Source organism: Struthio camelus, chromosome 4 (assembly GCF_040807025.1).
Source record: "Struthio camelus isolate bStrCam1 chromosome 4, bStrCam1.hap1, whole genome shotgun sequence".
Taxonomy (NCBI): domain Eukaryota; kingdom Metazoa; phylum Chordata; class Aves; order Struthioniformes; family Struthionidae; genus Struthio; species Struthio camelus.
In genome coordinates this window covers 34,085,510-34,229,688 of record NC_090945.1, presented here as the reverse complement: position 1 = coordinate 34,229,688, position 144,179 = coordinate 34,085,510, and the positions used below count along the sequence as shown (strand labels likewise).

Genomic DNA, 144,179 nt, shown 5'->3' with positions numbered 1-144,179 from the left:
GCTGGAAACGGAAAGACTGGGAACAACTGCCGATGCCAGCAGGGGGTTGAGGAGAAGCCAATCTGAGAAACAATTCCATCAGAATTTATTTACTCAAAGATCAGATGAAATGCAAAACAAACCAGGGGAATCAGCAGAGTGGTGTGCACCAACACTGGAGGGATTTGCACCACTTAAGGTAGAAAAGGAGGATGTTTGGGAACATGGCTACGTCACAACTGGTGGGTAAATGACAACTATAAATACCAGCATGGCAAAGCAGTTGTTTTGTAATGCTGGCAAACAATTTGGACCATTCATTTCATTTCAAGGCAACTGAAGATGAAAACATAGCCTGACTACAATGTGTTTTTCATCTTCTTCTCTAGGGTATATTGTGGCACAGAATTATAGTACTCTTTCCTCCTCCCCACCCTCCTGTCTCGGGATGAATTCTCAGCTAAATACATGCAAGTCAAACCTGTATTTCTTATTCCTTCTAGACCAGCAAAGCATTTTCATATTACTTATCTTTTTTCCAACATATGCACTGCAACTGGTATTCTTAGGAATACCAGTATCAGCTGAATTTTTAGCAAGCTCCAATGGAATTTTATACTGGACTTAGTATACCATGACTTGTATTTACACCACACTACTCTTGGTGCTAACCTTTTTCCTTCACGCTACTGTTTCGTTGAATAGTTCTCTGAAAAGTGCCTTAACTTGGGAAAACATGTGCTACCCTAAATAAAGAGAACACTAGAGCCTGTCCTGTGGAACGTGGGCATGTAACAAAGTGTTTACACAAAAGTGTGATAAATTGTTCACACAAAAACTGCAAAAAGCAGTCCCTAAAACTGACAGTTTTAACCAGCTCTTTTTCCATAGTCTTTGAGGTACTGGTTCGTGCACAGAGCTGTATTTTAGACAAACTAATTGTCTAAATAATTACTAAGTAATTACTCTCTACACCACTTTCTGCAACAGAAATACAGCAGCCTTGCAGACAGGCACATGGGGGATCTTAAATGATGACCAATCCCAAATGCATGGAAACTTTCTTTCAATTACTGGCAGCAAAACTAACTTGGGATCCCTTTCTATTCCTTACTTAGGCAAACTTCTGTAATTGTTCAATATGTTAAGATAAAGTATAGAGAATATGTGGCTAAACTAACCTTTCTGGAACTTGTTCATTGGGGGTACTTGAGCATAGTAACCTGGTGTTGCATTGATACTATTTTTTTCATGCAGTTTAAGACTGACAATCAGTAGTACATTCTACATGAATAGTAATGAAAAGATAATTCAATAATAAAGCAAGTGTGCTTAAGGTGTCTACAGCTTACAGTCAAGCTGGACTTAACAGCTGTTATCCCTTAGCTGCCTTAAATCCATCTAAAATTAGGCTTTAAGTAGCATTGCTAGTGGGTGTGATAGGTGATAGATAATGTCAGATCAACTTGCCTTTCTTACGTGAATGACCTGACTAAGTTTTTGGTGGTGTGTGGTTTTTTTTTTTTTTTTTTTGCTATGTACTATGGTAATACCTTCTTCAAAACTGTGATAAATAACTTCAAACTTCAAAATTTAACAGGAAAAGTGACTGTATCAGTATTCAGGAAATCAAAATAGATACTCTTCTGCCCTCCCCAAATATGTTCCATGTTATAGCACACAATATTTGACTCTCTTTTTATTTTGAGAGAGTCTTTTTATTTTGAGAGAGTCGTCTTGTGATGAATACCTGAAAATCAGTGTCATCTCCATCTCTTCAGTTTCAGATTGTTTCATTTCCTAGTTTTTATAAGAAAATCTGCTGCAGGGAAGAGGTGACAAAGTTACAAATTCTGGGCACTGAGATGTTCTATTTTAAGCAGATGTAACCAAGAAGAGGTGCTTTACCCCGTTTACATTTCTTGTGTAGGGAGAAGTTAATTCTCTCTTTTTGTGTACATAGACACTACCAAAAAGAATCACAACTAATTCTAATTGAGATTGAGAAGTTCTTTGTGTATATATCAAATGTATTGACTCTAAGATGAATCACGTATTTAGAGATCAATAGCACCCAATGCTTTGAGACTGGGGTGGTGGGGAGGTTAGTGATCTGAAAGAGTTTTATTCTTATTTGTAGTCTGTGGGCTATCAACATCTGCTGGGATGGTAGTAATACAAAGTTTTGATTCTGTTTACCATATTTGGAAGAACTGCTAAGATCTTTGCAAAATCTCTGTCTATTCAAAATGATCTAAAAATGTTTTTATTTACCCTTTTAGGATAATGACATTTACTTGGTTTTCTGTGTGGTGGTCCACAGCCTGACAGCACAGGGATGCTGGTGTGATAGGACCGTTTAACGGTAGAGGGTAAGATGGTCACTTACGGGCTCATTGTTGCGACCTTCTGATTTCAGCAGAGCTGCTTCCTTAGTTTGACACTTTCTGTGTGTATTTTGTGTGATTGTGTTAGATTATGGTTTGAGTGCTTGATATATGGAAGTATCAAGACCCTCAGAGGAAATATATATGATTACATTTACAGAGAGCTAATCCACACTATTACACATCATCTCTGAACCTGATCCACTGGGTCTGTAGAATCTGTAAAAAGAATACTAAACAAGATATAAAGCAAATATAAGTGACAAAAACAATATTTCTGTATTTACGTATTTTTATTTTTGTGCAGCCCTTCGTAGAAAGAAGGGGAGTAACAGTTAATTTAAAAAATGGATTTTAAAACTATTTTCTTAAAATAAAAAAAAAAATTAAGAATCTTTGGAGTCATGATCGTAACCAACACTGAAAAAGGAAGCTGTTGTAGAATGAATTTGAAACAACTCACACTGGGGGGCAGTGTTGACTTCTATACTTGCAGTCAATTCTTGTTAGTGGTGAAGAATCCCCACAAATGGGGTTTTGGAAAGGCTAGGTGTGACATTAGTGTTGTTTGTTTTGGGAAACTAAAAAACCAAACATATGCCTTCCATGTTCAGGCCTCATATATAGGAAATAACTGGGATTTCTTTCCCTTCAGGAAGAACTTATTTGTAGTGTGAACGTTGTCTTTGCTCGTGAGAGTATCCAAAAGATTTTTGTGAAATGTACCATATCCCATTTATCATCTCATAGTTATTCTCATCTGGTTCAATATATTTTAAAATAAAGCTCACATATGCTGTGAGTAGCATCCTTCCATTTGCCGATTATTTGGAGGAGCATTCCCCCCACATATGAGGAACTAAAAGGATTACAGTAATAATACAGATGCTGAGTAAAAAGGAAAAGCTATTATTCCTTCTACCCAAAATATGTTGCTTTGATAAACATCGGATGTCTGAGAAACAGTTGAAAGAAAAAGCATCTATGATAAAGACTAATGATAAAAGGAAACATTATCTACTGTTCCCTATTTTCCTCAGTTTCTTCCAAAACCAAACTGTAACGTGTATCATGATCATGTTTGAGTGTCTTGATCTCTTGCTGTGTCACCGTATTCCCAAAAAAGGTGACTTTCAGTTTAGTTTCAAAGTTTTAGAAATCCTAGTCTTATATGTAAGCTAGAAGGGTACAAAACAAGACTCTTTCTTGATATGTAAGCTCATGCTTAAGTGGGAATGTGAGTGTTTAGAAGAGGAGATGAAAATTCAGGAAAATACAGTTTTCAGTAATGGAAAGGTATTTAAAGCTAAGCAGCATGATTTTTTGTCTAGCAAATCTTTTTTTTTGTTACAAAAGCAATTACCCTCATACTACAAGAATAAACCACAAACCAAATCAAAACAAAACAAGGATTGAACACCTTGTTCTGTAGCTTTAACAACTGATGACAAGTGATTGACATACTCCTCCTCAGACATACCACATACAATTTATATTACTCTTCTGTGTTGTTAAGCCTTCAAATTAGGGACAAGGGAAAGTCTGAGCTGAACATGCTGTATTTAAAGCTTACTTGCATTTCTCTACAAACAAAGAGAAAACTATTTTCAGCTGATAAAAATCCAGTATAGCTTTTGCAGGGTCAAAATATGTACCCAGAGGTGCAAAAATGGAAGCACCCAATGATAAATAATGAAGAATTGGATAGTTCTCTTCTATAGGCCACAGTCAGAGAACAGAAAGTAGAAAAAAAACCCATAAAATGCAGGCAAAAGATTGTCACTATATGTTCATGACTGAACTTATTTTAGACATCCTGTTGTCTTGCAAATCTTTCAGTGTTTTGTGATTGGGAGATGTGATCTGGTTTCTTGCAAATAGATTTCAGTGACTGGGGGTGGATTTCTGTATTATAACAAGCCCTACAACATAGGAGGAATTAGTTATAGACAGAATCTTACAAGATTTTAGTAACCACTTAAAAATGATCAGAAAACAAAGAAACAACTTCACCTTTGTGCTGACTACTGCAGGGCTAAGCACTTTCTCCATCTCCCCCTTTATAGTCTTACTAAATAATAAGCCCAAGCCAGCAAGTAGATGGAAAACCTTTTTCTACTGTGCTTGTCCTTTAAGCATACCGAAGTAGTTGCAGACCAATACCCGTGTAAACTGTGAAATCCATAATCTTCTTACACCTTTAAGCACCTTTAAAAGCAGAACATTTCCTTTTAATAAGAGATTCAAGTGTTACTATCTGTTGCTTTCTTCGGGTTTTAAAGTATCTTGCATTTAACACACACAACCCTAATAATTAGCTGGAAGAAATAGATGCAAAAACAAGAGATTTTTATTATTTATGTAACAAGATTGAGAAGAATGTTCTTAGTAGAAATATTAACTCTTCCTACAAACATTTCGTACTGCTACGAGTAGCTGTGATATAATAATTTGAACAACTACATATAAACTTAGCAGCCAGTACAACATATTCTCACAGCTGTGATGTTGATGGCTCGTTTCCACCTTTGGTGGCATTATGTTGACATGTCAGCGCCAAGATCAGTTTCTCCCAGCAGCAGGGTTCTCTGTAAACAGAATTAAACTGAATCTGTCATAAAGCAAGCCTTTTTTTAGAAAGCATCTGTCTGATCGTGGTTTTTCTTCCCTTTGCCAAGTCAGAATATTCTGAGAGCTATCAAGTGGGCAATGAAAATATGATGAAGATTTTCTAGGTAGCACTTTACATACCATTAATGTATAGGATTTTTCTTAGTAATTATTACCGTAAGAGGCAGAGGACTATTCCTTTTTTATAGTTGGGTAACTGAGATGCACAGAGGAGCAGCTCATTTTTCAGGTTTCTGGTCTCCTATTGTTTTCAGCTGGCGTGGTGATATAAGACTTTAAAGATCTGTATCCATCAAGAGTGTGATACCATGCACCACTATGGCAAACTAGTCTTTGCCGGGTTTGCATGGCACTGCACACCACCGAAGTAACTGGGGCCCTGCTCTATCCTGAAGTTACAGTGGGGCTCCTATGCTGTATATAGGGTGTCTTTATGGCATTGCAGTGCACCAACTTGTCTAACGCAGATATTTTTGTGTGACGTAAGGCTGCGCTGTGCAAACATACTCTAAATGGTTTGCTTGCAGTCGCAAAAAGAGTTTGCATTAGATCTAGGTTTGACTTCAGATCACTTAAAGTCTAGCATCACTTTAGTTAACATAGCCAGAATCCACTACTGTTCTCTAAGGCTGTTGTGCTGTAGAAGTTTCATATTCAGGCTATGCAGGCTGGTTTATTTTTAAGAGCTAGATAAAGCCTCATGCAGTCACCTTGATACCTAGGTATGTTGTTTGTTCATGTAATCTAAATGGACATCTACAATGTACCTCAGAGAATGTATTCTCAAGCAGAACTTTCCTGTTATTTTGGACCTAAAATACCAATCCCCTGGGGATGGCAGAGGACAAATTGGACCATACAGTGTTGATAGCTCAGAAGGGAAATAGGTAGCAACACTGTAATTGGTAGAGTTGTAAATTTAACAAGGATATCCAGGGTTAACACACAAATTTTGAAGAAAAAAAAAAAAACCTGTCAGATCTTATATTATTGCCACCTAGGACTAATGTTTTATAGATCCCTATCCATTCCAGTCTGCTGGATATACTTAGAGCATGTGCAACACATTCAGGTAGAACCAGGTCTCCACAGAACAGACGCATGGAGACCTCCTTTTAAAGCAAAGGTGAAAATAACAGTATTGATGTCGACCTTTATCCTTTTATAGCTGTTTAAGTGCTTTTCTGGACCATGGGAGGTGTAGGTGCAAAGCCTAGGTGAAATACATAGGTCAGTTCCAACAGAGCAGAGTGCACTAAGTCGTTTGCGGTTCTGGCTGGAGGTGCTCTCTTTCACTAAATAAAAAGAACAAACTGCAGTTCAGACTCTGTCACATATACTCCTTTGGAAACCCTTTCTATTCTCTTCATACAGACCCTGGTCCTAGTTCCAGGCTGGATCTCTGACTTCTGTCTTCATGATTGTGTAAATCCAAAGCTTTTGTCATTGGAGAGCCTACTTTTCAGTCATGATTCGAACAGATCACCTTCGAAGCAAAGATGAATTCCTTTACCAAAAGGAAAACATATTAACGACAGGATCCCACCATGCCAAGTTTACCCTTAGCTTAGCACAAGTTCTCTTCCCTCCTTTGGGTCAGGAGGGACAGGTTCCCTTGCCTTGGTGTGATCCTAGGCCTGCTGACAATCTGTTTAGGCCGTTGACTTTCAGGAATAACACCTCCCCAATCTAGGGTCTGATCAGCTGCCTTCAGTTAAATGAGGCCCAAAATAAGTCTGAATTTCTTTGCAGCAGTATGTCTCAGGTGTCTTATCTTTGTCCTTGTTTCAGTCCTGCTTTTAATTCAGCTGCATAAATGTTAATCTATCATAAACTGGACTCATCACGCATCCCTAGTCTGCTGTTGTCTTTTGCTCCTTTGTGTGGGATCCAAATGCACTTCTTCCAACAGTGTATGATATGCTGGGTTTAGCTGCATGTGCATCCTGTTGCTTCTCACTAGAGTTTCTTTGAAAATAAGAAAACATAGTGAGGATTTTTAGATTATTTTGTGAGATTTTCCCCCATTTTTATATACTATATAAATGATATACACTATAGTATATATGATGTACTGTACTTGTTTGACCCTCTAGTAAGAGGTTCAGCTTTAATTCCCATGAAGGTAAATTATTATAGAGAACTGAACTGCAAACTTTTAAAAATCTGTTTTATTCTATATGGTCGTAGTGTTCCACTTTGATAATTAGACATGGCTTCACGGAGGAAAGCAGATGTAGTCATTAACGGCAATATGGATATCTGGTGATTTCCAAATCAAGTGAAAGAGAGCAAGAAGAAACTGAAGGTTTCAGTAAATGGTGTCAGAGGCCTCAGGTTCTAGGTGAATGCAAGCTTTCTGGCTGAAATTACGAGTATTATACAGAAGTTGTTTCCGTAGCTGAAACAGCTGCCTCCTCCCCTCTCCTTGTTGTACAAAATGATCTGTAATCTGCTTTTTCATTACTGTGTATCGTTGCTTCACAAAGATAATACCTTCTTTGTGATGACTAGTTGTGCTGTAAGTCAGAAATAAGCCCTTACTAAGCTGGTCTTGCAAAAATTTTTTTGATCCTTTAGAAGCCTAGCTGTAAGCACTGAAAGGAGCAAATATTCTCAGACTGCAACCAGGACAATGTTTTTTTCCTTCATTATATGAAGACATGGCTTTTTTTGTAGCCAGATAGGCATCAAAGGATCATAAACTTGTAAACTGCAAGTTATACAGGATTATGTAGAAGGATTACAATGAACCAATTTATTATGAAAACCAATATGGTACACCCTTTGGAGTTCCCTGTTCAGTATTTGTTATAGGCAGAAACGCTAGTAAGTGAAATGTTATGGAATTCATTATATTTTATTTTATAGGTTGTAACTAAAACCATTGACACTCAACAGAAAATGTTAATACTGTAGCTTTTATACATGATATTCAATATCATACGTATGTCCAAGATAGTTCAATCATGGATAATGTTTCTGGCAACAATGATTAGGGGCAAAGTAACATTTCTATTACTGTATAGTTTAGCAAATAAGCTCCATAGGGAGACCGAATTCTAATCTAAGAAATATTTCCACATAAGCAAGGAACAATCACGAAGTACTATAGAGCCAGATGACACAGAATGGGCATAGGCCAGAAAACTGACAAACCAAACCCTGCCATGTATATGCTGTATGAACTGCTGGGAGCCTCATGATTCTGGGTGTTCCTGCCTGGTGCCAGAGAATTTTCTTCTTTCACGGTGCTCGGGGGAAGACACATCTTTATAGAGCACTGCCTTGCTGACTTGTTCATCTAAAAGAAAATGTAATTTTTGTCCCTTTAAATAAGCTAGCGAAAGTATATTTAGTTCCCTAAAGTGAGAGGAGGAGGAGGGGGAGGAAAATCAGCATGGGAACAACAAGTATCTTGATTTATATGACTGCCTTCTGAATGAATGGAGCCCCTTAGGCTCAGCTAGGGCCTTGAAGTCATGGTTAATGCAAAGCCACTGGAGCTCAAAGCTAAGAAAAAAATATTTCTTTACAAATTCTTCCAACTTTTGATAGGATTATGACATTTGTAGGAACAGATGAGCTGAAGCGAAAGGAAAAACTCAGTATCTCCACCTTAGAGTTTGCCTCTCAGTGCAATATGGCAACTGGCAAAGGCTTCGTGGCATTCCCAGAGGGTAACATCTTGTTCATCTCTACAGCTTCATGGTACATTCATGAGGGACAGTGCAGACTGAGGAACCCCTGTACCGTAGTTAAAATCAAACATTCAGATTTAATTTCCTCTCTCAGTGAAGCTAAGCAGAATCTAAGCAGAAGGGAGCCTGGCCCTACCACACCCTTTCCTCTTCTGAAATAACTGATGTTGGTGGGAGCTGGCCTAAAATGATTTGCCCACTTAGAGAGTGGACAACTGTTTCCATACTCACTAAGCTATTAAAACAAGTAATGAACACACCGTGAAGGGCTGTGGGAATGTTCAGTCCCACAGGAAAAGCTTTTCACGTGACTTGCTTTTCATACTTCGGCAGCTATGGACTAACAGGCCAGAATGGAGGCACGCGTTACTGGGTCTAACCTGAGACCAAGTGGGATACCGCTTACAGGAGAAAGGTGGGTTTCAAATCCTAACCTAGAATTTCAAGGGTCACTTTGGCATGTGCTTTGAAGAGAGGATTTTTTCAGATGCAGTCTCTAGGAGTAAATAAAAAGGATGTGATGCAACATTATCTTCCCATTCTATAGTTTTCCCCAAGTCACTGCAATTAATCAAGAATCCAAGCTGGTAACATGGGCTCCAAAAGACTGAAATACAAAAGTCTGTCAATCACCACTTATGAGATTACAGCAGTGTTGTCAGACCTTCAGTACAAACAAAGCAAATTTAACCTAGTTTTACTCTGTGGAGCTTGGAGGTCTAAAATGTAGACAGCTACTGAAGCTGGAAGTCCCAGAGGAAGTTACAGAGACTGCTGTGGAAACTACATTCCAGTAAACATAAATGTCATCCTTTACTCAGTACAATGCCCCTTACCTGAGCTGTTTTAGAAAAGTGTGATAATCTAATTTCTGTAAGATCATTTACAGGTTATACTAAATTGTCAGTAGCTTTTTAACAAGCCTCTTAATCTCCAAAGGCTTCTGAGTTACAGTGCCAGTGAACATCCTTAAGGACAAGTGCTATTGAAAATGTTTACTGCACCAGATATTTCACTAGGCAAAACTACTTATGAGCTAGATCACAGATTAAGAAGCTGAGCTTTTGATCCAAGTCTGTTGTTTAGACATGTCCAGGCAGTACTTCTAGCCTGCAGGATATGGAAGGGGATGAAGTAAACACTGTTAAATGCTGATCAGGCAGGCAACTTCAAAATAGCCAGTCCACTGTGCCTAAGCTTAGAAAGCATGACTTTCTAAGAATGGGTAATATTTCTTGCTGTGTAGATTACCTTGTTAATTGCCTTTCATACCAGGTCCCCCAAGGATTTTAATGAAAGAATATTTTCCTCTTTCTCTCTGTACTGCAGAGAGGCTAGAAAATCTTGCAATCCCTTTGCTGTTGGTACCCATGTACCAGTAATGGGACTTAATCCCTCCTTACCCTGCATTTGTCATGGATCTGCCTGGTAGTGCCACAAGGGTGGGGGATTACACAGGCCTCTGCCCTGTGGCTCAAGCATGGTTGGATATTGCTCCACTACATGAGCTGAATTCCCTGGCAATTGTCCAGGGGAAAATGAAGGTGTGGGGTAGGGGCTGAGGGAGAGGAGATGGGACAGGGCAAGCCAAATGCAGTGAATGCAACGCTAGTTAAGCCAGAAAGTAGAGTCTTGAGTTTCATTCAAGTTTTATATTCAAGTGGATAAGGAGGCGAGTATGGTGAAGGAGGGAGGGAGTTTTCTTCCCACCTGTACTTCCATTCTATGAGAATGTAATTTTCAGCTTTGTGATGATGCTAATCATTGAAGGGTGGCAAAGAGTCAGAAGGACTCTCATCTGGAAATGCTCGAAGTTTCTCTGTAATGAGATGGGGAGAGGATGGGAGAGATGGTACAATTGCTGCTTTCACTTTGTGCTTCTTGTCACAGAAATCAGAGTTCTGATTTTCATTTTAAATATATGAGCTGTTTTTTGGGAAAATATTAGCAAGATATTTGCATTTTCAGCTTCTTGTATTAATCAACTGCAAAAAGGAAAGAGCAAGAGCTATTTAGTCAGTAGTAGATTACCAGAAAGTGCTTTGCAGACTGCCTTTGAAGAATAAGCTAAGTAAGTGCTACTGTAACATTTGCTTATTTTCAGATCGGAGAAATGTGTGATGCTAGACACAGTGTTCCCTGACAATCAAAACAGCAGTTAGTACAAAAAGTAACAAGCAAGCAAAATGGAAACAAGAATCCCTTGTTGGAACCATCTCTCCATAGACCACAGCAAGCGCAAGCCTAAGCCTCGCAAAACCAAAGCAGAACACTCCTCCTTTTTGAAGCCCTATGTAAAGTTTCCCAGGGGTTTTAAAAAGCTCTCTAACTATGAATAACTAGAAAAATTCTTAGATTTTTAACACTTTTTTTAGCCTATCAGACACGTACATACAAGTCTATCATCAGATACCATCCCAAATCAGATCATCTGTAACTTGCCCACTGGGTTCTCATTCTGCTGTTGCTTGGAGTTAAGTGTAAGCTATCCATTGCATAGCTACTATTGTATTCCAGGGACTACAGAGATTTAGATTACCAAAACTGCCACTCCGCCAACAAGCAGTATCCAGAGTCTAGTGATGTATAATGGTTTATAAATTTCATTTTCAGCCAGGAAGCCCTGCTGTGGAGTAGCAGTTTTTCTTATTCACATCTATAGATTTGTCCCAGAAAACCCAACAATGTGCATTAGCTTCCGTCAAATGATGTTTCATTCCTGACATGTTTTCTACTAACTTGTGGTAACTGAAGTAAGAGAAGTCTCCTTGTTCTCCTGGTGCTGTTAAACCCGAGAGTGGATTGCCTTTCCCTAAACGAGGAAGCTCTTTAAACATGAAAGCAATATAAGCAGCAGTTAAGCTGGCTAGTCTTACTGTTTGTGAGATACAGAGAATGGAGAAAGGAAGGACATTTGAAGAGCTGTTTTGTTGCTCAGGGTTATGGGGGTTTTGGTTTGAAATGTGTTCCTTTTTAAACTCCTTGTGTTTCAGAGAACGCCATCTCAAACTCCTTGCTGCCAATGGGAACATTTACTACTTTGAATTGTATTTAGGCTATATTCCCCAAGCTTCCTCTGTGGAAGAAATGGAAAACATTTGGTTTTCAGCTGATGCAATCATTCTTTATATGCACCATCCATTATACCAAGGTGTTTCTTAGGCACAGGAGGTAGCAAAGCAAGTTCCCCAAACTAAGAGAGGTAAATACTTGTTAAGACTGAAACATTTGCTAGACTGGATAACCCTTTCCTGCTCAATTATGTAGACATGTTGATGGGAGTTTTCCTTATCAGACATCCTCAGTGACAAGGAGGAACTGAGTCAAAGTGATAGCACCAAAACTATTATGAGATTTCAGGTACCTAAGCCAGGTCCTTTGGGACAGGAGCTTCCTAGTGAAGCATCTGGCTGAACGAATGTGATACATTTCATCCAGCATGAGTTTTTAAGAACTTGACAGTAATGATAGTATGGGAGAGGAAGTGAATTTAGCTAGAGAAGAGATTACAGATATGCCAAAAGAATATGTTTGAAAAAGCACTTCCCTTTCAAGCACTCTCTGCAATCAGTACCTGTCAACATTTGAGGCGTTTGATCTTCCTGATCAGTTATAATACAGTATATTCCATTAAATCTGCTCACAGGCAGCTGGAGCATCTTTCTTCTGAAATGGTATAAAACTTTGAAGCATTTACCATGATTTTAAATTAATCACTTTGCACTGATAAAGGCCTAAATTAGGATAATTTATGGTGAGGTAATATATACCACTGGGACTCAAAGTTGCTATGTAATTATCATATGGGAGGTGTATTTTTTATCTGCCTAGGTGGTTGTTCCTGTGCAGCAATGTTGGATAGTAACCCTTCCTCTTTGCCTTTTACTAATTACTAATGAACTAATGAAATTCACTGCAAGTTCTTTGTAACTCTGAATTAGAGACCAGTGCTCTGTAAAGAAAAAGTGTTGGCAGTGTAGACCCCATTGCCAAAGACGTAAAATATGTATCAAAATTAAATAGTATTTCTCCTCAGCAATCAGTGACATGTTTGAGAACTGAGGCACTCAGTCCGCAGAAATTATTACAAGTTAGGAAAACAAATCCTAATTCCTTTAATGAGCGGGGCTTTTTTAATATGTGATTTTGACTCCTATTTAAATATAGTTCCTATTCTCCGAAATCTACAGGCCCCTTTTGTATCATTTATTTCAGATAATAAGTGTTCTAAGGCTAATTTATGATCTGTGTGCTATCTTAGAGAATAAAGAGGAGCTTGATATTTTTTTTTTAATTTTCTACAGTTAGAAGAAATTTGTGAATGGTATTTCCAGTGTGACTGAAAAAAAGCAGTAAATATATTCAAAGATAAAACAGTCAGTGTTTGTTCAAAATGTTGAATAAGCTTTTTCTTCAATGTTTAGTATGATTCTTTTTAAAAATTAAGTCTATTAACTTTTCCACGTGCAATATGGAACCTTGTCTAGAGAACTGATATTCTGACGATCTGATAGGGTCTGTTATTCCAGTTGTAGTTTTCAGCTCAAAGACCCTTTCTATTTTACTAGTGATAAAAGTGACTGAGCAATTTATATCAAATATTACGTTTGTAATCACAAGCAGACAAAGAAAAGGTTTCCCTTCCTGCAGCTGTTACCTTGTTATCTGTTACCAACCCAAAGAGATCAGCAGACCTTGATTAAAATCCTTGTGGGTCGTCTTGAAGAGGCAGTCTCTTCTATCTCTCTTTCATGGCAATTTTGTACAATTCCTGGCCATGCTAGTTGAAAAACTCGGACTTCTAATGGAGGGAAAGGTCAGCATTTTGATGAGCTTATGTGATATTAGACTAAAAATTTCAGAAGAACTTTAAAGCTATGCAAAGTTATGTACGTACCTAATTGCATTTTTAGCCATCAAAATATTCCTGAAAATCTTGTTCTGAATCATAGTGTTATTTATAGTAAGTTTTATATTTCTTTTCTAATTCTGTAATGGTCTGTTATTGATAAGAAGAAACACACTTGCAGTAAAGCTTTACCTTTTTGGAGACAATTCCTCTTCTTCCTGTCTGTTGCTGAATTGAGCTCAATTCCATAAGTGTCAGCAGCCTTGGGAAGGAAAGAGCAGCAAACGGGGTGGGGGGGGGGGATTTCTGATCGATGAACCATGGAGCAGGTTAGTAGGATTGTGTACTACTAGAAGTAGGGTTTTCTGGTAAATAAGGGTGTGAAGGAATTAGGAATAGTGGAGAAATGGAAGAGAAAAGAAGCAGACTGAAAAAATAACAGAAAGCAACAGAAGAGGAAGAGCATTATGTCGCAGTACTATACTTTTCCTTACAAAGTATCTTCACAAAGAGTAATGTGAACGCGTCCTTTGTTTCTAAACGCCTTTCGCCTCTGATAACATGGACCACGTGACCCCTCCTCCTTCTTTCGTTCAGCTATCTTTAATCACAGCTTCCGTCTAGTTATTTGGAATACTAGTGGCTACTAGAATGCTAGTAGCAATACGTGAACAAGTATTCTTGGTCCTAGGTGTACACTCCGGGTGTAGCTGGCCCTTTCAGTTCCTTTGGCCGTGTAGGGAGGTAGGATGCAAGTTGTTTTAAGCTGCCAAATGCAGCGTTACTGGCCTGATCAACAACCTGATGAAATCTATGGGAATAACTGTATATGCTCTGGATGAAGTCTGAACTCTGACTTTAAAATCCAGAGATATGTTTGTTCCCTCTATGGTAGGCTGCAAAGTAGCACTCAGGAAAGAAAATATGAGGATGTTAGTAGTGAGTCTTCTGCTGCTATTGCCTGAGCCAAACTTTGATACCATGCATGGTACCTTTGCCTCAAGCACGTCTTCCAGAAATTGGTTGATAGTTTCATAAAGCGGATACTTCCCAGTGACCAGAGAACAGAGTGAGGAAGTTCACATGCAACAGCACAGCCTCACTACCTCATGCCCAGGAAGAATACAGCTAGCTCTGCAGGTATTTCGGTACTGCTTATTGGCTCTGCCCAGTATCTTGTGAATGTGGCTGTAGTGCTTCCAGATCTGTGCTCCCTTTTGTTGGCAGGTGGGGTGACCCAGACCACATCTCTGCATACTTATGGTTCTGTGGTTAGTCTGTGTAATGGTAGTTAGCATGTTTCTGCACTTACCATGTACATGGGATCTTTGATTTGTAATCTTGAGTCTGTCACCAGTCCTCAGGCTACTTAGGAGTGAAAGTACTCTTCTAATTTCAAACACTGGTATGTTTATGTCTCCGTTGTGTTTTTGAAGTGTATTGCAAACAAAAACTGCCACAGACATCTTACACATTTTTCTATATCCCCATTTATAGCCTAGCATAAAGTTTGCTTGTAGGGGCACACTGCAGGTAAAAAAGAAAAGCTTAACACCAGTGATTTGAATCCTAGAGGAGCCCTTTGTGAGTAACCATGAATACTACATCCATTAAATGACAACTGCCTCTCACATACCTGCATGAAAGTGACATTAGAGGTTATTTCTGACGGTATTCTGTTTTCTTTATGTTTTTTAAAGCATTTACTGTGTGAGACCGTTGTCCTATGAAAATTTTTGAAGAGGAAGCATACTGGATGGAAGCTCTGGGAAATGTCTGTCATTCCTGAATGATTGCTGGCTCAGGTTTCCATCTTAAGCTTTCATCCATCGCATACTTCAGAGCAATCTGCCCACCTATTCACAGGATACAAAAAGGTAAAAGTATACCGGTAATGACGGCAGGACAATTCCCGAGGCACCACTTTAAAAACAGATGGAAATCTACTACAAAATAAATGTTAGGCCTGCTTATTAACAAGCTATTATCTGCTTTTGAAAACACAGTCTTTTTTTGTTGATTCAGTACTAACCAGATTTTAAATTAGCATTTCAGATCACATTCTAGCCAGGTACACACACACACACACACAGAAGTGTGTAGGTATATATACTGGTGTGTATGTGTATAGAGAGTGTTATCATATATCAATAATGCTCTCTACTTCATTGTTTTTAATCAAGTTATTATAAGTTCTTACATAAGCAAAGTCTAAGCTTCATATGAGGATATGGCATGTTGTTGGTTTAGCTCTTGCTCCTCTAAGCAGATGTTTGCATTTGATTAACACATTTGTGTCAGATAGTATAATTTGCCTATCTTTTAATATGTTTATCTCCCTATATTATTTTCATACATGTTAAAAAGTATTGGAGTGAGTGCTGGCAGCTGTGGAGGTCTGGAGAGAGAGTTACCATTTTTGAAGCACTTTAAAGCAGTGAACTTGATTGTTTTTAACCAATAAAGTAGTTTAAGACAGGCCTAGAGTATCCTTTTAAAGTTAAAACCAACTATTAAACTTTCTACTAGCTTAATGACTGTAGTTAGCTTGAAAGAAATGCTTCATCCTTTTGTACCTGATTGTTTCTTTGCCAAGTTGAATTCTGCTAGGGTAAGAAGGGATTATGTAGTTTTCTGGGTGGGTAACAATGCTACCATACTCAGTTAATGAATGGATTCGGGGGAAAAGCTATGGGAAAAGCAGCCAAAGAAATAAAGGGAATTATAGGAAATACAAAAATAGTACTGGTGAGAACAGTACTAATTTTAATGAGTTCAGCTAATAAATAAATAACCTTATTTTAGAGATTATAGAAGGGCATATAGAGACTCTTCTTCCTTGCAAAAACAAAGAACACAAAAAGCCAAGTGTCTTAGGGCTGCTTAGGCTTCTCAGCCAGGAGATAAGTATTTCCGTGAGTACTGTGCAATGGGCTTGATTTCCAAAAAATGTATGCTTAAGCTTTAGATGTGTTTAAATTGAAAAAAATGCTTTGATAGTTATTTAATCTCCTTTGCCTCACCCTTTTCCTCTTGCCCATGCATACGTACCTATAGCTGAGTATGTGGTGTAACCTTGAAATAGAGCAGGCCTTTGAGATAAGCTGTAGGACTTCATGGTGTTCTACAGCTCAGAATGCAATTACTCAAGCTGTAAATCAGAGAGCTAATAGTAGTAAATACATATTGCCATAGATTTATGCATAATTCTGTGTTTGAACTATATTTGACTATAGATACCGTTTTTTTTATGATTGCCATATCAATCTTTATGCTGTGAGACTAGGGTTAGAGGAAGAAAAGAGCTTTTAAAATAACTGTTCCCATATATATTATTTCCTCCTTAGCTATTTTGGTTGTTTTTGTCTTCTGTTTCAGTTTTACACTTTATCAGCTGTGTTTGATGTGTGGAGAAGCTCTTTAATAGAGTTTTTATTTCTCCCATACTGTGAGCAGATGAAAATTTTGCACACATTGAAAAAGAAACCAGTGAAGGAGGTAACATGTGGCACTCACTTTTCTAATAACCTATCATACAGTAAGGACAGAGCATTTTTTGAACTTTGAAAAGAAAATAATTCTTATAAAGTGCTTTGGAGATGATAGATGGCTTATCTGTAGGGAACCAGCAAGACAGTTCTGAATTGCCACTGATAAGGAGTTGGATGCATAGATGTGAAGGGTGGTGATCAGGTGTTTGCAGGTTTGCAGCTGCTTATTTTGCCAGTTTTTGAAACTTGTGTCTCAAAGTTAGAGAAAAGAATCATAGAAACAACTGGAACGTTATGTTTTTCCATCCCCTTGGGCCATATGTATTTGTAGTTGGAGATCAGAAGACTAGAAATAGATTGTAAATGGTATTGCAGGAACTTGGAACAATTGTAAAAGGTTGTCTATTTTTATAACTGAGAAACTTGAACTTTAAGCTATCGCTTTAACATGCCATGCAAAACTTTTTCTGGGATTAGGTTTATACTTTATACATCCTAACTCTTGAACTTTAAAGATGTCATGTTTAGGACATGGCAAAAGAAAACAAAAGAGTTTCCATGTGCAAACTATAGGTGTTGCTATGTGATAAGCCTGCACAGAAAGTCTAAATAGACCCTAAAAAGAAGGGCCTGTTTAGCACAACACAATCATAAAGCAGATAAGGTGAGTCATTAAGAAAAGCATATTACTTCTGAAGCTCTGAAAGATAAAAATGCTTGGGCCAGCTGCATCTGATTTTAAGCGTTCCTTCACCATGGATGTAAATTTAATACAGAGTGGCTAGCATATTAGACCAAACAAAGTACTCATGAAATTTGCTTGGTAAGCAGTTTCTAAATGTCAGCTCCTTGTGTAACTTGATTAACTTGCACAGACAGAAGTCTGTTGAACTGTGCAGCAATTAAACATGTCACGATAGGCTTGATTCCTGAGTTTTGTGTTTTCCAATTTCCTAACTTAGAGACCCAATGCAGACTGCTGTATTCCTCTTTTCCTTGCTGGGTTCCTCATAGCTCTTGAAGTTTTATTCTGTCATAGGGGAAAAATTTTTGCTAACATTCAAGAACACTTTTCACTTCAAACTGTGTCAGGTGGCTGTAACAACAAATCTGAAATGAGTTCACCTTCTCAATCAGCTAAGCATTTAGTCATGCAGTTTCTGTGAAAGGCATCTTGAGTTACTTGCATCCAGGCTGCATTTACTGAATAATGAACAGCTGTCAAGTCATTGCCAGGCTTGGCAATCTTTAAAGACATATGGCTACATTCTGTGCTTGGATACAATTTTGAAAGGGGTCATATAGACCTGCTTAAGAGGTAGTTTTTTTTTTTTTTATCTCGTTTTTTTTCCCTCTTCTTTTCTCCTTTTCCAAAATTGTCACAAGTGATGGTGGATTGGTAGTAGTAGCATAATCTAAACTACACAAAATAAGTATTTGTAAAGATTCAGCCTTTTTAAAGAGGCTTTCAGAAGCAGGCTACCTATCACCAGAGGAGGTACAAGGTTAAATCACAACACAGTTTACCTGTTGTACAGAAGGAGCATACACTTCCCCAGGCAAAGCTCACAAGGTCACTTCAGCCTCCTGGCATGCCTTCAGGGATTAGCTTTGAATATGCAAATTGATATATTTGCATTTACAAGATTCTCATTTCAAATGCAAACATCCATGAAATAAGTTCTGAAGCCTATATATTATGGCACTGGTAGTAATACTGAAGTGAGTTACTTGCTTGAAGCTAAGTCATCCAATCCTCTGCTCTCTTCATTTGAAGATAAGCTCCTATTGACTTCCAAGGAATTTGTGAGCGATCCTTGATGTGCCCACAATGAGTACAGTGCATCAGCTGGCAAATCTGCACATGCTATCTGGACCTCAGGTCACCATGAGGCAGTCACTAGGCCAGTACATTGTGCTAGCAAGAGGTTTAGTGCAATTTATTCTGGCTCATGAGAAAGGGAAGGCAACAAAGTGGTGACCGAGTCTCAAAGTTCATAATGTTCTGTGAACACAAGGCAGGGCAGTGATGTGGAGTCAGGATGGGGCAAAAAGTAATGGCATTACACAAAGGGCATCAATTTCACTGATGCGGAAGTTGTAAAAACTAATAGTTTGTACATCTTCCTATGCACCACTGCAAGGATCTAGAAAGAAGCATTTGTTTTAAAGACAAGTGACTAGAAAAAGGGTTTATTGGGATTTTGGGTGGTGTTACATATTTGTCACTGCTTTTCCACAGCTGTGTGAGCCAAGATACTATCTTGGTGATTCATGATGTAGCAGATTGCATCAGGTGCTCCTAAAATTAAACGCTCTCCTCTACTCAAACAGCATCAAGTAACCAAAACAAGACAACCTGAAGAATCAGATTATGTTGCTAGTGGCAATGACCTATGAGAAACACATTAACAGTAAGAACCATGCATAGATCAATGCTGAAGGTCCATAGTGAACACTTAAAGAAAGCAGCCAAATTACTAAATGAAAGTAATTCAGGGCACAACCATCACTCAAAAAAACCAGATAAATTTTATTTCCTGTATTTACACCTTTGCAAGCCTTTTCAACAAAAGCTATTTTTAGCCAGGTACCATCTTGCTAGCCTGGTGATGTAACGCTGTTCTCTTGGCCAGAAAATGCAAATAATATTTGGGTACTGCTATTAGCAATTTCCTATGAATGTATCTGTATGACTGCCTGATTGGCTGAAGAAGATTACTGCAATTCTCCTTATGGAATAGTAGAATATGCTGAATACAGAGCTTTATACATCACTCTGGATGCCTCCATTACTGGGCCAAATGATTGGGAAAAGAGAACTGTACAAAAGACAAAATTAAATTATAACGTCAGCTCACTTTCAATCAGGAGACCATGGTGCAAAAGTGTTATCTTCTCCTTAAATTAGAAGAGTTTGGTTTCTGGTCTGAACTCCTTAGAATGGCAATGCAAAGCCTGAAGAGCTTACGTATCTTCTGTGCCATGTACTCTACAGAAGCTTTCTGCATGAGGAAAGTGTGCTAGTATGGGGAGAATAGCGGTGGCTTTAATTGTGAAACTATTGCTCGTAGTAAAGTACATTATCTTAGCTCCCCGTTTACTGGAAGATAGTTATTTCTAGTTCTAGAGAGTCCATGTTTAAAGTGGTCTGGGCTCTCTTTTCTGAAAAAAAAAAAAAAAAATTTATATAAACTACAAAAATGTCATACATAGCCACTCATTTAAAGTAAGCCTATTTCTCTTTCAACGATGTAAGGGAGGGGATATTCAGTTAAGTGTTTTTACTTCACTTGTTCTACTCAGTACACGTTCGTAATCAGCTTACAGACAGTTTAATACAAGTAGCTGAGTATAAAGTGGAAACGGTCCAAGACGCTCTTTCCTTTCGTGATTACTTTAAAATTAATACTGTTAATGAGAATTTCAGATATGCTAGAAAAAATAATGGCTTGATGGCTCCACTAGAAATATTATAGGGGCATTAAAAATGTATATAAATCAGGAGCATTGATTCCTGTGAAAAGAGTAGTGAAATGCAACAGTCTTAATTAGAGACTTAGGTAACTTAGATGACATTCAGATAAAATTTTTCACAAGCTTTCCTGGGTAAAGAACAGGTGTGGCTGTGCTTTACCAAAACTAATAATAATTTCTGAGAATTTGTGATAGTCTTCACCCAGACAGCTCCCCGCCCCGCTATGGTCACATGGAAGGAAAAAATGTCTTTCTACTGTTACTGTGTATTACTCCTATTTACATCTCTATGATGTCCTGGAGTCCTACTCAGGGTCCAGGGTTATTTGCAATATAAACATGAATAAGATTAATTTTTCAGTCTTGCTCATTAAGTTCCATCAAGATGAATTTAAAGCCTAGCAGAGAAATTCAAATGGCTTGACCTTACTATGGCAACCATACATAAAACCAATCAGAATGCAGCTGGAGAGAATGTTACATGACCAGACCTGTCTCATTTGGCTGCAGAAAAAGTAAAGCCGGGAGGAACAAGTTGCATTAATGCTCCGTAAGAACTTCTAAATTGTCCTACATCACTGTTCTGCATTTCAGGAAAATAACGATGTTGTAATTGCACCTTTTCTCTGCTACAGTGAACTGTTACAATTGCATCTTATTGCAGACTGACTGCTAAGAGTGAACTAGAGGATCATTATCCAGTTCAGTTTTTCAGTCGTTAAAGGCAACTTGACCTTGAATCAAGCTGCTATAGAAGAGGTTAGAAATTCAGCTGAGGTACAGGATATAGGTAGATTATATTTCTCTTAAACTAATTAAAGTTTGATATAAACTACACATGGACACTGTTGCTTTTGATCCATATCTGCATTCTCACTTAATATCCAGGGAGTCTGTTTCCAAACTGCCTGTTTTCCAGTGCCATTTCAATAATTATAATTTCTGTGACAAAGAATCCATATTTCCAAATACTGTATAATACCTATGAGACAACTTTGAGATTAAAAATTGAAGAAAAAAACAAAATATGAGGATTTCCTAAACAGTTCTGATAATTTATTTGAGAAACATTTCTTCACCTTAATAGTTTGGAAAATTCCTCAGTTTACCAGTGGAGATCGTCTACACCTTTTCTATGCTTGGGTCAGCCACGTCTCCCACAGATCATAAGGAAGAACAGTTTTTAAGAGGCTGTGGGATGGCAAGATGTTTCTTCAAGTGGTGCAGTAATCTGTAAAGGCATTTAGAAAGGACAGAAAAGTTTCACTCAGTTGGCAAATGTAGAAGATTCTCCAGCTGAAGAATCTGACAGTTGTCAAAGTTGATGGCTGAGAGCTGCTTTTGAACACAGGCGAAGTTCTCCCCCTGGAAATTACTGGAACAATTTCCCTCAGTTCCCATTTATCCTATCAATTGGCTGACAGATATAGATGGAGAAACATCATAACTTGTTGATCCCTTCAACATATGTGTGTATATTTAGCACCTATATAACATAACTAGCTTTTAGCAATTATTAATAGTATTGAACGTTTCTGTTCAACTGTAGGCAGGTGGCAGAATCTGGCCCCAGGAAAGGTATTAATGTCAAACCAAAAGAAGAAATATTTTAATGTTTTAAGCATCACTAAAATAGTCTACGTTTCTTGATGTACAGAAATACACAGTTTGGACAATAAACAACACTTATGCCCTGAAAGTTCTGAGAATCTACTAAAACAATGTACAGCTGTTTACTGAAGCAGAGAGCGCAGCCTAAGGGGGTTTTATAGCTGCTTTTCTGGTAGTTTCAGTAGTTTGACGATAAACAGCAACAACAAACAAATACACTCTCTGCAAGATATACTGTAAATGGTCAAATATGAAGAGAACTAAATCCTTTTTTTATTCCATTATTCCAATAAGAACATGGTTAATTAACTACTTGAAATGTGATCTCTGGGGCTGTTAACCTTCTTTAGAATTCTCTTTGTTTATCCCTCTTTGCTGCTCTTCTGACCTCTCATTGCAAAGGCTGTCACAAGAATTATTCTGAATATTAACCATTATGTGGAGCAAAATGGAAGACAAAGCAAATTACCTTACAAAGCAAACTCGCTTATCAAGGAAATTTCATATCCTCAGTAAAACAGCATGAAATACTTGGATTGAAGGTAATACTTTTTTATATGGATAAAGCTGGCCTGACTCAAATTTGACCAGCATTAGCAAATGAGCCATTGACAGTCCTCTATTTTAATTCACAAGTTTCTCAGGAAGCTTTGAAGAGGTCACCTTTTGCTCTATCTGACTGTCAGTGAAGTATTATCCTGAGAAGATGCGTGTGTTCGGATATATGCAATGGTGTATGCCTAATGGTGTTTATTCTGTGTTCCTAGTTGGCTGAGCATGTCTCACATGGTTAGAGAGGTCAGCTTAGATGAAACCCCATTCTCTCTGTTTTTCAGAGTGAGAAACATCTTGAACCAGTGAATTTGTTTTAAACCATTAGTTCAGTTGTTACCGCCCTACTGGCATTTTGTAGGGCAATAACTGAAGCATAAGAATGCCTCAAGGAAAACATCACTCCAGAATGGGATGCGCCTAGAATTGACATCAGAATAGTGGAATTGCCAAACTGCTAGTGCAAGAAAGTCATTCTTAGACTTGCCATCTTTCCCAAGTATCATTTCCAGAAATTATATATTGTAGCAAATCAGAAGATAAAACCCAAACCCAAATTTGCCATTAGCAACCAATCTGCAGAGCCTGGGAGGAGGTCCTCTTGGTCCTGGGGAACCAAGAGGAAGGATGTGGTCCATGCAGCAGGAGAAGCTAGTCATGGTGCTCTTCTTCAGCCATGCTTGCAGAGTCATGGAGATCTGCCATGTGGCACCAATTCTAATCAAGAAGAAAGTTTGCCCCAGTTTGCCAATTTGAGGAAATACGGTGTGGAGCTAGCCCCAGAGAAAAGGCATGAATAAGACATGACTAAGAGGATGGTCCAGAAGGCAGAATGCCAAAGATACTTATCAGGACAAAGTTCATAGGTAGAGATAACTCCTCCAATTAGGCCAACTGAAATTAAGGAGAATTAGAAAGCTTTGGGCGTGAAAGGAATCACTGAAGAGGTGCCCATATGCCTGGAAAATTACCTGATTTTTCCGGCTATCTAGAAGTTCTGCCAATGTCATTAAACCATCCTGACTAGAGCAAAATACTACTAAAAATATCTTGGACTTGCGCATAAATCTTAACATCTCTCTGGGTAAAAGAGATTTTACACTCCAGAGAATACAGCTTATTTAGTTGTAAACAATTACCTTCCAGACCCCTCAGTTACAAAACACTGTAGATTCAGCCACAGAGAAATGTTAGAGATGCACAAAAAATTTCCTACATTGATGCAATCAATCTTAATCAAAATTATCTGAACGTTCTTTCCGAGTTATATTAAATATCTGGTAGTACTGAAAAGCAGAGGAGTGGCGGTGAATAAATCCTAAGTTTTCTTAAGAATTTGTTTTAGCAAATATACAAGTAATATAGAAGATACTAACTACAATGGAATCTTGGTAGTGATGCGTTGAATGTAGTCAAGGCTTAAAATGAGATTTTTTTCCCCCCCACTCACTAATAAATAACTGCTATGAAAAGCTTGATGAGATATAAATAATTGCATGGAAAGCAGTGCAACTTAACAAGCATTGCTGTTTACACAGGAATACAGACTTTTGGTGAAAGAATTTGCTGGCACTTAGTGCCTGAATGGCTTAAGGGTATTTGGCTTACATACAGATTTTAACCTCATTAGCTCCTGACAGCCAAGAAACTCCTTTTCATATTAATTTACTTGCTCTAAAATATACTAATTTGTGACTTTAACATCAGGGTTGCTTTCCTGAGCAATCTCTCTCTGGCAAAAATAGCTGCTAAGTAAAAGTCCTATCAGGCCCATTTCTATTGTTCAGGTAATGTGGAAGACCAGTAAAAAAAAAAAGCTAAGCAAACCATTAATCATTTCAGTATTAGCTTCCAATCAAACATGAGCCCTGGCTTATCTAAGATTTCAAATAAATTAAAAACCTCTTTATTTAGTTAAAAAAGATGGGCTGCCTCTCACACCAGTCAAGAGTCTACCTAAATATAAAGCAATTTATTCTTCTAGAAAGAAAGCTATTTAAGGCCACCTTAAAAGTTAGTTATTTGCTTTCTTCGAGAGAATTCTTAAGGTCCCTTTTTCTTAAAACTTAACTAGTATAATTTAAAGGGACTGCATAAAAATCTGTATTACACCCAAACAGTTTTTTTGTATTAGGGCTTGTTAGACAATAGGGCAAATAGCAAGATTAGAAAAAGAAGGTTTTGGAGAATGACACTTTCCTGTTCTCTTGCTTTATTTTAAATACTTATGCCTGCTGTTCTCTTTTTCCCCCTGAATTTTCCCCTCCCAAAATCAGTTGTCAGCTTTGAGAAATGAGTGACTGCCTGTTACGCTATGGAATATCAGGAATCGAATGTTGTTACTTCGTTGCTATTATTTTTGTTATATTCTTTATTTTTTGTATTTATAGTGTGTGCTTTCTCATTTGCTCCAGAAGGGTAGCGAAACTGGCTGTAGTTTCATTTTATTTGCAAAAGAGAAAAGATGAGCTGTTGAAAAAAAGTACTAAAATTAACTTCTCTCCCTTTAAAAAGAAAAATGTTGAAAAATCTCCTTAATTGTTGTTTACAGAACTCCCTTCAATGAATACTTCAGTCTTCTTTCACATTTAAGACACCCTGCTGCAGAAGAAAAGTAGCTAAGTACTATTTTTCCATAGGCTTCTTGACCTTTGGACCTAGCATAGTCAAAGGTCGCTAGGTCATGGTGAAAAAGTTAGAAGAAAAGAGTTGGGAGTTTGGACTAGAAGCAATGCTCTTGCTCGGTTAATATGTTTGCCAAGCTATTGCTATCCTCTAAATACCAAGATCTTGTAGGAAAACGTTGTGATAACACTCCTTTTGTGATTATAGGAAGTGAGTGTGTAAATCCTGTGCAACTTGTCTTAGCAAAGCATGGAAAGAATCAGTGTTGTGGCATAAAGAAATGCAAAGTGTATTTGTAACGTGGTTAGAAGGAGTCTAAGGAAGATAAAGAGGAAGAGAGGGAGGAATGATTGTACTCATCTCTCAAACTTGTTAGCCCAGTGGTTGGAGGGCTCATTTGAAATGTGGAAAATAACAAATCCTGCTTCACCATTTTCCCACCTTGCAGGACATCCACCATCCCCAGGAGTCTACTCACAGTTTTCTTAGGAGGGTTGTTCTAATTTGTCAAGTCCATAAGCTTCTTGTCAGAGCAAGAAGGTAACTCTATTGTCTGATGGTTGGAGTGCTTACCAAGGATATGGGGAGACAGAGAAAAGAAGGTAAACCTGAATTGTCTGTGTGAGTACCCCAGTAAAAGTTTTTTTGTTATTATAGAAAGAAGACTATATGTTGAGAAAACTCTGACTAAGATTTTATTGATTCAGATGACTTCAGTAGGATCAAGATCTTGCCTTCTAAATTCACAGATATTTGAGCTATTTCTCTATATTTTGTAATTCAGAATTCTTTTATTTCACTATGAAGAACTTTGTGAAAGTCCAGCGTACTTGAGATTTTGCAGGTAAAATTCAGCAACTCATACCTCCTAGAGCTGTTTGCACTGCTTTTTACTGCTACTGTGACCAGTGAGAAAACTATCCTAGACTGAAATAGAAGCACAGTTAGGTCTGAGAGTTTTATTACTGCCTTCCATAGGAATAGTTAGGCAGCTGATGACTGTATTTGAAAATCTAACTATTTCTTTAAGTCATCTGTAAGACCTGGCCCAGCAGCAGAAGTAGCAACAAGGATAAGTAGATCCCTCTCCCAGTGGTGAGCTAGTAGAAGCCCTCCGATGATCAATGTAACTGCATAGGAAGCAGTGGCTGGCGCTCAGAAAGTATAGAAATGTGTGTGTATTGCACAGGGAAAATGTCAGCTGTGATAGAAGGGAGTATGATTTTTGAATTCCTTGAGGATAAGACAGAATATAAAAGTCAGTATTGGAGAAAGCTTCAAAAAGGAGGCATTTCTTGTTAGTCTTTGAAGTTTGGTGATGGAGATTTGTGTGATTTTTAAATTTTTGTTTCCATTATGATAAAATCCCACTGTCTCCATGCAAGCTGTCAAAAAGAGTCTGTGGGCTAAAAGTTGCTATCCTGGGGTCAGTTACATAAAGCAAGCTAGTGCAGTGGTCATACTTCCATGTGTTACCCTAACTAAATATCTGATGAAACACTTATGCTTCACTTAAAAATATGTGAACTCCAAGGAAGTTTAAGGAATATCCAGAGCTTGCAGAGAGGTCCAGGTGGTTGTGGTGTTGAAACGTACTGTTCTTCTGCAAGCCCAAGCCTGCATCGTTATGCGGCTGGAAGGCAAGCAAAAAGCCCCACAAATTTTGCCTCGGAGGACAGTGACTAACGCAGATCTCATTTACTTCTAATTAACACCAGCATAATTTGGTGAAAGCCAGGAAGGCCATACCATTGCAAATCTTGGACAATATGCTAACACTGAGAAGATCCCTTTCCTATCTAAGGAATATCTTGTCCTACTGCTAAATAAGAGATTTGAACCTCTCTTATGCTAGGCTTAATCGCAGAAAAGTGGGCAAAATTTCCTTAGCCAGATGACTTAGTGGTTCCTGTATACAGAGCCAGCTGAAAAAATGCTTGGACTCTGCAAGACTTTAATTTCTCATTCTTTGTAAAAGTTGAGTGTACTTGAGATTTTGCAGGGGAAATTCAGCAAGATTTTTAAGACAAAGAAAATGCTTTGTATTTTGTTTGTTTATTTGTTTTCACTTGGAAGGAGATGTTTGCTTTTACCTAGAAACATGTTTTTCCATGGACAGATTATTTCATAAATTTCTGTTAACAAATATTTGCATAAAGAAGTACCTGGGATCAGTTACTTCTACAGACAGGTGGTCAGAGTCCCAGTCTATGTCCACGTTGGTCTGTGTAACAAAGCCTCACCAGATGGCTGCTCGACAGTGTTACAGTATTATTTTCAGTTGTTTTAAACCATCTAGTTTTAGATTGCAAAATTTTTCTGCTCTTCTCCTCAATATTTTACAAACACATCAGCCTAAATGGCTTCACTTTATAGTGAAAAACATCTTATTTACACTGATGCATGACCAAAGCAGGTTTTTAAATAGTTTTTTTTTTTTTTTAAGGTAGTGTAAGCCTCGTAAGAGTCCTATCACTCTGACACGGACACATATAGTGTATGATAGTTTCTTGCTCCTTACAGACAAATCTGAAGTAAGCAGTATAACCTGGATATAAGTAAGGGGAACTGTGTGCATGTTTAATGAATTAAATATTGTTCATCACAAAAAATCATGAGAATATCTGCCAGGTCCAGCAGTCTCTAAACTCAAATGGCAAGAGGCTATTCATCTTGTTTTGATGTAGCACTGCAGAACATTGTTGTTCAGACCTCATGCTGTTTTTTTTATCGTGAAAAGTTAGAAGCATTTACTTTCGGGAAAATGTAAATAAAACTGTGAGATTGTTTGTTAATTATATGAGTTTATTCTTGGCATATGAAAAAAAATGAATCTGCCATCTAGTGTCTCAAGATAAAATGAACTAACAAAGAACTAGCACGATCTTTTTAAATAATGACATATTTTGTAATCATAAGGTAAAACATGCTTATGCCAGTGGGTTAACTCCTTGATGCTTACTGGCTTTTATTCAATTATTAGTCAGTTAAAATGCTGAGTATGCTGTAAAGGACATACTTCAGTTTCTGTAGTGTGTGCAGCTTGGATGCTTTCCAGATTAGAAAATTGTCATGTATAGATGATACCCATTAATCACTATTGGTCAGAAGTTCATCCTCTAAAAACTAGCCTTAAAAAAAAGAGCTGTGGAAAGGAAGGCTGTTGGTTTGCTCCCTGAAAGCTACCTGAGACAATATGCTGTGAAGAAAGAGAAAGTTTATCTCCTTGGCCACAGTGATACAGGTGCAAAGTGCTGGAGGAAAGAGAACTGAAGTATCATGGTGATTCTAAGCAGAACTTGAAACAGCTTCAGATGTGAGAAAGGAAAATTAGTCAAACCTACATCATGGGATGGGGGAAGCAGGAATGCGAAAGAAGTAAAATGCTTTAAAGTGAGAAAATAGATGTGAAACATTTTCCCCAAGGCATCAAGGGACCAGGTGCTGTGCCTTGGAACAGCAAGAGACTAAAGGCAGATGGATAACTTCAGATCCCTTGCCACTGTTTTGAAATAGCAGTTCAGGTAAATCTGAATGAGAACCAGATGCCAGACTAATCCCTTGAGATCATGGTCACTAACAGTCACTCACAAGAAGCTGTAAATTTGCTGTTGGGAAATGAGATTTAGGAAAGGTAGTACACTGTCCATGCTTCATGCAAGTGTGTCATCCTTAGTTCAAGACTCCCAAAAGGTGAGGGGGAATAAAGAAAAAAGACATACAGCTTAAAATTCAGAAGTATTTTGAATTGTCTGGTGCAATGGATAAACTGACTCTTTGCAGGGCAGGGGAGTTCTGTCAGTCGGTTGCAGTTCTGGGCCAAGGTGGCCAAGTTTCTGCTCTGCAAAACTTTTTTATTGTTGTTAGTTTCGCAAGAAATAACTGTAAGGGTTTGCATTTAATTTTATCCAGATCATCAAAAATTTTTCTGAATTTGGCTGAGGTGTGCGCACAGAGTAAACATCCTGTTTCCTCTTTAGTTTTCATGTTTGCATTTTTCAAACGCAAGTCTGAAGTAACTGATGTCCTGTAGTTACTCAAGCAGATAGGATATTTAGGGGAAACATTTCATAGTATAAGAGCTACACTGATTTATAACAGTTGAAGAGCTATTCCCCTATTCACAGCTCTACCTACCTATGACGTAAATTACTGCTGTGAGAGGACCACAATTAATTCTGAGGATGGGAAGGTACGTATACAGTAACCTGAGCTAATAAAATTGTAGTATTTTAAAATATAGTTTTCTTCTGTATTTCCAAAACTGTGGCTCATCTTTTCCCCTGTTCTCTATATTTGCACTGTTGAAAAGATTTGCTTGATTGAAAGAAAAAGGGAGGGGCAGGAGAAGAGAAAGTGGTTACAAACAAAATATTAAGAAAAGCTGATATTTTCATTCAAAATGAATGACTAGGAATTTCAGACTTGTGCTGAGTTTTGGCCTTCAAGGGGTAAGTTTCTTCTTCTGGATCCAGATATCCCGCATATTGTGCGTGACAGCCGTTTAATCAGAACATATGGTACAACTATATTTAATCCAAACAGTAAGAGTACCTTCTGAGTGGAACCTAGTTCTGAGGGACTCACAGGGCAGGTTGTAAAACACCATTTGCAAATTGTCCCACAGCCAAATTAGACTTACTTAATTTTAACCTAAAATGGAAATTTGGCAAAGCCATAAACAAATGAAAATGACCTTTCATATAAATATTCTTAAATATGTTTTACTATATTTATTATAGATCAACCTTAATGTGCAGATTTTATGAAAAATCTCAGCAGGGCATAAAATAAGACTCAGATGAGGAAAACTTTTTGTTAACTTGTGTAGTTTTAATTGCAATCTAAAGCTTTTTGAAATATTTTTTGCACTGATATACTGTTCTGGGATTAGGCACTTGCAAAAACTCTTTAGGTTGATTTCATACCTGACTTTGCTCCATGTTGGTAGGCCTGAATTTTATTGCTTGGTTGTAAAAATGTCATCAAAGGTTCTGATTTAAGTGTTCACATTTGTCACTGGATCACATTTCATTCTATGTCTTATTTCTTGGATGGCACGTCAATTGATTGGCATTTTGGATCTTCCCTGATTGGAATACACAGTTTTAAAGTTAGTTTGTTCTCCCTCTCTCTCTCGCGCTAATTTCTAAAATTTTTTGTATACTGAACAAAATTTTTCCTTCATAACACAAGAATGGCTCCAAGAAATTGAATATCTGGTGACCCAATTAATATTCAGGAACAAAAAGAAATGTCGACTGATTGTAGATTATCAGTGCTGCAGTTTTGCTCAGAATGAGTACTAATAGTTACTCATTGCTGTATTCTCTTACTCAGAATATTAAATTGTTGGAAAAATATATTATTCTGTTTCTCCACCCTCCAAAAAAAATTTTTTTAAGTTTGTTTGAATTACTGGACTTGTGTTTTGATCGCAAACATGCCGACCCATGTCTCCCATATATTCTTATTTTGAAAGATTGAAGCTCTTTTTATTAAAGCACCGAAGCTTTAGCTGAAGCGAACATATTCCTTCTAGAAATCCAGGCTTTTGACTGCCAAAACCCAGGAATCTTTTAAAAATAGCGTAGTCAAGAGATATTTATCGCAGCCTGCAGCTGACACTTTACTATGATCTTTGCCAATGTATATCTGTCATTTATTAATCCAGACACTTCCACTCACAGGAGGACATTTGAACATCCCTTATGCTAATCCCAGGGCAAGAGACCTGAAAGTAGGCAGTGAGCTTCAGTTGCACACAGCTTTCTTCTGAACAGCTGTTTTTCTTTCTAGAGCTGAAGTCTATGGAGTTGCAATGCTACATATAAAGCAAAAGGTGTCCCCTGTGCAGCAAAATGTGGTCTTTTGTGTGTTAGTATAAATGTCCTTGCTCACAGGGTTTAAATTTAATCCTCTCTTCCATGTGTTTTCTAGACTGTATCTTTTGCATGTGTTGTTATTTCCTTATTTGGAGCCCCTTTAAGGTGCTGCTGTCATCTGTAAGGTATTAAAACAACCTGCAGCAAATAATCCAACCTCCAGCTGAGGATAATTCTAAATTTCTGTGTTTCTGGAGTTGTCCTGCTGGGAATGTACAGAAAATTCTATTTTATTTGTTTTACCTCTTTTCAGAATTTTATTTTATTAGTCATTGCGAATCATTATGCTGATAAAGCATAGGTGAAAATTCTGTGGGCCAACACTGAAGTGTCAAAGGCCTTCATGACATCTTAGGCTTGTGGGAGAGAGAAACCAGGGTACCTGCAACACATTGATTTCTTTCTCACTCTTTAACAATAAGCAATTCAAGCTAACAAATACTTATAGTGACCCTTGGGTCAGCAGGTTCCATCTCCATCCTAATGCTTAAAGCTCCTGAAACGAAAGGCAGGTTTCCCAGCACACCTTTAGAGGTTTCTCTTTTTGCACGTCACTATAACTGTGGGAGAACATGTGTACGTGAGTTTCTGCCTTTTGAGTACTCTTAGGACTGTACTCGGCTTTGCTGTGCTTTGATAATAAGGCTCCCTGTCAACAGTGTGCTTATTAAATCAGTGTGTGGGTTACTGATTTTCTGCACCAGCACTTCTATTTCCTCACCACAAAAATTGATTCTCTTATCTGTTGGCTGGGCAGACCTTGCAAGCTACTGATGACCCATAACAAAAGAGAAAAATTGTATGTGTGTGTGAATGTGTGTTTGCACTCAGGGAGGAAGTTAGCAGAAAAGGAAGAAGTTTGGCTTATGTTCCTCATCTTGGCAGGAATTTGGACTTAGCAATGAAGCTGTGGACTTATCTTACTATCTTTGTATACTCCTTTTTAGAAACTTGTCTGACTCTGTATATTACAATGACACAGCTTCCCAAAGCAGATAGCTCTGTTTGGGTTGACTAGCAATCAAGGATAGGGAGAGGCCATAAGGAACGCTTTGGCAATAAGAATTCGGGCCTGACTCCTCAGAGGAACTGGATTACATAAGTCCTGCTTTTTCCCTTGCCATAACTAAGATAAAATATATTATAGTTGGGTTTTGGCCTTGTTTGTTTATATTTTCCCCCCTCTTCCTTTAAAGGCCAGAAAAGAAATTACGGGCCTGAATACCTTTGAGGATGTGGAATTCAAGAGCTAAAACGAGTATTTCTACTAATGGTGTAAGTACACAGCGAACAAGAGAACGGTGAGAAAAGCTTTGGTTCTGTTTCCTCCTTCAGTTCCAGCAAAGTGAATGCTTTGAATCCCATGATACATATATAGGGGAAACATAATTTCAGAATTTTCTTAAGAACTGTTTGTTTTTGAATATATCTGCCACTTTTTCGTGCGTACACTGCAGTATGTGGGCACATAATAGATGAAAGACTGCTGAAGGAGCCCTATTTCGTGAAAGAAATTCTTCTGTGAATCTCATTAAAGGAGTTAGCCCTTCATTTAAACAGATGATCAACATGTCACAGAAGTGCTTTCTGACCATCTGGTTGTCTAGTAAATGGGGACATCAATCCCTGGTGATCTCATCTGTGAGTTAGAGTAAAATCTTCCGTCGATTTTTCAGAACAATTTAATTCTTTCCTCTATGTACCATATGTCAATATTATTACCATGAAGGACTACAAAGAAAAGCAGGGTTAGAGGTCTATCTTAAATCGCTAAAAGCCAGCAAATTAGGATTAGGACTGAAAATGCACCCTTAATTTATCTCATTGTGCCTGTATGTTGCAGGTGTATGTCTGCACTTGAGTATGCCATCATGCTTAGGCACAGACAGGAGGAGGAAACGTAGGACTGGTATTTCAGGCTTCACTCTCAATTTCCTGGCTTTTGTGTATTTTGAAAACAGATCTATGAAATTATTTTAAAGATCTGAAGTAGCTTACAACACATTGTTGAATAATGTTATGTGTGGAGTGCTCCAAAGGTTGAAGAGCTATTCTACAAATGAGTTTAAATATAAGGAGGCCACATAGTGATATTGCAAAAATTTGCACAGAGGATGACTTACATTCAGCATCCCGTCTTGATGCTTTTAGTTTTGTAGAAATGGGATTGGCTCACAGAATTCAGGAAAGTGTTTCATTGTGCCATATTCAAGCAAAAAGGATACTGATAACAAAAATTAAAATAACTAAAATGCTAACACTTTCATTTTCCATTTGGAGACGTTTTCGCAAGAAGGGGAGGTTAGAATTTCAAAGGTAGTCTTTGCTACCGACACTAGCCCTTTACTGCACCGTGTTTTGCAGTCAGTAGTAGTAGAACTCTTACCCGTTTGTCTCCTAAATTACTTTTATTTGTCTGAGAAGCAGGGAAAATCTTTCTTCCACAGTTTCCAACAGCAGGCTGCTTTGAGCAGGCTTTGCCAGTTCTATTTTATATGAACAGTTCCTTATGCCATCAGCTTCTCAGAAGGAATTTTTGAGAGTGCAGATAAGCAGAGCTAAATCAGTCGGATAGCGCTGGGAGAAATAAGTCTCACCTGGACAGTGAGACAGTACGACCCACGCAGGTTATAGTACTCCACTGTGGGTGAAATGAGACTGAGAGTTTGTTCTCATGCAGCCAGCACTGCTTCTCTCTGTCTGCCATTTTCAGAGACCATGGGAATAGGCCTGCCCTGGTGTCTCCACCTTATTTGTACCTGCAGAGTAGCTATATCCAACTAATAGGCAGCATGCAGGAAAAGTGAATGTGAGCTGTTCTACTAAAGCTGCAAAGTTTTACTTAAATTGGTGGGCGAATGACCTTTGCTTTACTTACCTCTTTCACTAGCTGTGAAGACAAGTTTTCAAGGCAACCAAATGCCATTATGCTTTATATTGAATTGTTGTTTAAATATGAAGTAACTTGATATTTGTTCCTCTGCTGTAATTAAGCATGGTATATTTTTTTCTGAGTACCATGACTGTAGTTTATAGCCTTGTTTTAAAGCCAGAAGACAGATGAATGGCAGGACTTGAGAAGGGAGAAGAACAGTTTAGGGTTTTTTTTCCCCTCCTCTTTTGCAGAAATTTTCAAGTTGCGTAATTGGACCCATTGGCTATCTGAGAAGTAGAGATTAGACATGAGTGGGATTTGTTGCAACCATGTATTAAGGATATAACAAAGTCAGTCAGCTGTGAAGCTGAAGTAGTCAGACATCCAGGAAGTCTCTGAAAACAGGAGATTATGTATTGCTTCCATAAAGAAAGCCTGTCAAGGACAACAAGATTAATCAAATGCTTTTAAGTGTCATTGCCAATAGGGTATTATAGTTAACTAAGCAATGTTAGTTGAATCTATCTGCTGGTTCTCCCTACATGTGTATATCACCCTGATCCTTCTAAATCAGGTTGATCTAAAGCAAAGCATTGACACTGCCCACATGTAAGAGATCACAGAACAGACTGTGGGATCAGTTACATATCTCAGCTCTTTGAGTGTTTTGTATGAGAAAATAGAAAAGAAGGGGGGGGGTCTGAGTCAAAATAGTTTGCATTGGGACTTATCAAAGTGTGTACTTTTATAAATTAATCTACCTGCTGTGAAGCTCGATACTGTAAATGGAGACTAACCAGTAACTTGCAAATACAGACTATGATGAGGTCTTATACACACACTGCAGCCTGAAGTGAATTGCTTTCCTTGTTCTGAGTTTCAAAACACATAATCAGGGTGAGGAAAGAAGTTGTGCTGACAGAGTTGCTTTAGGATGTTGGGGGCATTGTTTTTTTAAATAGAGGACTTCAGCATTTTTAATAGGAGACTTAGAACAGTCTCTTTGTGATAATAATGAGACTATTCCATTATCTAAAACCTCCCCTTCTGCCTTCAAACAAGCTACAAACTATAGAGGAAGGTTTTGCTGTAAAGCCTCTTCCTCTCAAAAGCTTTTTAAAAACAATGAAATGATATAATTCCAATCGCAAGCTAGTTTCTTCTCCTACTTAGCCAGGGTCTTGCAAACTCGGAGGCAAGGGAGCACCTTCCTGCCTGTGAATGGCGATGTTGTGGCGGGCACCAGGGCGGCAGCCCCTGCCGCAGGTGCGGGGAGGCCTGGTGCCACTCAGGGTGCTCCAGGGAGGAGCAGAGCTTGGAACAGTTTGCAGCGCTCCCTGGTTTAGGAGAGAAAGTTGACTTTAGAGGGCAGAAGTCCTAAAGCAGCACGGGCAACTCTGCGAAAATGAGTGTTTGCTACCAGCAGTAGAGGTAGGCAGCTCTTCTTTCCATAGGCTTGAATGAGTTTGGTAAGTTTTACCTCAGTTTTCTGCATTTATAAGCTTGGGGAGTTTTGTCTTACTAGCGGTCTGATCAAACCATCTCATAAATCGATCTTAAAATCATGTCCCTTGCTTGGCTTACAGATCATGAAAAAATAGGCTTTGTTTGTTTTCTGTTTGTGGAGGTTTGGGGGCTTTTGTTTTTTTACTGCATGACTACCCAAAACTTTTGTTGCTCTGGTGAGAAATACTAGGAGGGACTGATGATGTGACACTGTTATGTTAAGGGAGAAAGTAAAAAAAAAACCAAAACTCTGCCTTAAGGACACTTATTTCTTAGGAGACTCTTTCTCTGGTTAAAAAAAAAAACAAAACCCTATGCTTCTTTTAGGTAGAGTTTCTCCCAAGAGCTGCATCACAGTTACGTTCCGAGTGTTTCTGATCCAGAAAGAGGAAGCACAGCCCATCAGATCTTCTGTTCTCTCTGGACAGCTTTCTAAAAACAGGGACAAGTGAAACCTCCCTGGCTACATGGGCGTTGCACACAATTTCATTTTGGGTCTTGTTTTGTGGCTGTAAGATTGGAGTCACTGTAGAACAAAATAGAGGAAACAGCAAGGTGGCTTTGCTGTTGTGTGCGGCTCCTGTAACTGGAGACTGGCAGGTTGTAATAATGGAGCTGGGCAGCGAGAGGCCTGCTAACTTCATTCTGGTCTGTGAAAGGATTGTTCTTCCTTTAAAAACAAACCCGTGTTGGTTCATTTATCTATGTAATCAATCTTCTAACTGCCCAACTGATTTCCCTCCATTAGGGGAGTAGATGGCCTTTGTAGTAGTATTTGCTCTAGGCTAGTGATGATATAAAGGACCGTGTTCTGAAATATGACATTTTGGTCAATCATTGCAGCACTTTCTAGGCTGGGATGTCCTTAAGAGCCAAAGGAGTATTGTCAAAGGTATATTCTTTTAGATTTGACTCCACCTCACTTCCTCCAAAAGATTCCTTAAAGAACTGGAGAATGGCTTTTTTTTTTCTTCCTATTTTGAGTTTAGTTTTACAAAGCCATGCAGGAACAAACTGCAAAACCGGCAGTCATAATAGCACAGTGTAATATTCTTTTGGCATGGGTTTTGACACTACCTGCTTCCTAAGCACTGCATCCTGCCACGATACTGTGAGAGGTCTGATATCTGACCTCAGAAAAAGCTCACTGTTACCCTAAATTAGTTAGGGCTGTGGGCATTGGAGTGCCCTCAATTATCAAATTGTGCTCAGGGCTGCAAATTGCATTCAGCTACCCAGTTGCCCAGGTAGGTATGATCTAAAGCTGGAAAAAAATGGTTTTGGCATTGTATTTGCTTGGCAGCATTAATTAGCTGCTGTTCCTGAGAGCTCATGCTAATACAGCAGTGCAACTGTAAATATGTGCAGTGTCCTTCTAGGTGTGTCGTGTGCTTTATAATTTATGCTTTTACTTCTAATCAAATGTGTGAACTTAGCTGCAGCATAGCTTTCCTTAGCATTCAAGGAAACAGAGGCTGGTTTCACAGAAATGAAATTGATTTGGATAAAGCAAAATTAGGAATCATGGTATCCCAACTGGCCATGACAATTTTGAAGGCCTAAAAAAAAATTAGCAGTTAATATTTTATAGGTGGAATGTAACTTTCTCCTGTGTTGGTGCCACTAAAATTCCTGACATGAACAACAGGGAAATCTAAAATGCCTTATAAACTGCTTTTAAACTAATGTAGTCATAGTCTAACTTTGCCTATGTCAACAAATAAATTGGCATTGCTGATAGCTCTTATTGATTAAGCTATTGTTAGGGTTAGGGCCGTATTTATATTTTTCAGTCATGTTGAATAAGTGTGAATGTTTTATTTTTTATTAGAACTATCATTATTTGTGAATATAAATACAAGAAAAGTCTGAAAGTGTCAGCCTTCAAAGACTCAAACTGTAAATGAGAAAAGTAACTTTTTATTTTTCCAGACTTTTTTATGGCATGGGTGGGGGATTTGCTTGTTATTAGCCATGGTAACTATGCAATTATACAAATAAATATCAGTTAATTGGGTCTGAGTGCCTGCAAGGGTGTATGGGGTCAACTAAAGGACAGAACCAGTAAGATACTCTTAGCTGGCTGTAGCTTTGTTTACAATTCAAAGCAATGTTGATAGTTTATACCACCTAAGGTTCTCTTACCAGTTTATATTAACCTTGATTATAGAGAGATGCCGTGTGTTTGCTGCTGTACCTGTTTGTACAGCTGATTCTGCTTAAGCCTCTAATTGCTCACACGTGTGCCCAAACTGCCTATATGCTTCTGAAGTGGGTTGTGGACCTTACCAGCTGCTACCAAGTAATGCTCCATAAACTAATTGTCCCTATCTGAAGAAATGGATTTCAAAGATGAGCATGTATTTAAATACAGCATACAATGCTGTATTTAAATAATTTCAGTACTGAGGTGTAGAATCAATAAGTTGAGAAGAGAGGGCAATAAAATAGAAGGAAGTAAAGAACACTTGTAATGTCAATAGCTGAGTCATATTAGGTGCTTATAAAATTGTTATGTTGTTTAACGTTGGTATTTGTCTTTCTCTCTACAGTAGCAATGTGAAGTATTGCATTTAGTGAACATTTTAAATCTTAACCTTGATAGCCCCTGCTTTGCACTATACCAATTAATCTTGAAAATGTATTCCAGCTTTAAAATAAGCCTTCCAGTTAGAACAAAAGTGTGCTTGTTGTTGCCGAAACTCTTATGACCTTCCCAGCTGTTATCTGATTACACCCTATCTGGATCCTTAGCTGCTGCAAAGTGATGTTGATGAGATTTTTTCATATCGGACTAGTAGACTTTCTGATCCTTTAGTAAAGTTCAGAGAGGCACATAGGTCTTAAAGTCTCCTTCGATATTTGAAGCTTTGCTTTTCCTGTTAGTTGCAAATTTTAACATAACATATCTTAATAAAGGAATATGATTATTTAGCAATCTTCCTTTTGAAGACTTTTCTAATATTTTATAGTTTAAGTTGAACAGAGTTACAACCTTATACTCTGTGCTGATAAGAAATACAAAAGTCTAAAGGTAGCCTTCAGTGCCATTTTCCACACATGTATATTCTACATAAAGCACTTTCCTTGGCTTGCCAACCAAAGTACTGTCAAACTTCAAATAACTTCAAATGTAAGATCTTCAAATATTGGGAATAGGGGCAGTTGTGAAGAAGGAACTGATTGCTACCTCCGTACAGTGTCAGACTCTGAACGTTTATATTTTTTTGAAGCTTATCCTAGAGAGACTATGCCAATGTCCATATTGATGACAATATCCATTTTAGAAAATTCAACTGCCAAATGCTAGCTTCAAGGATATTGCTAGAAAATATTGAAAGTCAGTTAATCAGAAGTACTTGGAAAGGCTGTTATTCTTTAACTGTTTTGAGACCCCGACTGGCAAGAAAATTTTATATTTAATATAGTGCTCTGTAGATAAACACATTGTTGAAGGACTACGGGTCGGTATAAACCATACTGCTCCACTGATGTTGCCTATTTCTGGACAGGGAAGGGCAGTATGGGAGGCTCATGCAACACCTGCAGTGTTTGATTCATCTCTCATTTAGCAGCTCTTGCTTTATTACTGACTGAAGCTGTAGCATTATAGTGCCAGAGGGATGGGCTGATAAATCTCCTTCTACCTTAGCTGCTTCTTTTGCATGCGTAGTTGGACATGGTGGGAGTACTCTGGCAGCTAAGGAAAAATATGCTTAGTATACAGTGTGATGACTTGATCAATGAGAGAGTGGTGTCTTCACCTAAGCAAAACAGCTTTTTTGGTTTTTTTAGTACCTCTATTTCTGGCCTTATCTAATCTCACTGTGGGTGTTCCTCCTTTTCACAAAATTGCTTAGCCTTTCTTTGAATTGTGCCCATTCTTTTTAATAGAAGAACGATCGTATAAAATAAATGGAAGAAAGTATTTAACAAGTTGTTAAATTGTTGTTACTTTAACAAGTAACAACAAAGTAACAACAATTGTTGTTACTTTAACAAGTAACAACTTGTTAAAGGCCAAAGATGGCTCTCTCCTTGGGGAGGCAAGAAGAAGAAAACAAACAAAATGAAACAGCATCAGTGGTTTCTTCAGCACATGCTCTCACTCTGAGCAGCGTATTCCTGGTTGCAACGTTCATACTATAGTCCTTTATCCATTTTCATTGTGTCTCAACTCAATCAAGATGATGTGGTGGGTCTTGTATGTGCAGCAACTCATTCGGGTACGTATGGAGGCTGCATGAATGTGCTACTGTGGACGTTCCTGTCAACAAATACAAATGTATATCTTGTATGTTTAGTTTTTGTATCACGTTTTGTAGGAACAGCCTTCTAAAACGCTTTTAAGTCAGCAGCTATTTTCTCAAAATTACCGCGTGGGGCAAGTGAACTTCTCAAGTCTCTTGCTGTTACTCTACAGCAGTGTGGTGAATAGAGTAGGCGGCAAACAAAGTGGAAATGTCAAAAGTGAAAGAAGCCTTTGAAAGATATTTTATCGTGTGATGTTAGGATTAACTTGGGATTCTCCACGGAGGTGGATTCACCTGATCTAGCCTCGCCTAAGGATTAATTTGGGCCATGGGAGAGCCATGTTCAAGTGCCCATTCTGCCGTTTGGCAGAACGTTTGGCAGCCCGTTTGGCTGTTCCTCAAGGTGGGCAACTAAAGTCCCAGGCAGCCTCTCCTGTCGGCGCTGTTCTCCCTTGTGGGCGTGTTCCTTGGGGCCCAGGCATGAACCCAAGTCTCTGGAGTCCTGCCTGGGAGTCAGCTGGTTGCACTGCAGTAAGGAGCGCTCTGCTTCTCTTTTTTGTTGAAGTAGATACTCCTATTAGAAAGCTTTCTTGTCTGTCAATTTAATGTTTTCCTTCAGAAAAGACCATTTCTATCTAAAAAGAAAACAAGTGAACCCTTCAGGAGAACCCTAGCTTAATCCTATTTACTTAGCATATAAACCCTGAAAAGTGGTTTAATTTCATTTTCACCTCCCCCCACCAAGCTTTTCTGAGTAGCTTGGTGTATCAGAAGTGCCAGAATTCCGTCTCTAAATCTTTTGTCCCAGAAAACTGATATCTTTCTCATTTAGCAGTAAGATAGAAACAGTGGGCTAAGAAGGGCCAAAGACTAATTTTAGCCTGTTTTAAAGATTACATATGGCCAGAAGTATTTTGTAGGAGATTATTTTCAGATGGTTAGCATCAACAGCACAGTACTCTTAGCTTCCCCATAAAACCGAAAAATAAATTAGGGGGAACTGTTTGTCACTTAACAGAAAAGGAATTCCAGAAAAGTTCATCTACCGTGGGGGTCCCGCAGTGCACTTCTGCTCTAATTTTTTTCAAAATACAGATGGCTTTGACCTGTTGTAGTCACAATGAAGTCACTGAAAGATACAGATCAAACTCCTGAATACTGGAGAGTGAGAGCATATGAGATGGCTCCCTAAAGCAGAGTGGCATCACTGACTAGGAGCTGATTAAATCCTCCTTATATTTTAACAATAGTACCTGGAGTTTAAACTATATTCTCTAGTATCTATGTCAGAGCAGATGGTGCAGACAGGAAGGGTAGCATTTGGTTTCATAGGTCTTTACCAAGCATATCACTGTAGCACATTGCATGCTAAAAATCTCCAGTATGTTGTTAAAGATAAATCTGTGTGGAAAAACCCTGATACAAATTCAGGACAAGTAGAAATCCATTACAAGTGGAATATTGAAGTGTTGACTTTGGTTTTAATTGGTAAGCTTCTTCCTCTTTGCATTAAAATAGAAAAAGGAACAATTTGAAAAGTTGCTGTGGGGCTTGGGAATCTTCAGGAGCACTTCAAGTCAGCTTCCTAAGTAAGTTTGGGTTCCACTTAGGAAAAGAACGATAGCACTACAACAAAGCGGCGCAGAGAGGGTGAAAGCAGTGGCTCTTACAGAGCAAACAGGCAATGCATTTGATTTCAGTTTTCTGAGACTTCTGACTGATCTAACTATTCTGCTCCTGTAAATTATTATCACTTTTAATCTAAGAGTCATCAAAAAATATAGAAGTCATGTAATTTTCTCCTTTTAAAATACAGAAAAACAGGTAATCCCTGAAGCGGCCTAACTGCTTTCAGGTTTGTAAATACAGGGAGCAAGTCTCCAGACTAGCAGTCTTCTAACAGTTGTGCATGAGCAGAGTTGTCTAATCATATTCTGTGCTAAGGAATGGAGCTAAAGAAAATGTGGTTTTTTTTTTTGTTTGTTTGTCTGTCTATTTTTTCTTTTTTCTGTAGTAAAGCTCCTGGGTTCCAGATTTTATAAAACCAATTGATAAGAGATGTACCCTAAAGCTGTGTAGTTTCTTTTCCAGAGCAATAGCTGGAGGAGCCCAGACGTCTCAGATAAACCCTTAAGTGAATAGTGCCCCTGTTCTATTCCAAATACCCTCCTGTTCTTTTCCATGAACTTTTTGCGTCTCAGCTCTATGCAGAGGTGAATAGGCAGCTCCTTTGTGTGCATGAAAGAGTTAAAGCTTTGTAACAATATCTCCTACAACCACAGTTCAGGTCGACTACAGTGTGCTGCTTACGTGAAAGGCTAGCTAGCAAATCTGAGCAGATCTCTGAAAATAACTATTGATTCTCTAATCCTCTCTGATGTTGGGTAGTGCTCATGTGAACAACCCCACTGACTTCTGATTATTCTACAGAGTACTAAGTGGTGTTAGGAAGTGAAGGACTAGGCTATTCATTTCAAAGAACCTGGTGCACGGTTCAGTATTTACTTATTTAAGAAGGAAGGAAAGAAGATTATAGGCCCCAGAGTATTCAGTCAAAGACTTAATAAATTAGCAACCTGACCTACCTGGGCAATAGTCTGTCCATGTGTGTGGTTTTTTTTTAATTTGGAAATATCTCACAGGGAACACTTGCAGGATGAAGGCCGGAAGGAAACCTGGTGCCATGCTACTTAGCCAAGAGAAGTCAACTATCTCTTTCCCTCAGTTCAGTCTGATAATGACGTGTGTATACAGGTCACTGAAATGTTTTGTTTTTTTTTTAAACCCAAGTGAGCAGATGTATCAAAATAATTTGTTTCTGTCCTTCTTTAAAAGCACACCTAACCATTGGGATTGCATAATATAGGAATATAAACACAATTTTAAAAGATGGACACTACAAGCTTTACAGAATGGAAGTGTCACGTATTTATAAAGAACGCAAATGTACGACATACCAGTGTTCTGTTCAAGTCTTTGGTAATGGTTTTAACTATTTTCTCTCTTGGTTTTTAATTGAGTTGTAATACAGTATCTATCTCGGTGCTCGACTGTCATGTATAGTTAGAACATTTATCCTGGGTTCTATTTTCATGTGTAGTCACTGGCGGCATTCACCTTTTTCCTAACAATTTTAAGTTGATTAGGAAAGGTTTCAAAACATGCCTCTTCCAATATAGCTGTCTAGATATATAATATAGCTATGTCTGTGCTGACAATTTCCAGGCAATTATTGCCTGGAGATGTTAAGTTTCCATGAAGATGAGATGAAGTCCGTGAGATGTTAAGTTTCTTGGAGAGAAAGTAAGAGGTTTGGGGTTTTTTGTTATGATTATTATTATTTGCTTATTGAGCCAGCTTGGGAATGCATTTAAAGGCAAATGCTGCTGCTTCTATTCTTGCAGTTGTCTAAGGTGCTGTACATCGTCAAATTGTGTGTGCAGGAGCATGTGATATTAGCACGCTTCTTTTCCCCTTCCTTCCTCAGAATGTGTCGCTCTGGGAACGAGGCAGAACTGTCCTCTGTGTAAGGGCATATATGGAGCTAGATACAGAAGATCTTTGACCCGTTGTTGTTCTTCCTTCTCCTTATGGTAGAAAAATATTCTGCTTGGGTAGAATGCATTGGACACAATGCTAACACTTAAGATTAAGCAAGTAAAAAGTTGGTCTTCTCAAAGCCTGTAACTATTTGCAAGCCTTCTCCATGTACCCTGGAATGCTACTGCAAATTAGTAAAGGGACAGCAAAGCCATGAGTTTAGGAGTCTTGTGCACAGGGGAGTTTCCTTGATGTTTGTATGTGTCACTGCCCAATTGCTCCACCTTGTCAGTCAAACTCAATGAAGCCGCTGGCTCCATCGTAGGGGAGCGTTATGGTATGAAATGTCTATTGGAGCATTCCACAGGAGCTCCTGACCTGCATTTGTGCTCTGCAGCTGTGAGATGGAGAAGGTCTAAAGAGGTCCTGTGGATGACAGCTGCAGAGCGAGTTTTTTCCCTGTTGCAATGGAACAGACCTTTCTAAAAATTGAATAGTACCCAGTCACTTTTAATAGCAAATTTATCTGTTCTCCAATTGCATCTCACTAAGAACTGACCAGTTTGTAAGGAAAAGAAGTGGGTGTACTACTTAGTGTTCATATTTTCAATGTTGATATATAAAAGGGGCCTATATGTACCTTAAGTTGGTCATACGCTGTTTACTTAGGAAACTTTGTCACAAAGTTTGTGAATTTTTTGTAATAATTAGAAGGATCTTTGTTAGGAATTGCATTTTTACAATAATATGCCAAATTATTTGAGCATCATGAAGCCACCTTATGTACTTGTGCAATGTTGAAAGTTGCTCAATTTTAAGTAAAGATTGACCATTCATAATATTGCATTAATAAACTTCAGAGGAGCTCTCTGGTTCTGTAAATAGATTTAAATACCTTATGGCCTCACAGTAACAATGAGATTTCACTCTAAAATAATTTTACAAGGAAATTTTCTAATTAATGCATTTGCTTCTTCCCGTTTATCATATCTACTCATCCAGATTGCAAAGGGTTCTATGCTGTAACGTGAAGTACGTAAGTCAACATTTCAGCTGACCTGGGGAGGTTGCGTTAATGGCCTCTTCAGATTCCATGACTCCTTCCCTATCCACTCAAAATAAATGGGGAGAAACAGGCCTTCCCGGATGTCCCCATGTCTTGCAAGATCAGCAGCATCAGGTTAAGTAAGAAAGAGTACAGTCTGCAGATTTGGACTCTTTCAGTGTGAATGGCCTCCTTTTTCTCTGAGGATGAATACACCTAAGGATTATTAGCTCAACCCTTATAGTACAGCCGCCTTTGCTTTTGGTGAGGGGGGCGGAGGAGGGAAGCGTTAGTAAGCATGCTGGATCCCAGTATCCCTCAATATGAGGCTGATTTTTGAGCTGAAGATGTTAATCTTACGGTTATTCCTACTGGTAGTTAAATAGCCTCTTGGATACTTTTATATTTAAAGATGAGGAGTCATGACACTGATCCACCAAAGCACTTTCAAGTTGTCTGCTGAATTTACTGCTTGTGGAATGCTTGCTTGCTTGAAGTGAAACATAACAAAGCTAGCCCAGTAGTATACAAACTAACTTTTGTTAGTGTTTTTCAACCTTCTTCCTTTCTCACAAGGGATAGTGTTATTTAGACATGATGTGTTAGAGATGTGTCTGACAGGTTAAGTGGGCTAAAATAGGCACAAAGTGAATAGCTTGGTGTTTATGCTAAAGTTTGCAAGGATACCTGGATATTCCTCTTTACACTGACAAGTCTTCAGTCAGTACAGAAATCGGATGGAAATTTGTTAGTGCTTTTCCCCCACCTCCTTTTGCTCAAAAGGGTCTACAAATGTCTGAAGTACTTGTAGATACTTTTTAAAAGAAAACTTGAAAGTACATATCTTTCATTAGGAAATTGAAGCAGATGTTCTTCTGGCTGCAGTTGTTCATCTTTATAGTTAGAGCAGCCAGACTCTAGGGACTGATTTATCTCAAGGCTTTGCTCTCTGCTGATTGGTTACGTATTCTGAATTTAGGAAAGGACCTTTAGGTGGTACTGACTCTCTTCCCTGCCTTCTGCCTTTTTTTTTTTTTTTTTTTTTTTAAAACTTGAGCATTTCTAAAGGCATTCAGAAGACAATAGAAGAAAAGTGGTCTACAGGTACTTCAGCAGTGCAGTACCCTAGCTTGGAACTGAGGTTTACAATGTGGTTTTAGTTTTTTGAGTTTTCAAGGAATATAGTGTTGCCATCCCAAAAGTCCTGAAGAGCTGCTGAATTTTAGAAATCAAATTTGGAGAAGGAGCGTGTGTGTATACACATAAACACCCCTATCTATCTACAGATGCACAGAGCTGATTATCAGAGCAAACAAGTGTTCCTGGTGTAGAGCACTGCACTTGCATTGCTACTGTTGGAGCATTCCAATGCAGTATTTTACTGGAATTGGTACATATATTTCATGATATGATATTTCGCGGGTCTACTCCATTTTCTAAGGCCCTCAGCTTCCTGGTAAGCTGTGAAGTGCAGCAAGTTTGCTGCCCGCAGGTGTATAACCTGTCAGAGAGAACTTCTGTTCTACATGCTCACTCTCATTCATTCATCCAGTTAGATCCTACGGCATGATACAGTATAGCCTAAGATGTCCTAAAATCTGTAATGCAATATGTTTTTTTTTTCCCCCTTCTTCTGAAAGCAGAAACATGATAGATGATGTAGTTCCAATGCTACTTGATTTTTTCAAACCAAAACCCTAGGTCAAACTCAAAGGTAGCATGTGGACAAGTGCAAATATGTTCCCTTTGGTGAAAAGGACTGTTTCACCTGTAGTGAATTTAGCATTTTAAATCTCTACAACTTTACACTGGTGTCCGAAATATAACAAAGATGTAAATATATTGAATACTATGTAACCCATTTTCTTAAGTCCCTTTATTACAAATTAAAGATTGTTTTCACTATAAAATGGTCTGTTAGAAATGTTAATTCATTAATTGGTTTTCTGTGTGGTAACCAGGTGTGAGCACTTTGAGTGATCCAGTGACAAATTCCTAGCAAGGCAGGCAAAGACTGGTACTTGGAGCACAGGGAGAAATGGCTTCTAGTCCAGTGTCCTATCTTTTGATGCAAGATTCTATCCAAGTCGTTGACCCCTTACTGCTCTAAACCACAGACGGTGATGGCTTTGAGCATGATAACTCAAGATAAAGATTTAAAAAAAAATTTTTTTTCAGGACTCTCCCCTTAAGGAAGCAAGCATTCAGATATGGTACCCAGTTCTCACTTGTATTGAATATGCTAAGACTTGTCTCCTCTTATGAAGTCAGGGTATAAAGATAAAGGCGTGTTAAACTTTGCAGAGTTGAGATCTCGGTGAGTAGTGGCTCTCGCTGCATCAAACACTTGAAATAACTCAAATGAGAATCAACCATAAGTGGAATTACTCCTCTCCCAGATTTGAGATATATAATATGAACGGTCTTAGGAAATGTGTTTTTATAATGTGAGTGTCTCCCACTGCTTCAGATCTGAAACACAAGTGTTAAGATTCTCAAATCTTTTGAGGTCTTAACATATAGCCAGAAGTATTTAAGCGTAAACCCTGTGAGGACTGAATTTTGATTTGCTAACCTGTTACTTGCCTAATGCTTGCTAGCATTGGGATTTTGACCATAGCTGACCAGGGTATCTCATCTGCATAAGGTAGAATTTTTATTTTTAATGGACCCAGATGCACTTTCAGTTATCAAAAGGATGTTAAGTGAAAATAGCAATCATATGCTCAGTCTAGCAAAGCAGTGTTTGACTGACACTCATACCCAGGAATTAAGATCTAATTACTTTGGGGAGGGCAGGGGAGATGGCCAATTTGCTCGTCACTGCATCTCATGCTGCCATTCACAAATGAAACAGGTGCATTAAAAAAGTAGATGTAGTTATGCACTGAGCAAAATAGGTATATTCATGAAGTTAATTTAGAAAATGTTCTAATAACTTATTTTTACGTTTTCATTTTTCAGATTCATTCACGTTTTCTAATTTGAATGCCAGCAAGAGTCGCTTCCCTCCAACTAGTGTATCCAAGCTCAAACCAAGACAGTGCTTCCTCTCGCCTCATTTCAAAAGAGACGCAAGCTACAAAAAGATGGACTGATGCTTGGACCTGCCTATTCTCTCAATTTTGAAAGCTCAAAACCAAGCTAGATGGAAAAGACTGTTCCAGCCCACTGATGAGGGGTTCAGACAGTAAGGTGAGTGGAGACTTCCAACCATTGGTGAAATCAGTGGTATTTTGAACTTGGCAACAAATTTCAAGGTAAGCCAAAAGATGAGTCTATTGTTGTATCTCTGTATATTTCTATACCCAGGTAGACAGACACTTGTCTAAGGCTTTGCTTATAACTGTTAGGTATAAGAAAATAACTGCACCATCAGAAAGAGTTTTCAAAGGATTTATTGTCTGTTTTACAAGGGATCACACATCCACTTATGTAGTAAATAGATATTTATTCTACCATCTTTTGGGGTGCAAGTCTATGCCTGTGTATTTGTGTGACTCTGAAAAAGGATCATTGTGCGACAAAGGGTTATAGCCATACTATAAATCCAGTTCTGTAAAAGATCTGTCTGGTCCTTTGGGCTGCAGGTCATCGTAATCTGCTCTGAAATCTTAATTCCAAACACATCAGCGTTGCCCTAGTGGATTGACAGAGGTTGCCTCTACCTACTCAGCTCCTAAAGGTTAATGTATGTGCATCAGTGCTTGTGCGTTCAAAGCTAAACTTAGCTGTGTGATTTAAAAAAAAAAAATCTTGATTCATATGGGAACACTGGCAAGGAGCTCCTTAACATCACTTTTTCTTTAAATGCAATTTGTCAGAAGAAAGCTTAGAAGAGTGTCTTAGTTTCTTTAATGAAGCAAGTGGAAATGTTCCCCACCCCCCAATTTAATGAACCTTTTAAACAAGTATTGTATTTGTTTTGCATTGTTTAAAAAATGACCCTGACTTAGACGTTTGAGGACCTAGCTATGTATGTTGTGCTGCACCAAGTTTTGAACACATTTTTGATTGCACCACGCTGCTGCAACTCTGGAGTAGCATGGCCATAAATCAAGACCCCTAGAATCTTTCACTGATATCTATCGTTCATGCTGTATACACTATATAACCTCTACTGTTAGTCATAAAACTTTAATATTGGAATACAGTTATTTTTATCTAACATAAGACTGTAGGAAGAAGACTACTCCAGCTTACATTTGTGAGACACAAAGGAGCTGCTTGAGCAAGTGAAACTTCTTGTTTAACAGTTCTTTGAACATGATTCTAAACATCTTGTATAACTAGTGTATTGATACAAAGCTCACCAAGGTCAACTGAAAGGTGATTGTAGAACTTAGAGGGCTTTGAATTGTCCAAAGAGCTGGAAAAACAAACGTTTCTTTCCAGCAGATATGTGTTTTTGAGAGCCTTCCTACTGATTTTAACAAGACTACTGGTATGTAATATGAGGACCTATGTGTAAACGCTTAGGACTGGGACTGGGCTTCAGTGATATAAGGAAGACAAAATAATTGAAAAGCCGGTGAAAAAAGAGGAGAAAACTGTCTTGTGCTGTGAACAAACTTAAGTATGAGCACGGCAATGAGAACCATTCCGTGCCGTTTGAATTTAGTCTTTCAATGCTCTATAATATCACTTTCCATAACTTCATAATATGTAGTCTGCTGTTCCTCTAAATTCATCTAATAGCGTACGTTCACATTTGTGATATATAATACTACTATCTTTTGCAGCTTTTGTGAGGACGTGGGTTGAGCATAAATATATGGGAAAACAAAATTCCTCACTCTTGTCTCACTTAGAAAAAATTGTAACTGAGCAGATTTCTGATTCCGTTTATTTTAATGCAGGAAAAATTATCTTGCCTTCCAAATTACTTAGATGCTGCGCTTTTCCTTAATATCAGTAGAAAACTTAAAGGAAACAGCATGCAATGTGTGGGCTTTACACAGTCATCATATACTGGCACTGTTCCTTATTATGGCACAAGTACCTAGGCTTTGTTCAGTGTGAAAGAAAATGTAGATTTTGTGAACTTTGCGTGTTTTAGTGTGTATATACGTGTACACGCAACTTTCAGTGGACAATGTCTGTTCCCAGTTACAGTTCTACCAAAGAACAGTTTGGTGCAATGTTTTTACCTCTGTCAAGAATAGAAAAATCCTTTCTACCCGTAAATGATTATTCAGCAACATCTTTATTACTGACCAGTGCAGGTATATTTGCAAGAAATATCCTCTTGGCTTGAGAAAATAAGGTGTATGTATTTAGGTCCCTGAAAGGACAATAAAAATTGATTAGTGTCAGCTGCACCAGCGTCTCAGTCCTCACTCCAGAGGAGTGTATAGAGCTGCAGTCTATCTAGGTGCGAGTGAATGTTTCTATAAGATAGAGTCTGCACATTAAAAAAAAAAAAAAGAAAAGAAAAAAAAGAAGTCGTTGATAAAATAATAGATGACTGTATAAACCCTGTGCTAAAACAAAGAAATATATATTCGGTCTCTCTATGCATCCTTTTCATCGTGTAAGGAAACTGGAACACTTCCTTTTAAGTATATGCTGATATTAGTCACAGTACCAGAACAGGAAGGAATTGAGCAAACCACTTGAGAGTGAAGAGTCCAATAGTGTTTCCTTGAAGTTAAGAGTGGGCCAGCACTTGATTTTTACATAGAATGGGACAAAGAGAATTGCTGATATTTTCTCAGTAACTTGAAAAAATTATAAATGGTAACTTGAGCTTAAAGTTGTTGACTCCAAAGTAAAGCACGTGCCAAGGTTGGAGGAAACTTGTGCTGTCCGAATTAAGAGATGAAATTATTTGTAGCTTCTTCAGAGCACGAATGGATGGATCATCGCCGGCTACGAAAGTCTGCGACTTACTCCTCCACGCGCCGCGTGCCCTTCCCCCACGAGGGGAGCAGTGTGTGGGGGGGGTGTTCAGCTGGGTAATTACCGGGGACCTCGTTCCGGCGGAGCCGGGGCGGCGGGGCTCGCTGCGCCCTGCGCGGCCCGGCGGCGGCCGCCTCTCGCCTCTCCCTCCGTCGCCCCCGCCCCTCCTTGCTTCTCCTTACCCAGCCGTTCCCGGCGCAGCGCCTGCTCTGCCTCCCCTTACGCTCACGCTCGGGCTCGCTGCTGCTCCCCGCAGCTCTTGCGTGCTTTTTGGCTGTGGCGCGGCGGCCCCGCGTCCCCCGGGCTGTGGCTGCCCGAGGAGGGGGCCCGGGGGGGGGGGCAGACTTGCTGCTCCCTTGCGCCCCCCCCCCCCGACTGCAGCACGGCCGGCTGCTTGCTCGAGGGGCTCGGGCTTTTAAAAGCTCCCCCTCCCCCTTAGTGCCCTCCCGGACGCGCTAAGTCTACGGGCACCGGCACTAGCCCCCAAAGACCCCCCCCCCGGGGGCGGGGGCGGCTCCGCCGGGGGCGGCTCTCCGGGCCAGCGTGGGCTGTGCCGGGAGCTTCGGGGCGGCGCCCCCCCCTCCCCTCCCCCGGCCTGCCCCTAATAGCGCGGCGGCGCCGGGCCCGGGCCGCGCAGAGTGCGCGGTGCCCGCAGCAGCCAGGCCATGGCCGGGGGGGCCCGGGCGCTGCTGGCCGCCGCGCTGTTGGGCCTCTTGGCTGCGCGGGGGGCGGCGGAGCCCCCGGCCGAGCCCAGCGCCTCCGGCATCCTGGTGGCCAACCGCGGGCTGCGCGTCCCCTTCGGCCGCTCCGTCTGGCTGGACCCGGCGGCGGACCTGGTGCTGCGGGTGCAGCCGGGGGACCGGTGCACGGTGACGGTGCTGGAGAGCGGGCCGGGGCCGCACCGCCCCGGCGCCCTGGCCCCCCCGCGCTTCCCCTGCGCCTTCGCCCGCGGGCAGGTCACCTACACCCACTTCGGCGCCCGCAGTCCCGGCCGGCACCGCCTGCGCCTCCAGCTCCGCTACGACTCGCCCCGCCGGACCCTGGTCGCGCCCTTCACGCTGGAGGTGGAGGTGCTCTTCCAGCAGCTGCGCCTGCTCAGCCGCAACCTGCCCCTGCCCGTGGAGAAGCTGCGGGGGCTCAGCGCCCCCCTGGATGACAAGGTCCTGGGCTTTCCCGAGGGTGAGCCCGGCCAGCGCTGCCGCCTCACCCTGCTGCCCGCCGCGGCCACCGGCGCCGGCCCCCTGCCCGCCTACGGGCGGCTGCTGGACGCCGAGGGGCGGCCAGTGCCCGCCGGCTACAGCGGGGACTGCCTCGCCGTGCTGCAAGCGGGGATCCGCTACCAGCACACGGCGGCCACCGCCTCCCCCAGCCGGGACTGCATCCCTGCGCGGGTGTCCGTGCTGCGTGCTGCCGGCCCCGAGGAGTGGGAGTACTTCCAGGTGCTGGTGCGGATCCGTGAAGGGGCTGACAACACGCCACCCAAGCCCAGCTTCCTGGCACTGCTCATGATGGAAGTGGACCAGTTCACGCTCACTGCCCTCACCCTGGACATGCTGGCTGCTGAGGATCTGGAGACACCTCTGGACCTCCTGCTCTTCAATCTCACCTCGCCCTGGCCCAGGGACCCACGGCAGCGAGGCTACCTGCTCAGCACTGATGACCCTGGCCGGCCCCTTGCTGCCTTCTCACAGAGGGAGGTGAGGGAGCTGAAGATTGCTTACCAGCCCCCTACACTGGACTCGGACTGGGAGCGACTTTTTCAGGTGGAAATGGAGGTGCTGGACTCTGATGGTGCCTCCTCAGAGCCCTTTGCTTTTGTGATCCTGGTGAAGCCCATGAACACACTGGCTCCTGTGGCCATTTTCAGCTATGTGGCTGGCCTTCAGATGATGCTCTTTGAGGGCCAGTCACGGCCCCTGTCTGGCAACCTGGAGATCAGTGATGAGGACAACCTGAAAGAAGTGAAGGTCTGGGTTACACAAGGCCTGCGACACGGTGAGCTCAAGGTACTTGGCGTACCACCGAGCCGCAAGTACTTTACTGCCGCAGAGCTGGAAGCAGGGCAGGTGATTTACCAGCATGATGGCAGCGAGCACAGTTACAGCGACAACATTGTATTCCGCATGGTGGACGGGCAGCACCAGGTTGAATTTCTGTACCCCATCACTATTGCTCCTGATGACGATCAGCCGCCGCTGCTGAATGCAAACACTGGGTTGGTGCTGAGTGAGCACCAGACTGTCCAAATCTCACCTTTTGTCCTCAGTGCCACAGACATTGACTCTGACGATCCTTCAATCCAATTTGTCCTGGTTGGGGACTCAGTAGTGTCCCCGCTACACTCTCACCACTTTGGTGAGCTGCTGCTGCGTCAGGCAGAGCCGCCAGCATCTTACGAGAGCAAAGAAAGCAGAATAGGGCTGGATGGTGAGTCCTCTGCCTTCCCCTGGCACTTTGTGGAGGATGAAGGTATGTATGAGAGGGTGGTGAGTGAGTGGCTGCAGCAAGACATCCTCGATGGGAGGCTGTTCTTCAGGCATACAGGAGCTCACAGCACCAGCCCAGCGATGGGCCGTGTTGTGTTCCGTCTGCAGGACAACAACGACCCCCCTAACCAGTCTGGGGAGCACGTGCTCACTGTCAAAGTGCAACCAGAAGACAATCTGCCACCTGTGCTGTACCCAGGTACTAGCCTGCAGATGACAGTGCAAGAATACCAGCTGACTCCCTTTAAGAAGCGCTATTTACGGTACACTGACTTGGACACTGATGACAGGGATTTGAAGTACACTTTGCTGACCCCCCCAACTGACACAGATGAGAACCACTCTGTGGTCACTGGGAGGATTGTGTTGGCTGAGAGCCCTGAGACATCCATTACATGTTTCACCCAGGCCCAAGTCAACCATCACAAGGTGGCGTATCGACCTCCAGATCAGGAGCTGGGGATCACACCACGAGTGATTCAATTCACATTCCTTGTAGAGGACTCCGCTGGCAATTCTCTACCAGGTACTTTTACCCTGTTCCTGCAGCCAGTGGATAACCAGCCACCTCAGATTACCAATACAGGCTTCACTGTGCTTGAGGGAAACAGTTTCCTTCTCACCAGCAATCAACTGGATGCCACTGATGAGGACACAGATGCAGACCGGATTGTCTTCACTGTAGCTCAACCTCCAGCGCACGGCCATCTGCGTTATCTAGAGGAGGGTCTGATGGTGCAAGGAGAATCTTTCCTGCTAGACGATATCGCTGGCAGGCGCATCTCCTACAAGCACAGTGGCGATGAGTTCACCAGTGATTCTTATCAGCTGGAAGTGAGTGATGGAGTCCATCATGTGCCAATTACAGTCAAGATTGCTGTGCAGCCTGTGGATGATGAAAGCCCTAGCATCACTCTCGCTGGTGGTCATAGGCAGGCAGGAGCATCTCTTGATGTCTTGGAAAATGGTGTTGCTGAGATTACCACATCGCTTATCCAAGGTACAGATGAGGATACAGATGACTTGGTGCTGACCTTCATTGTGCAGGATCCCCCCAAGCTGGGTGACATCCTTGTGGATGGAGTGCAATCAGAGAAGTTTACCCAGCATGACCTCATCAGTGGAGTAGTAGCCTATGCTCACACCAGTGGAGAGATTGGCTTGAAGAAGAGGTATGATTCCTTCAATCTCACCATCTCTGATCTCTCCAGTGAGTGGGTTGTGGGAGGCAGCACAGTACAAGGGGTGCGCGTGGCTGTCACTGTATTGCCTGTGGACAGCATTGCACCTGAAGTGATGGTGGGGGCAGAGCCATTCAGTGTTCTCGAGGGAGGGAAGAGTACTCTAACTCTGGATCAGCTGGATGCAGAGGATGTAGATACTCCCAGAGATGACATCTTGTGCATTATCACTGTTCAGTCCACTTCAGGGTATTTGGAGAACGTCTCTCCAGCCCCAGGGTCCGAGAAGTCTAGAGCTGGTACTGCCATCAGTGCCTTTTCCATCAAAGATGTTCGGCATGGTCACATCAATTACGTGCAGAGCATTCACAAAGGTATGGAGCCTGTGGAGGACAGATTCACTTTCCAGTGCTCTGATGGCATTAACTTCTCCCCTCCTAACTTCTTTCCCATCATCATCATCCCCACCAACGACGAAAAGCCAAAGCTGTTTGTGCGTGAATTCATGGTGCTTGAGGGGATGAGCCTGGTAATTGACACCCTCATCCTCAACGGAGCCGATGCAGACCTTCCTCCGGATGAACTGCACTTTGTTATTGCTGTCCCTCCTAAGCATGGGCAGTTTGTGCAGCAGCTGTCCACAGGCACTCTACCTGTTCACAGCTTCACCCTGGAAGAGATCCAGGAGGCTTCCAGCATTGTGTATGAACACAATGACTCGGAGACAAAAGAAGATAGCTTTCAAATTCAGCTGAGCGATGGACAGCACATGGTGGAGCAGAAAGTATTGATTACGGTGATCCTGGTAGATGATGAGACCCCCCGGTTGGCAATCAACAACGGGCTGGAAGTAGAGATTGGCAAGTCCAAGGTCATCTCTAGCCAGGACCTTAAAGCCACAGACATAGATTCAGAGGACAAGAACCTTGCCTACATCATCCGTTTGGCACCCGGGCAGGGTTTATTACAGCACCTGAACAGACAGGGCCAAGTGCTGTGCAACATTACACAAGGCATGAATTTCACCCAGGATGATTTAGACCAGGGTTTTATCCGTTATATTCACACTGGCCTACATGGAGTCCGTGATCTGATGAAATTTGATGTCACTGATGGTATTAACCCCTTGGTAGACAGATGCTTCTATATTACCATCAGTAGCATTGATAGAGTCTTCCCTGAGGTGATCAACAAGGGGGTAACTCTGAAAGAAGGTGGAAAGGTGACGCTCACAACTGACCTGCTCAGCACAAGTGATGTTAACAGTCCTGATGAGAACTTGCGCTTCAGTGTCACCCGGTCCCCTACCCGGGGCCGTTTAGAGAACTCAGACAGTCCTGGGATACCTGTTGTTTCCTTTACTCAACTCCAACTTGCTGGCAACAAGATTTACTACATTCATACTGCAGAGGATGAGGTGAAGATGGACAGTTTTGAATTTGAAGTGACAGATGGATATAACCCAGTCTTTCGCACCTTCAGAGTCGCCATTACAAATGTGGACAATAAAAAGCCAATTCTTACTATTGGTGACCTTGTAGTTGAGGAAGGGAAGACCAGACTGATCACCCCTTTTGAGCTGACTGTGGAAGATGGGGATACACCTGACTATTTACTCCTTTTCACAGTCACTCAGGTTCCTGTGCACGGCCAGATTTTGTACAACAACAGCTACCCAGTAACCAACTTCACCAAACAAGACTTGAATGAGAATCTTATCAGCTATAGACATGATGGTACGGAAAGCAGCCAGGATAGCTTCTCCTTCTCTGTGACTGATGGGACCCACACAAACTTTTATGTTTTCCCTGACACCGGCATGGAGACCCATCAACCCCAGATACTGAGGATCCAGATCAGTTCACTGGACAATGGGGTGCCACAGTTAGTGGTAAACAAGGGTGCTTCCACTCTGAGAAGGCTTCCAGCTGGGCAGCTGGGCTTCCTCATCACTAGTAAGGCACTAAAGGCGGAAGATCGGGACAGTCCACACAAGCTGTTGAAATACAAAATAACGGATGGGCCAGAGCATGGCTTCATCATTAATACTGGCCTTGGAAATGAGAGCATTAGAACATTCATGCAAGGTTGGTGCTGATGATTGTATTTGCTTATAAGCATTAGGTTCAATGAACTGGTATTTTGCATTATATAATTTGGATCTCTGTTTCAGGAGATTTGGAATGCAGTGTCTTTTAAATTACAAAGTATATGCATGTGGTCAGAATTATAAACATATACATTTCAGAAATGAAGCTTTGTTTTACCTATGAAGACAGAATAGGAAAGTTCTGTGTTTTATGTGCGTGTATTAATGTTTTTCCTAGCGAGTAATAAAAGTATATTTTGCCACGTGCACAGCATGGTACTGTTCATGAGGAGACAGGCTAAAATCTGAAACAGTGATTTACAGATCTGGCCCCAATTTCTTTTCCAAGACTGAAGCTCCTGTTTGCCTTCCTGGAAATTAACCCAGGATCAAAAATCACTGTTGTTTTCTAAGTAAATTGCTTGGAAAGGCGCTTGACATTTCTGTGCTTCACTGGATCTGGCATTAAAAAGGTGAGTGGGGGAAGCTCAGTAGCTTTGGTTCATTATGGGTGATCTCATTCCACGGAGAAAGCTCTGTACCTAGGGAGGCCTTCTTTGGATCTGCTCCACCCAATCTGTGCTGAGAGGAGAGGCTCAAAGGATGGTGGGGTGCAATGACAGCAGTAGGACTCTTCATAAATCATCCTGTGCTCCAGCAGATCTCAGGGAGTTTATTGGGTTCAGGAGTGTCATTCACTGTCCAGAATAGTACGATGAAAGCTTTCTCAAAGAAACTTCCAGTAGGGCCTTTGCCTCCCCAAGTGTGCAAGAAGGACAACATCTACCAAATTTCTCATTAGACACTATAACAGGAATAGAGCTCTCCATTGTTTTTATGTGCTCAGGTATGTTATCTTTCTTTTGCAAGGGAAAACAGTTTAGGAAGAGAGAAAGCCTTTATCTCCATTTTATGAATTTATCTGTAACTTTCAGACAGGTCTATAGGTTTAAGAGTACGATAACACAGATTTGTACTTAAAAGTTTGCAGTTCATCTCCTGCACTCTAGTGTTGTGAAAATCATTTGAAGTTCATTCAAGAAATGTTTCATATATTTTTCAGTTGACAAGAAGTACCCAAATTAGTCATGCAAGAACAAGGGCAATTAGTAACTCCAGGGGAGTAAGTCTGCTAATACATCAATATTAGCTCTAGAAAAGCTTAATGCTGAATAGACTATAAAGGGCATTTAGAGATCTCCAGAACGTGTGTACCAAGTGAAACTGTTGTTTGTGTAACTATAAGTAGAAGCAAAAGCAGAAGACTTCTAGGGCACAGGGGAGGATATCTGCAACTTTAAGGTAAATGGAAATATACTGATGATTTCCTCCTATTCCCTGGGAATTTCAAATCAAAGTTATATTGACTTTTACACTTATTTGCGATTAAGAAGAAAAACTTGCTGTGTTCCCATATTTACACTGATACACCTGCAACATTTTCGTGTGTCATAGCAAAGCTTAAAAAGATTGATTAAAGTTAAACTGATTTTTAAAAGTGGGCAAATATTTATTCCCAGTAGATACAATTTAGCTATAGCAAACTAATTCTTCCTAATGTGCTGAGACAAAAAAAATATGAATTTAATATTTAAAATTAAATATTTAAGGTAAAACTATATCTCACTGTCTTTTTGCCCTGGTTCTTTGAGTTAGTAATTAAATTCATATTGTGTTGCTGAGTACAGACCAACATAAACAGTGCTGCCACAGTACACAAGTTTAGCTGCTGATGCAGTTTTCCAACAAGTTATCCAAGTTATTAGTAAGTAATCAAATACTAAAGTTAGAACGGATTAAGTTCTATATTATGCCGTATAATGCCATGATGATTCATTTTAAATATTCCCTTCTTAGCTGATATTGATGAAATGAGGATCAGCTACATCCTAAAAGAAGGTGATAATGCTACCAGTGACATCTTCTGTTTCTCCATTGAAGACAGTGGTAAGATTAAGATGCTTATGTATACATATTTTAGATTTGCACCATCTGGGAGATTATTCACATTAAATAAACAAGTCATCCGTTATTTCTTTGTAAGTAACATCTAAAACTGCCATGACAGCAGTTCATAGCAAATCAGAATATTTTATTCATGTCAATGTATAATGTCCCAATTAATGAAAGCTGCAATAGCAAACTATGACCACTTACCGGTATGTACTGTTCATCACTGTATTGCTAATTGTAGTCACAGTCCGGGTCACCAATTGCTGAAGTTTGTCACGATACTATGTTTGTTCAGTGGCCTTTGTGGAAGAGTGTTGCCAGTGGTAGTCAATCCCTCAAGGTCAGCTGTGCATGTTAAAAAAACTTCAGCCTTGCAACATGAAGCACTGATGGTTTTGAAATCGAAGCCAATATTCATACTGACCCTGATTAAATAAGGAGAGTTCAGTTTCCCTAGATCATGGCTAAAAGCTTGATGCAGTGGTAAGATAGGCTGGTTAAGTCCACTTTTGCTGAAGCACATCTTTATTTTGCATAGGTTGTCATTGTTCCAGGCTTCAGTGGGCTAGTAACTACTTATGTCAGTGGACAAATGTGGATGCTGCATTGTTTTGCATGTTCACGTTTTCAGTGTTATCACTCTGGCTTTGTTCACTTGATGACTCTTATTTGAAAATCAGTTTGTTCTGTTTGTGTATTGTTTCTCATAGAGGCTGCAATATTTTCCCAATCATCCTCATGAGGAATTCACAGTAAATTTAATGCAAAATTGTACAGAAGTTTCTCTTAATTAAGGAGAGATAGGAAGATATGTAGAATACATTTTCAATTCAGTTGGAACATCTGTAAGAATCTGCCTTCACAATAAGCACTGTCAACTTCCTGACTAGTTTAATGTAATTATTCCAAAGCTCTGAGTGCATGGAAGGTATTAGAATAGCATTTTAACATAGCATTTAGCTAAAAGTTAAATTTGTGCCCTTCGAGTATCTCCTAACAGGCCTCAAAAGCATGTCTAGAACACCATTAAAATACTTTCTTCAAAGCGGGCAGACTCGAAACAAATTCTCATTGGTAGTAGAGGATAGTCACTGAATAAGTACTCGTTTGAGTTCACTAAGGCTTCCTATTCTAACTTGCAAATTGTGTATCTTGGGCTTTTAAAAAGCAGTTACTATATTCCATCTATAATTAGTCTGTCCCTGTTCTCATAGCAATATAAATCATTATAGTTTAGAGAGCTAAACTGCTTTTAACCTACAAGCCCATCGTTTTCTTCCAGAGGTAAGAAAGGCACAGGCAAAACATGCTACCTCCAGACAGCAAGCAGCAATGAGCAGCTAGAAATTTTGGTTTAGGGGTCATAGAAGTGCTGCTTAGTTAGGGGAGGATATGTGCTGCTCTTGGCTCTTCCATATTGTATCGTGGTTCTTTCTTCCATCACTGGCTTTCTTGAATACCTGCATAAGTTTCCTGAGAGAGAGTTGCTTTTGAATACAACAGAGGTACTTCAGTATTCCTAGATTTACTTAGATCCTACAGCTGGAGTTTTTTCATGGCTATCAGAGTAGTGTAACCTGTTTATTATTGTACAGAGAATTTAAACTAACTGTACTCTGTAAAGATGCGTTAAATATATTTGCTATGAACCTATCCAACCACAGGTGAGTATATGCCTGAGAAATGAGCATTCTGTTAGGCATTAATAAGTGTGTAGTGCTCAGATTAGCTGAGATACTCTGATTAGCTGAGAAGATCCCATCTGTTTTATGACTTGGAGATGAATATGTGAGGCTTGGATGTCACTTCTAATACTTTCTTCATCCAATTTCTAGTGCAGCATTTAAAATCTTCAGGCAGCACACTAAGGGTATTTGTTGGAAAAACAATGAAATGCAACTGTTGTTCATTTTCATTTGTTCAGAAATAATTGAACACTTGGAACAGGTCATTTGTTATTGACACTTTGCTCATACATGAAAGATTACATAGCTTAAGGGAAATTAAAAACATTTTCAGCCTCAGCCCTGGTTCATGGGAATCCTGTCAGGGGCAAGTTTCTCATGCTTACAAACAAAGATGGAATAGTAGGCAGCTGGAAATGCACACTATCCATATTTGAAGGAAATTATTTCCTTTCTAGTTAAGATTTGGGTAAGCAAATCATTTTGTTCAGCTATAGTTATACTGGGCTTCAGGAAACTGGAAGATCTCTGTTTCATAGTCAAAGAATGTACCAAGCCATCCCCTCATGGCTGGCACTTTATATCCTTGGCAGCTTTACAGCTGGAAAGATCTTCTCTTTTAGGAGCCAACAGAGTAATTGGGAGACAAAGCTATGACAGACTGCGAATGGCTTTGGTTTGTGGTTCCTCTGGTTATGCTGAAAGGAAAAGGTTGAACATCGGCCAGCTGAGGGGCATCGAAAAAACAAGCTAGATATCACAAGCCAATTATTTTCTAGCTCTTTTTGTGGTGCTGTGCAGTTGATGCAGTTAAAATCAAATAGGGCTATTCATTAGAGAAAGATTGGAGATACGTTCCTTGGCTCTTGTTGCTAACATTTCACTTGACATGCAGCAGAAGGTGCTGTGAACTGCTACCTATGTTTCTTACAGACATCTTATTTTGCTGTCAGTTGATGAATGTACAAGTCTTTGACTGACCATGGCATGACTAAGTGCAGTAACGTAATAGTGATGAGAAACAATGAAAAAAAAAATTGCATGACTAAACAGGTGGTGATTTTTATTCCTTATACACCAAGCAATACAAGGGAGTCAGTTACCAGAAGTTTTCATTAGCAGTGTTTGGGTCTTCGCTAAACAGTATGATTCTTTCAGCTAGATAATCATCTCTCTGCTGCAGATATCACAAAACAGAGTAAGAAAAGCTGTGACAAATGTGTGCAACTGTGTTTATGAATAAAAGTATTTACAGACTGTAGGGATGTTTGTATACTGATATGATTGGCACAACTGCAGGAATACATGGCTATTGTCAATTAGGAAGGTGTTCTAAGTGAGTAACATCTGGAAATTCACTTGAAACTTGTTTGGTGTGAGAAATGAGGTTGAAAAGTCAAAGCTGTCATTCCTATTATAGCCCAGGGAAATGCTTTTAAAAGAAATTTTATCTGGATTAGGCTTTTGATGTTTTTAGTGCTGAGAAGTACATTAAACATATTCTCACAGGGGCATTTACCTTCCAAAGCGGTGCCTAAAAGAAGGCATGACTGTCATAGCCATTGTATGAGGCAGGAAAAAACATCTAAAGGCCCAGCAGGAAGAAAGAACACACACTACTTTAGTGCAGTTTGTAACTGTTTAAGCAGAACTTGAGAAATAGCCTGCTATTTTCTATATTTTTATGTTCTAGCTTTGTGAGGAATCCTCTTAAAGCATTTATTTTTTTCATCCGTACAAAGGAAACTCAGACCAACGGAACCAGTAAGTGTACTGTCATTACTGCAGAAAACACATGTGAGGAGAAAACACATATGTTTTTCTCTATCTTGTTACTTCTTTTGCACAAAGAGTAAAGTTCGTTCAGACAAAAGCGTAATCCTTTAAGGTGACGGTGTACCTGTTGAATAACAGCGTTTTTCCTAGCCCGAGGGTAGGAAAGATTCCCTTAGGTTCTTTATCTGGAAAACTACTTGTTCTACTGTTTAAGAGAATTGTTGGGAAAGCTTTTAACAGTGATGCGTATGAGACAGAATGGCTGACAGTATGTTTTCAGAAAAGTAGATCTGACTTGAGAAAACTGTTCCCACCATTAAACTGAAGGTTTAGGCAGAAACTCTCTGCTCTTAACCAACTAATTATGGTGCCCACTGGCAAATCTGAATTGTGCATGTTCAGTCTTGAGCCTGCAGTTCATTTCACAGAACAAATGCCAGTAAAAATTGACCACAAATAGGTAGTTTCTTAATATTTCCTTCTAGACCTGAGTATAATATGTTAGAGTTGTTTAAAGATGCATAATGGAGCAGAGCTGGTTATTGTTGACTCTACTATGTTGGATTTAGAAAACATTCATTATTCATTTCCTCTGTGCTCTTCATGCAGAGATCAGCACTAACCAATGCCTCTGCACCTTGTTTGATGTTCAGTCATGTTTTGTATGAGTAAAACTCTGTTATTTACCTGGAGAGTTCATCTTTTTTGTTTTGTAGTTTTTAGTACACTTAACCTTTTGACATTCCTGTCATTGCTGCCCTCCAGACCTTTTTTTTCAATTATCGTTGTCAAAAGAGTGATGAGAGTTTGCTGATACTGAAAGCTACAAAAAGTTGCTGATGTGAACTTTCTGAGATGAGTTCAGGCTTCTTTCAAACACTGTGGAATGCCGTTTTCAAACTTAGCATTCCGTTTGGATAAAGGGATCCTCCTGAAATGCACTAAAGATTATTTGCAGACCATAAAATATTAAAGAAATTTCTGTTTAATGTACTTCTAGCTATTCAAAAATAGTTCTACAGCAAGAAAAATTTAGAACGTGTTTTAAAGTATTTATTTATTCTGTGCATTCTGCTCGATGTGGTCCCAGGTCCGTGGGGGGAAATTCTGCCCCTGCTAAAGCTGATGGGAGCTTTGCTGTCAATTTTAATAGGTCTGAAACGTTACTCAGAAGCCATCTCGCATGTGTTTGATTGGTGCTACTGCAAATAAATTGTAGGTGAGGGGAGAGGTGAAAGCACTGAGGAAAACCTTGGAGTATTCTGGACGTATCTGAACTTTCTACATTTTTTCCTAGCTTCTATATTTTTTTCTTAGTTTCTGCCTTTCAAAGACTTAGAATCTTCAGCTGGGAGTTTGAATCAGGGTCTTAGTTTTCTGAAGGTGTGGTGTTGGCCAAAATGGGCTGATTCAAGCTAGGTTGTAAGCTTTTTCTGGACAAAGAGTATGGCTTTGTAATTTTGAATAATCTGTCAGTGTTTTGATTGAAGCTGGTGTCTTAGAAGGTGCAAGTATACAGCAAGTAAGGCTTTACTAATTCTGTGAGTTACAGAGCATGAATTGCTCTTGTGGATTCTAATACAATCTCATAGTTAAGTCATGTGCTCACTATAGCATCTAGAAGGATTAAGACTTATCTTCTATGTGGTTTAAATAGAGTTAAGAATTTGGTCAAGTCACTAAGAATACTTATGCTTGTTAATGCATGATGTGCAAATGAAAAAAATACCTACAGGCAGAGTTACATGGTGTTTTGGTTTTTATTTCTTAATACAAACTGAAATGTGGCAATTCAAGAAGCTTGTTAGCAATCCTTGGTATAAATTTGATCATCTAAACAGGTAGAATGTAGTTGCTGACCAAAGTTAGTATCTGATGAGATTTATTAGTGTTAATGACCATGTTTATCTAACACATCAGTCTCGTTTTACAGTAAGATCTCCAGTTTTACTAATGATTTTACAAAGCAGCTTTGTATTACCATGTGCAAGTCAGTGTACTTCCTCTTGCTAAAAATTGCTCCTTTGTGAGTAGACAGTTTTTGTGCATTTTTCTCCTCTCATCCATATATCTGAAAATAGTTCGCAGGCATGTTGCCAGTATTATTTTACCACTTTCAGCCACAAAGGCTTCTCATGAGATGCACAGAATTTCCAACTCCTGAGCCATCTCCATGTAGCCTTGAATAAACTACATTTCTCCCAAAGCAAGTTAAATAGAATTTTTAAGTGTTTTACAAGTACTTTGGATTTGTAATAAATTTTGAAAATATTAGTCAGCAAAGATGTAAGAATTATTATACAGCAAAGCTTGTCAAATAACTTGCACTTCAGTAATCTTCTAAATTCAGTGGGAAAATGCTTTCTGTTTTTAGTGTGATTTTGGTTTGCTCTAATTTGCTGCTGTGCCTGACAGCACTGAATGATGCATATTACCTGTATGGACCTCAAGAATGAAAAACCATTAGGTGGAGGGGCTTTATTTTGATACTTATGTTTGCGAAGGCATTATGTTTTGGCTGAAAGGAGAGAACCCGAGCAGTTGTGGAATGAAAACACTGAAGTGTTTTTGACATGGCTTTGAATCATCCCTTCATCTAATGGTGTTTCAAGATAGATGCTCTACAGTGTTTTCAATTCCAAAACCAAATTTTTCCAATGATTGAAGTCACCCATCTGAAGATAAGGCTTGATTTATACTTTTTTTTTCCTGAGATATTGGATATTGTTTCTACTGATAGAAGATTTTTATTTTTACTACTGTGTAGCAGAGGACTTTCTAACTTCTACTGCACTTATACAATAAATGTTAAATAGGGAGAAAACATCAGAAAATATTTAGAAAAGTTAGGTGATTTCAAATAAGTTGTTTTTAAATATGTAGAAACAGCTTTTTCAGCACATGCTGGGATAACAAGGTGGTTAGTAACAGATGAGTTTGTCAAAGATTTAACTGGTTTCAAACCTAATATCCTAAAATAAAGTAACAGGCATTGTCTGGAGGGGAGGGAGCTATAAGGTAAGACTATGTCTTGCAGTACAGTTTCAAAACAAGTTTTGGGAAACCTGGTTCAGATTAGTATTACTTAAAGTACCAGCTGCAACTCTCAAAGGCGTCATAGGGATGCTCAAAGAATCATAAAAGGATAGAAGATTCCAGAAGAAAATCTTAATTAAAAGTAATTATGAAAAGGAGAAGAAAAACTGGTGTAGAAGAAGCTCAGTTCCTCAAAAGCAAAGTGAGTGGGTACTATTATCTGCCAGCAGTGATAACAATTCTTTCTTCTGTGATCTTGAAGAGACGGCTGCCAGCTAGTTAAAGAGACTTAGCTGTCTCTTTAAGGAGGAGGAAGGAGTGTAGACTGGGGAATATTGCATGATAAGCAAAAAGCTTACAAGTGGTGTGACAACCACTTGTTCAGATGAACTGGCTGTTAGGTGAGTGCAAAATCTGGTTGGAGGTCTGTACTGGGTTATGATTCTCTGTCACGTCAAAATGGAATATACCAAGCGAGAGCCTGCTGTGGCTGCTTTGGATCCAAGCTAGTTGGTACTTTTAGACAGGATTTTGGTGATGGAAAGAGAATGTGCCTGTTAAAATTAAAGCAAGCTCAGGTCAGGGAGTGCTTCAGCCCCACTGAAGAGCAGAATTAAAGGTTTGGTATTATCTTAATAAAGTAAAGAAGTGATGTTTAAATAAATCAGTAAGACAGGTGTAATGTTATAAACTGATAGTATCGATCATTAGTGCAAAAATTAAGTCATGGGAAACGACTGCCTGGACATAATGTCCTGAAAAAAAGGATCCGAGTGTTTCTCTGGGTCATAAGCACACTGTCACCTGTGTATCACCCTTTAAAAGAAAAAAAAAAAAAAAAAGGACAACCATCATACTACTAAGTGCCAATAAATTCCCTACCAGACTTCTTGGCCAAACTTTGTCTGAATTTAGGTAGATGTAGAAAATGTGGAGAAACTGTCCTGGGGGAATAAACGAGAATAATCAGAGATCTAGAAAACTTGTTCTGTAAGAAAAGGTTACGGGACTTGGAGGTGTTCAGTCTGGAGTAGAAGAGATGGGGAAAGGCTATGATATTTGGTAGTACAGATGAGAGGAGCAGAATGAAGTGTTCTCTGTGAAGTATATCACTGTGGTTAGTGAAGTTTCCTTCTGACAATAATAGACTTTTTTCTAATAGTAACAGAAATTAAACATTAGAACAAACTGTTTAAGAACCTTGTAGAATCTCTGTCTTTGAATATTTTAAAAACAGACACAAGATAAGTCGAGCTTAGCTATAACTGATTTTACCCTAGGTCAGAAAGATGTGTTTTAGCACCTTCTCATAGTCATGTCCAATCCAAGTTTCTGCTCATTTATAAGAAAAGTTTTCTCTCTCTATCTGTCTTTTTTTTTTAAGGAACTTAAATGTTTTTGATAAGGTTGTAATACTTTTATGTCTCATGGGCTGGGGTAGAGGTGATCTGCATAATGTAGGACATGCTCAGGAAGTCTGGAAGAGAATACTTAAATGACAGAGCACAAGAACATCTTAATTCACAAGTTTATCCGTATCCCTCTCCACTATGAATATGAACATTATTGACATCTTGAGGTGCTTTATGGGCCTGACTGAGGGCCAGTAATATGGGCAGGCTTGTATTCTTTCCTGTTTGGATATTTTCCTTTTCATGTTCTTCTCTCTGCCCCAGCAATGCAAGGTCTCATCATTAATCCTTAGCATTTTCCATTTTCACTGCATTCGAGGTTTTATGTCCTTCTCAACATGTGTTTCTTTCAGTCTCCTTTTTTTTCTCAACTTCCTAAAGCTGTTCTAACTGTTCTTTTCTTCCCCTACCACTCCTACTTTGCAGCCTTATCTTAGATCCCCACTTTGATTTTTTTTTCAGACGAAGGTGTCTTGGTGATTCCAAAGTTGAACCAGCTTAGAGAGTTGTTCACTCACCAGCCATGGATCTAAATAAGAAAATTCTATGTTTTGTTTGTTTTTTGATAGCTTTCTCCGCTAAAAGAAAAGTCCTGACTCTCATCTCAGGTTGATATGACTCCATTGCCTGTTTCTTTTTCTGACTACAACAGCATATGAGGCCTAGCATTTAGATTAGGTCTGGCTGTGATTGTACTGTTAAATTCAAAAATTTTTAAAAATTAAAATAGGTGCTAAAAGAGTGATTCTGGAATTTCTGCAGTGTGAATGAGATTAAAATCAGGGCTCTCTAAATCCTGACAATTCACTCACTCAGGACCTATTCAGTATCATCACAATGAGACCTACTTTAGAAGAGATCAACTGGAAGGGTGTTTTGACCAATATTATGTTTCTTTAGAAATTAGTTTTCAGTCTCATAGTGTTGCTAGATTAAAACAGTGATACTGACCTTAAGGAATAAAGTACCTGATTTTTTTCTTCCTGTCAGTCTTTTCTCAGAACTCCTATATGCTTGTTTCTGAGTTGAGATTCATTTTGCTGTGTGATCCTTTGTATCCTCACTAAAAGCTTTCAGCACCTGAATGGTGAAAACTGAACTGTGAAGTATTAGTATTAATGATGTTTATCATGGTTTGGGCAGACTGAAGTAGTTTAAAAGGAGAGAAAGGGATTTGTGCAGTCTAAGTACAAACCTTTTCACAGTATTTTCTTGTCAGAGCCATGACTATTCCAGAACTATTTGCATACTGGCATTCAAATGAAACAAAAATTTCCCCCAGAGAGTTTTCATTGAATGTAGTGAATGGTGTTAAATCTTTAATTTGTTAACTAGCTGGGATCTGCTGCACAACTTTGTTCTCATAGTGCCTGAGATAATTGTTGGGGCAAGCAGGACACCTACGCTTTAACCTTCATTGGACTTCATCTGAGTCCACCCTTTTATTCATGTTCAAAGACACACGCTGAGAACCACTTCTTAACACTATCATTTCATTTGTTGAAAATGTTTTCGTGCCTGCTTAAAGTTAAATATCATATTTAAACATTAGTGCCAGCATGTGCGGCTTGAAATACGCGTGTTAATATGAAAGGAAACTGTAGTCATTTGAGAATGTCTTAAGAGCACAGTATAGAGAAACTAAACAGATACACTGAAAATTGGCAAGGTTTAATACCCATTTCTTTATATATAGAGGATTTTGTGACTGAGTACTTGTTTTCAGTCATGCAAAACGGAGTACAAAGAACTCTGATTTAACTTTTCAAAATCATGTGCATTAAATAATTCCTTGCTATAGTATTTTGTTATTGGACTAAAGCTTGACATAAAATTAATCCTTTAAACAAAAATTTTGCTGTGTTATTTTTTATGTGATAACTCCAGTAGAACCTACTTTTTGCCCTGTCAATGCTACAGTAATGTATCTTGTATTTTCTTTTAGGTAGGCTAAAAAAAAAAAAAAGTCAAGTTTCTTCTCTTTCATTATGAAATACCCTTATCACCTATGGTGGCCCAGCTGCCCTTCCCATCACATATGCATAGATTTAGCTGCTGTCTTTGAAGTGTCTGCATGTCTGCTTTTCATTTTACCTATATTTACCTACAAGATCTCAATGAACTGTATGCACATAGAATTTTTAAAATATACTTTAAAAAAAAAGAGCTAAAGCTATGCTTTCTTGCTACATAATATGACTTATAATTCTGTTTCAGTCCTTCCCTTTTTCACTGTCTGTGTCTTCATGTCCTTTTTCATCTAAGAGTCTGATAAAAAGCTTTTGAAGTCAGTGGAAGTTTTTCAAGAAATCCAAAGGGCTATGATTAGGCCTCATTGACCCTAGCATTTTCTGAACAGAGGCAACAGTACAGGTCCTCAGTAAACGTCATTTATGTGCACAAAGCTCCTGACACAGTGCAAAGCAACTGGAAAATTACTTGGTTGCTGCACCTAAGGAATCATCTACCATGGTGGCACATGCTTGGATGTGCAGTGCAAAAAATAGCACCAAATTGCCTATATTAAGGATGTGATTAAATAGTTGTAGCAGCAAAACACTTTTTATCATTGAGTTCTGTGGTTTAAATTTATTTAAATAGATGACTGAAAGTTCATTTCTGTGGAGGAGTTCTTTAGTGATTCTTGTCACCGTGTTGTAATGATTGTTAATGTTGATGTGAAGTAGCCATGAAACTCAGCCTCCTTTTCAGTGGACTAGTGAATGTTCTTCAGTGTTTTTTCCTCTTTTATTCAATTATTCATGAGAAACCTGAAGAGATTCCTGATGTAATACAGTTTGATATCATGGACTAATTCAGTCTTTTGGGGCACCTTTTTTTTACTACAGCACATGCTAGAGGTAAATTTTTCTTTTCAGAGCAGTATGCAAGCATTTTGTTTGTCTTCATTTTTTCGGTTGTCTAATGGTAGGAGACAAAATATGTACAGATTCCTACTCTCTTGCATCTGGGTAACATTAGGGAAAGCAACTACAAAATACATCACAAGATTTCTCTTACACTTCTGAGAGCGAACTAAATACTTGATTAAGATACTGCTGGTGGTTCTTACCAGCTAACACATTGCTTCCAGCTTATATATCATTATTTTGTCAAGCAAACTGTCAAATCAATTTCTGTATTCTTTGTATAACTACCACAGAGGTTATTAGGGCTTCAGGCTTCATCAATAGATTATTTTCCCGATTGCCACCCAAGAATATAAGAAGGATGTGATTGCACAATACCACTCAAAGTGGTATTTACACTTGTTTAAAGCATGGCTTCAAGAGTGTCAGGGGTTCATGTGCCGTCCGTATGTTTTTTCACCATACCTATATAACTCTAGGAAGTGAGACGGAGGTAATTAATTTTTTCATTTGTTGCACGCTCAGAACCTGCACATGGAGTTACTACCGATCAGTTTTTATGTGTTACTGCCATAACTCGTTCAAGCCTTCCCCCATCACAGTCTCTCAACGGGACTTTATGGTTTTGGTTGTTTCTACAGCAAATTCAAATGCATTGTATTTTGTTGTGGTTGGTTCAGTGCTTGTGGTAGAAGAGTTCACCAAGAACTATAAAAGCCTAGAAGCAAAATCTTCCATTTCTCTAACTTACCAAATCCTGAATACTTTGCCAGCACTGGAACATGATTTTCTTGGTTTTCTTATTGTATTGCAGGGTTTTTTCTCTGTCCCGTTAGCCTTAAGATAAACCTTTGGAGAGGGTGAGAGAGCATGCAATTGAGAGCAAGAGTGAGAAAGAAGGAAAATGATGTGAAAGGAAGAGCCCATGAAGTAGCTATGTTTTGCCATTCCTCTAAGGACGCTGATTAGAACTTCTAATTGTCTCAATCTGTATATATTTACTTTTGACAATGTTAGCCTGAGAGATTTAAAAGATAACGTTCATAGACTCTTAGAGACTTTCAGGAATTACCGTGGAAATTAACCTATTTTTACACAATCGTTTTTTAATTGGATTTATGTGCCTGTTTTCCTTTCCCATTATGGATGAGTTAATGTGTTCCACAGCAGTTTTGTTGTAACTCTAACACGAAATGGTAGAAGCTTTTTCTTATTCATTGTATGCAGATATATATGTATATATACATACATACACATTTCAGTTGTTATTAGATAAATAAAAGAAATCACAAAGATTTTGTAGAAGGGGCTCTGAAATATTTTTCACTGCTTCGAAGGAGTAACAGAAGTTGAATGGAAAGTAAAGAAAAACACAGCTGCTCCAGTCAGCTGATGGTGCACTGTGAAAATGGGGCAGCAGCTAAGTTCTTCCTCACAGCTGTGTTCCTCCTCACTGGGATGTAAGATCTTTCTTATTAGGAAAGCTGATGTAGGTCAACCCCTTGGACAGTTTCTGCTCTTTTTGTCTGCTTAGCAGATATCATTGGCAATATTGGAATTTGGTTCACCCAAAGATACTGAGCAAATGTTTGTGAAGTCTTACACTATTGCTTATGGAGGGTTGTTTTGGTCTATTTTGACCTTGCAGGAAGGGTCAAGTTGTTTGTAATATGTTGCTTTGACAGGTAGCAAGTCTGTTTTTCAGAGTTTTTTTTTTCTCTCTGTTTTTGCTTAACCTTTGTCAGACGGAGTGGGTAAGGGTTTTTTTTGTTTTGTTTTGACTTGTTTTGTTTTATGTTTTAGGTTAAGCTGTTTAAATCTGAACGAAGTAATGTACCTTGAAGAAATACTTAGGAATTCATGCTAGTGGTTCCCTATCACACTCACAATTTATCATGCTGGCAGTCATTACTTGCAGGAGGTTGGGTTTATACCTGTGCTGATGTGCTATGGGTGTTGTTGCTAGCACCTTCATGGGCCTATAATTTGTCTTTCTAATGTCTTGGACGGTATAAGTAGGTAATTTTCTTTAAAGTATTATTAAAATGAAAATATTGCTGTTCCATAAGCTGTGCCAGTGAAGGGAATGTTAAACATGAGGAATAAATGCACGTTTGAATTGGTATGAAATGGCTTCTAGTTTAACCTTTTGTAATTAGAAGGGAAGAGATTCCACTGTAATTCCCTTAACACCTGGTGAATCACCAGAATAAATAGATAGCAATTAGGAACTGAAATATAGGTTCAGAGCAAAATTCGAGTCCAGAGGGTATTTATAAATAGTATAGACCTAATTAACTTTAAAATGTCTGTTTATATGCTTTTCTATTGGGTATCAATCATGCCATTTATGTGTGTGATACATTCAGGAAGGTGTTGTTGTTCCTTTCTCTATTACTATCCAGAAATAGGGGGAAGTAGGGGGAAATAAAGAAGAAATAGGGAAACCATCCAAGGGAAGAAAAAAGGACACAAAGACCTGTTCCATATAATAACCTTGCAGACTCTCACAAACAGAATACAAATTTATTTCTTCTGTTCAACATGCATTTCCTATAGTACCCAAAATGTTTTTAGAATACTACAGAATTTAGTGTCAGATATTTGGAATTTGGACTCAGTTATGCAAAATGAGAACTGAAATAGCGACCAGTTGCAAACTTCTTGTCTGGTTTCACTCAGATTTCCTTGAAGTTCATTGTCAGCATCAGCACAGAACTTCTCAGCATTAGCCTCTTTGATATCAGAGTCTAATATTTTCCATTTGTTTCAGCCTGTTACCTCTTCTTAGAAGTCAGCTATTCTGAAACAGTAGAAAATGCATTACAGTATTGTTATTCATCTGTAAAAAATTAAGTGAACATACTCTAATTGACAGAATGTGTAGACCAGACACTGCTCCAAAGCGATTGCTCCAAAGCAAACTTTAAATGGGTTGTATTCCAAGAGACAAAACTCTGTTCAAGTCTCCAGAAACCTGTATTGGTAGCAATCATCTTGGTATAGGCAGTCCCAGCTTCCCCTGTGTTCAGCTTCATCTCGTTTGTACACAGAAGGAACAGGCCTTGTGCTCATCCTAATGCAGGGCCTGCACTCTTGCCCTGGTTGGCTGGTCAGTACTGGGATGAGGTGGAAAAGGGCAGGATTATCTACTTCCAATGCTAGGACTAGGAAAATACTTTTTAAAGTATTTGACTTTTCACATATCTTTTGAACTTAAATAGCACCAGCAATGAGACTGCACTTTCCAAGGTCAGCCATGTTGCAGTCCATTGCTCCGGCTTGTGTCCTCCTTACCCAATGTGTATTTCACCATGTTATTCAGGAAAGGGATCCTCAGGTCAGCAGCAGTCACGTCAAGCTTGCCCAGGAAAGATATATCTCTGCATTTAGGCAGCTGCCTTTTCTGATGCTGTAAAAGTTTATGAGGTTTCTTTGTGACCGCAGATAATAACTAAGTTAGTTATTCTTATCGTTCCCAAATGGCAAAGTTCTTTCTCACTTCAGAGGTATTGCCAGTTGTTTAGCCTCTAGCATGTCATTTCAAGAAGCATTCCCTAATGATTGGCTGTAGTATCGACTATGTTCCTACCTTTTGACATGATGATGTAATTTAAGGAATTATAAACGCAGTAACTTTCCAAGACAACCATCGTGCTCATGGAACGCTGCAGATTCAAACTATGAATCAGTCGGCAGCCTCCTGCTGGAATACTTTAAAGGTCAAATTATAACAAAAATCTCCTGCACTAACCCTTGATTTAGAACATCTCCAAGGTGTCTCTGTAAAGACTCAACTTCTTCAGGGACCTGAAATGCCAGGCATATTAAAATACATTGCAAAGGAGCATTGACTCAGGGCAGGAACTTAATTTATGACAAAAGCTACCATCTGCGTTACAGATGGTCAGTTTTATCTCAGGCTAGCACTGATGCACTCACCTTTTAGAAAACGTAGAGGTTTTTTGCTTATAATGAAAGCTCAGCCCTTCTAAGTTAACGATTACAGTACAGTAGTTGCATCCTTTGTGCTATGAAGATGCATGTTGATTAGTCATGATGCTATCATTACGTGGAGAGTGATAAACTTGGTAATACACCCTTCCTCTCTACTTAATTTGACTATTAATGAAATTTAATGTATTTTAGCACTGACGATATAACAACCTAACTGAGATTATATTTTGTTCAGTATGGAGTATGCAGGAGTATTGTATATAATGAACATATCCATTGATCTTTCCTCTTGCTTTTTCTTAAAACAGTTGGAGATTCAAAGAATTGTCGTTTTCCAAGGCAGGGACCACATTTGTAACTGTGATGAGTACTGACTGAAGAACACACTTTTTTTTTTTTTTTTTTTTAAGATGGCTGTGATGAATATCCAGTCTGTTGTACTAGTCTGTCTACATCCCTTTGATTGTGTCCCAGCTTGTTAAACCTTAATAATGCTGACATAGTGTAAAATGCTCATCTAAGGTTGTGCATGCTTTATTCCCTTCAAAAACTTCCAACCTTGACTTTGTCAAATAACATTGTTCTTGTTAGGTGTATCTTTCCCGAACCTTGTTCTCACCTTACTTCTGAAATAAGTCAAAGAACTCTTCTGAAAAAACTAGCAATGTGTGAAATCAGAATTATCCCCCATATGTGATATGATACTATATTTGTCATATGATATTGCCATATCATATTGTCGTATGATATTATTAGAAGGAAGCAGCAATTGTGTGCCATGTTTGCATTTTAGAGACTGTAGTGCCTTCCTTACATCCCTGCTCACAACTCTTCATTTTTTCCTCTTTTTATAGTTTGTATTAGTTTCTACACCTTGAGCTTTTATTTAGCCTAGGTTCAAGGCAAAAAATCTATTTTTATCTGTATTTTTTTGTGTATCAAAACTGCAATTTTAGCATTTGTTTAACGGTGAAGTTGTGTGTCGGTCCTGTTCACTTGGAAGATTTGTGGAGTTTTCTTCCAATCCAAGTAGTAAATTTTGGACTTTTATGTTCTATAAGATTATGACATGTAGTCAGTTTCTCATAGTTATCATGACTAGATCACATCACTATATCTTTTATTAAATTTTGGCAGTGTGAGGTACCAGATAACTTTTTCTTTTTGTTGCTGGTATATGCTGACACAGATTTTTGTAGTCATAGGCAGTGAACAAGCCATTGGGAAGGAGACTGCAAGTTCAGCTGACATCCTTCCCTTTAGCCTCTCCCTAACAGATTAAATAGAGATTCCTTTGAGATTCAGTCAATCTTAGCAGGAGGGTGAGGCACTGATTTAAGACCAGATCCAAAGCTTTTCTGTGCTGCGTAATGTAGTTTCTAGGGCTGAAGTTAAAGAGCATTTCTGAAGAACAAATGTGCACCAGCTAATCTGTCTCCAGAGTTATTTAATTAGCGTCCAGATCTCTTCTGCAGATTCAAGGATTAGCATAAAGGAATTACTTGCCAAATCAGTTGGGTTGAAGATATCATTTTCCCCCTTTATGTTGCATATTCTATTACTCAGTCGTCAGTTTTTCTGCACTGGCAATCTATTTACTTTTGAGAATTTGGTGGTTCTTAGGTTTACAGCAGTTATTTCCTACTTTAAACTGTCTGCTCCATATCCAAAAGGCATTGGCACCACTCATTTGTAATGTCACAAAATTGCTACGGAGCTTTCTTCATTGTGATATACAGTGTGTAAGTGATGATGAAGCTCTTTTCCAGGGACAATTTTCTTGTTTCATGAACTCTGTGTATGGAAGTGAGCTAGGTTCCCTTGAAAAGCTTTTATTTCCACTTTGGGTACCTGCTTCACCCTCTCTGTTTTACACGAGCTTGGCTATGGAATGTCCTGGCCAAGTGTGGTAATATGAACACCCTTTGGGGTACTGTGGAGCTTCTCTTTATTGTCTTCAAGATGCACTTATATAAAAAGTGATCATTCTCTTGAAACAGAGCAAGTATCCTCCTTTGGACAACCCAACCAGCATTCCTTTGTGAGAATATCAACAGATAGGGTGTTGTTGTGGGACGAATCCAAGAACATTTAGAAGTTCCAGAGGTACAAAATCAAAAGAAAGGGAGGCAGAGGCTGCTGTCAGTTATTTTAATGCTGATACTTATCAAATTCTGGCTTCTTTAAGGTTCGCAAAGAGGCTCGAGCCTGTTACACTGTTGTGGAACTTCAGCCAACATCAAGCAGCTGGAGGGTTCAAGAAACCTTACTGTTGCTGTCTTTCCCCATGCTCTGCTCTTTCTATGGCTCTATAAGATGGCAGTGTGACAGTGTTGTTTAAGACTGAGTAGGCATTTCACCAGGTATACCAAGGGAAGGGATAAGATTTGGTCTTAAGTTTTGGAAGATTGATTTGCATGGCCTGAAGCATGAAAGAGTTGTGTCTTATATTTCTGTTCTACCTCTTGGCACTTCTCCAGGATTCAGACAAGAATTTGTGGTGTCTGGTGATCAGTCTTTCTATCTTTATATTTAGATTGTTACCTACTATATTCATTTCACTTGTCTGCACTGTAGCAGCATCCACACAGCACATTTATCAGACTACCATTTCAAAAGCTTATAGCAGAGTCTGTGAGGCATTTATGTTCTCCTGATAAAAGGCTCATTGTTAAAAATCATATTCTGTATATCATTCTTGTGATAGTTTAGAGTTTTGGCAAATCATTTGCATAGGTAACCAGAGATGACAGCTTGCGAATGGATTGATGGCTTTTGAAATATTGATACTGTGAGAAAGCATAAATTAAATCTGATGCATTAGGTTGGATTAGGATCAAAGCCCAGATAGACCATGAGTATATGCAAGATGATGACTGGGGAATGAAGAATTTGTTTGTTTGTTTATTTAGAATCTTGCTAAGGAAGAATTTATCGGGTAAGTTTTGCCAGTTTATCTGTGCAAGTAGCTTGCAGAATTATTGAATGTATTTATTATTATTAAGCATTAATAAGAATTCTCTGGTAAAATAGTCTGTCATGTATGGATTGTTCATAAACAGATTTGTCATAAAATAAACTGTTCATAAAACTGCCCAATTTAGACTAATTAAGTGAATTAGTTGGTATTGCTTCTTCTACAAGGACAGATAGTCTATGTAATTCACCTACAGAAGTAAACGTGATTCTTTAAAATATAGTTTTTAATGTAATCAATATAAAAAAAAGAAGGTCGAGGAAGAACAAATTTGCACAGTTCCCATGATTTTTTTCAGGCTAAATACAGTTCAGCAGAGCAGAGATTTTTTTTCTCTCATTAGTTTCATCTGCAGATATTTTCAAGGAACACTTGTCATGTTTTACAGACAGTGTTATCTGCTTAATGATCTTTTGCATAATAAAATCCAAGAATCCTCTGGGCAAATAATTGGCAAGGAAGTTTCTCAGTGTCTTTTTGATAAAGGTTTTTTCTGACACAAAATTGGTTAGCCAAAAATTTAGTGTTTTCTACCTGTTCTAATTAACATAAAAAATTATTAAAGTTCACTTTTCCAGAGATTGTACAAAGTGTTGTTACCAGAAACACTGCAAAATAAAACAAGAGACAGCATCTCTGCTTAAGCTTTCAAGTGTCTTTCTTACCAAGTCTTAAAGTGCTCACTCTCAGCTTTCCTCGGGGGCATGTTCCAGTTTTGGGGTTTTTTTGTTTTCTTTTGTTTTTTAGCTCTCCTGTTCTCATGTTCCTTTACTCTGTCTTTCTTTTTCTCTCCTCTCTCTATTTGTAACTTTGTGTCTTTCCAGACACAGAGACTTTTGTAAAGTAATAGTTAGCAAAGTTCCTACTTCCCATGTGTCTTCTATGTATCTTTGCTGGATCATAAGCCTGATTTGGGGGCAGACTGTTATTGCTTGAGCTGCCTGGTTACAGGGAGAAGCTTAATTTGTTCTTAATGTAAATTAAATGGAGAGTAGGAGTTGGGTCTAACTCATAATAAGCAGGCTGTTAAAAGAATACATATGTGGGTGACCTCTAATAAATTTGGTTTGTATCTCTGTAATGATGTAAAGTTGCTCTAAGGGACAGCTGGAAATTCCTCAAATAGTGGTAAGGAGTGCCTTGGTAGCATGCATCCTTCTGCAGCAGCTCTCTCAGTCCCTGGCCCAGCTCTCCCTTCCTCAGCCTTCAATTTTTAAATGTTTCCATCCCCTTCTGAAAGAGGGAATGTTTCTAAATAGAAGGTGTCATGGCAGTTATCTGTGACTGAGGTCATAGGTGGCATAGAAGGTGCCACCAAAGAAGATGGCAAAAATTAAACAACCTTTAGGAATCACATGATATAAAACTACTTTTCTCCTGATGTTTCTCTCCAGTACACTGTTTAATGCAACTCCATTCTACCAGCAAAAGCAGTTTATTTAGAAATGCAATGATGATGATTTGCTGCAAATATTGAGTTCTCTTTTGCTAGAAAAAAAATTCCTGGGCTTGTTGCGGGCTCCTATAAACCATTTCTAAATTATCTGAATCTCTTCTGAAGTTGTTTCCTGGTTTTTTGTTTTCGTGTAAGTGTCATGAAAAATATTTTTGTCAGAACAAAGTTTCCCTGAGTCTAGTAGTATGCATGCCTGCTCCTTGTCCACGTAGCCTATTAGACCTTATGTGCATGTCAGTGAAGAAGGAAGATTAAACAAGATTAGGGATTCACAGCAGCTGTTTAGCTGGTCTGCTCAGAATGGTCGCTTGTTCCTTCTGAGCAAAAATATTCACTCATTACAAATACAAGCCTGGGAACGTTCACTCGTAATAATGCAGCCTGGCATTCTGTTATACAAAAGTAAAACTCAACCAAGCAATCAAAAAAACCTTCCCCAAACCCTTTCCAACTGCATCTATGTCAATACATGGAAAAGTGAAGTGTTTTGTTTTTAATTTCTTGGGGCATGAGTTATCTGAAAAAATAACTCCTTAAGACAAAAGATTCATTATGTTCCAAACAGAGATAGAAGGACAAACTTCAGATTTCCCAACTGTGTGTTCAATTATTCCTGACCTCCCCCCTGTCCTCTTGTCCAAGAAATCTTGAAGATTTTTAGTAGTGGGGAGATGAGTGCCTATTTATGACTTTACTGCTTCATTTTCTAGCTGAAGTTACACATTAATTTGGATTTTCTCCTCCCTCTCAGCACCTTTTCTAAATCATCCTACTTTTGGAACTGTTTTTCCTTTCATACATATGTATATTTGCTTTCTTTTCTAAGCTGGTGGGTTGTGTTCTTTCTTCCTTTTGTGCTTCTCAAACTTTTCACTCCTCTTATTCCCTTCACTGTTTATTCCCCTGCACATTTTTCCTACGTTCCTAGTCCCTTTCAGTAAGTTTTAGTTGTTGTGCAAATTGAAGTCAACTGCAAATACGCTCATGTCTGCACAGCAGCTATTGTGAAGAAACATTGCTTCACCTGTGGAGCTGAATAGAAACACTGCTAGCTACTCAAGCTAAAACAAAATCTGAAATGGTGGCTGGAAGTACTTTTCATCAGAGCAAAAAGTGTCCTCCCATTGTGGGTATTAACATGCTAATCTTTACTAATTTAGAACTACTGAATATGGATGTGTATATCTATATATGGATGTGTATATATATATCTCCACCTATATATATGTGAGTGGCAAATCATCAGATAAGTGGAGAACAGTGTTTTATTGGTTCTTGACTTAGGCAGCTTTCTTTTTCCTATTACTTCTTACCTTGTCCATACCCTGTCTATTATCCGTTAGTAATCAAAAGTTCCTAAAATTATGTTACAATCTTCTATCACAAAGCATACTGTAGGCAGCATAAGGCCTGATTTTGCAGAGGAGAATTACAAACTAAATTTTCTTGACTTTGTTAGTTTTAAACAGCATTACATTCATAATTTGATTTTTTTTCCCCTCTGTTTTGCTATAATAGAGACTAACTACTGTTTTTAATAAGTGGTTTTCCCGAAAGCAAGAAGAGAAACTTAGTCACAACTTCCAAATATTTTGCACAATTCATCCATATATAATTCAGACTGTGATATCTTCCCTGTGTGATACTACATGTTGCCTACATTTACTAGGAGAAGCTGAATTCAGGTCATTGTCATTATTTGATGTTGATAGGCATTTACTAGCATTGTTAAAAAGAGTCATTAATGCAAGACTACAGTGTGACCTGCCCAAAGCCTCCCAAGATATTTTCACAGCTTAATCCTGCTCCTGACAGAAATAATCTTTGCAAAACTAGTCTTTGGGAGTTAATAGGTGGCTCAGTTAGAGAGTTGGAGTGCTAAAGCACAGACAGTGACCCCTGAACTAGCCTCCAGCCTGTGGAAGACGTGTAGAGATTGGCTCTGGAAGGTTTTGGAGAGTGGGACATTGTTTTTAGTGCTATGTACCTCTTTCCCTCATATACATAGATGAACAAGTAGACTGGCTTTGTCCTGATGCTGATATAAGTATATTTAAGCAATGACTTTAGGGAATTCTAGTTGTGTTTTACTAACTAGATGTAGTATTCAGGATAGTTTTTCTGTGACACAGGGGGGAACATGTTAAAGAGTCAACCCTTTCGACTGAACTGGGCTTGGATTTCCTTGGAGAAGGAGTACTACATTGTAGATGAGAACTCCAAATTTTTGGAGGTGACCATCAGACGCAGAGGATATCTGGGAGAGACCTCTTTTACCAGTAAGTAAATCTTTAACGTTTGAAATTTCTGGCACCAGGAAAGGCAGCTGTTAAGGAGCTGTTCTATAGTTGCTAGCTCCTCTATTTACTTAATATAGGCCAAAAAATCACGGTAACAATAGTATAGATTTTTATTGCTCAAACATAACTCTATATTTCATTTTCCACTATTGCCACCCCAGAAATCTAAGTGAATACGTTACATGGAGACAGGTGTTTTTGTTGTTATTTATTTCTATGTCTATAGCTATCCGTCTGTATTTATGTAAATAGATATATAAATGTATACAGACACATATTCATATATAAATTTTTATATAAAACCTCCTTTAGGCAGTACCATCCTCCTCGGATGAAATCCCCCAGCTCTTCTGTATGCGTTAGTAGAAGTAAGAACAAATCATCAAAATAAATTTCTGCTCTTTGCCCCAGTGTCTCTCTTCTGAAGTTGCTAAACAATAGAACGATAATCGGGATGCTTTAAGTGTCTCCTGTTGTGCCCATTCCATCCTGGAAAAAGACAATTTTTGTTGTTATTTTAGCAAGAGGATACATTTCATAACATATTAGCTTTAGTTTAAAAATAAACACATAAATAAATAGGTAAAAAATTCTTTGTCCTAGTTGACTTGAAGCAGCTGGTCTCTGCTTGCAGAACCAATTTGTGGAGAAGTTAGTTACAGCTCCTGTCTTACAAAGGCAGTGTTACACAGACCTTTGAGCTCTATGAAAAGCTACTTGTAATTCTCAAAGGGCCATCTACCAGCAAAGGCGGTAGATGTGGAGCACACTGAAGTTATGAGTGTGATATCATGGGATAGCAGAGGTCTCACTCATGACAGCTTTGCAGTCAAGTAAATAAAAATATAGAAATCCCCAACCAAAGCTAAGCATCTCGCCTTTGTCCTGTTTGCACCAGTGGGGCAACTCAAGAGAGCGCTAAGCAGAAACATTCTTTTTCTCCCTTATTTAAAAACAAATGAAAAAGAAAAAAAAGTTTAAGATTTTAGACTTTTTATCATTTAAGCTCATGCATGACAATATTTGTTTTGCAAAGCACAAATGTAGCATATCAGGCTGTTATCTGAGTATAAAATCAGGCATTTAATAGCTAAGTAGTTGTGAGGTAGAAGAACTATGAATTCTAATACAGGAATGATATCATACTTCACAGCCTTTAAAAGCTCTTTGCTTTCAGATTCTGATTTCAGATTCAGCCATTCAGATTCTTTCACAAACAGGTAGGGCATTGACTTGAGAGGGATTAATTATTCTCGACCAGGGGAGGTAAAGTGAGTCATAATTGTTGGTGTTGAACATTGCCACCAACATCACCAATTAATAAAAAAGTGCTTGTATATTCAAACCAGTGCTGGGTTAAAACCCAGAGATTCTGCCTGACTAATATCCCAGGATAGATGGTGTAAATCTGACTAGTTATTGCACTTAAGAATTGCATGAGAAAGAAAAAATGGGGTCGGGAAGAGAAAAAGCAACTTTGCACTTACAGTGTGATGTAAAGATAAACCCTGAGAACGTTGTTCTGTCTCACTAGCAAGAGATTTCATGTCAAATGTCCAGGTATTTACTTATCTGGCTAGGATAGTAGATGCAAAACCAAGACTTAGACAGATGGGGAAAGTCTTTAGGGCTCACTTAATGTACAGGTGACAACAGTGAGAAAACTTTACAAATCCCAAATGTGTAAGAGCACAACAATGGATACGGAGCAATAATAGAAACTGTAAGCACAAAATAGGAAACATACAATGATTAATTTGCCTTGAAATGAGACAGAGGTTTTTTGTGTGTGTGTGTGGTTTTTTTTAGATATGCAAGTGACTAAATTATACCTTCATTGAAGCCTTGAACGCCTTAATTAACATGCATAAATGTCTGACAGGCTGGTACAGCTGTTTTGAAGGTAGAACTGGAAAACTCATTCAACAATTGTTTAATGTGTATAGGAAACTGGCCATGCTGAACAGGACTTTTAAGTTATATTTGATAAATACCCTCATGCCTCAATAACTTTGTTGATGTTTATGCAGGTCTTGAGTACACAGGAGGTGAAAGTCAGAGGAATTATTCATGCAAATAAAAAATGTGTTATGTATACAAATGTTTGCAGGACCCTGTCCTAATTACCTGTTTTTTATGAGCTATGCAACATAGTTCTAGAGAAAGGGCTATATAATCATCTTAACAGTTTGTTTTCCTGAAGGTTGGTAATTGCCAGATTAGTATTTGAAAACTAATTTTAATTTTAATTTGATTAAAATATTAAAATGTGTGGAAAGTAATTCCTCCAAATTTTTACTCAGGTATTGGAACCAGAGATGGTACAGCAGTAAAGGACAAAGACTTCAAAGGGAAAGCTCAGAAACAGATCCAGTTCAATCCAGGACAGGCTTCTGCTACCTGGCGAGTGAGGATTTTTATAGACAATGAATATGAAGCATCCGAAACATTCCAGATTTTTTTGTCTGATCCTGTTATGGCTGCTCTTGAGATTCCAGTAGCAGCAACAGTTGAAATTGTGGATCCTGGTGATGGTATGTATCACTTCCCATTCCCTGATGCAAAATTTGTGATCAGGTGCAGTACTATTCACTTTCAGGTCCTGTGAGTACCCATATATATGTGAGTATATATGTATATACGTATAGACAGACCATATCCGTCTTCAGACGGTTGTTGTTTAGTTTTTATTCAGCCCTGACTTAGAGCTTCACCTAGCTGAATGAAGAATTGGCACTTCTTATTAAATCTCTTCCCTGGCCAAATTCATATGCTGTATGTAACTTTGTTCGTATTCAGCCTGGATCCCCCTGCTTCTCTCATCCTGGTGTTTTTTTTTTCTTTTCCTTTCCTTCCCCAGAGTCTATGGTGTATATTCCTCAGGTGGAATATAGAGTAGAGGAAGATATTGGTGAGCTGCAGGTTCCTATTAGAAGATCTGGAGATGTCAGTCAAGAATTAATGGTCATTTGTTCCACACACCAAGGTACGTTATCTAGCTAGATAACAGATTATTCAGCATAATATTCATATTTAGGTAGGTAAGAGAGCAAATCCAGCTGTTGTTAGTCAACAAGTATTTTTACTGACTTCAGTAGTTGGAACAAGTGATTTTTGACAGCAACTTTTATGTTGTTTTTAATTTACCTAGTTGTCTGCCTAAGAATATTTTAATACCTGAAGTGTAAGTGTGTGTGTGTATTCTAGTAGAGGCACCAATTATTTTCCTGCTTCTTTTCCTGCAGAAGAAGAAATGTCAGTCCCCGCAGTGATTGTTTAGGGGAGGGGGGAAGGATACTTCCAGTTTTCAGCCTTGCACCTCTGCTGTTGTTGAAAAGATATGACTGATCAATATACGTTTGTATATACTCTGATAAGAAAGAGGTCTCCAGCTTGCTTTTTTTCCTTATAGTGAATATTTTACTCTTTGACTATGTAGCTGGAAGAAAGCCAGTCCAGGGCTTCAGTTGATTCATCAGGAACTGGTATTTCAAAACTGACAGACTACAGGCCGTGGACTTCACTTTTCTTTTAAACATAGTTGACTCAGAGAACTGCATGAGCAATGATCTGCCTTAGTAATCCTTTTCATCTCAGTTGTGCATTTGTGTAATCAAAGAAGGTGATTTATGGAGTTGGCCTTGAACCATGAGGAGTAGATGTAGATTTAGAACTAAAACATTCCTAAAATCACACAAAGTTTCGGAGTTTTGGTTAGGTTAGAGGCCAGCTATAAAGTTCAAATCCCAATCCCATCTTCGCCAGATATTTAGAGATGTGTGAGTGAAAGTTCATGATCGCATGCTAACTTTCAACATGCTGATAGCCACACAAATACTGTAGTTAATATTATAAATGGCTGATCTGGATCAAAGCATTTGCTTTTGAGACTTTGTTGTTTTTGTTTAATCATTTGACTTGCTTCGCTCATCTTGTTGAAATGCAGCCCCAGAAAAGAGAGCAGAGTCAATATAACTGGGGGAATGGTAAACTGGGAGCAGGAATACTTGCATGAGGGTGATGGGTTACAGAAAGAAACTCTTGAGCCACTTTGCACCTGGAGAAATTGTAACCATAGATAAATGACAGGAATTGCTTGTGTTTAGTTTGTTACTGAAGCATTTTTATGACTCATTATTGCATAAAACATTTTTTTTGTATTTATGTCATTTAAAGGGCTTTTTCTCTTCCACTTCTTTAAAGTCCTGAGTCCCCTTAATTAGTTTTTTCACTGTCTCCTTATAGGTTCTGCCACAGGCACAGTTCCATCTACTGTCTTGTCTTACTCTGACTACATCTCCCGTCCTGAAGACCATACCAGCATTGTTCACTTTAATAAGGATGAGACTGAGAAAATTTGTCGTATTATAATAATTGATGACTCTCTCTTTGAGGAAGATGAGATCTTCAACGTGTCTCTGAGCATGCCAGTGGGAGGCCGGATTGGCACTGAATTCCCAAGTGCTAAAGTAGTAATCTTGGCTGACGCAGATGATAGTGAGTACAAAGAATCACATTTGTTTGGCTGGGACTTTTTCTCTTTGGAATTTTTTCTGATAAATATTCTTTTCCGCTGTGGGTTTGTTTTTTTTTTAATAGCAGAAGACATAGATCGATGATTTGCTCATTTGACAGAAAAGCTGGCAGGAGAAACATGAGCTATGTTTAAGATACAGTGTAAATTTGAAACATGGATTTTGGCTTACACTGTTTTATTATTGCTGTAGGAGTTGAGGATTAGATTTTATTTTGTTACTGATTTAGAAATAGAAGGCAGCTTTATTGGTCTAAGGAGGATTAGACTGACTGTTAGTGAAGCAGAGTCTGTGATTACAATAGTTTCTACAAATATAGGATCAGTTTTGTGGCAATATTATAGATTTAAAAGAAATACTATCAAATTGAAGTTGAAGAGTAGAATTAGATAATAGAGGCTAATTTGACATGGGCATTTGATTTCTAGCATGTCAAGATTAATGCACTTGAAAGGTAGGAATAGGAGTCTTACCTTTTTATTATAAAGTGAGAGACAGAATTCAGTTCAAGAATTAACACTATTATACAAAAACAGATTAAAAGCCATGTATTTAGCCTCAAACTTCTACTTTTTATTTCTACATCTTCTGGTGCTTCTACTACTTTTAGTCCCTATCTAAGCCTTTCTTCCTGCTCTGTAACTGCACTAAAGAAGGCTAGACTTTTGTACTGTGATTAGGCAAAACCATGATGTAGTGGAGTATTCTATTGTAAAGGGCAATATTTTTTACAGATGAGGTATGTAAACCAAACCTGGGATACTTCTAATTGTTAGACTCGGCAAAAGCAGCAAGGCAATAGCATGCCTGAAAGTGCCTCTTTCTAGCTGAAAAGAAGCGAGCACAACTGAAATGGAGTGTAATTGTAACTGCAGAATCCTTTGATCAAATTACTCATGATGAGGTGTGCTGTGATGCCTCTAACATCAAGGAGAGGAGAGCCCTCTGAGGAGAGCAAGCGGCAAGTGCAAATGAAAACTGAATCTGGAGGCTGTGTTATACCACGTTTGTATTTCCATAATGGCACACTGGTCACTGTTATGTTTTGCAGCTTTAAGTTTCTTGGTAGCATTGCATCTTCTCTCCCCTTGCCCTTTGCTTTCCTCCTCAAGAAAGAAAGAAAGAAAGATTTTAAAATATATATAAAAAACTTATTTGGGATAATGAAGGATAATAATAATCCTGTGTTAGCCAGCCAGCGAGCCTTAAAAAAGAAAGGAAATTGCAAAATACTACTGTTTTGATCTTATACTGTTCCAAACTCCTTGTACAGATATAACTGATCATGAACAATATAAATTAATATTGAATCAGGCCATGGTTAGCTTTATTATAACTGATCTCCATCCCCACTCAGGTTCAATGTATTTTCTGCGTTATGAGGAGGAAGGCATTGATTAAAGCTTGATATACAGCTTGAGAGGCATATATCAAGGAATTCCTTAAAGCAAACAGGCTTTATGTAGAAAGAGTCCTGAAGTTTTCTGTTGAAATAATATTTCCACTGTCATAAGCAGAGATCTGTAGCAGACTATCTCAAATGAAGATCCATAGCTCCTCATGTGATTGTGTTACAGGTACATAAAAAATGGGAATGTCATTATTAGGTTTCAAGAGCCTTCATAGTCACCAGTTTCATTTAACTTAGATGAAAAGGTTTAAAACTTACATATCTCTAAAGCTAATTATTACTTCACATTCTCATAGCATGACAGTAACATTTAAATGAAGGAAAGTGTTTGTTCAAGAATTAAAAAGAAAAAGAAGCCCAAGCGAGTAGTCAAGACATAATGCCTATCCTTTTATCTAGGGTCTCTCCAAACCAGTGAACAATGCAGGCTTTGTGGTAGGCCCTTGGTCCTATACCAGCAAACTCCAAGTTCTGTATCATGTTCCTGTAACATGGGGGCATGCTGTCTAACTGAACAAAAGGTCCACTTGTTCCGTAACGGGCTTTGAAGAAAGAGGTGCAAACAACTTGTGATTTTATAAGCAAGTGGAAATCCATGTTAGCTCTTTGCTTCTGTGTTTAAGTGGCGTCACAGGTAAAACAGGTTCCAGGACCTGTTTTTTTCTAAAAAATTAGAAAATTTATGGACTTTTCAGGCTGAGCAAACACTTGAAGCCTTTTTAAGAAAGAAATTTGATTTTGAATGAATAGTTTATGGCATTTCATGACTGAAATTACCAATGTTTACTAAAGATTATCAGTTAGCTCGGATGCCATTCTGCTTTGTTACTTAAATGGTTGGTAATTAGAGCAATGGTTTCTTCACTAACTGTCCTAAAAGGCAAAGAAAAGAAGAGTGTAAATACATAAATGACCTCTGCTTTTAGAATAATTTTCTTTATTAGTTTGCAAGCCAAGAAAAGTAATTTCTGCTGCTCCCTATTTCTTTTGACTTAGTACATCAGCTTTTGAAATCCAAAATAGATGCATGTCTTTAAAATGTATTGCCTTGTTAACATTTTCTGCTGAAACATATCTGAATGGCAAACTGCTTCTGAATAGATATGAAAAAAAAAATGTGGTCATGAAATTTAAATTAATCAATTTGATCTGACTATTAGGGGACAAGAAAAAAGTTTTTGTAGGATTAAGGTTAGTCCAGGTCTCCGCAGGGTAAATATTGGTAAATGGGGAAATCAGCTGAAATTCTCTGCAGGAATTACAGGACAAGGCAACCTAGGTTAAAGCAAGGATTAGAGAAAAGAGTAAGAGGACGCTTTAACCATCCTTCCTGGAGGAGAGAATATTTAGTTCTGAGTGATCCCAAAGACTAGCAATTCTCTGGAAGTTCTTGAGAGGGATATACTCTCCTGAGTTATCTGTTAGCTTCTTATCTGACAATCCTCTGCAATGAACCGTGGCCGTTTAGCCACATAGATGCTGTGTTCATCTGCAGGAATTGATTTAGCAAATCGCAGGCTCTTGCCAGACACGGTAAAGTTGGAGATGTCATGTATACTACAACATTTAAAGCTGCAGTACATTGCTGAGTCTTCTAATGGCCTCTGGACGAACACCTCTGTGACAGACAAGCTCATGACCCCTTTTCAATGGCAGTAGAGAAAAGGAATTGTATGGTGAAGTGTGTGTGCCATAAATGTAACATGCTGTATTCATAACAAGAATGGATTATGTTTCAGAGATACATGATTAAATCAATGTAATAATTGAGGCACGGGCGTCGTGTTCCTTGAGGGGTAGACTTGTTGTTGTTTTTTTTAATAGTCCACTGACTTATGGTTTTATTCCTACTGCTTTTGGAAGAGTAGGTGTATATAGATCAGACAATCAGAAATTGAAGACACAGAATATGCTGTTGAGTATTTGACTGGTCACAGTATACAAGGAACAATTCCTTTGAGTTGTACGATATTAACATGGAAAACATATTCACTTGAATGATTAAAAAAAAAGAATTACATAGCTACTTATTCTTTTTTATGTTTTTATCTACACATTGGAAATGAAGAAAGCATTCACTTATGCAGTATTTTTCACTGATAAAACAGTAAGACTGAGAAACTCCCATTTGGATCATTGCATTAGCCATTTTAAGTGCTCTCAGCAGGAAAATTCTAAAAAGCTTAACATGGGATTTAAGATGATAAACTGCAAGGAGTATAATATAAATAAGAAAACTGAGTACAATAAGAATAGTATGACTGATTATTGTGTTTCCTTAAGTCATATTTCAAAACACAAAGCTTGTTATCAAAAGGAGTAGCACTGAGTTCTGAAGACAGAATAATATTGCAGCCCACATACTTGTAGACACAATATAAACATTAAAGGGGAAAAGAACTGTTGCTCTCCTAATTAAGGAGGCTGTCATTTAAAGGCCTAGTTCAAGACAGTTACTGCAGACTGCAAAAAGTTGAACTGCTGGATCTCTTAAAACTTTTGAGATGGCTTTCAGCCTGTACTTGAAAATCTATTAAGCTCTACTTAAGTGAAATGGAATGGGCTTTTGATGTTTGAAAGCAAATTCAGATGTAAATAGAGAAAAATAACCAGTCTGGTAGTAAGTAAATCCAGTATCCTGGACAATGCTTTTCGAGGGGGAGAAGGGCTGAGGAAGAAGAGAAGAGCCATTGCAATGATTCTTGATTACCCTTGCCAGAGTAAATATTTTACAGTGATCATCTTCATGAAACATGGCCAAAACTGTAACAATTTTTGTCCAAATGATCAGAATGCTGGTGATTGTTATGCCTTTGGGGAGGCCCCCAATTATTTCCTGCCCATTCAGTTGGAGTGAGGTTCTGATCCTGGTGACAATGATATAACCTGAAGTGTTGCCATTGACTTGTGCGGAATTACTCTTTCTGTGCTTTATGCGAGATGGTTAAAGAAAGCTGTACTGATTTATAGGGCATTGTTAGTGGTTCAATAATCCATTCGCTGTGACGAGAAGGCCTATATGTTTGGATATTTAGAATCCTTTTATTCTCCCTGCCACATGAAGAAGACTTCAGTAGTAAAAAGTGCATAGCCAGTGGGAACAGAATGTGATTGTCTTCAAAATCTCATCCATCATGGCAGCCGAAAAGAAACACCAAATCTTCTGCAAGTTCCTGAAACCTCTTTCATGCAAACCTCTTTCTTTTTTGATTTTTATTGGAAAGTTAAGAATAGCCAAAATGGGATTTAGCATGATTCAAAACTTGTACTTTGAATCCTAAGAAATCTGGCAGACTGCTTAGGTGAAAACAGAGAGGCACCTGCAACCTTCACTTTTGTTTAAAAAAAAAAAAAAAAAAGGTCTCTTCATAGCACAGGTCAAATAATTGATCTACTGATTTCAGAGGTGGGATGGGATTTGCATTGGATTACTACTTGGCAGAGCAAAATTATACACACATACATGTATATGTGCAGACAATGTTTCTAGGCAGATATAAAATTCTCAGTGAGCTGAGTAGTACAGTTCCTGTCTAGAAAAGAACTTAGCTAGATATCTCTCCCATCTGCAAAGGAATGTTTATTTAATTTTTGGAAGGTCAGATCCAAAACGTCAAAAATGATTACTAATGTGAGGCACCTTTATTACTGATTTGCTTGACATTATAAAAAAGCCTGTATTTCTAATATGCTTTACTGAGCACACTGAGTCATCAAAAGCTGTCTAGCACTTCTGTAAAACTGGCTTTAAAATAGGTCATAAACTGAGGTCCAGAAAACCGCACCGATTAAAAACTCTCTATGGACCATTGTGTCTTACTCCACGTTTCCTTTTCTCTAGCTATAGGAGGTGATAATCATAATTTCCAAGGTTTCCAGAGTTCTTTGAATTTCCCTAAGAGGTACAATAGAAATGCTGAATATTAGATGGGTGCCCGGCTTTTGTGTAGCTTCAGTGTTTTGATTTAAAAAGGTGCTGGCTATTGTGCTAAGATAATGTTGCCGTAGTACTGGAGATATTCTCTGTGTTGTGTTAATATAGATGAGTAGTAATATGCAACACAGGAAGATGTGTCAAGCTGTATTGACACTGATTGCAAGAGAGAGGCTGCTATTGTTCAGGTGGCAAAAGTAAAGGAGGCCGTATATTGAGTTTAGCAGACTCTATTTGTTCTTTAGTAAAAGCAGCAGGTATAACCTGTCTCCAGCATGAACTTCTTTCTTCTTGGCTAGTATTCAGAAAGGCTGCTAAGTTAGCACTAGTTTGAAACAGTCTTGTGATGTTTGATCTCCTATGCCAAACAACAGGGTCTGCTTAAGCCCAATTTAATATTGACCTTTTCCATGACCTGGGTTGTGCAACTTTTTGTGTTCCCTATGAATAATTAAAGTCAGTTTGTCACACTGAAGAGAAAAACAGCTTGCAACCCTTTAATCTGCCATGTCCATGTCAATGTGTGCTTTGACAACAATTTAAAAACCCAAACTTCTAATCCCTTAAATCCTGCACACTGCTTTTGTCTTTCAGGGAGGGGAGAAGGTAAATGGAGATCTATGTTTCCTTTAATAGTATGTTTCAAATAATTTTCTGCCTTATTTTACTTTACAGAAATATCGTGGAAGAACTATTCCATGTGTTATTTCTCTGTTAGGCAACATAGTCCCATTTTTTTGAAATGGTTGTTATACTTCAGGTAGTAAGCTGAACAGCCAGCTGTGGATGATCTCTGTAAGTTGCAGATAAGATCAAAACCATGGAGATGTAGCACTTTATTTACTTACTTCAAGGTTTGGGTTTAAAAAAAGGTTAGAATAAACTATGTTAAGTGCTAAGCAGATGCATAGTAATAACATTTCTATAAGTGGACAGTAGGTATCAATGGGATTTTCAGGGGAAATTGCTAATGCTTATTTTTCTTGTAGTCACTAACACATTAGAAGTCTGACTGGAGAGTTTGAGCATTGTATATACCTTCAACATCGGAGTGTGTGAACAAGAGCAACCCAGTAGAGGCTCTTTCAAAAATATTTCCGTTTCTCTCCATGTTTAGAACCTGCTTTGTACTTTGGTGACATTGAATATCGAGCGGATGAAAGCGCGGGCTGTGTGGAGATTCATGTCTGGAGAAGTGGAACAGACCTGTCCAAAGCTTCCTCTGTCGCCGTGCGTTCCCAAAAAACAGAACCAATGTCAGCAGAGGGTGAGTTCCTCATAGAACGGGGACTCAGATTGCTCTTGAGTATGTATACGTGAAAATGGGATATCTGGCAGCATTCACTCTTTGTCTTCAGTGTAGGTATGGGATGGGAAAGTTAAGTAGATAGCATCAGACATGGTTTTATCAGGTAGAAAACATGACGTTGTTGTCCCTGTCCTGTCTGACAACAACAATTTGTCTAAGCTCACTGAGTGATGGAGACTGCAGAATAGATGTGGAAAAAATGATCCCAGCTGAATCTACTCACAACTTAACTGATAGCAGACACTGGCAGAGGCAGTTGGAATAAAGGAGCAACAGTATTGCCTTCATATCTGTGTTTTCCGGCTACAAAATTGTATTTACAGCATACATACACAGTTGCCTGCAATGTGAGTATATTAGCCAAGGTAGCTCTGTTTCTGTGAAACTGGTGCATCTAAGGTTCTAGGATCTGTCTGTTACTTTGGAAAGAGCTTGTGGCAAGGAACCATCAGTGAGACCTCCAAGAGTTTTCTCTCTCCAAACCTGATCCAAAATATCCAGAACCTGTTCACTGTCCTGTAACATCTGTTTCTCAACTCCACTGCAAGGACTTCTTCCTTATTAGACTCTGGGAAAGTTTGGGCTGGCCACAGTTTTGCTGTGCTGTTTAAATGTGTTGCTCAGCTTGCTAGCTGCTGAATTAAGTCTAAGGAGCAGTTATAGCTGCTGAGGGTCATAGAATTTAGTTGTGTTAATGAGGTTTCCTCTGTTCTGCCCGACAAATGTGATAACACCGGCAAGAGAGAGATAAGATCTCAGTGATCTTCACATTATTGAAGCTGAAAGCAAAATTTTCTTTTTTAATACATGTGTGATACATGATCAGTGTTGCTGCCAAAAGAACAAGTAAGGAGGAATTATAGGAGCTAGTAATGCAGCATATATGACTGAAGGAACTATTAATTAATTTGCAATGAACATACAGGGAAATGGAATTTAATTGCAGTTACTGAAGAACGGAGACATTCATCACATGTCAAGTCTATTTTGCTAGTCATATGTGAGGACTCACTCTTCAGGTGAAGAAATGAGATCATGTTTTATAGGATACTCTGTGTGTAAAGCAGTGTACTAATGTTGTACTTCTAATTATATATTTGTGGTTGAAAAAGCGCTTCTGTTAAAGTCTCTTATATTCAGGTAGTTATGAGCTCTGAAAAAGTTCCTTTTTCATTAAGTCCTTTCCTAATTTTAAGTATTTCTAGAGTTTTACAAAATATATGTTGCTATATGAAATGCATATGCACACAATAATTGATTAGGAAAAGTATAAAAGCTGTGCAAGAGTTGTGGTATCTTCATGATGCACAGGTGTAAGATTTTGCAGTCACAGAAAACTTAATCAGGATCCAAGATACTTGCATGAATTTGAGCAAAAGCTTACAAAACTGAACAGGTACGTCAGTTTTTCTACAGGTAAAGGTGTATAAAATAAAAAGACATAGTTGCTTTTAAGTATGTACATTTCAATGTACTGTGACAGAAGAAAAATAATTATTGTCACTACTTGCAGATGACAAATAGAACATTTAAAAGAGGATACGGCACAACAGTCTGGTTAAACAGAATGCAAAATTATGTAAACAGTAAGAATATCGGCTAAGCAATCAGTCACATGTGGAAGAAAAGTTGAAGTGTAGTCAATATTCATCTTCCAATACAGGCTTATAGTCTCCGAAAAAAACCAAACAAACATATGCTGGGTGCTTTGACCTATGCTTAAGCTGCCTGCTTGTTTTAGTGATGAGATACTGGTAATGGAGATCAGTGATAGAGCTACTGTGCAAGGCACTGTTTTTCTTAGGATGGGGCTATGAACAGGCATCTCCTCTTTTCAAAGGTAAATGTCTAAGTATAATCTTATGTATGTAGTACAGAATTGAGAGGAAAGGCTAAATTGCTGTGGATATTGGGCCTGTTGCATGTTTTTTTAAGGTTGTAGCCTACTACACTGGCAGTTTGAAGGGATCTTAAGCAGGTTTTAATTGTGCTGACATGATCTAGATGCATGTGTTTTTTTCACTGTATGTTCATTGTTCCTAACTTTGTTTGCCCATGAAAAAAATCTAAACTAAATTTTCTTCAGAACAGCAGTAGGCACAGTTGCAAACACATTTCACGAATGTAGAAGTAAGTATTAACATGTGACAGTAACTGATGTTTCAGGTTTTGTTTTTTTTTCCCCAAACAGCTGGTGTTGATTACGTGGGCATCAGCCGTAACCTAGATTTCACTCCGGGAGTCAACATGCAAGTGTTTCGAGTGATCATCCTTGATGATTTGGGCCAGCCTATCCTAGAAGGTGCTGAGAGGTTTGAACTAGTTCTCCATATGCCCATGAATGCAGTGCTTAGGGAGCCTAGCAAAACTACCGTCTTCATCAATGACACTGTTACTGACTGTAAGTATAAAGGGAGGGAACATTTTTTAAAGGGTTTTTCTTTTTAGCACTTTAAGTGCACTTAGAAGATGGAAGAGCTCTTCTGGTAGTAGCATAAATTACTATCTGTGAGGGTGACAGAGCATTGGAACAGGTTGCCCAGAGGGGTGGTGGAGTCTCCTTCGCTGGAGATATTCAAAACCCGTCTGGATGTGATCCTGGGCAATATGCTCTAGGTGACCCTGCTTGAGCAGGGAGGTTGGACGAGATGATCTCCAGAGGTCCCTTCCAACCTAAACGATTCTGTGATTCTGTGATTCTGTGATATGTATAATTGTTGTGATATATCTTTTACCCCAGTATGGTTAACAGCTGTGCGCTATACCTGAAGTGGGAACATTTGACTGAGGTGCAGATTCTTTGCTGTTGCTTGTCTTCCATCTCATTCTGTACTTAAAGATGTTGTTTTAGAAAAGTGTGTTAATGTTGTAGTGGGACTGTACCATGAGGTGGAAGTGCATTTGTTTATGCCTGGGGTATGAAGCGTCTTCGTTTGAATGAATAATCATGTTGATGGTAGAGAAGCCCTAGGGATGAAAATTTTTTATTGGCAGTAGTTATTTGAATACCAGAAATTGTAAGCAGCTAAGTTTTTCAAATAATTGTGCAGATCTTTATGCTCATGCGTTGCATGAAGCTGTACTGTCTCTAGTGGGAGAGCAATTAAAAAAAAAAAAAAGCAAGCATCAAATTTTAAAAGTAAACAGCATTCAACACACAGCCATTCAGATGTTTACCAGTACTTGCTAAATAGTGACCAGACATGTAACAGTCTCAGGTTTCTGCAGATTCATTGCACTTTGAAGACTTAAGGACACCGTATTGTTTTAACAGTTCATTCTCAAACAGAACTCTGAAGAGCACAGTTACAGTTTCACTCTAAAATATTCACTTGTTGAAGGCAATGCAAAGTATCACAGTGACTTTAGTGGAAATGGAATTGTGGTCGTTGCCCTTTTTGCCCTGGTGGTCTTGTACAGCTGCTTCGTCTCTGTATCAAAGACAAAATAGACTATTTTGCAGAAAATAATCCCGCTGCTCAAAAATGGGTCAAATGCTATTTTTAAAAATTTCACCCAAACTCAGCTACTGTGCAAAGACTGGTGAAAAAATTAGTGCCATCTAGGTCAGAGATTAGTTACTGCGGACCGGGAAAGTATTTGAATTCATCTAGATTCAAAATGTGCGTTTAAAAAAATGCATATGCCTGAACCTTCTTCAATTTGTTTTAAGAGGTTAGCAAATAAAATGATAAGTTAAAGAAAATTATTCTTTTAATCAGGGAATGTGGTCAATATTTTCTGTCTATATGTGAGGATCCTTTTCATCTTGCATAACATGTTCTATTGTCAGCACCCAAGTCCAGTTCAAAACACCACTGTACATGGTGAATGAAAAAGATAAACAGCTGGCGGCCATCATTTATCGAGGTGGTGACATTAACCATAAGTCTACAGTGCGTTGCTATACACGTCAGGGTTCTGCCCAAGTTATGATGGACTACAAGGAAAGGCCAAATACAGATGACTCTGTAGTGGTGTTTCTCCCAGGTAAGATCTTCCCACTGAAATGTGAAAATACTCTATTACTTTTGTCTAACAAGCAATCAGATGATAAATAAGAACTAAACCTCTAGGACATTTTGGAAGGTGTCACACTAGTTTATCTTATGTCAATGAAGAAGAAACCACAGGATTTAACAAATAATTTTGTAAGTACAACAGCGTCACTTTCAAATGTTTTGTAGTCAAAGCCAGCAAATAAGGAGAGCTCAATCCTAAAGAACTTCCTCTACTGTACTTTTGAACAAGGCACTTGCTCACGAGAATAAACAGGAATAATATTGATCAGAATCAGAGCAGCGGATTCTTCGTCGTGCAACACACTGCTGATTGCTACAAGGGATGCTACTTAACTTCGATTGTGGAGTGCCATGGGATTTTTCCTTAGCAGAGACTGAATCAAACTCAGCAGGAAAATGAATTGTTGCCAGTCCCAGCACTAGTCTCTGTTTCCATGTTCCTGAGCCTTTTTTTCTATAGGGGAACCTAAAAAAGTGCTTTTTTTTTTTTTTTTTTAAGTCTTAGTCTTTTGTGCTCCCATAAAGATAATATCTTATTTCTACTTCATCCCTTTCTGCAGGAGAAACTGAGAAGCCCTGTGTGGTCGTACTGGAAGATGATGCAATTTATGAGGAGGAGGAGGAATTCCGATTAGTGCTTGGAACACTAATAAGTGATTCTACTTTTGGTGCTTCCATTGGGGATCAGAAAGAGACTATTATCAAGATTAAGGATGAAGACGACAGTAAGTTTTGTGTTTAAAGTTCATTCTGTATATTCTGGACAGAAGATGAAACAATAGCTGAAAACTGGAAAATGAGATTAAGCCCATTCAGCATTTGGTTCAACGGTTTTCAAAGTACCCAGTACCAAGTTTTTCAGAAACCCCTGGAGTGGACAGTTATTGAACAACTTAGCTGTAAGGGACATCTATATCTAAGTCCAACAATTAGAACTTTGCAGCCCGCTGCTCCAGGGATTAGCAAATATTTTAAATTGTTTGGATTTTTTTGTCAGTAATTGCTGTTACGATTGTGTAACATGGATGTTAAAAGTAAAAGCACCCCTGGTAAATGTGTAGTCCCTTTATAGATCCTACTAGTCCACGGCTGTTGTAGTCTCTTCAGTATATTGTAGCAAAAGCATCTACCTAGAAAGACTGTCAAGTATTTTATTTTCCTGCTCTGAATTTGCCACCTTTTAAATCTATTCTGAATGCACCCCGGCTCTGCCTTTAATGGGATAATGTGAATAGAAATTCCCTTGTTTACTTCCATTCCGTTTATTGCTTTGTTTATGTTGTTTTGAGGAAAGAGTATCTTAAATTTGACTAAGTTAAAAGAATTATAGATGCTTTGGGACAAACTTTTTGCAAGGGAACTCCTAAAACTTACAGGAATAAAACAGGGACTTGTATGTGCAGACTGTGCATCTGAAAATGTCGAACTATGTAGGTAAAAAGGAAAAAAAATCAGTAATGCTGTAAAATGGACTCCTTAGAGGTAGTGGAGAGTCATTTTAAGAAAATCAAATTTATCCTACACCTGTGGCAAGGCATTAGAATAAGTAACTTCTGAAAGTAACCTCTTTCTTCAAAAGCTAAACATGTTTTAGCTCAAAATATTCCATTCTAAATTCCACTAAAGCAAAAACCATGAGACCAGGTATTCTCTTTCTAATAAAAGCTACAAGCATCCATTAGAATTCCACTTTTCCAAAGCATTTCACTTTGACCATTCCAGACAACAGCCAATAAACCCAATAGATTAATAGATAGACAATTAATCTGAATGTTTATTCCTTTAAACTATCCAGTCTCAGTCTGCATGAGTTATTTGCACTTGATCCAGTTGACAAGAGTAATTTCTCTTTCCTAATGTTCTCTTTTGATTTTCTTTCTCTTAGAACCAGTGATTAAGTTCTCTGAAGTAAAATACAGCATTCAGGAGCCTCAGGAACCTGGAGAAATTGCACTTGTAAGAATCCCTGTTCTACGCCTGGGTGATAGCTCCAAAGTATCCATTGTCAGAGTGCACACTAAGGATGGCTCAGCCACCTCGGGGGAAGACTACAATCCAGTGTCAGAAGGTAAGGGTTTTATTGTGTTGTGGGGATGGGAAACGTTCGTGCCTTACTGCGAATGAATGCTGGACAGGGAGCAGAATTCTTACTGTAATAACTGGGTGGTAGATGCTATACTTCAGACTAGGAGTTCCTGCTTCACTTTGTGTATTTTGGTATGGGAGTTGTGGTCATTGTAAGGTTTTACTCTTCCAAGTTAATTGTGGGACCTGAAAGGGACTGTTTGCATTAGGTTAGAGATGGGTTCCTATGTATTCTGAGCTACTATGAAATTCCTACTCGATATTTCTTTGTAAGAATGAAAGTTCAACCTACCTGAAGTATTTATCTGCCTGGGCCATGTATTTGAGCAGAATTTCATTCTTGAGCTTTGCTTCAGGTTCATTGAGCTGGCAGAGGGTTGGAATATTGTCGTAAGAAATAGGGAAGATAATACAGGAAGAATATGCTCAGGTTCCTGGTTCTGCTATTTTAAGATAACTGTCTGGCTTTATTCTGCTTCTTTCTTCTTGCAGTATGGGAGAGAGATCTGCCCTAAGCATTTACAGGGAGGAGCTGGCAGTGGTTAGATGTTCTTTACAGAAAAGCCCATTGCTGGGTCCTGTGGGAGCTGGCTCTGGGTCCTCCAGCTCCCAGGAGAGAACCTAAACCCCCAGGTTACAGATCCATGTTTTCTTTATTGACCAATTGCCTTTTGATTTATTTTGTCATGGTGACATGGTTTTGATGGAGTATAACCCTCATAGGAACAGTTTATAGCCTGGTTGTTACAATAACTCCTTTGGGGAGTAGCAAGTTCTCCAGGGAGGTATGAACTTGATTACAATTAGAGGAAACTGAGTGTGGAGAGTCTCTGATTTCTTGAATATTTGTGTTATGGACTGGGCTAGCCTCTGGGCTATGAGTACCACTTTCTTCTGGCTTTTAGAAAGTAGTCTCTCCTTGATTTCTGGAAGAAAGACCATGATGCTTATTTCTAATAGTTCGCATCTTGGGATTCCCTGTAGATGAATGTGTGTCCTTAAAGTACTGAATGTCTTCCTATTAACAAAGTGTCTCTTGAAAAGCGTGTTGACTTTTAGGCTGCCTTGCTCAAAGTGCAGGTGTTTTGGACCTTACTTAAATATGCACTACAAATGGAGCCCAAGGCAGTACCCATGCTAGCATAATAATGGGCCTGGGACCATTCCTCGGCATGCAGATCCACTCTGTTGAACTCTGTTTCCCTCCAGAGCAGGACTGCTGCGTGCAGACTGCCTCCTTGGCCCGCGATAATTCTGAACTTCGTCCAGGAATTGTTTGGAAGAGTGCTAGGTGGCTTGGCCCAAAATCGTGTCAGAAACCATGTTAAAAATTAAAAAATGTAGGCAAACAATTTTTAATATCTAGGAATATTTCTTGGCACCTTTTATTTACTAGGATAGACATAACTTGAGCCATCTCACAATGGTTCTGGAGTCTGTGCCAGGAGTCTACATGAAATCTTGGAAGCCTTTCTGATTATAACCCACACAGTGCTTCTAAAAAGTGAAATACGTACTCTAAAAAGGCTTCTGATACCATTCTCCATCTTGGAACAAGTTACCAAAATCACCTTGCATATTCTGTACCGGGCAAAAGTGGGTTAGTTTGTGCTTAGTCATTGTGCTGAATAATTGACACTAACAGCTCAGTTCACTAATGTTTTTTACTTAGAGCAAGACTATGTTATTGCAACTGAATATGTTATTTTAACACAATCAACAAAAAACATTGTGTTGCTGTTGATTATGTGTTAATTTGTTTTTCTTTAAATCAGATATTGAATTCAAAGAAGGAGAAGCTGAACACTTTATTGAAGTAGAGATCCTGTACGATGGCATAAGAGAAATGAGAGAGGCATTTACTGTCCACTTGAAGCCTGATGAGAATATGGTAGCAGAGACACAGGTAACCACTGTTGGCAACAAAAGTTGCTATTGTAATGGAATTTTTTGCTTTGTATATGAGCATCTAGGAAACCCATACTCATAGCATGTGTAACAGCCCAGTATGCATGTGTTCATGTGGCCAGCTAGCGGCATAACTGGCTGAATACCAAGTATAAATTAGCTGAAAATCCACACACTTTGGACAAAGATGGAAATGATAAATTCCCAATTTTGTGTGTGACCCACTGTTTACTTCATAGACAGCTTGTGAGTAAAGAGCTCTCTCATTCTTTTTGTGCTGTTAGTATACATTTTACAAAAGTGAGGTATACAAACTAGCATGCAGAAACCTATTCTGTCTTTTCCCATTACCGATAGCAAAAGAAGATTTAAAAAAAAAAAGCTGTGATTGGCAGTTGCTGTTTGTGTTAATACTGTCTCTGGCTGCTACCAAAGGACAGGCTGTACTGGTCCCTTTCTGAACATGTGTGGAAAGAGCTGGAAGCAGCAGATCAGCAGATGTAGCTGTGTTGTGTGGCCAGGATATTTGAGGGTGCTCTGATCAGTGCTGTGCATCATTTTATGCGTCAGGATACAACTCTGTGAGGGCAGGAGATCTGGGGACAGGCACAAGGCAGGGATGGAGACAGATTAACCTGCCATTTCTTTTTTTATTTAGAGAGTATACGAGGTGCTAGAGTTACAACAGTTTAGAAGCACACAGCCTGACATTTTTGTCGATATTTAAGATAGAATTTGACTCAACCATTAGCAACTTCCTGTATATGCCATATATATCACAGCATGATAAATTTGTAGGCCGCTATTTTAAATACAAAGGTCCTAAAACGAACCTTCAGGGTTTGTATTTAAATGGCTGAAATGGCCATTTAAATAGCTAATTTTATTTCACTTCTGCTGGTGTTTGGGGATTTTATTCTTTCGTACTCTTTAGCTAGTTGTAGGTGAACAGATTTTAAATGGAAAACCTATGAAAACCACGGAGGAGAGAACCTTTCTTAAAACAGGTCACAGTTTTATCAAGAAACAGTGAGTAAAATCAGAATGAGTTTGGTGACGGAAATTAAGTTGCTTGCACTACTTCTTCCTCCATCCCTTGTTTTCAGCAGTAAACGTAACCTTTTCTCTCTCTCAACTCAGATGAGTAAAGCTATCGTGTACATTGAAGAAATGGACAGCGTTGCAGATGTGACATTCCCAGCCGTGCCCCAGGTTGTCTCACTTCTGATGTATGATGATACTTCTAAAAGCAAAGAGAATCCGCACCCTCTGACCGGCTATCCTGTTGTGTGCGTAACGGTAAGGCTTGTTTCTTTGTGCTTTTGTCCAGCTTACTAATTCCATACTCTGGAGCACAAAAAAAAAAGGAAAAAAAGAAAAATTACTCATTTCTGGAAAATGAGAGCTAAAAGTAGCAGCCTGGTAGTGCTTGCTATTACTACACTTGACTGAGACTGGAGAGAGCCTAAATGTCAGCAACTTTTTTGTTTTGTTCTAAACTCTCTACCTGCACCAAAAACGCATGGATGGCTTAGAGTATTCCACCACAGTGGCTTTAATGTTGTAGTAAAACCATCAAGCGTTGCCAGATATTTGGGTGGCTGGTACAGAATTCTGTGAGTCATAAGGAGAATCAGCCATGAATAATGAAATTGATTTATCATTAGTGCAACTGATTTTAGGCTGATTTTATTTAGCACCCCTACGTGAATGCTGGATTCACTTGGCATATGGGGAAACTGAGGCTGAAAAGGGGACTGGACTGTGCTAAGCTGAGGGTGCAATGCTAAAGTGCTTTGACCCCACACCACCACTGTGAAGCGGGTGGGTGTCTGTAGAGCACAGCTAGGGCTGCCTGCAAGCTCACTGCCCCCAGCAGTGCACCCCTTGCTCTGCAGAGTGATCAGCACAGGGGTACTTCGACTTCCAGCACCACATCCAACCTCTTTGCTTTAACTGCAGGGGAAATAAGCGTGAGGTGTAAGACCTCATACAGAAATGTCAAAGGCACTCGTACAAGTCACCTGCTGCCCTAACTCTGGGAACAAGAGCTTTCAAGAGGGGGTCAGTAACACCCCTAACCTACTGCAGCAGCTGTTTCTGCAGGGAGTGTCTCTCACTGGCCTGAATAGGTCTTTGGTACTGGACTGTGCTGTCAAACTAATAACCAGTTCCAGGGGATGGCTGGCATGCATAGAGTTAGGGCCAGAAAAATAGAGATTTCTAAATCCAAAGCTGAGCAGGCAGGAAGATGAGGAGGAGCTGAGCACTGCCCAAGTGAGGACCACAGCTGGGTGGTACAGTTTTCCAGAAACGGTTCCTGTCATGGGCTTTGTGAGCAGAGCTGTGCAGTGAGCAGCAAATTTTACCAAACTTGTCTGAACAGCCCCTGGTATCAGCCATCTGTCCCAGGAGGCTGCTGTCCCAGACAGAGCTGGCTGAGGGACACATGTTTGTGTGTATGCTGGTTCTGTGTAAAGTCAACTGTTTTAAACCATTAATAAAGGTAGATTTTGAGTTTAAAAAAAAAAAGCTGAATTCTGCACTAATAAAAGGCAAGCATGCATCTTTACTCCTGGTTGATTCTACCATAGGAGCAGCAACAAACTGTTGGGGAGGGAACAGTTGTAGCTGTGGCAGCTCTTTACTAGGGCAGTATGAACTGAGGCCATTCAATTCATGTTTTTAGCAGTTCCTAATCTGTTAGGGTAGTTCACTCTGGGATTCCCAAACAAGGGTGTCTGAATTTGGGAGACTTGACCCAGTTTTGAGCTAGTTGAATAAGTGGTCAGTTTTTGAAGTTAGCACCAGCATTTTCCAAAGCTGCATGGTCAGAGATGACAAATACACAAGTCATAGTAGCAGCATATAGCGGTCTGCCTTTTTTTTTTTAGGTCTTGGTTTTTAATTAAAAAAAAAAGCTGGCTTTCATTCCCATCCCATCAATTAAGAGAAAAATAGTCTGCGTTAAGTCCATTATTTTGCTGTTACATTTTTAGTAACAAGCATGGTGCTGTTGGAATAATACTTAACATTTTGCTTGCCTGGAGCAGGCATGAGTAAGTATAGATAACCCCATTTATTTTGTGTATATGCTCACCTGTAGGCATGTAATCCCAAGTATTCAGAGTACGACAAGACTGGATCCATCTGTGCCACAGAAAACATCAATGATACCCTGACCCTGTACCGCTGGCTTGTCAGTGCTCCAAGTGGCAGCGACGGTGTCACCAGCCCAATGAGGGAAGTGGATGCCAACATTTTTTTTACCAACACCAAATCCATCTCCCTGGACTCTGTATACTTCCAGGCAGGCTCCAGGCTTCAGTGTGCAGCACGAGCTGTGAATGCCAACGGTGATGCAGGTCTGGAGCTGCTGAGTCCAATTTATACAGTAAGCAGAGAGGAAGGTGAGTGGTAATGACAGGAAGATGGAAGCCTTTCTTGGGCAAAGATAAAGTAGTGCTTGCCGCTGATGCAGGTCCGCTATGGGCATATTTTATTCTAGGTCTTTAGTGCCCATATGTCAGTTGTACATTTATTTTTTCCGTATACAGGACTGTTGCTATGCTAAGAGCATCATGTAATTGCATCATCAGCTTTGGTATTTCAGGAGTTTGTTCCCGTCATAGCTCATGTGTAAATGATGGGAGAGTGTGTGGTGATAATGATTTTTTACACCTAAGCTGACTGGAGACACGAGCAGAATTTGACCATCCCAGTCTTGGATCCTTTACTTTTCTTAGCATACATACGCATGCATGCACTTCTGTTTCCATGTGGTATCAGTTTAAACAACACAGCTACTCTGTGATGTGTTGAGTTTGATGCCATCTGAAGACCTGCAGACTAGAGCCAGTTAAAATATAGCTGCTGGAAAGGGTTGGGGGCCTGAAATCCGCAAGTAAATTCGGATGCTGCAGCACTGTGTATATAACTGGTACATCCAGATGCCCAGAGATATTCACAGCCTTGTGTGAGGCACCTAGCACATCTAAAGGGTACATGGAAAGAGGTAGAAATTTGAGGAAGAAAGCTGAAGCCAAAAGGAGATTTGGGACCTACAAAAAATGAGATGGAAATGCTGAGAACTAAGCCAGTGCCTCTCAGAAAGCAGGGATATGCCCTAGTTCTGGGCTAACTCAGGCTGCTTAACTGTGATCGTTCTCTAAATGTGTATATCTAAACTGTTGCTTTGTCTCAGAAAATTGGGTTGAGGAAAATGCACCTTTAGGCTCAACCACTTAGTGGCTAGAACAGTTACTTGGGAGGTGACTTAAAGTCCTGTTCTGCCCAAATTAGAGCAGGAGCCTGACTTTTCTGCATCCCAGGGTGCACAGCTGAACTGCTGTGTATTTGGGGCATAAATGTTCCTCTATATCTCTGGGCTAAATTGTTTGATTTAGAATAGGTAATGAAATGGGTGAGAGAAGCACTAGCCCCCTGATTACATGAGTGAGTCAGACTGTGCTTCCCACATGCTTTTCTCAGCCTCAACTCTCTCTCTTTGGCACCGTTCAGTCTTGCTGCATCTGGGCGTGTTCCTCCCCCATGTCCTCCAGCAATAGTGCAAGACCCCCAGGAGAACTAGAATCTGTGGAAAGAACTGAAAAAGCCTTGTGATACCGGGCTTTGATAGTGCTCTTGTAGCTATGGTGGTCTATCATCAAGCCAAGACAAAGTTTGTGGATAGAGGCAGTATTTTTTTGTTAGGATCGCAAGTTGTTTTTGGGCATACAGTCCAGGACTGAAATCCATCAGGGTTTTAGGCAGTTGTGTTCATACTCAGTGGCTGAAAAGTAGCTCCCTCGGGACTTTCCATACTTGCAAAGTTAGGCAGTAGCTTGTGAAGGTTCCCTGGGTCTCTGAAGTGTTAGGTTTGCCCTAAAGTGGCAATTATGTATCTTAGCTCCTTTTTGGATTTACTGCTACAGACCTCAAGTGTTTGGTCTTTGTGTAATTTGATCAGAAATTATCTTTTTTTTTTCCCCCTGATTGAGGAAAAGAGCCCAAAATGTGTCTCTAGCATAAGTAGCGGAACCCGCAGAGCAGTGGGCCTGTGAATTTTAGTTAGCTGTGGACTGCAAGACAATGGCTCTGTTTAGGCAGCCTATTCTTTGTTGGAAGAGCTCAGCTGCAGTTGTGAACTACCCAGCCCTTCACCCCAATGAGTGCTGGCTGCCAAGGTAAATGCTGGTAGGGTGTTGGCATCTCCACTTTTCTAGGGAGGAAGGACAAACACTCATCATGAAGCGGGTCAGGTTCCTCAGCCATTGCTGAAGTATGGAAAATTTGCGTTCTGCTTTCCCTTCCCCTCTGGAAAGGACATGCCCTGCTATGGACACTGCATGGGTACATGAAGTCTTGGCCCTAGCGGTTACAGTAGGCAACATGGGTGAAGCTGTACTGTTCTAACCTGGCTCTATGGACAGACATCTCCAAGCTTCTTTAGACAGTTCACGAACACAGTTCATCTGACATCTCACAGTCCATCTTTTCCCTTTGCTCAGGTCTTTGTCAACCTCGCATCCCAGGAACAGTAGGAGCAGAGCCTTTCTCAGCTAAAATTCGCTACACAGGTGCAGATGATCCTGACTATCCCAGTCTGATCCGATTAACAGTCACTATGCCCCATATGGATGGTAAGCACTGGGTGGCTAGAGTACACTCTTATGTAATGCACATTGCTTTGGACTTTTCCTCTCTGGCAGGTTTATCTCTCAAAGTAAAAGCAGTATTTTAGTTCTAATCAGAGATAGGCCAAAACGTGCTTGGCAGACTTGTTCAAAAAGGGCAATTGTTTACTGCGTTGCAGCAAAGCCATGAATGATCTATGTTTAAGCAACAACTTACCAATTGCAAAGTTAATGTATGGATGAAACCTCGGACATCCTAACCTCTTACATTTCCAGACTCCAGCACTAAAAATATGTTCACAAGCAGATAATGGATGCAGATAAGGATGCTAATGGATCGTGTGGCTTCTGTGTTTCAGGAATGCTGCCAGTTATCTCCACACGCCCCTTATCCAACTTTGAGCTAACGCTTAGTCCAGATGGCGCTCGTGTGGGACACCACAAGTGCTCCAACCTGCTGGACTATGATGAGATCCAGACCAAACATGGCTTTATAACAGAGGGAACTAAGAACCCCAAAGTGATTGGAGAAACATCACCTTACCAGTATAGCAGTGCTCTTCGATCCGCTAAAACCTTGCGCTTCTACCGGAACCTCAACCTCGATGCTTGCCTTTGGGAGTTCAACAGTTACTATGATATGTCTGAGCTGCTGGCAGACTGCGGTGGCTCCGTTGGCACAGATGGGCAGGTATGTGGCACTGACACACCTTCCTCTCCCAGGACTAGTCTGTGGAAGAACAAGTCCAAGCAAAGAGCGTTTCTAAGGATTACATGAGAAGGGGTTTAGTCACTATGCAGACAGTTTAATGCATGTTCCCTTAGCATAAATGTTTTAGAAGTACAGGCTTGTTCCTATGCATTGTATTTCTCTGCCCAGCTGTGATTCATTTTTCTTCCCTGTAATTGAGCACAGCTTACTGTATTGCTGCTGCTCTTAGCCTGGATTTTTTAGAAACTCTGCTTTTTTGACCCAGAGAGCTTTACAGACTGTGCACGTGCTTGTGCTATGAGCCAAATTCCATGTGTCAGTGTATGCAAAGGAGAGACTATAGCTTTATGGCCTTCTAGAAGTAAACTGTATGTGTAAGGTATGTTATTGACCCTCTATGTGTATGCTGGGGCTTTAGAAAGAAGTGCTTTAAAAAACCTCATAGTTTTTTAAATTAGAAGCTCTAATTTAAAATTGGCAGATGTACAGTGCAACTATTTCAGGATTTAGGCAGAGCTGTCAAATAGGTGAGGTAGTATAAGTAAAAGGTTGGTTGATAGGGGAAAAAAAAAAAAGTACCCAAAATATGGGTTTCTACCCTACTGAGTAAAATAGGCCACTGTAGCAGATCTTTGGTATGAATTACTTCAGCATTGACCACAGAGCAGGCCTGGTGGCTCTCCTGAGCAGTGTTCAACAGCACATTGCAGTTACTTAGAAAGTAGGCCAGCGCACAAGGGCCCTGTAGCAATTGCATCCATGTTAGGGGTAATTCCAGGGGGCTGCAGAGCAATGCTGCCTTGAATCAGTTTCAGCAGCTTCATCACTTTGTTATTTCTGTAGGAGCTAAACTGTTACCTTTTCAATTGATACTCAGTATCTAAAGAATATTATTTGCTAATTATCTGCTTGGCCATCCCTTTCTGGCCGCTTGGCAGATGAAAGGTGGAGAGAAAGAGGGAGAGATGGAAAGAGAGAGAACTCTAAAACTCAGACTGTAGGTTTAAACAGCAGTGTGTGAGGGTGCCAAAATTGATTGAGTTTAGCCTATTGTACAGTTAAGCGTTACTTACAGGACTGATTTATGAATGTAGGTTTAATTTCTTAACACCTGAGAAAGCTGAGGAATTCTGGTTGTCTTTTAGGCCACCTTTGATTTCAGTAGAGTTTGTTTTGGAGGCTGTTTTCTTCTCCAAGGTAAAGCAAAAGCTTTGCTAGTCCTTTTTTTTGGAGAGGCACTAACCCTGTTACGCTGGCAAAGATTTGGAGACGCTATCAAGTAAGGTGGTGTGCAGGATCAGAAATGAAAGTGCTGTCAATAAGAAAAATATTTCTGTGCAGTTTTTCTGCTTAGGTTTAAAGAGTGCAATTCAAGAGAATGCAAGGTTGGCAGAAAAGCTCTTTTTTTTTTTTTTTTTCAGACTGCATGCAGTAACCCTGTACCTTGATGTTTTTCAGGTCTTAAATCTGGTACAGTCATATGTCACACTGCGGGTTCCCCTTTATGTCTCCTATGTTTTCCACTCCCCTGCCGCAGTTGGTGGCTGGCAGCATTTTGACTTGCAGTCTGAGCTGAGACTCACCTTTGTGTACGACACTGCTATCCTATGGAAAGATGGGATAGGCAGCCCTCCGGAATCACAGCTCCAAGGTGAGCTGATCCTTCATTTTTAAACTCCACCTTACTCCACTTTCTGCTGGTGGGAGCCATGCAGTCAATGAAGAGGATGCTTTTTAGCCTTGAGAATGTCATACATAGTAACAGCAAGCCTAACTCTCCCACTTAAAACACGCAACCAAAGGACCATGGTGTTTGGTTTTTAATGCCACATGTAATTAAATTAGATGTTCTGAATCTTTCCCCAAGTGCATGCTGCTTTTAATCTATCAAAAATTAGACAAATTAGTGCATAGACCAACTCTAAAGCAGGTGTTCTTATGGGGGTTAGATTGTAGTGATGAATTGGTACAGAGTTATGGAGCAGTGAAAGCATTTACATATAGACCTGTGCAGTGGAAGTGTCTCAGTGCCTGCAAAAGGGACCTTACTGGAGCAAGTAGCCTTGGTGTCTGTGTGAAGGGGGAAAAAAGTCCTAGACCCTATGCTTTTTCTACCTGCACTCTATTACATCAGTGTATGTGAATATACTCCAGGTGAGTCTGGTCTTATGCCAGCACAAGGGAGAAAAAAGCTGTCCCAGTGGAGTAGACTGTCAGCTGGTATAAGTCAATTTATTTCTTTTGAAGTTAGTCAGTCTGGAGATCTGCTCAAAACAGGGCAGATTTTAATTTCTCCAAAGAGCACAAGAGCTTTGGTAAAGCGTTTCAGATCTCCACATATAGAAAATATCTGAAGAGCCTTCATTTAAAAAAATACATTGGAAATATTAATGGTAAGTACTGTGTTTTTTCTGTAGGATCCCTCTATCCCACGAGCATGAGGATCAATGACGGAGGGCAACTAGTGGTGAACTTCCGAACGGAGATTCGGTTCCGGGGCCTGCTAGTGATGTCTCACCCGGGTATGTACCTGGCCTGTCCGCCTGCACTAGCCAGGGTGTCTCTAGCTCTGTCTGCCCAGCAGAGGGGAAAAGTATTTTTCAACAAAGGGTCTGTCTCAGCATGGAAGGGAAATAAGTAACAAGGGAACTCCCTTTTCTGGGGTGTTAGTTAGTTTCTTTCTTCTCTCTTGTTTCTTTGCTTATGTGTGCTGATTTTATTCCATGCTAGGCGTTAGTATTAATTATGGCAAATTATAATTTGCCTTCTGTTCTTTCAGGAACATCTCTGTCCTCAATGGTGATGTCTGCTGACCACCCTGGCCTCGCCTTTACACTCAGTCTGTTACGAAGTGAGCCAACCTTTGACCAGCCTGTGCAGCAGTGGAGTTTTATCTCCGACTTTGCTGTGAGTTTACATTCAGACTTCAACCTAGAGAAGCAAAGGGAACGATCACTTTTTAGTATACTTTCTATGCAGTCATCTGCACTGTCAGATCAGTTGGCATCAACTTATTTGGATAGAATTGCATATAATAATAGCTTACTGCTATTGTGTTTTCACTTACTGCTTTGTATTTTCATTATATAATGAACTATCAGCCCCTGGTGTCCCCAGGTTTCAAGTCCAGAGGCCTGAATCCCCCACTCCCGCTAATGCTAGCAGATACCATTCATTAAGCAGGCCAGTGCTGGAGCTGTGGCCTCTCTTGGAGAATGTGCCTTTATGAGAAATGTTATCTCCCTCGGCATTGTCAGGAAACTGTGATCCAAGGGCTGCTGCTGCTGTTCTTAGAGGCAGGATCTTTTCCTAATGTGCGACAAAGTTTCTTAGCTCCTGCTGAGCTCAGGAGTCAGTGGGAACCACTGTGCCCCAGGAGCCTGTGCCTCTAAAATAGGGAAAAGAGTCCTGCTTAAAAGTATCTTGTGTCTGTGAGAGAGAGACAGCCCAGGTGCTGAGCTCTCACTGAGCTGGCAAGAAAGGGGCAATTTGCACTCACACAGGAAAAAATGGCAAAAATCATCTCCTCTTCAGACAGGTTTAGTATGTTAGATTTGGGCAAATCTGGCATGTTTGATTCCCACCACTACCGAGGCAAGGTCAGTCCCTCAAAGGCTTGTTAGTAGGTGTGTGTTATTTGTCCTCATTTTACAGAGCAGAAGAGAAGCAGCATGTGTCAGTGCCTTGCCTCCACTGTTGAAGTGCACCGACAGTGCTGGTGCAAACACTTCCTGCATGAAGTGAAGCACTAGGCTTGTGAAAGCATTTAGGTTGCTGCTGGGAATACAGCTTGGTTTCAGGGGCAACATGAGCTGAAAGAGTGATTGTTCAGAGACTGTGGAGAATGCTCACTTCTCCAATCTTTTCCCAGGTACGAGATTACTCAGGTACTTACACTGTGAAATTTATCCCCTGTACTGCTGCACCCAGCCAGGAATATGCCCTTCCTGTCATCTGCAGCCCACGGGAGCCAATTGCCTTTGATCTGGACATCAGGTTCCAACAGGTACAGCATTTTCCTTAGGTCTTCCATTTTTTTACACAAAATTTAGTGGGCAAAACTAGCCAAAAACAAATTTAGGCTGGAAAGCAGGTGTTCTGTAACCACTGAATGAGATGTTCTGGCATAAGTAATCCTGTAGCCATTGTCAGGAAAAAATAGCTGGGGCATGTCAGATGGCTTCAGATGGAGCTTTTTACAGTGTTTTTAGTCTGCTAGAAATCTCAGTTTCTCATGTGACATAAATCAAACTAAGTAATTTTTTCCCAGTAATTAAACACTTATTTTTCCATTTATCTATCTCATAGACCATCCTGTTCCCGACTACTGGGCTGGTTATTTTTTCAGGGAGGAGGAATATTACTGCAAAGTCAGATTGTTTTCAAAAGGAATGTTGTAGTCCCAAAGTTCTTTTTTTTTAAAGCTGTGAATCATTGTAATAGAATTGTATTGAGAAGGTCTTTTTCGAAACCAGTGAGAAGCACTTCATTCAGAATTAGTGTGGTTGTGTGACAATTTTCCTGTGCAAAAAAAAAAAAAAAGTTAATGCCAAAAAAAAAAAAGAATGCAAAAGTCCACCAAGTAGTGCTAACTTAATACTGCAGAATGGTATAGAGGCCAGATTTTCCTTTGCTGTTACTATGGGGAATGACTTAGATAGCATTTGGAGCTTGAGGACTCTAAATCTGAGATTTAAGTTTGAATAAATGTGCTGGACCTTTTAAAACCTCTTAGAATAACAATTGTACTTAGAAGCACAATTGTGTGTTTTAATGGGCCAAGGTAAGAAGCAGGGAATAGGAGACACCGCGCGTAGGAGTGATGTCTAGAAGTGCTGGGTTCTACTGAAAGGCTTTGTCGGCACATCACTACTATGGCAGCGGTGAACGATGATCTTTATAAAGCTACAGCTAAGAGATGTTTTTCATCATTTAATTTCACTTTTCCCCACAGGTCAGTGACCCAGTGGCAGCAGAATTCAGTCTAAATACTCAAATGTTCCTGCTGTCCAAAAAGGAGCTTTGGATATCTGATGGGTCAATGGGATTTGGAGATGGCGCTGATGTGGCCTTTACTGAAGGTAAAAAAATAAAATAAAAATGAAAATAAAATTAGTTGTGCATTCAGTCTGTTGTGAAGGCTAAATAAAAGCAGCACCACTTTTAACAAGACTCAACTATGTATTTTACTAGTTTTTCTAACCCATTTTAGCAACATATTGGTTTTGTGTATGTGTGTTTCCATTGCAAAAAAGTAAAATATAGAAGTAGTAAAGTATGATGTAATTTAGTATAACTGAAAGAGGCTTTCGTTCTGTTTATGGGATCTGATAGGAAAAGAATTCAAAAGGTAGGTGCAGAATTTAAGTGCCTGAATCTGACGTTGCAGTTGTGAAAAAAACCCTTGTTCAACTACTGCATAATCACAGATTCCTCTCGCCCTGGTTGTCTGGCTTTGAAGCTGCTGGCTAGAACTTTTTGCCCTCTTTTGGCAGGGCTAAGTAGTTTCAGTGCTTAGTTCGTTCTAGTCAGAAATGCAGAAATTGGATTTGGCTACAGGCAAGCTGCTCATTCAGACCCTCTCTTGCTTTTTTGAGTTCTGGCCAAGGCAGGTGCTCCCACATGTTGTACTCGTTGTCTGCCTGGAGCTGTGATCAGGTGCAGTACTGAACCAGAACTAATTTTGTTTTTAATGGGTCCCTTATTTGAAGTATTGGTTCGAAACCCAAATGCTCTGCAAGGAAATTTATCATTGCTTGATATAATAGTGATCAGGTTGGGTAACTTTTTGTATGTGAATATGGGTTGCCCTCTAGTGAAGAGAAAGGAAAAACATGCTTGAAAAGGGCTGCATTGTAAGACCCGTAGTCCGAACTGTAACAGAGAAAACACTGAAGCCCATGATAAATTAGTAGTAAGAGCCATGAAACTTACTGTTTTTATGTGCAAAGGGAAATATACTTAAAGCTAGGTAATTTTAACAATACAGTCACAATGGTTTGGTAATATGTTGCTTTAATAATTTTATTGACTAGTATAATGTAATACGTATGACTCTGGTTTGCTAGGATCTGAAATCTATGGCCGAGTGATGGTGGATCCAGTTCAGAACCTCGGTGACTCCTTCAGCTGCACCATCGAGAAGGTGTTCCTTTGCACTGGTGCCGATGGGTATGTGCCAAAGTACAGTCCAGACAATCAGGAGTACGGCTGTCTGGCTGACTCACCTTCCCTCTTGTACAGATTCAAGATCCTGGTATGTAAATTTAGACTTCACGTAGCGTGCCTTTTCACGCTGCTGATGTCCGAGTGAACGTGGAAATACTAAACTTGTTCCCCATAGGACAAAGCTCAACCTGAGACCCAAGCAAGAGCCTTTGGAGAGCTGGAATTTCATGCTACACTAGCAGTTGATCATACAGATGCTTCTCCTTTGGTAAAACAGCCCGGCTCTGATGGTTTCAGCCTATCATCTGCTCCGCTCTTCCAGGTAAGTTGTCTGATAAATCTATTGCAGAAACGTTCTTTCAGGGTAAAAGAAGCCTGAAGTGGCGAAAAGAAGATACTGGTAATCATGGTCTCTATGGTAGTGTTGTTTCTGTCATTCTCAAAAATTTTAGATAAGAACCAACTAAAATTTGGACAGCCGTATTTGGAAGAGCCTTTTTAATTCATCATATCAGTCCTTATTTTCCTTTAGAGTTTAGATTTCTGACTTAAGCAACATGTTTACTTTGTTCCCTCCTGCTAACAGTGTAGAGACTATGACAGCATTGCTTTGTAATACTGAGATACTCTTTGGCAGCCTTGCTGTTTTTGAGGACAGGTACACCTGTGACTGGGAGCAAAGTCACTGTTTTAGCTTGCCATGGGGACCTTATTATAGAGGAGAAAACTAAGAAATTGGATTGAGTTTGCTTGTGACTGGAAAAAAAATGGAAAAAAATGGTAATCTGTTCATATATGACATCATGAAATAAAAAGAACAACTCTGCACCCTGTTTTAAATAAGTCAGACAAATTCAAATCCCTTAACAGAGCGTATTTAGCTCCCCTAAAGTGGAGTTTAGGCTGAGTTCTCACCTAAATTAAGACCAGTCTGTGCTAGGTAGTGACAATAGCCTTCCTACATAAATACTGGAAAGAAACAGGCACTTAGAAGACACGATTTATTTGATCTTCATTAGAAGCCTGCATTAAGGAAAGATTAATCTTGTTTCTAGGTGCCTATTTCTACCATTAAATGCATGTGTGTGGGGTGGGGGTTGTTTTGTCTTCTTTTTTCTTTAAGGTGGCAGCAGGCCGAGAATGGTACATTCACACTATTTATATGGTCCAATCAAAAGAAAATGCAAATAGGCACAATGGCAAAAGAAGCCTTGACTTTCACCATGTGTTGTCTTCTGCTAACAGCAGCGTTAACACCACAGCCTTGAAACGCAGCAGAAGAGCCAACCCAGAAACCCCTGCCTTCATGCGAGACATCGGAGCACATAAAAACAGGGGCACAAACATTCAGCATGTTGCTCTTGACCGTTCCAACAAAGCTGTTGTCATCCAGAAAGACATGTTCCCAACCAGCATGCCGCATTTCAGGCCAGTTTTGGAAGTCACAAGCAAGGACTCTGAAAATAATATTGTACCTGTTACTGGAGGATTGACAGGATTGCTGTTTCTGGTCTGCACTGTGGTCCTAATTCTATTTTTGTTGAAACAAAGACAACAGCCCTCTGCTGGGAAAAACAAAGCAACTATCCGCTACTCCAGCAGCAGTGAAACTATGACCGCACGCCACAGCAGCAGTGACAGCTCAGAAGTCTAGCCAGTTTCTCAGGCGCTTGTCTTTTAAGATATGTGATTTCATCAAAAAGCAGGCTCTCAAAAAAAAATCTAGCTCTTGGATGACGCCTTTGCACAGGCAGTTGGCCACTTTGTTTCTAATGCTAAGTCAGTCAGTCAGTCAGTCAAGTCATGCATTATTATTGATGAACAGCTAATGCTGACCGGGTGTGTGTATTAAGTTCAGGTGTGAACGACTTATTTATGGGATTCAAGCTAGTACCCCCCCCCCATGAACAGGTTTATGCTTTTTTATTATTATTTTTTTAAACCTAGATAATGTTTTGAATATCCAGCTGTAAACGTGCCTTACAATCCACCATGGAAGGCTGATACTTGAAGGGAGGTGGGTTTTTCTTTTCTTTTCTTTCTTTTCTTTTCTTTCTTTTCTTTTCTTTCTTTTCTTTTCTTTCTTTTCTTTTCTTTCTTTTCTTTCTTTTCTTTTTCTCTTTCTTTTCTTTTCTTTCTTTTCTTTTCTTTCTTTTCTTTTCTTTCTTTTCTTTTCTTTCTTTTCTTTTCTTTCTTTTCTTTTCTTTCTTTTCTTTTCTTTCTTTTCTTTTCTTTCTTTTCTTTTCTTTCTTTTCTTTTTCTCTTTCTTTTCTTTTCTTTCTTTTCTTTTTCTCTTTCTTTTCTTTTTCTCTTTCTTTTCTTTTTCTCTTTCTTTTCTCTCTCTTTTCTCTTTTTCTCTCTTTTCTCTTTTTCTCTTTCTTTTCTCTTTTTCTCTTTCTTTTCTCTTTCTTTTCTCTTCTTTCTCTTCTTTTCTCTTCTTTCTCTTCTTTCTTTTCTCTTCTTTCTCTTCTTTCTTTTCTTTTCTCCTCTTCTTTCTTTTCTCCTCTTCTTTCTTTTCTCCTCTTCTTTCTTTTCTCCTCTTCTTTCTTTTCTCCTCTTCTTTCTTTTCTCCTCTTCTTTCTTTTCTCCTCTTCTTTCTTTTCTCCTCTTCTTTCTTTTCTCCTCTTCTTTCTTTTCTCCTCTTCTTTCTTTTCTCCTCTTCTTTCTTTTCTCCTCTTCTTTCTTTTCTCCTCTTCTTTCTTTTCTCCTCTTCTTTCTTTTCTCCTCTTCTTTCTTTTCTCTTTACTTGCAGGTACATCTAGCTTTCACGGAACTATTTGGTTTTGTTTTGATTATCAGTAATTATTTCTAGGTAGGAAGGCGTTACTAGTATTAGACAAGGGAAGGTAAGTAGTAGATGATAGTGTTCTTTTTTTAAATGAATGATAGCAACAGGTTTGTCTCAAATTCCAGTGAGGACGTCAGACCTATGCAGAGCAGGAGGAGACTCACGCAGGTACAGTTGTAATTGCAGTTCTGCTGTAAACATATGGAGAACACTAGTATTAAGGCTTAGGTACTGGCATAAGTGCTTTCAAACACTCTTAAAGAGGTTCTAGTACTTGTACAACACTACTTGTGACAGTTTTCCCCGTATTGTGTGATGATTACCCGTATTGGAATTTCCCTTGCTTTACACACAGACGCGCACACGCACCCCCCCATCTAAATATCGGCAAATACTTGTAAAAGGTAGCTTCTGTTGTCAGTTGTTAGGCCTTTCTCTAGAAGTGGGGAACTTAACTGTATCATTTATACAGCAGAAATTATTTGTTTTACTGCTATCTATTTGAAAAAAAATTGCGTTTATGTTACTAGTAGAACACTAGGGAAGCTAGTGTTTGTTTAGCTTATTTCTCTGTCTGCATACTGGCACTTGAAAATTGGATCCACAAATGAATGGCTGCTCAGCTACTTTTTTAATACTTCCTTCCTTGCCGCTTCCTCCAAAGGTTTTTCCTGTGTCGGCTAGTTGGAAACTACCATGGCTTGTTGTTTTGTTGTTTTGTTTTGTCTTGGTTTTTTTTTTTTTTTTTTTGGGGGGGAGGGGGGGGCCTGCAAAGAGGCATGCTTTTAGAAGACATCTTCAGTCTTCCTGCAGCATTTTGGTTTAGGCGACATTACGTCTAAGCTAAGTGGAATTTAGAATGATGTCTTCTTCTGCGGCTGCCACGACATTACAGCTTGTAGAATTTTTTTTGTGAATCGACTCTAACAAGGCTGCTGCAAATGGTAAGTAAGTTCGACTTTTTTTTTTTTTTTTTTAAAGAGCAAAATAGAGTTACTGAACCTGTTCTCATCTGGTGGCTGCAAATTAGCTACCTGCAAACAGAAACTCACTTAATGCATCAGTAACAATAGTGCTGCTGTACCTGAAATTTGCATGTTTAAAGTCTTAGCTTTTTCTCAAGTCTAGAGTTGCGAAAGTTCAAGAGTTCAAAAGAAGTGATTCGCTAGGGAGTCATGCCTCTGTGTCTACACAACACTGATGCCTTTTGATTAAGTGTTCTTGAACGAGCCAAAAATTGAGTAAAACAATTCTCAACTCAAATTGAGACTCTGTTCTGTCCTGTTCCCCCCATGTCCCCACCCCTGTGAATTCCAAAATTATGCTTAATTAGATGATGGCACTGGGGAACACAGAATTTAGTCACAGTGATATATGCTATCCTGAGTGGTACCATTCGGCTAGCTAAGTGGAAGAGTGGGGCCTGGCAGTAAGATTACAATACAGAATCCAGCACAGCTTAGAGTCAGCATCTCTTTTTTTCACAGAAATCGAGACCATCTCTGTATTTACCACAGCTGTTTGTAAGAAGGGATTGTTATATATACTGTTTTGTGTCCTGACTTGCTGCTGTTTGCCAATAAAAAAGTGCTACCATTCTTAAGTAGAAACTTACTTAAAAGTGTTACTTACCTTTCTACTAGCATCAATTGTAAGTGGAAAAAATGTTTTCATTTTGTTCCAAATAACACGCTGATCAGATGTTCTCGAGGAAGCAAATACCTGTCTTTCCCATTAATGTCTTGGGACACAGCATGTTTGTGCAGTAAAATAAAGTTCAATAAGTAAAAGTCAAAACCACAGAATTTCCAAAAATAGGGTTTAAATGGGTGTGGGGGGGTGGCTTGTAACAAGAAAAACACACAAATTATTCTGTTGATCATAATGGAAAAAAGGTGCTCACATAGGTAAAAAAATGGTTTGGGGTGACTACATGAATGGGTATTCAAGTGGAAACATGGAAAAAAGTCAAGTGAAGCCTTATTAATAAATGAAGCCTATTTATTACTTCAAGTGTTAATGGTAAAAAAAATTCAGCACAGCTGTTGCATTTAAAAAAGTGAAACTACATTAAGTACTATGTTTCTAGTTCAGTAAACAGATGAACCCGATGTCCTTTAATGACATAATAGTTGAGCATTGTACAGTACATCTTATGAAGACCCGTAAATTAAAGAACTACTTTTTTTTAAATTTAGTGATTACAAAAATTCTGCGTTCACAGCTTTAGCTTCTTTTTTCTTCCACGACCATCAGGAGTACCATCCATTTTACGCTTCTGTGCCTGTAAGGTAAGGTTTTAAATGAGTTACTGTGGTAGAAAAAAAGATTGTAAGCAAGCAATGCGTTTCAAGTCACAACAGATGGTGATGGTGTAACCTGGCAGTTTAAAATGTGGTAAATTGCAAATGCTATAATATGATAAACAAACACTCACTCACATCCCACTCAGTATCAGTATAGCAGTTCTACTGTATTCTTCCAATTCTGGAAGAGTATGATCTCATAGAGAAAAAAAATGCATAGAATCAAATCAAGATGTAATAAAGCATGTAAGTTGTGATCCTGACTTTCTGGTAGAACCACTGCTCTTGGCAAAAAAACTGAGCAGAAGGTGATATTTATTTCATTTACAAAACAGGCCCACATATTTAGGAAGAAATTAAATGTATTCTGGAAAAAGAGTAGTCTCAAGCATATGTGCTCATTTTCCTAATTACAGACTTAGGAGCTCATTTCATGACCATTTCCCCCATCCAATGAAAGTGATGGCAGACAACAGTGTCTACCTGGAAACACTTGTAACAGTCCGCATAGCCTGCACAAAACACTTCACAAGTAGAAATAATTTCTTTAGGGATAAAAATTAATCAAAAGGTCAAGTAAATTTCAGGTATATTTTATCAAGGTAAAGTCACACAGCCTGCCAACTTAGTGATCAAAAACATAAAATGCTTATCATCTGTTCAAAAGTACGTGAGTGACAGTCTAGAACCTGAACTCATTTTCCTTTCTTTGCCATCCCTAACTGTACTAGCTGACTCATGGTGCAGAATTCAAGCCCCTCTTAACTCTCCCCTTTAAGTTTTTCTTTTTTTTTTTTTTCTTCTTTTTGTTTTGCAAATGACTTCAGGCATTGCTTTTTCTATACAATCATTAGGAAAGCAGCCTGTCTTACATGCGCTTTAACACGGAAAGGCCTTCTTAAAGCTTACCGAAGAGGGTTTTGGTCCACGTTTCTTCTTTTCTGCCTTTTCCTTTTCTTCCAATTCCATGTTTTCTCTTTCGATCAGGGTGATTAAAGTATTGCATCTTCTCTGCAGCTCCTAAATTGCACAACATATTCAGCAGATTAGGCAGCTGCTTCATGTAAAAAATCATCATATTAGAACATTAGAAATGCCCATAATAAGTTTTTGTGTTTCATCATGCAAAAACTTGACAGCGTGAAATGCCAATGAAATCCACAAATGTTTCACGATAGTTGCTGGCTTAACATGAATGGATTTGATTGCAAATGTTTGCTTTTCAAAACAGATGTTGGTTTTGAAAAACAGTACCTTGGAATTTAAATTTCTTCTCCTGTAAGACTTTATACTTTACTGCATTTGTCATGTGTTACATCTGTGGGAAAGTCTATATAAATTTAATGTAGTGTATGCCTGCACATGTGTACATAGGCAAAAGCTACTTAATAAGCCTGCTATATAACCATGTTATCCTGGGGGAGAATTCATAGGCATTCATGAACAAAGAGCAAAACAGATGATTAACACATACCATTGCAGTTCTAGACTTGAGAAACCAGTCAAATCTGAACTGCGGCGAGTTTCGGATACACTGTCTCAATTCATCATACACATTTTCTTTATCAAAGCCAAGCTTGTGAAGCATACAGATTAGAAAGCGATCCTCCTCTTCAGTGTAATTCTTCCCTTTATTGGTACCATATGATATTCTTAGCTGGTGGAAAGGGGCTTTGTATCTGCCAATCTAAACAAAACCAATAAGATCATACAAAACTAAGACATAATTTAGAATTAGCCTGAAACTGTTTTAGATGAAAGCAGTACATCACATGAAGGCAGACAGGTGAACAATATCACATTAGTTAGTTAATCGGATCCTTTATTAGACCTCTGGTGGTAGGTCACCACATTTAAGGAACAGTAGGTTTAAGATCTGAACTTATCAGTATTTACTAAACTGCTGAGTTTGACAGCTTTGTCTGTGATCTTTTAATTAACTGTAGACTTCAGTCCGGACACTACATTTGAAAATAGCCAAGATCTGCCGCCCTTCAAAGGGTGATGATTCTCTTTAACATACTGAAAGCTCAGGAATGGGCAAATTCAGAGCTGGATTAACATGGTACATTAGACTGATGCGCATGGCTCAGCTGCATTTTGGTACTTGAGTCAGACACTCTGCTCTTCCTCTGACCTCCTTAGGAAGAAAACTAGTCAAACCTGAAGTGGGGAAAGAGTCTGTTATTTTTGTCTCAATTTATTACCAATCTGTTAATTATCAAACCCTACCTAGTTAAGCATACAGCTCAAAAAGAAAGCCTCCTGTGCTGGGTAAGCAAGTACTGCAAGTAAGTAAGTAAGTAAGTAAGTAAGTAAGTGTATCATTTTTCAGTTACTGGGGCAGGGGCGAGGAGGTCCAAAAAACAGAAATTCTGCCTCTCTGAAAACCACGTAGTTAGTTATTGAGAATTTGTTATTATGCTGCTATGAAGTGTTCAAACCATGGTAAAGACAGCTATTACAAACAGCTGATCTTTATGTATGGCTTAATCTATCAGCCAAAATAGGAATTTTTAACCTAGATGTTTACAGTTAAATTCAGGAGTAGAAACTGCAAAGGACGGCCGTGGTATAGAACAGAAACTGCTGCAGAGGAATATCTAAGAAAGAGAGGCAAATACCATACCTACCGTGCCCTCCTAATGAAGAGTATGTACCAGTAACACTGCATCTCACTTCATTTGGCACAAGGAAATTAAAAATAAATAAATAAAAATAATTTTTTAAAAAAAGCAAGAAACATAGCATTACCTTTGTATCAAGTGCTTTTTTTATGCTGATCCGTCTCTGAATTCTAGCTTCTCCTCTTTCTATCTGAGCCATGATCTTTTCTATATCTTGAAGTTCATTGCATCTTTCCCAGAACACAGCTAAGGAAAGAGCCACTGGTTAATTTCTTATTGCTTGAAAGTTAGGTTTTTACCTTAAAAAATGTTAGATGTTACTTTCCTGTTACGGCTGTACAAAAATAGGCATGCCTTCGCCTAGTAAGGAATCTTCATTTGCTGAAATCATGTGTTGCACTATTACCAAAACTATTTTGAATAAGTGAAGATATAGAAGTCCTCATTTTAAATCAAGGGTGATACAGGCCAGAAAAGTTTTTGTTAATCTATCTCTTTCTCAGAGAAAAAGCTTCTTAACATGGAAACTGCTATAACAGCAGTACTTTTTTACAGGATGAAGAGGAAAGGTAATGGTAAGTGGCCAAAGACCACAGCAAGTGTCTAAAAAAAAAAAACAAGTAGGTGTGTATGCAAGGTTTTTCAAGAGTTGGTTGCAGCTGTATACCCTTAAAATTTTGGACCTAGGACCTTGCAGCTGCTGGACCCTGCAGTGGACGATACCTCTCAAAGACATTAGCTGTAAGTAGGCAACTGACTGATTGTTTTAGGGTGCAAAAAACAATGGTGACTATATTCACTTGCAAAATGTGTGCAGTATCTCATTCTTTAACAAAGGGATAGTAAATGTGTAAAGAAAGATTTAAGGAAACTACTGTTTTTCTAGTGGAAAGAGAAATCTCTCCACCTCATAAGCTTTGTTTCTCAGCATTTTCTTTTGCAAAAATTACCAACAAATAATTGAAGACAGATGTGTCCAGCTAAAACAGATTTAGACTAAAGGTGGACGAATATTAGCTTATATACACATTTCAATACAGCTGTAACTCTGCAGGGGCTAAATATGCAGAAATATAGATAACGCCCAAATCCATTAGTACAGTCCCACCATGAATGTCTTAAAGAGCCATATACGAAAAATAACATTTAGCATGCTCATAGGCATTTCTAACTAGAAAAGACAGCATTAGACACAGATGTGCAGAGCTGACCAGTTAAAAAGAACGTTACCTGAGTATTCAATGACTTCCTCGGGGGTTTTTCCTTCTACTTCTCGTGCTATATTTTCAATATCATCACGGCCCCACTTCTCATTGGCTTTGATGAACTGGTTAAAATCTCTCTTATTCCAGTTAGTGAATCCCTTTACAGCAATCAAAAGCAAACATTGCACAGAAGTTCACGATTTGCCTTCCTCCAAATTTGTTTTTAATAGATTGCTTTGAAGTGCCTGTGGCTAACATTTACAGCATTTAACAATATTAAACCTCCCTTTTTTCTGCAGTTTAATGTTAGTAGGAAAAAAAAAAAAAAACACCCTTGCTTTTATACTACAGTCAGTCACTGGAGTCTCTCCCTCTAAATACTACATAATAATTAGCACTGGGTCCATACTCCACTCCACTCCACTAGCTAGCTAACTACTACTTTCAGTTAACAGTCTTTATTTCATGAATTAATCCCTTCTACCAATACTCTGAAAAAGAAAATGGATTTTTTTTTTTTTTTAAAGGAGGGAAAAAAACCCTCAGGAGAAGCAAGTGGTCTCAATTTTTTTTTTGCTTCCTCCCTAGTCAGAGAGGACTACCAACTACCTGGCAGTTACTATCAGCCTTCTGCACTTTTCCTGGTCAGCCTCCCTCAGAAGGCCTAAAGGTATCTCGTGATGCTAGTCACTAGGAAACAGAATAGCAGTGCTGAAGTTACCAGCTGCCAAAACAGGCTAATTTCATATTGGCAACAACTTATTTGACTGTATCATTTTTTAATAGGGAATGGTACCAGTGCATTACTACTCAAACACAAGACCTCGCCCTACAATCCACCACAAAAAAAAAAAAAACACCCTAACAAGAAGGTACAGAAATTAACCTGGTTTAAATAAGCTAGCTTTAGATTTAAGTATGTACCTATTCAGTTTATATCCTGTTCAAGAGAGGCACATAATTTATTTGCAGTCATGATCTGGGAAAACCAACCACTCACTCTGCCCTATTCAAGTTGTAGAGGGTGATCAGTTGGCAGAGTTTTAAACGGCAGTTTTAAATGATGTGGAATGTAGCACATCAGCTAGTCTGCAAGGTCCCACAACTGAGAAAAGATGTCAGTGTCTATTCTCCGTGCAAACTTGAGAATCCAGACTCAAAGCTGGGACAGTTCTCACTCACTAGACTTAAAAAATATGTAGGATGCAGATCAGATACACTAGCATCTACAGGCACTAGTTTGGTGGGCATCCTGCAAAGACGTCTAAGCCCATGACAAACCTAATGCTAAATTTCTCTCCATCTCTTTTCACTATGAACTAAAATTTGCAACCACATTAAACATGGCATTTGTGAATCGACGACTAAAGCATATTCCTGTAACACTGTAAAAGACAAAGCAAGCTGAAGATGATTTCAATTTCACTAAAGGCCTGACCATACCTGGGTTAGAAGCTTCTCTTTTTCCTCTAATTCTTCATCATTAAGAGGTTCAGCCTCATCAATCTTAAGCTGCTCTTCCTTTTGTGCTTGGGCTGCATTTGGTAGATCAGGATTACGAGGTACCTGAAAGGTTTTAGATTTTGTAAAATTTGATGAATAAAACAGAGGCTAGTTGTAGCTTCTCAATTAATACAACCTAATCATTTGTTCAGAGCAACGTAATTTTTTTCCATTCAAATCAGTGGGAAAGACTGGGCAAGAACATACTGCCTTACCATTAAACGTTGCAACAAAATGCACTGACACAATGAGTGAATTCTTCTATTACCTTGTAACCAATTGTTTTCCTGTAGTAAAGAATCTCTTTTTCCAATAGTTCAAACAGGCGTGGAGGAAAGAATTGAAAGTCCTGTACATTTGGCTGTTTTGGAGGCCGTGGTGCCTGAAACATATAGAAAGTTTGCGTTTGACTCCCTTTCATGTCCAGAATCTGCTTGCTTGCAATAAATGAATGAGTTCAGTTTGCAAGAGGCAAAAGTTTTGATTTTACAAAAAATGCACTGTCCTTACTAAAACAGTCAACACTAAAACACCAGGCAAGTGACTGAACTACAACCACCAAGACCAAGTTTAGAAGTAAAGGAGAGAAGGTAATGTAGGGAGAGGAGGCTGAGGGTGGAGGGGAGGGGAGCAAAGCTCAGCTGTCCGAGTAGCCATAAGGAAATGCCATAGGTAAGGAAAATCCACCACTGCTGCTGCTTAAGCAAAAATAAAATGTAAAAACAAAATAAGAAACATCCTGGTCTTTACCCACTTTGCTTTACTAATGTTCTTACATTACCTGATTACAGTTTCATTCCACTCCTCTTAATTTTTCCTCACAGAAGTTTATCTTAAGCCCTTTGGATCTTTCTGAATTTAAGTCCTTCAAGTGCCTCCCCCATTTATAAAAAGTGAATCGAGTACTTTTTATGAATTAACAGCAATTTCTTGCTTTCAGCTGTAACCATTTCTTATCCACATTTGAATGATTTAACTAGTCAACTCACCTTGGGTGCTTTTGGCTCACTGACTCGAAGAGCCTCTCTGAAGTATGCATCCACAGCATAATTGGCTTTTCTTTCTCGTTTAGGTGGTTCAATCCACTCTGTAAATGCAATCTACAAAACCAAGTCGTCGTCCCCCCCCCAACAAATATTAAGACTAAGTCTTAAAAAATATTCATATCAGCTTTGAGTTTTACATAAAATTAGGCATATAGCTGCTTTATATTCTGAAGCTGTAATTAAACTTATGAAGTATTTTTGTATGTTATACTGTACTTTAACCAATACATGTTTTAAATAAAATATGTTTAAATTTGTTTTAGAGGAAAGCACTGATCTGTAAGTTTGACCAATACCTTCTGTTTTTCTCTGTAGTCTTCCCCTTCAAAATTATATACGCTGGATTCTGTATCCATTGTGAAATTTCTGAGTGAGCTTTCACCCATCTTTGAGAGTTTTTCATTCATTTCTGCAGTCTGGGGCGGGAGGGGAGAACAGTAACAATTTTAAAAGATACTTCATTATAAGATTTCTGTTATAACAATAGAAAAAACAAAGGTGTTTGAGCAATATGAAACTCCTCTAACAAAACCCATAGGCCTCCACCTTATATTGAAGTTACCAGTTAGGGAGATATACTATGTCACCTTTTTTTTTTTTTTTTTCTCTTTTTTAAACTTTCTCTCACCTTCTTTGCACCTCTTTCCAAAATGTGATCAATATCTTCATCTGTAATCTCACTCTCCTTTGAGGCAAACACATGCGTTGCTCCATGTCTGATCATTTGCAGCATCTCATCCTTTCCAAGTTTATTCAGGTTTTGATCCACCAGTCTTCCTGAAGATAAAAGCATTGGAAGATGTGAGGCTTTCTGTATGAGCTTTATGTTAAGGTGTATGTTTCAACAACTTCAGGACCAAACATTCTTGTTAACATGACACTAAAATGTAATACTTTTACAGAAATAAAGTTACTGATTCCATCTAAAAGAACCAAGAGGGTTACATTGTCATCATTTCTCCCCATTTATTATTAAAAAACAGAAAAAAGCATTTATTTCTCCATTTCAGAGTAGAAGTTGGGCACTCCTTAAAAAAATGTTTTAACTAGACCCACTTGTACGTATGTATCACCAGGGAAGTAATCAAAAAGTTAATGACAGAAACCTATCCTTTTTGAAAAGCAAATTTCCAAGCAGATCAGGACTCTGCACTCTACCTTCAGAATATCACTGGGACAGAAGCAACATTCCCATTAACTCTGAACTAGATGATTTCTCCATAGTTCACAAGTTATGAAAAAAGAAAAGAAACACATTATATATACAAATAGGAAAATTGCCTTCATATACTTGCCTTGCTGAATGACTATGGAGTCTAGCCGGAGTTTCATTTCTGCACGTTCCACTATTCTTTCTTCTACTGTATTGTCTGTGATAAATCTGAACACTCTAACAGTCTTGGTTTGGCCAATTCTGTGTGCTCGATCCTAGGCAAAAAACATGTAACACAAATTAACGCTTGCTTTCCAGCACATATGAATAGTTAATCTTCAATTTTTGTTAGTTTCAACATACCGATTTGTAAAACAGAATAGCATAGGTTAGTTAAATCTTTACAGAAATCCAGTTAACATGACTACCCAAGTTACCCTGTTCTTATTTGCTTTTCAAGTTTGTTTTTTTTCCAAATGACATCAACAATGAGTGTCACTCTAGATGTCAAACCTAAAAATAGTTGGTTTTTGTTTTTTGTTTTTGTTTTTAAACTCAGGTATCACACAGGGGAGAAGACTGGATGCTTCTAGCCTTATCTAACCTCCTGTAAAATCAAAATATTTAACCAATTATCTCAGTACTGACCAAAAGCTATCATTCTCAAAAATCCTTCAGTCTTGCTACAAATATTGCAAGAAATATACAATACACCACCTCATCTGACTGGAAAATGATTAACCATTGTGAGGATTAGTATTCTGAACATACACCTTTAGTGGTAACTGGATACACCTGTAGTGGTAACTGGAACTATCTGGCTTCAGCTTCCAGTCCCTGGTTCCATCATTCTTGTAAATTAATTTTAGCTAGAATACTTGAGAATACTGCAGCTTAACTGAAATGATTAAAAAAGAAATTTGCAAGATTTGTCACCGAAAGGCCTCAGATGCCAATAAATACTGGCAGTTTTTAAGTGACACTTATCTTGTGTGGTCAGTAGTGTTCTTGACATGTCCCAAGGTCAGAGAGGCATGCAAATCTACTGCAAAAAAACTAATGATGATTGCTAAAAGGAGCTGATTCACTTATCACACCTTAAAAGCAGTTTTTGAACTTGGAGTTTTTACGTTCAGCTTTTCTTTGTCTCCTTTCCAAGTGTCAGTGAAGACAGTGTACATGCAGTCACCTCCACACCGAAGTAAAGCTTTATACTTTTGGGATAAATACATATCATGCTAGAGTTTGTTTTAAAAAACAAAAAAGGTTACTTTAATTAAACACTCCTAACAGTACCATAGCATATACCACAGCGTTTCCCCCTGCTGAAATCATTTTATAGCCCAAAAGTGACTAAGTACTCCTCAAAGTGAAAGCTGCAATGGAGCTGAAAATCAGTCTTACAAATACTACTCCTGTGCTAAAACAGGAAAAATATCAACTCGCTGTGGAAATACTACATTATGCCACACGTACGTTTATAGGAAAGTTGTGTGAAAAAGTAAAGAAAGAAAGGACAACTTTTCCATCTGAATTCTTACCATAGCCTGAAGATCTACTTGTGGATTCCAGTCTGAATCATACAGAATTACAACATCAGCAGTAGCCAAATTGATTCCAAGACCTCCAGCCCGTGTACTCAACATGAACACAAACTTTGAGCTACCAGGTTCATTATATGCATTAATAGAAGCCTATATAAATAAAAAAGAACATGTCAGTTGAACCAAACATTTTATCAATACTGTTTTTACTTGAGTAAAATACTTAAGAGTTGTAGATACCTGTCTCTCATCATGAGGCGTTTGTCCATCCAGCCTACAATATTCATAATTTCGCCACATACAATAATCTTCCAAGATGTCTAAGACTCTGGTCATCTGACTGAAGATTAAGACTCTTGAACCTTTTGGGGGTAAAAAGCTTTTATGTTTGCACCAAAGCTTAAGACTTATTGAACGCTATGAATTTGCCTAATCAAAAAGGGAAAGCAGGCAGTTGCATGTTACTATCAACAAGGGCAGTTATAAATGAAAGGACTCATTTAAATAACATAATGATGATGACTTTTCAGGAATATAGACACAGAACAACAAATGTAGAAAAACTGTGTTATTTTTATTGACCAAGCATTAGCATGTGAAAGAAGCTGGAACTTCAAATGTTTCTACGAATAGCAGAATCACATATAGAATGCAGGGCTGTAGATGCTGCTACTAAGTACCGTAATGAATATTCAGTATTTCATATATAGGCATTTCCATATTCTTTAAATACAACTTACACTTATTGTGCAAAGGAAACTTCCTTGGGAAAAAGTGGCATAGGAGAAGAAATTTCTCTTCCAGATATAAAAATATCAAAGAGTAAAAAAAATAAAATTTTTAAGCATTTGTGTTGGAATTAGCGTATCTAGAAATAAAGTTGTTCTCAAAGTCAATTTACTTACCTGCCAAGAACATTCAAAAATGTAAATGTAAAGTAATTTATGCAAATAGACACAACTACTTCTGACCTACATGAGAGATTTAACTACAAGACCAAATATCACAAAGCTTCCACTTCCCTTTACATCCTCCTAGTTATGATTTCTAACCATTACATTAAACAACTCTCAAAAGAAAAAGTGATGTATACCTTGTTCTTTCAACTTAGGTAGTAGTTTGTCCAGCACTACCATTTTGCCACTGTTGGTGACCAAATGCATATCTGTTGTGTAAGGTGGACCAGGTTCTGCTCCATCAAAGAGATACGGATGATTGCAACATTTTCGCAGTTGCATAAGGATATTCAACAGCCTCATTTTGTCTAGCTTCCCAGCAGAATTCAATATATCTATATCCTTCATTAAGATTCGTGTATACCTGTATCAAAGAAAAAAACCCTCTGTAACTAGAAAACAAAGTTGTCTCTTCCTTAAATAATAAGGCATAGGTCAAAAGCGTATTCTCTCTCATTGCACAAGCTAATAATTCTCACTGATGTGTAGTTTTGTCACGATAAAAGCGTCACAAGGATATACCTTATGAGTTGGGAGGAATTTAGTATGTTAGAAGGCATTAAATTAAGTTTTACACGATAACCGAGGCTAAAGCAGCACATTCCTCCTGAGCTTTAACCACAGCACAGTCAAGCATCTGAATTACCATTCTCGTTGCATTTTGCTGAGACCCACATAAATTTTAACTTCCTTCTTTGGAGGCAAGCTTTTCTCTACATCAGCTTTAATGCGACGTAAAAGGAATGGTCGTAGCACCTGAAATAAATTGCATCTTTAAATGTATTTTGGAAAATGAAATACTGAATATGTCAATAGACAGAAGCAGTGCAGATATTCTCTCTTCTAAATGCTCCAACTCCACAGCTATTACCTGATCCAGATCATCTGAAAAAACTATCTGTGTAGACAGATTATTATACAAAGGAATAAACATGAGGTGTCTTGGAAGACTCAAAGATTAGGCCAGGATCATCTTTCAGGTGGTTCTGTACCTCTTCCCCCCCCCCCCCCCCCCACCTCCTCTCACTGAAATCTCCCAGGCTTCTTCATAGCCATTATTTTTAACGTAAGCCTTTGGGAGCACTGAAAACCCAAACTATCGACCCTACCTTTCTTCCCCCAAACCATTACTTTTTCAGGAAACGCATCTTCTTATGAGCTTCTAACCTATTCTGAAAGCCTATCATAGTTTTTGAAATAATATCAGACAAATTACTTTGAACCTAACTTAGATAAACATAACATTTACATGCAAAGCAGAAACACTTACCATATGGAGACGCTCCACCAACTTTTGATCCCCTAGACAGTTGTTTGTATCAAACCACGAATCAAAGTCCTGTATCAACAAAATAATTCATACGTATGAAGTTCCCTTTCAAGGTATATTGCAATTATCACTGCAATGATGAGTAAAAATAACTCAGTGATGCTGTTACACAGTTAGTAAAGGAACTGATCACCTCTTCTGATCTGCCTCGCTTTGCTTTCAACACGCAGTTCAGCCATATCTCTTTTTCTACTTCAGCTTACTATGAACTTTCCAAAAAAAAAAAAAAATCAATTTACCATCAAGTTTTTTAAGACTTAAGCTGCTTTTACTATAGAATAGCATGCCTCAATTCTCTTTCTAGAGTAAAACCAACAGCTTAGGGCTCACAGACATTAATCCACCTAACCCCTCTTCAAAAAATATTAAGAACACAAAAAAGAGGTGCTACCTTCTCCTTAGAAAAATATGCAGTAAGAGTCCGTGGCCTCTACTAGTTAGTTTGTGCTAACTTTAAACGACATGTGCCTGTCACTTGTCAGAACTGTTACCAAATTTAGTGATCTAGTTTCCTTAATTCTTAAAATTACCTGCACTAATATATTATTGATAATCATACTTCTTTAGGTGAAGCTTTCAAAGCAATCATCTGTTTGTTCACCTTGATGTTACTGTTAGTTGTGTTTACTTACTCCTCATTATTCTTAGAGCAAGATGCCTGTTGCTTACGACCATTTTGTTCCTAACTAGTGCAGCTTTACACATCAGGTATTCTATACAGAAGCGTTGGTCTACATGAAAAGATGCACAAAAGCAGCAGGAATTCAGTTGTACCCAGGGTTAGATTGGCTTGCAGTACCATATTCTTCACATCAGAAATGTTAACACTTCAAACACATCAGCACCTGAGCAAACAAAATTACAATGGTGCAGAAAAATGTCCACAGCTGAACCCCAAATTAGGAGCTTAAGTTGTCTAAATTACATTCATTGTCATGCTTAGCTTCTGTGAAGCCAGACTGTGACTTCAGAGCATAAGTTTTGGACCACCACAGTCAAACCAGTGATGAGGGAAAAACAAAACAAAAGCCTGATAAATTATCTTCGGAATATGTTTCTTATCTTTTGAGTTTTTCTGGTTTGGCCTTTTCTTTTTTTTTTTTCTTTTTTTTTTTTTTTAGCAGCAGTCATCCTTACGGAAAGATCTATGGTGCTACCTTAAAAAGACTACTCCATGCCTTAACAAAAATGGACAAACAGAAAAACAAAAACAAAAAAAGGCCTGTCCTTTTCTGTTGAAAAATAATAGGATTCACTGATGCCACTCTGCTAGACAAATTCCCATTGGAAGCTGCATACCAGCACAGCCTTTGATGAAAAATAAAAAGATAAAATTTTGGCTGAATATATCAGAAGATCTCCCTTTCCACAGATTTTACCCTCTCCCAGTTCTTCAGAACAGTTAAGCACATGCTTGAGAATAGGCGTAGAAATAAGTATCTTCCTGAATCAGTACTGTGAGACACTTCTCAGCAGACACATGGGTTCTACGGCTCAGGGAAGTCTATCGCTGATTACATAATTTCTCCGAACTCACAGGAAAGCAGTCTTGAATAAAGTAATTTATATACAAGAACCAAGTTAGTTGTTCTAGCCACCACAATGTTTAATCCTATTTTGAAATGCAGCAGAGATCACCTTCACGTTGTGACTGGTAATACCTCTCACATACGCTAAGCTTAAGATTCAAAAACGACCATGCTGTGAAAGTAAGTTTACCTACTACACTTTACAACATTACAAACATTTACTGACTGTCAATCAGTCGTTATCAGAAACTGATATTTTTGCATTTATTTTAAATCCTTTATCTTACCTACCAAGGCATCAAGAAGAGATCTGATTAACGGTAATAACAAGGTGACAGCAATCTGATAAACAAGGTATAATTCTCAAAACTATATATATTCAGGTCTATTTTCAAAATCCGGAAAACCACCAGAGTGTAGGTAGCTTGATTAGCAAAAATTACGACTTACTTCAGACGAGTTAAATACATCTGGCAAAAGAAAATTAAGAAGTGCCCAGAGTTCATGTAAGTTGTTCTGAAGCGGAGTTCCAGTCAACAGCAACCGATTTGTAGTCTTGAATTCCCTCACAATTTCTGATAACTGAAGGAGAATGAGACATAAGTGGACATAACAATTTCCCTCACACACCTGCCTAACAACCCACACAAACATATTTGTCAGCGAAAACATAAATTACCTTTGATTTCTCATTTTTAATCCTGTGGGCTTCATCTATAACTAGGTATCTCCAGTTAAACTTTTTGAATACTGACTTCTCTTTGATAAGCATTTCATACGATGTTACGCAGACATCCCATTCTCCTGGCAGCAACACATCTCGGACAAAGGCAGCCTAGAAGGCAAAGCGACAGTTGCTAGTTATTGAGGATTTGTCAACACTCAGTCACAAAAAGAACACACTAGTGATGTCAAAATTTTAAAATAACGTTGCTGCAAATTTTGAAAAGAAAGATAAGATCTAATTATAGACTTGATATAACACATGACCATTCTAAGACTTCAGAATTTTGTCAGTGCCGAAGCTGCTAAAACCCTTGCAGCAGAGCAGAGAAGGACTTTCAGCTTAAATTCTGGTTTGGGAAACTGCAGATGACTACTATACACAGGAGTTTTTGAATAGCTGAACTGTAAGATTAAGAATTTCAGAAAAAGCCCTCCAAAAATTCAGTCGGAGTTCCAGTATAGAACATTGCAGTTTCTGCATATGAAAAATAAATCCAGGTATAGCTTCACTTGGCCAATTAAACATTTTCTAGGATGCTGACAACCCAGGATTAAAAGAGGTCCCAGTAACTGGTAACAATCCAAATTACAGAGAAGTACATGTGTTAACAGCTTAACTCATATAAGCAAGAAATATACTGAAGAAAGAATAAGAACTTTTGGATTCTCAAAATGTGCACTAAGAATATTGCAGAGTATCAGATCTGGATCGATGAGTTCTGAAATTATCTAAATTATTTAAAATCTTCATCAGTGTTTTTGTTACATAACTTCCAATCCAGCAAACTGAAAAAGAAGCCAGGTATCCTTAGATTAAAAAAAGAAAAAAATCTTGCTGAAAAGAGCAGATTACATAAGTAATATCTATTGCTCACATAAATAAATGAATTACCTTCAGCTGACAACTCTACAGAAGCACCACCATATTCCAACAAAAGTCCGTATGTAGATGAAAAATATTTTTCTCTTATAATTGACAAAACTCAAGCAGAATAAGACCCATCTGAGGACCAGCTCTTCCAGCCAAAACCCCTTACACGCTATGCTCACAGACTCTTTTCAGGAAACAGTTACTTGGTAAGAGATCCCACAATCCTCTTGAGAGCTGCTATTACAGCCAATAAAATGTACTATAATAAAGCAGTTAGAAAGAAAAAGACTTATTTCCAGATTCATGTACTTGATACAATTGACAGCACTTTAAAAAAAACACTTCACTTTTCTATTTTATAATTTATTAGTTTCTGTTGACCTATGTGGTAAACTGCCTTCACAAAAAGAGAAAGAAAAACTGAGGACAAGAAATTACGACTGTAAAGTGATGAGGCAGCAGCTGGACAAGATACATAGGAATTCTGAGCTGGTTATATTTGAAGTAGGTAGCACTTATAGGTCTTAAATGTTTAACCACTAGAAATCCAAGTAATGTCTTTCCCCGCGAAAGTAAGATGAGGACAGCAAGATCGCATGCTGGACTGATCAGGTATGAACACAGGAAAAACCACCACGTCAAAACTTACTCGCTGGTCTTTGTCACCAATCAAACAAACTGCTCGAAGCGTAGGTACCCATCTCTTGAATTCATTCATCCAGTTATGTAGAGTGGATTTAGGAACTAACACCATGTGAGGCCCAGGAATATTTCTGTAGTGTTTCATATACCCAAGAAGCGAAATTGTTTGCAGTGTCTTCCCAAGACCCTGTGAGATAAATTAACACGTCGGAAGAAATTTCTGAGAAAACACTTTTAAAAAAAACCTCAAACGTGATCTTTGAGAGTATGACAGAAGACACAGCAGCCTGAACAAACAACTAAGATATACTAAAGACAGTGCTATTCACAGAAGTCTTCAAAATTTTAACTAGAAGAAACTTGAGCTGCCTTGCATGTTAAAGAAAAAAAAAAAAGACTAACATTTTCAAACCTGTGAACTGTGATCACAAAGTTAGAACTCTGCCTTACCTTTCAAATAAGATATAACCACTTAGCTTCTTTAGAAGCACTTTTTAAAAGTGCTCTGTTCATTATTCAGCAGAAATATTAAAGATTCTGTATCTTCAGCATATAATTTTATGAAAACAAAACTGAGGAAGACATGCATAAACCCAATCATTCATATCATTTCAGAAATTCAAAGAGATTATGATTCAAGCACATGGGATCCAAAAAAACCCCAAACTGCAAGGGTTTTTTTGCTTCCGGAATTCAATTGTTTTCAAAATGACTACGTTTCACCTGGTGTAAGATGTAGCAAAACATTTACAGGCTGTGTAAAAAGCATCAAACAAGACAATGAACATTTAAGAATAAATCTACAAATGTTTAATAGTAAATATTTTAATTCTTCAAGACAAGACGGATTTTGGAATACAACAAATCCAAGTATCAAGTTTCCCAAACTAATTCGTAAAATAAGCCTGCTCCATTTAGAGCTGTATTTGGCAAAGAAAATCCTGTATTCATAAGAAAGCATGCTGAAGAAAATCCTTGAACTATGCTAAACTGAATTAAACAACAACTTAAAATCAGTTCTCTCTAATTTAGCTTGAAGACTTTTTGCTGCACAGAAAAGCAACTGCCAGTAAGGTATGAGAAAGGGAATTTACTGAAATATAATTAGATCTTTGTTTTTCCATATCAGCCCGTTACAAAAATCAGATAGAGCTAAAATCACTTCATAGAGGGAAAAAAATATATCCGCCTCTCAAACTACTACAGTTTGTCTTCACCCCTTACCTTTCAGGGAAAAAGAACAAAAACAGAAGCAGAAGAGGTTATGGTCAGTGCTGACTGAAATGGCCATGGCCATGACATGAAAGACCTTTCAACAGAGCTCTCTAGCTACATCTATTTGAATGTTGTTTTTCCCAGAAAATCTCCTGCTGTTGCACTTCTTGCTGCTAAGACTATCAATCCATACAGGACACTTGTATCCTGCCATCTGCATTTCACCCTAGCCACTACAGGAAGTGTTGTCACATCTGTTGCTCTTTTCATACATGATGCCCTCTTCACAAGGGGAGCTTCAGAATATCTTAACAAAATAACTGCAATTTAAAGAAAAAAAAAAAACATAAAGCATGTGTCATTCTACAGAACAACGTTTTTATCCCAGAACTGTAGTTTTCTGAAGGTTGACAGAATCCATTTTGATATGCCTATTTCTTAAGCTGCCTATACAGCTTATTTAAATTAACAGGTAACTGGGATGCACAGTTTTAACATTACTGATTTAAAACATACTACAAAAATAAAATATGGCAAGTTATATATTGCATTTTGTACTATTTAAAGGAATACTGAACTAAAGGTACAGCTGAACTAAAATTGTACTGCATCGCTTGCGCTCACATTCCTGCAACAGAAACACAGGCTACAGGCATACCATTTCATCTGCTAGGATTCCATTGATGCCATTTTCATATAAAGAGATGAGCCAGTTCAGTCCTCGGACCTGATAATCACGCAGCTTTCCCCATTTAACATCTAAAAGACACGGAAGAATAGACTAAAAAATATGGAAAATTTTACCAAAGTATTTACCATCCCTTGACTGCTGAGAGCGATTATTTAAGCTACAGAGCAATATCAAGCAACAAGTTTCAGGCAGCAAACTCCAAAGGACAAAGAAAAGATCAGAGACAGCGGTGTGTAAATTTTGTTTCTGTAAGCATGAGAAGCAAGAGTGAACACTGTTTCAACAGCACTGTTTGCACAAGACCCCAAAATATGTGGAAATTCTTATTTTATAATCCTCCCCAAATCAGAACATACTAGAACATTGAAACAATAGGATATTAAATTCTCTATTAAATAAATTAAAAGCTGTTGTGAACTTTAAACTGTACCAGAAGGTAGGTTACATACTGGAAAACTGTAAGATAGCCAACTTAAAAACAGAGTTTTAAGTCCTGATGTAGCTGGACTAGGACAGAGCTACAGCTAGCTACTTCCTAGCAACTAAGGTACGGCAACTAGACTTCTAAAGGACAAGACTTACTACACCATCTTTCTAGTCTGAAAACAGACAGCCTCTCGCTAATGTATTTTGTCCAATTAGACGAGTGTTGGTTATTTCCTTTTCCCCTTTCCCCCCAAAATCAACTTGTCTCCCATGAAAGGGTGAAAATAAACTCCATTTTAAAACTGCAAGACTTAAAGGAAAGGAACTTTCAGGGGACAAAAAGAAAAGAGGAAACATACATGATGGAGATTCTTCAAATCGAGTGCATACATTTGTTGCCTTAGAGCTTTCTGTTAACAACTCTTCATCTTCTTCCTGTTCTGTTCTACGATGGCGGTAGCTTTAAAAAAAAAAAAAAAAAAGTTTAAAAACATAAGTTCCTGGCTAACCTGAGAAGACACTAAACCGTTCCAAAATCAAATATAATAGCATTGCGGTATAGACCACAAGCACCTCAAGGAGTTTCTTCAAATGAACTCTTATGTTAAGCTGATCCCCTAAAATGATGCTGTTTAATTCTTTAGAGCCACTAGCTTCTTATTATTATGCTGACTATTACATTCCAGTTGAGATTATTAGCAGCCTCAAATCTTAGAGCATTTAACTGCAAGACAGAGAAAGACAGTGTGCTTCAAGAGCTCTGGAACATCTGCCAAAAGCTAGAGAGATACTGTAGCCATACAAACAGCAATGAAGGCTATCCAAAATTCAAAATTCTCAATTTCTGATTTGCAAGCTGCACGTAAGACACACTACACTGATGCTTTCCACAGTCTTGCAACTTACAGCCATGAAGTCTCTACTTTTCTGCCTCCTCTACTTTTCTTCATGCTGGAACATTTCTAACCATGACAGGACTTCGCCACCAACACCAAACTCTTAGAACTCTTAGAATTCTCAAATAACCCTCAACTTACAGGTTGGAAGCTAAAAAAAAAACCCAATTATACAGTGTAATACACACAGCAAAAGAGAACAAAAGCAAGTTTAATTTATGTTCCTGAAGTACAATAAAATCCATAACTACATTACAAACTGGCCTACATGTCATCACTTACTCGCCAACTGACAGTAAGTTCTGTTTCTCGTCCTTCTTTATTCGTGGACGTCCTGGTTTCATTTTCAAAGGTGAAGTTGGAGTTTTCTGAGCAGCAGGCTGAATGAAATGAGCAAACAGCTCAGTCTGCTTCAACAGATACTCAAATCTGTTTGCTCTGTCTGTTTGCTGTTGACAAAGAAAATCAAGGGAAACAAGTGTGAGACACTGCAATATGCATTTAGTTTTTAAAAATCTAGCAAATGCTTTGAAACAATTTAGATCCGTATTTCTTCAAATGCATACCTACAATAACAAAAGAGCAAAACACCTGCATCAACAATGCAACCACTGCTGACGCATTCAATATTCTGCCACTAGCTGAAGGATAATCTTTGCCATGCAATAAAATCACAGTTGCAAGCCAGACCTGCCTAAAACTGAAAGCTGACTTTAGCACAGAGATTGCACGAGTGTCACTGGATGAGGCAGCAGAGTTCATTTAACAGTCTTCTCCCATGAAAAAGGATGGTCCTACTCCCAGAAATTTACTCCTACCCAGCATTCACGTGATTCTTCAATGAACTCATTCATCTCGCCAACCTCGCAACAACCATTTTCTCTTCTACTGCTTTAGTTTCCTGCTTGCTTGCATCCCCTTCTCGCTTAGCGAGATAAACCACCTCACTGAGGTGTCAGATAAGGAAAAGGGCTAGTATGAAAGGGAAGCGGGAGAAGAGAGGGAGCAGCAAAGCCCATACATAGCTAGGAGCCAGAAAACCTATTTCAGCAGCAGAGCTATTAGATATGCTCAGCCTCACTTGTCAGACTGCACCCTTTGATATGAGACATCGTTTCTGCTGTGCAAAAAGACTACAGGAGACAATATTAACATCTAAAAAGGTTCAGTTCCTTTAAGACAGGTTCCACTTGGAATCCACACCTCTTCCCACGGCAACTTTAAGTATCCTGAGCTTGTGGAGGCTTTAGAACAGACAACTGAGACAGAAAAGAGCTCCAAGTTTAACAACAACCACTCTGACGTTCTGCCAGCTGCCACAACATAACCTGGTATTTAGCAACTTGCACGGTTAACAGGAAGTCAGCTTTCTCAGTAAAAAGGAACATATACTCCAGACTGCTGCAAGGCCAATGCCAACTCAGTGAATGTTCTCCTCTTTTAAGTAAGCAGATCCCGCACTATGTAGAAGGCAGAAAGACAGTGGAGTGAGAGAAGAAAGAGAGCGAGAAAGAGAAAGGCAGGTGCTTTATATACACAAGTAAATCTTGCACACACCACAGAAGAGTCAGACTCTAATTACGGTTTAACTTAGTTGTTACAGCTACAAAATCCACATCCACTGAATTACAGTCTGCCTGTCTAGTCTTCAGAATTTTTTATTTACTTTGTATCGGTTTCTGAAGAAGAAACTAGGTGAGGTCTTATTTTATTATCCAAATTGCTGATGCTTATTTTTAAGTACTTGTTTCACTAGCTGTGCAAAATAGAAGCATAAGGGATACAAACAGTATTACAGAAGTGTTCTGGTTCTAAAATTTTAGTTACAAACCTTCTGTAAGTTTCGGCACTGCACACACACACAACATAACCCATTTGCACTGGATTTCAGACTGCTCTTTTAAGACGTTAACAAACACTATCTACATCTTTTTGATAGCAAAATACAATCTTTCTCATAATTGTGCTCGTCTATAGACTAGAGGAGACAACTACAAGTTCGCTTTCTTCACAAATTGCCAGGAAAGAAATTAGAAAGAGAAGAAAAGGTAACTTTCAGTGGTGATAAGATGTGTAGGCAGCAACAAACTCTTAGGAAACAGTTTCACCTTCTTCTGAAGAAATTCTGTGTACAGTCACAGACGCTAGAATTACAAACTGGAAGGAAGGAAAACACGAAGGAACACAAAAAGAAATTGTGATGAGATGGTGAGAAGAGGATGGCTCCATCCTGTAAATTCAGGATGTTGTAACAACTACAAATAAGGAAAAATAGCAAGTTTTCTCCTGTCCAACCAGCGAAGCACAAAATATCAGTCTTCAAACTTGAGGAATCTAACCAGAGCTTCACAAAGAATGAATTAAATTTTAAAAAGCTAACAAAATCCCTTTCACTCTAGATAAAGTACAGAAAAAGTGGACAAGGCTTACAATTAACACTTGTCCTGAACAGCAAACCTTTCTCAGCTTCCTGTGAATTTTGAAAGCACTAACTTTAAGAGCTTCCTCTTTTATTTAGTTAGACCTGTAAACTATACTGTTTAAAAGAACCTGCCTGTTTTGAAGTCTTCCTACTAAAGTATATTTCATTTGAGAATTAAGGCACGAATTCGCAGTATCTACTTAAAGCCTTATACTAAACTTTTTATTTCTCCCCTCTCCCCCCCGCAAAAATCCATACGTTTTTCCTACAAAAGACTACTACTCCTGAAGTTCAAAGAGAAGTTCTGAGTTATTTTTCAGTGATATAAAAAGGCCTGAGACTTCAACTGATTCTGTACATTAAGAAAGTAAGGTAGTAGCCAGTTAGGACAGACCCTTTTCTAGATGATCTTTCGATTTCCGACCAAGAGAGTGAATATTCAGCTCTTCATAATCCTCCTTACCCCCAGGAAGGACTTACTCTACAGACAACTCCAAAAGCGACAGCACAATTCCTATTATGTTTTTTTCCCCGAGGATGTCTGAATACTTCCCATTATCCCATTCTTCCTAAATCTAGAGCGCTGCAAAACTCCTAGGTCCACACTTACTAGAACCAACAAAACACATCACCAGTTATATCAACGTATCACTGCAACGGAAGTAGAGAAGCAACAGAAGAACAGAGAACAAAACACTAAAAAGGAAAAGAGATTTTCTATTTTAACTGTTTTGGTTTCAAATTACTTAAATGTTTTTTGAAAGACTAGACAAAGACCTATAAATCCAATTAACAGATTTCAAAAGAGCTGAACTCTATGTTTTAAGCAACTGCGTTAAGTGCTGGATAGATGTACGCATTCCCAAACGTTACATACCATTTTCTCTTCATATGTAGGATCTGCTTCTGGGATTTCTTTTTGTTTTCCTGGTGATGCATCATCGAAAGATTCCTGAGGGGAAAAAGAATTAGAAACAACTTATTTTCTAACAATGCTTACAAGATACTCACATAAAGGCGAATAAGCTCATTACAAATTGCTACCTATACACATCGGAGAGCACATCCACCTTCTGTTTCTTTGGTATAATCACGTTTCTATTATATGCTGTAAAATTAACTAGGCCATGCATCAGTGATCCCTACCGCAGAAGGGGGGACAGAGCTAGCTCTCTATAATCCAACTCAGCCCCATCATTGTAGCATCACATGAATGGAAACAAGAGAGCCAGCTGTGGTCCAGGAGCTCAGCAGGCCACTTCCAGGGTGCTGAGACAAAGCCCTCCTGAAGCTGCCTCTAGAAAGTACTGTGAAAGAACTAGCTCTGCTCCTGAAGCAACAGCAGTTTCAAGTTTCTTTCCAGATTACCCCAATCCTACATCACTCTGTACCCGGTGAACAACTCTACACAAAGAGTTTGAATTACAGTTTTGTCCTGGAAGCAGGGCAGCATGTTAAAGAAGCTGTACTTTCTTCCCTCTCTTGTTTACTAAATCAAGTAACTGTTGTTACCACCAACAGTATTACTGTTACCACCAACAGTATTACTGATAGCAGAAAAACAAGTTTTAGGGTTTGTTTTTTGGCAGTCCTTCCTCATCCCCTTTCCTGCCCACTCTGTAGCACAGCACCTTCAACTACCCATTCGGGTCAGGATTTTTTTTTGTCCTTCTCTCCTCTTTTTTTTTTTTTTTTTTTAAAGTTAACTCTTTCTCCATCATCTCCCACGTTTAATTTCACCTTCTCCTGTTCTTAGCAGCAAAAACAATGGGACAACCTCACCACTCAACCACGGCAAGACAGTGCTTTACAAAATACTTCTTGAAAGGGTGAAAAGAGGAAACGAATGAGATGCCCACCAAATTATTATTAGACATCTGTTTATTTGAGCAAACTGACAATTCAGCTAAATGCAACCTTTGCTAGCTGATCAGAACAAGCAAACAACTTGAAACAAAGGGAAGCAAAACATGGGCTGCTCATGGAGGGGTGTCACCTCCGGAAACTCTAGCAGGTAAGGCATGTGAAAACACAAGAACCTCCACACAAACGTCTCGTGTGCCAGTCAAAAGATAAAGAACTCAACGTAAAAAATTATGGCTAAAGATCTTCCAGAAATTTTCTCACTCATCTCCCGACGCGTTTATCTAATACTCGTCTTACACTGAGCACAAGAAGGACCGAACTGTTTGAACTCCTCTACAAAATTCATGTTTCTCCTGAAACACCAAACACTTGAAATACTGTAAAAACACATGAATAGCAGTAACAAGCCATCTGAACTCTTCATGTGCTATAAAGACAACAAAAACTTCCAATTTAGCTGAACAGTGAGAAAAACAACCTCTTAGCTGATTAGGGCTACCAAGAAGCCATTTAAACTGAAACTTCAGTTTATGCACGGCAACCCCTTCCTCAGGTAAAAGGGGGATTAACTCTGCAAATACAGGAAGAACCCTCACACGAAAGCATCAAAAGCGTGCATTTCACAGCTTCCACGCACGAAGCCTAGCCTGAAATTGCCTTATTTTTACAGGTTCAAGCAGGACTTTTTACCCATAGTGCTTTAGTTCCTTGCTCATCTGAACCAAAAAAAAAAAAAAAAAGCATTAGCAAACTGCTTTAAATGAGGTAGGTTGGACTGTACAGCATGACTCAGAGTACAAAACACCCAGCACTAAGAGCTGGACCAACCAGTTTCCTCACATCGTTAAAGGAACAATGCTGCGATAAAATTAGCATCTCCAGGCGATCACACTCAAAACCCCTTGAAATTTCTGGAATAACCACCTGCCGCCAAAAAAAAAAAAAGCAGAGAAACAAATGAGTAAAGCTATTTACTTATTCCAAGCAAACCCCCGCCCCGCGCACGCAAAGTCCGGAGCTACGGCCGAGCGCGGAAAACACCGGTGCTTTTTCAGGGCAGTAACGGGCTCGCTCCTCCCGGCGCGGCAGCGCAGGGCCGAGGAGGCAGAGCAGCACAAGGGCTGCTCGCCGGGGGGCCGCAGGCCGCCCGGGGAGGTCGCCCCGCCGCCCACCGCGCTTCCCGAAGCGAGTAACGGCCGCGCCGCCGCCCCATTGTCCGCCGCCGCCGCCGCCGGCCTCGTGGCGGGCACCTGCCGCCCCCCCCACCCCTCCCCGCGTCGCCGGGGTCCCCCCGCCGGCCGAAAGCGCCTGACCTCCATCTCGGCGTCGGCCCCGGCCGCCGGAGCTGCCGCCGCGGCCTCGCTGCTGTTGGCGCCCGCCGGGGGCGGCGGCAGCGGCGGCGGCGGGGCGGGTGGCTCGCCCGGTGGCGGCGGCGGCCCCTGCTGCTGCTGCTGCTGCTGCCCGGCGGACATGATCCCGCCCGCAGACAAAGCTCCGCCGGGAGCTGCGCACGAGGGAGGCGGGCGGCGGCGCGGCCGCCTGAGGCCGGCGCGGGGCGCGCGGGGGGGGGGGGGCGGCGGGGGCGCGCGCGGGGCCCGGTGCGCGGCGGCGGCCGAGGCCCGTCAGCGCTGCCGCCGGCTCGCTCGGCGGGCGCCCACCAACCAGGAACCGAGCCGGCTCCCCGCTCTCGCGAGAGCCGCGCCGCCAGCGTGGGGCGCGCGGCGGAGGAGGAGCGACGCGCGCGTGCGCGCTCCGCGAGCGCCGGCTTCCCTCTCCCCCCCGCCACCACCACCCCGGGCGCGCTGCTGATTGGGTGATTAGATGGCGGGTGGGTGGGGCGGGCGCCCTGTGGCGTCACTGCCGCCTTGTTCTCCTCCGTGGGCGGAAGGGGGGGGGGTGAGGAAGGTCCCCGCGCGGCCTGACGTCATGAGCCGGTAACGGGCGGGCGGGCGGTTGGTTGTTCGCCCCCGGCCCGGCACGGGGTAGCGCTGCCGGAGCGGTGTCCGCCGCCCTGGTACCCCGGTACCGGAGGGCGGGAAGGCAGCTCTAAACTTTCTCATGACTAGTCCACGATACATTTCCCACCGGAAACGAAACCTACAGCGTCCCCAAACCGTTCAACCTCCCACCGCGCCCCCAGCGTTGCCGCAGGGGACAAGGCGGGAGCCAGGGCCGCGCTCGGAAAAGGGAGTAAAAGGGAGCTGAGGAGAGAAGAGAGAGCGAGCTGCGTGTGCTCCTGGGCTCTCCCCAGCGCCCGGGCTGAGGAGCACCACAGCCGCCCTGCTGCGCTGCTGCTGCTGCTGCTGCTTTTACCCGTGGTGGCTTGTAATTAAAAGAAATCAATAAAAATCGTGATGTTACTTCCAAAGCGCTTGGAAATTGTATTAGAGATCATACATCCTCCTGCTGCGTTGCTGGAGTTACAGCCTAGCTTCTCCTCTCTACGGCTTGGGGCACGTTGCAAGAAGGCCGTTGGCTGTTGCTTGAATTAACGTTGGCAAACACCACCTACCCTCGGCGAGGTCGTGAAGGCTCCTTAAAATATAACAGTATCACCATGACATGTTCCAAAAGAAAATGCAAGCAAGACGCCAGTGCTCCGAAAGAGCAGGTCTCACATCAAACGGTGCTCTTTTCAGGTCCGTCACACTGACCCCCTCCTGCGGGAGATGTTCTGTTTCAAGTAAAAAGACATGAATATTCACAGAAGCGGGTGCTAGAGCAAACACCACTGCACTAAAGTCACCTTCCCTCTTTTTCTGGCTCCTTGAACCAGACAAAGCTTGTAGCATCTTTCCTGAGACCCAACGTACTGTCTGCTCCCGTCTTGGAGCCACCCCAAGCTACAGCACCCTGCTTCAGACCGGGACTCCCTAGGGGCATCTACGCTCGCATTCAGTTCAGAAGAGGAGCGCCCCTTTGAAGCAAATCCCATCGTGCCCACCTCTTACCGTGCCATGAACCACTGACCCGAGTTCACATCTCGGAAGCAGCCTGGAGTGCACAAAATGGGAATATTTGGGGATGAAGCAGAACAGGAAGATGAGTTTCCACAGCACCCCTATTGCATTCCCACTGCTAACAGAGGCTGAGGCCAAAGGACCAGACTAGAGCTGGTCTAAAGCAAAAGTTCCCCAAACCGCATACAGTGGGAACACTGGGTGCCCCACATCAACGATTTGCTCTACAAATCTGCTCCTGTCAATCAGTTGCATTTGCAGATATGTCTGCATTAACAACCTAAAAGGAGGTGCTCTCTGCTATGATTATTGTAACATTTCACTGGATTTTATTACCAACATCCTTTGAAATTTTTGGAATTAAAATAGTTTGCTCTCGCATTTCTGAAACATTGTGTCATTTCATTTCTGCCAAAACTACTCAGAATAATGAATTTCAGTTTTCCTAGAACAGAAATTTTCAGCTAATAAAAATGTTACTGACATGTTTCCCCACTGCTTGTTGTCATCCCTCATGACAGGTGAAAAACCCAGTTCCTTTGCCTAAGGCTCTTCTCTGCTTTCAGAGACACAGCGTTTCTTCTTGCATCTCCACCCATACCTTAAGTTTTAAATATATGCAGTACCACATTATAGTAAGTATTCATTTAGTCCCCTGTAGTATGTCAGCATAAAGTTATCCTAGGCTTATGTCCAGTTTTAATCTGCCCAGCCTCAGCTTCTGCCCTCTCGCCTCCTCTGCAGTTGCTTCTGATGATGCAGTACGATCTGCATGGTGTGGCCAGTAGGTAAGGGTGGGAAGCAAGCTATACTCCACCTTCCCCGTTTAGCACTTATTCCTCTCCCCCGCAAAGCACGCAAACAAAACTACAGGTGGAGAATCACTGATGGACTTTACATTCGAAAGAAAAGTGGCATAAAAGGCTGAGGAAGGGGTCAGGCATTCAAGGGGAGTTGTTCCACCACCTTCAACACCTTCTTTTTATAATCAGGCTAAAACTTCCAGGTAAGATCATACTGTTCAGGTGGAGAACATGAGAGAGAAAGCTTAGCAAGACGAAAAGAGAAAATACCACCTCCATCCAGAGGTCATCAACCCTTGGTCAGGGAGGAGCGCTGAGATACTCATGTGCCCAGTATCAGTATCATGAAAGATGAAAATGGTGTTTGTCTCCAGCCAAAAATTGCTTCTCTTCCCTTCCTGGTTACTGTTTTAGCTTTTTCATTTCCCCGACTTCTGAGAAGCTCTGCCTTTGCTATCATCAAGAGAGAATAATTTTTGTTCAAATTTTAAAGAAGTTAACTTGAAAGAGAGTACCAATCCCAAATATTTCAGTCACAAAAGGTAAAAAAAATTGTCACAAAAATATTCCGAGCCAAAACCTGAGTTCCATAATAGAAACACGAAACCTTAATGATTGTTGTCTCTACATCAGAGCTTGGGGGGAAGGAGGGGGAAATCAGTCTTGCAGCTGCATACAACCTGCAACACTGTAGTAGTATTTTTGGATAACCTTAATGAGTTATCCCCGAATGAGATACCAAGTACTTTTTACAGACCCAAAGGCTTCTAAATAGACCATTCACTTCTCAACAAAATTCCCAACTCTAGCTCTATTCCATCCATAATTTCATTATTAAATGTTACTTACTTGAAGTTACAGTGGACCCTATACCACTGCAAGAGTGCAGTCTCACAAGGAGTGAACTCTTCAATCAGAGATTTTAATCGGAAGCTGTTTATCTCCAAGTGAACAGAACCATGCTGTAAAACAGCAGAAAGCTATCAAAATCTCTGCCACACTCAAAGGAAAAGGCTCAACTAGAGGTGAAAACGAAGAAAACCATTAGACTTACAAGTATGGAGGGTAGGCATAATTAAAAAAAAAAAAAAACTCTTGTCAAAAGTAGAAAGGAAGACTAAAAGTTCCAAAGTTTTAAAAGTAGGATGGAAAAACTGATCAAGAAGAAAAGAAGAGGAAGACTTCCAAATTAACAGGAAGATGATACTCAGGAATGCATAAAACCCTAAGAGTCTGAACACGCAGCCTGACTACAAAGACCTTAATTTAAAAGCAGCTAGTAGCGCAAAGCAGCTCCTGACAGAGGTTACTAATCTGCTAAACACCAAGGTACGGACAAACGCACAGTAACACATACAAATCCTCCCCCAGCCAGTACGGAAATCTGAATTGTAAAGACAACTAATTATTAACATGCTTATGAAGTTAGTAAAGAACAGTTTAATTACAGATTTTTGTCAAATCTCTA

At 39.4% G+C, this 144,179-nt stretch overlaps 2 protein-coding genes across 3 annotated transcripts; one reads left to right on the top strand and one right to left on the bottom strand.

Annotated features, from left to right (window-relative positions):
* Positions 1–50,973: 50,973 nt before the first annotated feature.
* FREM3 (FRAS1 related extracellular matrix 3) lies at positions 50,974–115,781 on the top strand. Its single transcript, XM_068941044.1, has 24 exons — positions 50,974–56,062; positions 57,922–58,011; positions 79,319–79,465; positions 81,790–82,020; positions 82,347–82,472; positions 83,732–83,983; positions 90,484–90,633; positions 92,867–93,080; positions 94,469–94,665; positions 95,258–95,422; positions 96,583–96,765; positions 98,558–98,688; positions 99,831–99,989; positions 101,797–102,100; positions 104,201–104,332; positions 104,686–105,017; positions 106,497–106,689; positions 107,456–107,560; positions 107,818–107,945; positions 108,910–109,044; positions 109,993–110,119; positions 111,107–111,294; positions 111,382–111,528; positions 112,330–115,781. The coding sequence occupies exons 1-24, from the start codon at positions 50,974–50,976 to the stop codon at positions 112,858–112,860; spliced, it is 9,456 nt and encodes a 3,151-aa protein (XP_068797145.1). The 3' UTR covers positions 112,861–115,781.
* Positions 115,782–115,974: 193 nt separating this feature from the next.
* Positions 115,975–140,443, bottom strand: SMARCA5 (SNF2 related chromatin remodeling ATPase 5). Of its 2 annotated transcripts, none has more exons than XM_068942155.1 (24): positions 140,262–140,443; positions 137,960–138,034; positions 134,943–135,109; positions 134,124–134,224; positions 133,306–133,406; positions 131,440–131,619; positions 129,873–130,028; positions 129,644–129,775; positions 127,605–127,673; positions 126,981–127,090; positions 126,472–126,698; positions 125,619–125,740; positions 125,376–125,528; positions 123,977–124,109; positions 123,310–123,458; positions 122,978–123,097; positions 122,625–122,735; positions 121,904–122,017; positions 121,576–121,698; positions 120,158–120,290; positions 119,055–119,173; positions 117,775–117,987; positions 117,210–117,320; positions 115,975–116,278 (listed from the first exon to the last, which is right to left on the bottom strand). In XM_068942155.1, exons 1-24 carry the CDS (start codon positions 140,418–140,420, stop codon positions 116,213–116,215), a joined length of 3,144 nt encoding a protein of 1,047 aa, XP_068798256.1. In that variant the 5' UTR covers positions 140,421–140,443; the 3' UTR covers positions 115,975–116,212. The 2 variants fall into 2 exon arrangements, with proteins under 2 accessions (XP_068798256.1, XP_068798255.1); XM_068942154.1 differs by having other exon boundaries at positions 123,310–123,454; positions 123,973–124,109; positions 140,262–140,435.
* Positions 140,444–144,179: the final 3,736 nt, after the last annotated feature.

Bases quoted from the DNA above. Each gene is read 5' to 3' on its own strand.
- FREM3 (XM_068941044.1), top strand. From the start codon at position 50,974: ATGGCCGGGGGGGCCCGGGCGCTGCTGGCCGCCGCGCTGTTGGGCCTC. The intron at 95,423-96,582 runs GTAAGTTTTGTG...TCTTTCTCTTAG, and splicing joins GATTAAGGATGAAGACGACA to AACCAGTGATTAAGTTCTCT. The intron at 99,990-101,796 runs GTAAGGCTTGTT...GCTCACCTGTAG, and splicing joins ATCCTGTTGTGTGCGTAACG to GCATGTAATCCCAAGTATTC.
- SMARCA5 (XM_068942155.1), bottom strand. From the start codon at position 140,420: ATGTCCGCCGGGCAGCAGCAGCAGCAGCAGCAGGGGCCGCCGCCGCCA. The intron at 135,110-137,959 runs GTATGTAACGTT...CTTTGTCAACAG, and splicing joins CTACATATGAAGAGAAAATG to CAAACAGACAGAGCAAACAG. The intron at 130,029-131,439 runs GTAAGTTTTGAC...TTTGCCTTCTAG, and splicing joins TTGGTGACAAAGACCAGCGA to GCTGCCTTTGTCCGAGATGT.